Source organism: Diadema antillarum, unplaced genomic scaffold (assembly GCF_040938485.1).
Source record: "Diadema antillarum isolate AM-2024a unplaced genomic scaffold, OU_Dant_1.0 seq00000893_RagTag, whole genome shotgun sequence".
In the NCBI taxonomy this organism is placed as follows: domain Eukaryota; kingdom Metazoa; phylum Echinodermata; class Echinoidea; order Diadematoida; family Diadematidae; genus Diadema; species Diadema antillarum.
Window position 1 is genome coordinate 694,162 of NW_027271756.1, and position 120,511 is coordinate 814,672.

The following is a 120,511-nucleotide window of genomic DNA, read 5'->3' on the forward strand; positions in this document are numbered from 1 at the left end:
TAATATCGACAAAATAAATAATGTAATCCGTAGAAATAGTCATACATAAAAAGAAATATATATATATACATATATATATATATATATATATATTCCATACACACGGACAAGTAATAACAGGAACTAGAGGAGCATTCCAAGAAAGCAGACCTCCGCCAAGCGGCAATGATTGCAACTCTGATCATCCTTGTTAAGTTATTGGGAGATTATGCTTATTCTACGTCTTTTGTGATTTTTATGACTTCTGACATTTGATCTCATGACCCCGATTTCAATTGTTTCTTTCTAACTTTATTGTGACACACTGCAAGTTTGGTGAAAATCCGATCATCCATTCTTGAGTTATTGGGGGATTAAGCTTATTCTAGGTCCTTTATGACCTATGACCTTTGACCTTTGACCTCACAATTACAAATTAACTTATTTCTCTCTAACTTTACAATAAACACAGCCTGCAAGTTTGGTGAAAATCCAATCATCCGTTCCAGAGTTATTTGAAGATTAATTTTATTTTTCGTCCTTTATGACCACTATGACCTTTGACGGTTGACCTCATGACCCCCAAATGTAATCGTTTCTTTCTTACCTCATTATGAACACACCCTGCAAATTTTCATTATGTGTATATATATATATATATATATATATATATATATATGTATATACATATTCTTTTTTTTTTGGGGGGGGGGGGTAACCATTTATGCACAATTATCTAACATACATATACGCAGAGTCCACTCAACATTATCAAGAAATATTGGGATTGCTTTCAAAGAAACGTGCTGTAAGACTTATTGCGGGTTCTAACTATTTCACACACACTGAATCAGTTGGTCATATGGGTATATATCAGTGATATACAAGATATAACCAACAGTAACAGTCATGTATAGATATATCTGAAATATATATAATCAAAAACTCCAGCGTACATTCCTTTCCCACCCGTCGCACAGCTGATTATCATTCTAAAAATCGAAAACTTATTATATAGCACAAAAATCTTTTAGACATCATGGGCGAGCTGTATGCAACTCGTTGTCTGATATTCTTAGACGCAGTGCTTCCCTTAATGTTCGCAATGTTAAATCAGTTCAACAACAACAACAACAACAACAACAACAACAACAACAACAACAACAATCATCCCTTTTCACAACGTATAACTTCCATAACAATCCAACTCAACTTGTTCTTCTTTACGCAGTCACATCCTAACGGCTGTTGCCTATCCTTCTCATTCACGTTCATGGCCTCAAAAGATCCTAGGCAACGTCACTTTTGGGAATAGATATGATTACACAATATGGCTCCAAATGCTTAATCAGTGTTACACATTTTCATTTTCTTTCTACTCTATTTTTCAAGTATCCCCTCTAGATTTCTTTTTGTTCTCTTTCTTTGCAGTGAGTCTTTCAACTCAGCACCGTAACTGATATCTCATTATACGTTCTGTACTGTCCTGGATATGGAAGAAAAAATCCAAATACCCCCCCCCCAAAAAAAAAAAAAGAATAACAACAACAACAACAAACAAACAAACATACAAAAGAATCCAAAAAGAAACAAAACAAACAAACAAACAAACAAACAAAGAAACAAACAAACGCACACACTCACACGAATTAATTGTAATAAAGATATACGAAATGTAAGATCCCTTAATAGTTTTCATAAAACTTTTTTTTTAAATAGGAATGCTACTATACCATTCAAATAATATTCAAATCAAAGCAACATACAACATTTACATCAGTATAGTTGATACATACTGACGGATAAATTGAGAAGTCATTTTGTATCCCCTGGATCAATACATTCCACTCTCATCGTTTGAAAAGAAAAATACTTTGTTATCAAAATAGGCTTACCGAATTCTTTGGTAAATTCTTTAGGAGATTGTTCATCATTCCAATCACAAGAATCACAAGAATGCTTTCACTGAATGATGACGTCTTACCTGTACTAGTGTATTCAAATAATATTCAAATAATATTCAAATAATATTCAAATCAAATTCAAATAATATTCAAATAATATTCAAATCAAAGCAACATACAACATTTACATCAGTATAGTTGATACATACTGACGGATAAATTGAGAAGTCATTTTGTATCCCCTGGATCAATACATTCCACTCTCATCGTTTGAAAAGAAAAATACTTTGTTATCAAAATAGGCTTACCGAATTCTTTGGTAAATTCTTTAGGAGATTGTTCATCATTCCAATCACAAGACTCACAAGAATGCTTTCACTGAATGATGACGTCTTACCTGTACTAGTGTATTCAAATAATATTCAAATAATATTCAAATAATATTCAAATCAAATTCAAATAATATTCAAATAATATTCAAATCAAAGCAACATACAACATTTACATCAGTATAGTTGATACATACTGACGGGTAAATTGAGAAGTCATTTTGTATCCCCTGGATCAATACATTCCACTCTCATCGTTTGAAAAGAAAAATACTTTGTTATCAAAATAGGCTTACCGAATTCTTTGGTAAATTCTTTAGGAGATTGTTCATCATTCCAATCACAAGAATCACAAGAATGCTTTCACTGAATGATGACGTCTTACCTGTACTAGTGTATTCAAATAATATTCAAATAATATTCAAATAATATTCAAATAATATTCAAATAATATTCAAATCAAAGCAACATACAACATTTACATCAGTATAGTTGATACATACTGACGGATAAATTGAGAAGTCGTTTTGTATCCCCTGGATCAATACATTCCACTCTCATCGTTTGAAAAGAAAAATACTTTGTTATCAAAATAGGCTTACCGAATTCTTTGGTAAATTCTTTAGGAGATTGTTCATCATTCCAATCACAAGAATCACAAGAATGCTTTCACTGAATGATGACGTCTTACCTGTACTAGTGTACTAAGAGAGTAACTTGAACTGAGCAGCTGATTTCGTTTGCATATGATGATCAGGAAGGCAAGTATATATTTTGGTCAAAAAATCAAATTTTGGTACATAATGAGAATTGATCGTTTAATGTGTACATAGTAGAGTAAACTGTAACAGACAGTACAATGTACAGTATATACTCATGGAATCTATCCTTACAAAATCTGGCATAGTTCACTGAAAGAATATCTAAGCATTTCAAACGTAATGTCTTCTTACATATTTTGTTTTTTATTCTAAGCTGATAAACGTTTTTTTCCATACATTACAGATTTGAAACTAGGCAGAGAATAGAGAATGTAAATGCATTCCTGCCAAAAGAACTTAGTGTGGATTTCAGAAGAAAAACATTCTGCTGAGTACGCAGGTCCGATAATGGATCAGACTAAAATCATTTTAAAAAAATGGTTTCATCGAGTGTTATGAATGAATATAAGTTTATGGTGACTTTTCTTGGGATAGTTTATAGTAATGATACTAATGTTTTCATTATTTGTATTATAATGATATTGCGCAGGTTACTAATATTGTTCAGTGTATTATCATTTCCTGTTGGAATGGGATATACTGATACGCTATTGCATTGGTGCTGAGGTGTATTCAAGAATGAACAGATAAAACGTGTCGGATTAGACGACACTCTAGATTTTTTTTGGTCATAGTATTTAAGTGACTTTTTTTTCTAACTACATCATCTATGCCAAGGTTCATGTGACTAAAATTTTGTGTTCATATAGTTGTGTGACATTATGGTTTTGGTTCAAAACGAAGGTTCATTTCTTAACCAGTTTTCGTGAAAGAAAGATCTGTCAAATACAGATTTAAAACCCCGAATGATATTACTGAAACAGACGGACAATCTCTTGTTAGTGTTTCATAAGGTACATTGTGGGCGAGGAGATGTCATCTCATCTTATTTGAAAAATGTGGCTGAAAATGACGTCAGTGTCTCATAAAATACACATGACACGTCAGAAAGTCATAAATGTTTTGTTCTACGATGCCCATACTCATAAAGAGGAACTTCTGCGGCTCTGTTTGTTGGATTCCATTCCTCCTATCCAAGTCAACTCGGACAGAGTAGAGTTTTCCCCTTTCGAACTGATTTCGTTTCAGTCCGCTGTTACGCCTGGATGAAATGGCCCGATATTTTTTATGAAAATTAATATAAGATGTTTACCTATTACTGATTCACTTCCATTAATTTCGTCATATTGTGCCTTTTACCAAGTCTATGGGAATTTCAGAAGAGAAGAAGAGAAACGAATCATAGGAGGTTCGTAAGGAAGGGTGAAGGGCAGCGCTTGGCAGTAGATTGAGGAGGCGACCACTTCGGGGATTAAAACCTGACCCAGGGTAGGTCTTTTTTCGGACGTATCATTCGCTCTTGTGTGTCTCTCAGAATGTTGCTCTAAGGCCTCAACATTGTTTTGCCTTTGTATTTCATGAGAAAGATGTCAAGCGAGAGTTTAAAGGCGTTAAGTGCTGCTTGCGGGTTGGGGGTGGGGGTGCTGATGACATAGAAAGTCACGGTATATCAAAGGGATTCGATAGTGCTGCCACACTGTAGCAGAGCCAATCATCGGAGCTAATTGCCGCCGATCCCCGGTCGACGGCGAGAGAACGATGGCTTCTGACGATAGCTAAGGCTGTAATTGTGTAGCACGCGCATGCGAAATACGATCGTTGAAACGCTTTCCAGCTAACTGATTTCGGAAAGGTATAGGAGGGAAGATTTCGTCGCCATGGCATGACCCAATGCCGAGGGATCAGAGTAGGTGACTAGTGGCGTGTTTCCGTAGAGTCCGCTTTCTCCGAGCTCCTTGCCCCTCCTGTTTCACCGCGTCCTCATTACAAGTCGCCGCGACACTGATCAAGGTTAGGAGGCGCACGCGAGCGCGCAAGGCGCGTTCATCATCAAAACCATGACAACCGGCAGAAGATTGAGTGTGTTCGGTATCCCATCAGCATCCACGGGTTGTGAGGATACTGAGGCATTTTTTTTTCTTTCATTTTCTGCCACCAAAAATAAAGAAGAGGGATCCGACAGACATTGCTGGTGCAGTGTCCGACCACCTGCTTGCCTAAATGAGCTCTCACAATCGGCAATTTCCTGCTACGAACCTAACCACCACTCAGACAGACCCCAACCGAACGTAGAGCGTGGAGCCCCGTGGAAGTTGCTGACAAATCGGTCGCCAATGTGCGGGTGACATTTATGACAGTAGACAAAACCGATTGTTCTTTGTCGTTCCCCATTATTCTCAGTCACTTTACAGCGCAAACTCTTACTGTCTCCGACAACATGTTTTATGACACTCCGCAGTGCATAAAAGCATCTTTTTATCACACGCATACTGGCCCCACGTGCCGTTCCAAGTCAATTTTGGTCAATTTGCATATTTTTCCCCTTTGCCCTCGAGGAATCTAAGGCTTCTATTATTTGAGAGAAAGTAGAGTTATGTTTTCATGTGTTTCATTCCTTTGATAATACTAGTACTTGATGTATTTTATGTATCTTGATAATGTATCTATTCATATATATATATATATATATATATATATATATATATATATAAGCTAAACACACATTATGTGTATTTGTGTAGTTGTACGTTGTATCCACTTAAGATAATCATTAATTGGTCAGAAAGTGGCATATTCATTTTATCTCACATTAAAGGGAATGGCTAGTAACTGATCAGTGGGAAACAGTGGGAAAGCTGGGGGATGATTGTTCGAATCCTTGTGGGATTCATTTAAGAGTACATTATATATCTATTTTTGAGTGAAAATAATTTGCTTCAGAATGGTCTCATATTCAAGTAATGTGCAGTTTAATGTTTCCAGGTTAGCGTGCCTGGTCAGTGACGGGGCATTAATCTGCACATTACCTGAATATGAGACCATTCTGAAGCAAACAATTTTCACACAACAATATATATATATAATGTACTCTTAAATGAATCCCACAAGGATTGGAACAATCATCCCCCAGCATTCCCACTGTTTCCCACTGATCAGTTACTAGCCATCCCCTTTAAATGAATGTCTAGTATAACTCGTTGCTTATCGTAACTTCTGTTTGTATCTTCCTCTTTCTTGTATTTTTCCCCTTTCATCTGGTCTTTAACTTACAGTATCATGTTTGAAGTTATAGTGCCATCATCATTGCTTTTTTAGCAAAGCTACGATAACTTTGAGTATTTATGGACTGATTCGTTTTAAGCGTATATTAGTCCTAATATTCTAGCTTTAGCCTTAGCATGCGACTTATTTTGTCGAGATGACACATAATAATTATGCACTACCCCTCCCCCCCCCCCCCGTCCTGCTAAAATCGTCAAGAAGTGGACTACTGTTGTCCTCTTGTATCTATCAACAGGAACGCTGTGGCACAGTGGACAAAATTACGGAGTATCATTTACAAAGTTCCTGGTTCGAATCCCCTGGCTTTAGAGATTGTGCCCCTACAAACGGCACCTGATTCTTATTGCCTGGTCCCTTGGCAGGGACCATTGGTACCTGGCTGCTTGTTTATAAGCATTCAGTGAATCAAATCAAGTCAAATCAAACTGCCTGATAATGAGATGGTTATTAAAGAGACTAAACACTTTGGGTCTGTTTTTTTCTCTTCAAGAGCGACACTTCACTCATTTAGACACTGGAAATTTTGCTTCGATGCTGATTTCGTTTGACCTGATTTTCTTTATAAATCAATTTTAAGATCACGCTCTGAATGCAATACTAACTGATTTTTTTTTTTTTTTGCGACTACATGATCTGTAAGTTTTAATGATGATGCTATGATTCAAATGTTGACTATTAATTAAATTATTGGCGTTGTAAGACAAATCAATTTATGAGTATATTAACATTCATTTTATGTCTATTACACAACTTCAGTACTATTTTTTTAAGGGAACATCGCATCAGCTTAAATTTCCTCCAGGTTTCCAGAGTATAGATCGTTGGGGGAGGGGGGGGGGGGCAATAAAGAAAAAAAGTAGATGGTAATCCATATGAAAGTTGACTTTTTTCTGCATTTATTCGGGTAGAAGCACCTGCGCAATTAAGCCTCATAATCCTGAGTCATTTTAATCCGAGTCGCAATATCTTTCAGCCCGGAGAAAAGCACCTGATCTATTTGAAAAGGGAAACCAGCAGATTTGATTGAGCGCACCAACGACGTGCGCGTACGGGTACCGTCTCTCTGTCTCTCTCCTTCTCCCTCATTTTCTTCTTTTCGTCAACTTTCTTTAAAGTTCATTTTCTTCTCTTTTTTTTGCGCGTGTACCCCACCAAATTACGGTTACACTGACATACCTAATCAATCATTTTGAGTTATTTAAGCTTTGAGTTTTCTTCTCTTTCAGCTGTTCTGGAAAGACCAGCAACGCGCTTTTGATAAACGAGAGGAAAGTGTGAATTTCATAAGATCACCATAAAGCATTTTCAACGTCGTAATCACTGCCTTGTAACACCAGTGTGAACGGGATATCATCTCTTAATCTCCGACATTAATTTCAAGAACAAAATCCCTGAATTTCAAGTGTTAACCAATGTACGATCATTGGGGTTACCTGTGTTGTGCTACTTTCATGACTTTACGTGACTATTGTTTTATCGATCCGCAAATAAGTGGTAGTAATATACTACATTATCAAAACTTTTAACTCTGTACTGACTACACTGTATAAGAAATGTTTATGTAATTCCACTGTAGCACCAGTGTACGGGATATCATCTTTTAATCTCTGACATTAATATCGATTGAACTAAATTCCTCGAATTTCACAAGTTACCCAGTGTACAATCGCTAGGGTTACCTTTTGTTGTTCTATTTTCATGACTTTTTGAGACTATTCTTTTATCGATCCGCAAATAAGTAGTATATATATATATATATATATATATATATATATATATATATCAGGGCTCAACACTAACTTTTTTGTTAAGTGGCCTGATGGGGCCACCAAAATCCTCAATTTCAAATTTTTGGTGGCCCGAGAGAAAAATTTGGTGGCCCCGAAAAAAAAAACCCAATAAAAAACATTTTTAAAAGTCCTGTTTTTTTTAATGAGTCAAATATCTAAGTTTTACCCAGTCATAGTAAGAATTGGAAGTTGGACAAACATCTACTCATAAATAAACCTCAACAAACTCGCAACACTCACTCTCAGGCACTCATTCAGTCATTTTCATCCATCCTTTAAACGAATATAACTGCTAATTTCCGGCGCAAAAAGTTACGAATTAATTGACTTACTTTTTGAAAAAAAAATTGGTGGCCCGAGGTGGGCCACCAAATTTGCCCTTTTTTAAAATTTGGTGGCCCGACGTTCAATTTTGGTGGCCCCGGGCCACTGGGCCACCGTATGTGTCGAGCCTTGTATATATATATATATATATCTATTTATATCAAAACTTTTGACCCTGTGCTGAGTACATTATATAAGAAATGTTTATGTAATTCCATTTCAAGGAAGCCATGCAAACTTTATAATTATCATGCCCACAATTGTCTTTGTTGACAGTGTCAGTGAGTACTTTGTCCACCCGTCGTCAGTTGGATGTCATCCTACTTTTATGTCACATGAGAAGAAGGCACATGTGCGATGAAGCATGTGACTTGCCACGCCGTGTCGGTGGGAGCATCCGTTGGAACATGGTTTGAGATAATGGTGTGTGGCAGCGCGAGTGTGTTTTATAATAATCTTACCAAAACACGAGTAGGGCTCGTCGCGTGCTACTAGCAGTTTCCATGATGACATCAAAGTGGTCTAAACACCTCTGTACGTCTACGAACATAAAATTCTTTATGGCAAATTCCCATCGGTAAAAATAATGCTATATAATTATGGTAAAATATTCTTCATACAATGGAGTCGACGTATCAAAAGGCAAAGCCTCGTGGAAGTCGGTGACTGTATTAAAAGTGTTACAAGGGTGTATGGTTGGCAAAAATATGCGAATGGCCACCATATTTTTTTTTGTCATTGGTGAAAAGCGATTTCATACGGAATGTTTACTGGAACCACAACTCAAGTGTTTATCATGATTATTCTTGCTATCGAATTCAAGTTGATATGCAGAGATCGGACAACGATATAACTCTGTAGAGTTAATCCAGAGTAGTCCCCATCAAAGCTGAATGATGCACAGAAAAAAATGGTGATACATGATACCATTAAGAGGAGTTCATGGTGGTTCAATCGTCCAGACAAAATCAAATCAAATCAAATCAAATCAAAATAACACAAAACAACAGACAAGAAAAGAAACCAAAACATTGGAAATAGAGTACCAAAGTGTGATGTCACAACCATTCATCGCCATGGAAACCGGTGCTAAACAACCTCACCTTGCCCGAATATCTGTGAACACTATTGTTGCTAACAATGCTAGCACCATGGTTCCAACCCACTCTATAACCAAAAAAAAAACACAACAACAACAACAACAACAACCCACAAAAAACAGCAAAAAACAGCAGCTCTGAAATCATCACTTCAGTATTTTATAACCAGGTCACGCATTCAAGTTTTAAATTGCACAAGTTGTCCTTTCATTTATTGTCTCCTTCACTCCATATCTCCTGCCACAGACTATATAGATCGTAATGGTAGCAAAGTACACAGTAAACGTTGTTTCCTGCTTTTCCATGTGCACTGCTTTGATTTGATTTGATTTGAATTCATTTCCACTTTCTGTTCCCAGAAACAAAGAAACAAACATAACTGACTTACAATGATTGTCACTTTTTTAATACAGTAATTTTTTGTCTTCTTTTGACGTACAGAAATAATCGGGAATATATTCCTATAACATATACTGTACATTTGCCACAAATGGTAAATAAGCAGTAGTCATAAGAACAAATTATTTCGGAGGTATAGTCAATTTTTTTAGCCTTTGCTTTCGTTGGGTGAGTAGTTCCCCGTTCACCGTGGCACATTCACATCTTCCTTCATAACTGATTGTACGTCCCGCATTCACGTGATTGCTAGTGATCCAAAATTCTTTGGATGCTCAAAATTCTCACTTTGCGGCAGGAGCCGAGCTGACGCGGAAGAGGTGTGAAAAAAGGGTCGTCACTCTAATAAATTGCCATTGATATTCGAAATAAACAGTCTTTGCCCGTAAAGCCCCTTTAACACTTTCACGGATCATCACGGCTTGTAATCCGTCGAGTTCCGGCGTGCGACATCACGATTTTCCTTCCCCATGCCGGTGTGGATACGATCCCGACTGGAAGTCTACACGGACAAGTACGGCCGCAACACAAGGTAGACAAGGTAACAACCCCGACCACACCGGAAATAGATACTGAGCTAACACAGACACCAAGGAAGAGCAAAGAGGCAAATGGGTCACTTCACGGTCCTTACATGGTTATAAAAGTTGTCTACATGGATATTCCCGAAATGTTGACATATGACTTGTTCCTTTATTACAAGGCGCTCATTTGATAATCAAACCTTCTCGGGCGATAGCATGTCTTCAAAGCCAAGTATATAAGCACATCTAAAAAATTAAGTTTACTGCAGATGCTTCTGCTTGTCGACACCATAAGGTAAAAGTTTCGTCGCAGAAGCTCTTATTCTGCAGCACAGTCATGGCATGAACAAAGAAAGAAGTAGAAAACAGTGAAGAGACAGGGTGAGCCAAATAATGGCTTCTCAAACGATCACTCCGTATGGACAGTATGAGAAGCTAATGGCTGAACTGATTGGAGGAAGTTGTGAGCAATTTGAAGAACTTTATAAGGGTGGACTCTAACACATTCCATAAAATCCTAGATTCAAAACAATGCGTTTATCTGTGTCCGGCACACCCAAATTTGCCCTCAACTATTCGTTTGTATTGGCAAAATGTACTGTACATGGAGCCGATGCTATTACGGACGTCCCGATGTCTTCAAAGAGTGTCCAGAAATGAATACGGAGGCTACAGGGAGTGCACGGCGCCTCCAAGGGAGAGCACAGACTGATTTTCATCCGTGAACTCCAGGATGAAAAATTAGGAAACATGTGAGCTCTTGGGTTAATTGCGCGCAACTTGGTCACCAGTTGACGGTGATAAACTGTTTACACTTCTTTTTTCTTTTCTTTTTTTGTTGGGGGGAGGGGGAGGGGATTTGTTGAAAGCTTATATATTCACATTTGGTCACTTGAAGAACCGTTTCCCCTCCCTGCGCATAGTGTAAAGCACGTAATACGGAGTTTGGGCCCTGATCTTTCTTTGTTGGAGTGAAAGTGAGAGTTGCAACGTCCGGTCATGTTTCGTAGGCTTCCCACTAACTTAAAGGCACACGGACGGGGGATTTCAGAGGGCGTTGTTCGATGGCGTGATGATATAAAGCTACACTGTAGTTAACTGTCAAACAAAGTAGAAGGCGGATGCGTATTGCTGCGCTCGCTTTTCAAGAGTCGTTCACGATTTGTTGCACGCTGAACCAGCCAGTAACAACCGCCAAATCATGAGACAAACACAGATTGATCTTATTTCGACCATTTTCGAAATATACTCGCTGCACGAATCGGTTCTATTCGGACGTTCTGAACATGGCAGATGCGTAAAGGTCGAAATAACAAAAAGGCGCCCTCTTGAATCCCGATCTCCTTGTGCCTTTAACAAACCTGAAGCTAGGGTATCGTTGCATGAGCCGACTGGAAACATTCCTTTCCAGGCAAGACAAGGATAATGATATTTGTCAAAATATTTGCAGAATAATATTTGCCAGTCTTGTTGAGTATCGGCTAGTCATCTCACTGCTTTGCTGCAAAAAGAAAAAGAAAAAAAAAAGAAAAGAAAAGAAAACGAGAAAGCACGCAATGGTCAAAACACGCCACAAATACATACACATCACAAACTACTAAATCAACAAACCTTCCCTTGCTTGTCAGGTGAGCTGTCGGCTTCCATATCTCTCGAATGACTTAACTTTCATCTCGTTTCACGTAATGTATTAACTTTCATCGCATTTTACGTAATGCACAAACACTCATGCATGTATACTGACACACTGGCAAACACACACACACACACATACATACTTACACTGACTAAACTGCATCATTATATAAACACATACGCTTTCAAAACTTTGTTATTTATATTTGTGATGCATCGTAATCATTACTATGAATCGAATGTCTGGGTTAATATTTTTGTACAGGTTTCAAAAGGTACTGATTCTTTCTTGAATGTTCAAACAGAATTACATTGATCTTTAACGTTTATTTGTAATTGAAACTTGCAAAATTTTATTTCAATAGCAAATATTTCAGGAAATATTTCACATAAATTTGCTTAAACTTCCTTAAAATGATTTTTTTTTAAATCTAGATATATAGATAATCAATTAATGCAGCCAAGAGGAATGATTATCATATTTCCTGTACGGTGTGATAGTAGATCAGTAGTTCAGTTAGATGTAAGACATTTGAAAAAGCAAAACTACTTTTTTTTTTCTCTCTTTTTTTTTTTTTGGATGAGGCGATGATTTCGATCTTTCCAGAGATTCCCTTCCGACAATCTTTTCTGAAACATTCTTTTCATATCGGCAAGGTGTTTCAAATTCTCACTCTTCATAGTAAGACATCTGATCTTCCCGAACAAGGCGTATTGATGGATAGATGCAATTAATTTCTGAATCCTCAAGCAGTTCAGGTGACGGGCAAAAATATGAAAATGCAAAATGCATGTATGATAAATTGGAAGTGCATGCAGTAAAACCATCGACTTACAAACCAGAGGGACGATGCAGTGAATATTTTATGTTGTTATAACGGCCATTAGCCAACCGAATCACATCCACATCACGAAGTTCTATGAGATTCATATTGGTCTTTTCATTAAAGCTTCTTATTATGTTTAAAAGAACCCTTTGGCTGTTGTTTTGTAATAAGTCTCCAAGTCTCAAATATCATAATTCAATTGTTTCAAAGACATTAGGTTCGTAATGACATTAAGTTGTTTTGGAGACATAAAGAAAAAGACAAGGACGCGCCAAATAGTAAGCCCAACAACGTACAAAACAAAACAAAATAAAGCAAAACACAACATACCGTCTTAAAATATACGTCTTTTGTGAGACGGTTGTGGAACTTCAAACTGTCCCGCGAATTTCTCTGACGTACTTGACTCCACTTCTATCGCAAAGAATCGAGGGGTTTAACATGTTTACATATAGTTTCCAGGTAATGTGAGTGACAAGTCAACGGCTTCTTATAATTACCAATCAAAACACCATCAGAATTCGACATCTCCATCTTCAATTTAGGCTGTTGGTTTTGAATATTAGAGCCTATATAGGGCGAGCAGGATAAACATGGTGAGATTCAAACCATGGGTTTGAGATAAGATGGAATTAGGCCACTAAGATTGCATAGTCCGTCGATATAATATTATATTCTTAACTTTGGATATATTTCTTCGGTTTCCGTCTTGCATTTTGAAAGATGTATTTACATCGCTACATCACTTGTGTATTTTCCGTGTTTTTTTTTATAATGATCAGAGAATCAACGGGCAATAGGTGAAATTTCTTCTTCATAGTCTAACATGTTTGACTGATCTAGCGCCGATGGAAAAAAAAATTTGGTAAAACACCTGTGTTCAATAAAATGTAATGATGATGATGATGACAATAATAATGATGATAATAATGATGATGATAATAATAACGATCATAAGAATGATAATAACAATAATCATCATCATCATCATCATCATTGTTATTATTATTATTATTATTATTATCATTATTGTTATTATCATGATTATCATTATTGTTATTATTATTATCATGATAATAATGATAGTTAGCAAGACATAATGCCACATGAAATAAATGGCTTGAAAGGCATTTGAACGTCACGGTATAGACGAGTAAAAAAAATCAAGTGTTGATGAACTCTCTCAGTGGTCCAAAATAAGAAAGAAATATTTGTCAAACAAAAGCAAACAAATCGCCAAACGTCAAATAGTATTATTTATACGGATAAGCAGTAACCTCGAGCGCAATTATAACACAATGAAGGCAATTTGGTGAAAATGTATTTGCAACCCGGTATGGGAGACTTGCCTGTGTTGATGAGATCGTTATCTTATGTAAATTTGGGCATGCGATCAAGAAAGTGAGTTTCTCGTTGTCTTTTCTGCACTTTGAAATAATAATGGTTGAATAACGATGATGCATATATAGATCTATTTATCATGCTTTTAGTGATCCGCGTATTACAAACTTTGCTTTTTAGTGGACCACTCTTTTTTCCATACCTACTTGATTCTTATCCTTCAAAGCATATACCCAGGTGTTCTCAGTTGTACTTCTTATATCATGATATGTTTGTACGATGCGATTCGCTTCTCGTTTTGTATTTCTGTTTTCCTTGATTGAAATTAACAAATTATGAGGTTGTTATAGGCATGCTTTATGTTATATTACATTTTTACATGTTTCATTTCTTGTTTGATAGAAAAAAAAAACTGAACCGAACTGAACTGAAAAATATCGTTGCGTCGTGACGAACAAGCAAAGTTTCGTAACTTCCACGCTTCACATCAAATTGTGACAAAGCTTTCACTACTTTTTTATTTCATTGTTTACTTCACATTACATCCTACAATTCGTTCAAATGTGAATGGAGATCTTCTTTAAAGAAGTATACCTCGGTTTCCCAACGTCGTGGTAGAGGGGAGAATTTTCGAATATAAACGACTTTTTTTTTTCTTAAGGATGATATTATATTTCGCAACATTCCGTTCATTTTGTCAATAATGCTACCAGTAAAACAGATTTGAAGTAACTGCAGGACGCCTCGAAGGGATGGTACATTTTTGCTTGAGATGGAGATTCAGATTAATTTTCTAACTATTTGCGAGATAATTAGTAACCATTTACATGAAATATTAAAGAGCATATATAATTCTTAGAGGAATTAAAAGTTTATGTGACGAAAATCGGTTTTGGAAAGGCTGAAATATCCAAAAATAACGTAAACAAAGTAGTCCCAATAAAAAGTGGTTCCAACCTTTTATTAGGACCACTTTGCTTTTGGATGTCTCAGCCATTTGATTTTTATTCCTCTTAGAATTGCATGCTCCTTAATATTCATATAAGTAGTTTAATTATCTTGCAAAAAGTTAAAATCTGAATCCCCATCTCGACCAAAACTGTACCATCCCTTGATGCATCATCGGGAAATAACGGAACAAAGTGATCAGGATGAAATGATATGATTTATTATATTCCACATACTAAGAATGTTGCAATAGGATTGGTCAAGAGCTGATCACGTGATGAAGCGTAGTTTTGCCCATCACATCACCTGAGAAGAAAAGTTCGTTACACTCTATGTTGATAGTCCCTTTTTGTTTCGCTGATCTCCACACAGTCCACTCAGTCCTAGCGCGAGATGAGAACGCGCGAAATAAAAGTGCGTTGCACTGTGGACTATCATGTGACCTAGGTCAATTGATAGTACACAGTGCAACGCACTTTCACTTCGGTGCCGCGCGGTGCGCGCAGCAAATTAATTATTATGTCATCTACGCGCACACGTAGACTAAGCCCTAAGGATACCTAAAGACAGCTAAAACAGTTTCAGATGTGGAATAAAATGGGAATTTCTAGGACCCTAGATGTGGAATATAAAGCAAATAATCAACTTTTAGTTTCAGGCAACGAGACAAACTATCACTTCCTCGGCGATCTGAATGTGTACGCTATCTTTCCTCAGCTGCGCTTCGGAAAGATAGCTACATCCAAATCGCCTCGGAAGTGATAGTTTGTCCCATCACCTTCACCAACGTTGATTATTTGCTTACTGTCAACTGTACAAATCTAATCCTTTTGTGATGATAATTGTTGTTTAAATCAAAGATGAAAAATGTGACCAGACTGAAGTGGAAGGAATTAGATCTAGGATAGAGCAATACAAGTATGTCGATCTGATGTATAATGGCAGACTGTGCAAATTGTATTTTAGGAATGTTCATATTTATCATGTTGAGGACTTAAAAAGTGATGGCTTCTGGACGAAGAGAAAGAAAGTCTGTCGTCTCCCTCCGTCAATAATGTCTGATGTCTTTGCACTCTATACAAAACTCTGCAAAAGAATAGAGAATGAAAGTGTTTCATCACACTTATGTCTGTATGTGGTACCCTAGACCATGCCGTTATCAGAGGGGAAACAAGTCGATAACAACAACAATAATATACTCAAACTATCATGTGTGATAAAAAGTAAAGGATGATGTACAACTTATTACAATAATTCCAGGTGATTACACGTAAAAGATCCCGCTTCATTCATTCATCGCAAAGAGCAGGGTGTCTAACCCGGTGAAGTGGTCCCACCCCACATCCAACTGGACCCCATGGAAGACCAGCTTAGTGTAGCTGAATATGGGCTATCCAGCCATCTTCACAGATGGAAAATGAACAACAACAACAACAACAACAAAATGGAGTTGGGAGATTACGTCACAGAATTAGAGACAAGTTGAGGCAGGGCGGAGAGTAAATGAAATGTTGGACTTGTTTGCTCCTGTTCTTGGTCTACGAACTTTGTTTCCTAAATTTGTTTTAATTCTTATAGAACAATGAATGGTATTACAGAGTTTAAATATAGGTGTAAATTTATTACACATTTGGGTATTACCAATGTAACTTATCTATCATTCTATTTTGCATGACTGCAACAGCCGGTGAGTATAACGTTATAAAGTATCGGCGCCTGGCTTGTTAGTTGTGTGTTAGGGTTAGTGTATATGTTTGTGGGTTTTAGTTCGATGTATGCATATGATTTTCAAAAGTGAATAGAGTTTATATCATTTGAAAAACAAGTGACTGTTTTCTGTGTCAACAGCAAATCGTTTCCTCTTAGGCGTCCATTGTCAATGTCTCATTATCATGTTTGTTTTCAATGGCTAGCTGCTTCATCAGTGGCACCTTAATCATCACCATCATCACCATCACCCTGTGGCATAGTGGATAGGACTCCTGACTCCCGGGGGGCATTTCATGAAGCATTTTTGTCCGACAACTTGTCGGACAAATTTGCTCTCAACCAATCAGATGCAAGGATTTCAGTAGCTTTTAACATTTTGTCAGACGAAATATCTGACAAAACGCTTCATGAAATGCCCCCCCCGATCGGAGGACCCGAGTTCGAATCCAGCCAAGTGCTTACGTCCTCAGCCAAGATGTTTTTACCCACCATTTCCTCTCGACCCAGGTATATAAATGGGTACCTGGCAACGCTAGGGTAATGAAGATAGCAGGACCCTGTGGTGGAGCAGTGGCAACACTGAAGAGGCTACCCTGGGTAGATAAGTCCTTATTATTGTTGTTATTATTATTATTTTTTTATCATTGTTATTATTATTTATATTATTATTATTATTATCATCATTATTATTGTTATTATTATTATTTTTATTATTATTATTATTATTATTATTATTTATGTTATTATTATTATCATTATTGTTATTATTATTATCATTATCATTGTTATTATTATTATTAGTAGTAGTAGTAATAGTAGTAGTAGTAGTAGTAGTAGTAGTAGTAGTAACATTATTAACATTATTATTATCACCATCATCATCTTCATCAGCAGAGATTACTTGAAACGGGGTGATCTCACGAGCTAGGCACACATGAGAAATACGGTCCACGAGCTAGGCATTGATAAAATACACTGAAAAGTCATATACAACCCATGAGCTTTATAGACACCAAGTAAAACACACCCAAGAGCTAGACACCAATTACAGTATGTCCCCAAAAAATTACAATCAGATTTTCGCATTGATAACATCCAATATGATTAAACTGTCTAAATGCTACTTCAGGGTCTTAAGATATAAAATTTTAGCTCTATTTTACAGAAAACCCCATTCGATTTGGTTAAGCGGTCACAGAGAAATGTGGATTGTTGTAAAGCATGTCATGGGTCTGATTCTCCCTATAAGTTTAGCACTTCGATGATCTTGTGTGTGAATACAATGGACAGAACTTGGAGGGAAGAGATTCCCGACATCCTCTACAAAATTCCTCATTTCTCTTTGACCACTGAAGCAAATCGAATGGGGTTTTCTGTAAGATGTGGGCAATGAGTTATAGTTTCATACCCTGAATTTGTATTTAGATTGATTCAATATTCTTAAAGATTTCATTGCGGAGGGTCGTGTTGTATTTTTTTTTTGTGTGGACATACTGTAGAACAGACCCAAGACCTAGACACCAAGTTAAATAGACCCAAGAGTTACACACTAAAGGAAACAGGCCAAGAGCTAGGCGTTCGGCAGAATTGCTAAGCAGCAGCTGCAGCTGTTATTTGCCTCGTGTCTTGCTCGTGGACCGTATAGCTCGTGGGCCTAGTTTACTCGGTGTCGAGCCTGCTCAAATAGTGTCTAATTGGTGGTCTGTATGACTCGTGGGTGTCTTCATACGCTCGTGACGTGCATCATTTGAAACATCCCAAAAATAAAATAAGGCAAAAAGGACTGAAAACAAACAACGAGAAAATTGATATCTTGACTTCAACGCTTTTAATAAATTTGTACACGTATGTACAATGATTGAACAAGCGTATATAGCATCATTACCATTGAGATGTCATACAATCATACTAAATCTGTAATACTCTAAAACCAATAAATGGTTAATACATGCAAAACATCATATGTACACCTATGGACCAAAGAGAGAGAGAGAAAAAAAAAGGAAGAACGAAAGATAATGGGAAAATCGTAATGTCATACTAAAAAAAAAAATATTTTGTGCTCGTTTAGTATTCGTGTGACAGATTGTCTTATATCTCAATCGAGTGGCTAATATCATGTGATATATTTTATACTTTACACTTATATGTGTAATACGCATTATTAATGGGAGTCAAGAAATAAGTGAACAGCTGAGGTATACGTTAACGAATGCGATAGATGAATCTCTTTTGAAAATCAAAAAGTTCAGTGTATAGCCTTATTTTGTGTTTTAGTACACAAATACCAAACTTACGTTACGTTTGTAAAACAATATTATGAAACTGGTAAGAAGCTCGGTAACTGCTGTTAATCAATAAGTAGGCAAAGAACACTCATAGGTTAATATCACCGACAACACTGGTGTTAAAACTGGCCGGAGGAGAATAAACTTATCTAATTGTGTGAAGAACCTTGCACGCAGATCGACATCATCATAATTCTAATCACATTGTCAGCCAAAGATATGTAAGCATGTATATCATAATACATACATACATACATGTATATAATCATCATGTATTCATGTTCTGTGTGTGGCTGTGTGACTACATCTGTAATATTTTGTACATCGCAATATTCATAACAGTGTGCAATTGAAACATTTTGTTCGAGAATCTGCCGTATAAATTGATCCTCACACACAATAACCAACCTGACATCAATCGTATCTACAGTGTGACAGTTAGTTACACACATGTTCGTATGAAAACGTCGTCCTAACATCATAAATTATAGATACCATAGGAAAATTGTGTAAAACAAGAAGGAATAAATATAGCACGATATGAAAACCCTCGTGAAAAGGCACAAATTTCCAGCAATAATGCCTGTGCGACTGTAGCCACCACAACGAAATGAACAGACACGATGAAAAACACAAACTTGTCAGTGTAGACAAAGATAATTGTTTCCGAAACACATCAGCAACCCGGGTTTGATTTTTTTTCCATTTTCTCTCATTCATTATCATTGATATCTCAGTAAACGTAATATCAAAAGGGCACAAATGCCTTTAACATGCACACAAGATGGGCCAGTAAGACTTCATGTCGCTCTTGTGCTGACACTACCTAGAGAGGGCGTATGTCGAGAAAGAAGTGAAGAGATTGGAAAGAACCAAGAATACACTAATAATCTACAGGTGTACCTCTGATGACCTCCGGCTGACTCGTAAGAAAGACTGCGCATGCTTGCGCGGTCACAATAAAGTTTGTGGCAGTGTTTTATCACTATTTTTTTTGTGTGCATTATACACGCGTGTGTGTGTGAGTGTGTGTGGTTTTGTGTGTGTAAGCTGTGTTACCATGAACATGTTGGGGAGGGGTGCTGCTGTAGTAAGAATGGCAAGAACGAGAAAATTGGATTCTCTGATGATTTTAAGCAGCCTTAAAGCGAAGTATCTTTTATCTGCGTGAGTGACATGACATTATCACTGTTCATTGTGTTCGAGGTACTGGAACTGAAAATTTATTCATGGGGCACAATCATTGGGTTAAGTGCTGACTCAGAGGGCATCAAACTATTTATGTCGAAACAAAAATCACAAAATAATGGCTCCATCAAGATGGGAAGCCAGTTTGACATGCTCTGAAACTGTACGTATACCTACGATTAACTTGTCATCGTTTAGCCGGACATACTATAGTCGTGTGCTTTTCCTTTTAATAGATCAGTTCGATCTGACAGATTTGCGCCGTGAAACGTCGTAGTCTTCTAAATGACATTGCGCGTGATGAGGATAGCTTTTATCGGTGGGGTAAAAATATTGTTTTACAGGCAGCTGTGTCAATTTTACTTGAGACTGCCGTAGTATTATCGTTCGCTGTTATATGCGGTAGAGCTATTCAATCACTAGGTCGTCCTGGGGGTATATTACAGCTCTGAACGCGTGATTGCAATGAACATTAAAACTATATCCTACTTTCAGTCAATGCTACAAAGACCAAGACAGAAATTGCACTTTGTTAATCGCATAGCAAAACATTTCGGATACCTATAAGAACTCAATGTAACTTCCTTTTTAAAATGAAATGGACGTTTGTAAGGTTAGCTGAGTGTTCAAGTGAAATGAACGTTACGTTGATGACTGTGCCTTGCATAAAACAGTGGTAGTAAGGTTGAGGATATTTTTTTTTCACCGAAGGACGGCGAGTTTTACATGCTACGAAACTCGATGTGAGCTCTGGAGTATACAGCTTTCCAGCTCAGGGTGCTTCCAACTCGAGTATAAATTCTGGCCATGAAACTGAGGGGAAGGGAAGGAGGGGCGGGTAGGGCGGGGGGTGGGGGGTAGGGGAGGGGCGGTAGGTGGAGAACCTATTCTGTAGCATAATTATGAATATTGGGTATCAACAGAGAAGATCCAGTGGGATCTTCGCTTAATGAGACGCGAAGATGACTGTTATTATTGGATTGCATCTCGGAGATTCCTATGCTGATGATGATGATAATGATGATTATGATGATGATGATAATCATTGTTATGATGATGATGGAGGGAGAATGATCCTAGAGGGGCATAAGGAGCAAGGAGAATAGAGGATTGGGCATCCACATGGAAATGATTACGAGGGTGTGATGAACGTACTATGACGAAGAGATGAAATACTCGAGAGTCACGAACCATTTATTTAAATATGTAAAATTTAAAGTATTTTGAGTATGCCGAATATTGTAGTTAATTTGCATAGACTAACAACAGCTTAAAGATAGTATGATAGGAAACATAATTATGTAACTTTATCATCGTTCCTTTTGTTTTTGTTATCTTAATGCACCTGTCGGTGGATACAATAATTATACACATACTTTTTTTGGTGTGTTTTATGCGTTGACTTTAATTCTTGCTAGGGGAGGGTATAGTGTCATGTGCAATTCCTTACATTTTCTATCATTACAGGGGTCCAGATGTGAGATAAAAAATGCATTTTTTTTGCGTGTTCCTTCAGACACTTGTAAGATTTAACCCAGTCACTGTCAGGAATCATTACCGAAGACATGAGAGTGTTCCTTGTTGTAAATATTGGTGGTACAGTCCGACCTCTCCCATCCGAACATGTCGGGACCGGCGCTCATCCGGATAAGGGATTTGGCCGGATATTGGAGACTCAATGTTTAATACACGCAGCTACATGTAACCTATTGCAGGTGGCGTACACTGAAACTCTTTCTTTACTAGAATGCATGTTATTTCGATGGAAATTAGATGTGAATATACTAAATGTATGTTAAGTATGTTGGGAACAATATGTAATTCATGTGGATTTGTGCAGAACTTTTGTTTGGGTTTGAAATCCCCCCTTTCCACGTATTATTGTTAGATTGAAAAAAAAAGAAGAAATCACTGCGAGATCGCGTCCGGTTAATCTAGATCCGGATAAAGGGAGGCCGGATACGAGAGGTCGGACTGTATCTGATATCATAAGTGCAAGCAATCGATACCCTATCGATGTATTTGTACACCCGGAATGAAAATCAATTAACAGATTAACAGAAATGAAAGTAATAATGTGATTAATTTTGTTCTTCAATGACTCCCAGCTCATAAACATACAGCTGTATGTTCCATTATCTATAATGCTACTGCACGCGCGAGAAATCCAACATTAAGAAAGTATGCTGCATATATTACGCGCGACACGTGTGCTCTGGAACAAACTGGATATCAAGTAAGTGAAACAAATAAGTTTAGTTTTGGAACTGCTCAGCAAAATTTGCTCCTTTGCCAAAAGTATCTTCATCCCAATTCTGTGGCCATTTCTTTAAGATCACTTCTCTACGAAAAAAAAAAAATCCTTTTTTTGTGACAATCCAGAAAGACTATCTTTTTCATTTATCATTCCAAGGCTTTTCCTCATATTGTGGCTGCGTAACAAGTACAAGCAGAATTATAAAGAAAAAATAAATAAAAAGGGGATCCTTACTAAAACCAATCATAGTTCTGCATAACAAGTCGGAATATTCTATACTTACACTGGCCACTGTATGTTTTCTTACAACGACACAGAAAACGAGAGAAAGTTATCGTCATATCAAATATAGTGGCGCCTGTTACTGTCAGCAGCCGAGACAGAAAACAAAATTGTCTCGACTCTTTCAAATCTCTAAAAATGCATGCAATATTAGAAGAAAACAGAAAGTGGAAGAATCATATAAAACCAAAGTCTCATAAGGTGATTAATGATTATATGCTGCATGGTTGGGAACTGCCTTACGTGGTGGTGTGAATGTAGAAGAAACGTGAATAACATTCAACAATCCAACTTGCAACAACGGTATAAACACGAACGCTCTTACGCACTATAAGCCAACCAATAGGTGTGTCCATTAAAATTTCCGAAATCGTGAATGGAAAACGATAAACGTGTCCGTATGCATTTCCCGGCAACGTAAAAAAAAAAGAAAAAAAAAGACAGAAACTAGGAACATAAGAAAGATGATAATGTTACCATAAAATTAAAACCGCTGAGAAAAATTGATCTGCTGCTTCTACATCGTCCCGTTTAAGCCCGAGTATTGACAAGCTGACAGCGTCGAGCTCTGCGGTACGGGGTAGCTCACGCCGGTCATACTCTCGCAGTGTTGCTTTGCCTTCAGCCGCAACGAAGCGATGCTGTTCGAGCACGGCTCTCTGTACACGTAGGCCGGCGCACCTGGCGCAGATGCGTACGGGTAGCCGGGCGCTCCAGCGGCGGCAGCGGCAGCGTTGTTCAGAGAGTTCAGTTGCTGGCCGACACCGTTAACCGGCGTGGCCGCAGAGAAGGTCGAACTGATAGTGGTCGGTGGGTTGAAACACATCGGTTGGCTGGTCATCGACAACGGGTTGACCGTGTTCAGCGACCAGGCGAAGCTCTTCGAGCCGAGTGGGTTGGCTGTTTTGGCTGCTGCCCAGTTGTTGTAGGAGTAGCCCGAGTAAAGACCGTCATCGAACGGCTGCATCAGCCCGTTGAAGCCGGCTCCCAGTCCGTTCTTCAGCTCGTTCATCTGATTCCGCTCTCGTTTCCTCCACTTTGCGCGTCTATTCTTGAACCAAATCTGCAAAGAAACAAACAAAAAAGAAAGAAAAAAAAAGGTAAACGACGTCCGAAGAGTCCATAAACTTACTGCTTCTTATCTCGCATGCACACTATAGATCGATAGTAAAGGATATTACATAGCAGCCATTAACAGGAAAGATGTGTACTCGGCATCCATGAATGTGACTGCGAATTGTGACGTCAAACATTGCCGTTTTGTTCGCAGACGCAAGAGAGTTGGCTTGAATTGGAATGTTTGTTGCCCTACACATGGTGTTACACCTCAACAGAAAATCAGAAGTTGACAATTCACGATTTGAATCATCATTTTCTATGTTTCTATCCCCTCCTCCTCCCCCCCCCCAAAAAAAAAAACCAACAACAACCCACCACTAACAACAACGCTCAAACACACACAACGTAAAGAAAATATCACTTTCCGTATTACCTTAGATTCCATCTGTGTCTCTTTCATATTGTATGTATCGTCAGACACTGAATTTATGACTATGTGTATATATATGACAAAATGTAAATAATAAAAAGGATACAAAACGATTGAAGCGGTATTCATTATATCACAACAAATAGTGAGCTAGAGGATTTAGATGTATGGACGCCATGTGCAGTCCTGCCACCATTTTATTTAGAGTATATAACTGAATTTAATTTCATGCTGATATCACTGCAGTATAGTATAAAATATGAGAAAAAAAGAACGTCCACATAGATACGGTGAAAGAGAGATAGATACTGGTCTCTGTGACTGTCAGAGAAATACAAAATGACAGAATCTTGCATTCTACCATGCACATACATATACGCATACATTTATAATTACATACACATTGCGTTTTGTGGAATATGCTTAGTGTTCGCTATGTGAACTCGTATGTAAATCGGAAAATATAATATATATGCAAGGATTCACATTATAGTGTGTGTGGGTTTTTTGTGTGTGTATGCTTGTGGGAAAGTAAAAGTGTGAACAGACTTTAATCATATGGATATCTGTATGGAACAAACAATGAAAGTGATCATGAATCAAATGAGGCACACAATACTTCGATAAAAACATATCATGCATATGTAGATATGGAATATTCTGACACAATGTTGTTATACAACCAAGAAAAAAAACACAACAAAATGTGAAGGCGTGCTGCATTACATTAATAACATGAATGTAATAATCACGGTTCTTGTGTTAATTCGCCCTTAAGAAAAGTTTTTGTCCGTCTAGAAAAAGAAAGACATGATTATTTAATATCTTATTTATCAGGATTTGTGCTGAAGAATTAGAGCATGGTACAAGATCAATTACACACACAGAGAACATTGTGCTTTCATGAAAATTTGTATTCACTGTGTGCTGTTTATTTTCTAGTATATCTGATCAAGAACGGAGGATGATTAAACAGAGTATAGAAAAATATAGACCGCTTCATCAACCAAGAAGAAATGAAATGTGATTACCAACATCATCAAGAAGTACGATGGTAGCAAAATCCATGCACATACAAGTACCAAGCACCAGGTACAGTATAGTGCCCATGCACGATTATTTTTGCTGATTTTTTTTTCTCAATTTATTCGTCTTCGTTTTCAAACATGTTTTTCAAACATCCCGCACAAGCTGTTCCCTCTCATCCCTATTATTATTATTTTTTTAAAGTATGATTTTTGGATGTCCTCATTACAATGTTTACATGTGCTTTAATGGATTTGTCTCCTTTCTCTTTCTTCCTCCCCTCCCCCATATATATAAATATATATATATACCTATATATATATATATATATATATATATATATATATCTTTGGAATATCTTTATTTTTTTTTCTAAAATGCGGCTTTGATGCGCATTTTAATTCCATCGAGCTTCTGAGATTCAGTATCGTGTCATATTTCGTGATGCTATTTTTGCTATCACAATATTGTGTTGTAGTTAAATCGGAGCATTGCTGATAATGCATCAATAAACATGTGTTATTACAACGTTGTTGCGATTATTGGTAAAGAATTATAATAAATAGGCTTGATGTTATCGATTTATGTCAAATGGGTTTAATGCTTCGTGATGAAAATATCCAAGAAAGGGTCAGGTGATTTTTGTTTATAAAAATCTTTGTATAGTGTTACCGATAAGTCTATTCTAAATGACACAAGAAATGTCAAACTATAGGCCTTGGGTTTAAAAGCTTCGAAAAAATTGAAATTATATAGAATTAGCGTCCCTTCAGACTCAACAAGAAACAAATCTTTGCCAACTCCCTGTTTTAATTCAATTTGGAACAAAAAAGAAAAACGAGCTGAAAGAGGAAGAGATAGATAAATGGATATATAGATAGATAAGCGGATAGATAGATAGATAGATAAGCGGATACAAGTAGTTAGATAGATAGATAAGCGAATAGATAGATATCATCATATTATAGAGAGAGAAGGACAGGTGAGCTCAAATGATAACGGCTAAACTGGTGGATAGCTGTGGTAAAGCGTTATTATTTGCAAGGGAAGAAAGAGGTGTGGAGAAAAGAGCAGTGGATAATATGACAAGATGAATCTAAAGCTTCAAATCTGACGCATCATCAGCGAAGAGAGTAGAGAAGGAAAAGCAAATCCGACGGCAAATTTTCCATTTTCCATTTTCCTCTCACAAAGCTGACTCCGGCATTCTGACGTATACACACGAACCCGCACTCCGCGGAAAGGGATAGAGAAGAAAAAAAAAAAAAAGAACGAGAAATCCGCGCCGGAGATTGTGACGTTAAGTTGTATAATTTCGAAAATAGTCATAACTTCCCGCTCTGCCATGACATCGTAATGACTGAGTCAGAATGCGTACATAGCTGGCATGCGATTGACGTTGAGTGTTTACCTGCCTGGCCAAATGTTTTCTGAAACGCGATACGAATGACCCCTGTACGAGGAAAATCCCGCAGGCGCCGACAGGGTTTCGCGTATTGCGCCGGAGCGCGGGGAGGATCTTTCGCCAATAATTGCGTCTGTCCACAGCCCGCCCGCGCTCGCCCGCACTCTATAGAGCTATATCCACCGTGCATGTAGCGATCTAGTTCATGGCTAGGACACGTTGGCAAGGAGCTGCTCGTATTTTCAAACTACTGTCGCGTTTCCGCAAGAGCTATTTCCTACTTTTTGAGGGGGGAATTTATGTCTGTCAGTAGTAGTAAAGATTAATGTGATGTCATCTAATTTTAGACATGAGCCATATTATTATCAAACTGTGTCTTCATTCGCAGACTCTGATTTTTTCTCCCCCAGTATTTCCCGAGACTCAACATACGTTCCCTTGGACGGCTATATGCTACACGCAGACAACAAGAAAGACAGCTGTAAGAACTAAGACGAATACGACGGACTACAAATTTGCAGACAAGCATTAACATTTATTTATCACTTTTTATGTCTGCAAAATTTACGATCCCTTTCATCAATAATCTATGAGCTAGGTTACTCGGGTACAGACCCCAAAGACCGCTAGTCTGTATGTAGCGAAAGTAGAATTGCGGTTAGCTTATAAAAAGGAAAATTTCCTTGATGGTGCAATATCAGTGAAACGATGTTTTGTTAACATTTTACAATGTTTCAACAACAAAGGAAAACAAACATGATGTCTTGCAAGGGTGTGTTCTTTATACTACAATGGAAAATAGCTCAAGTATGATTGTATGAATGTAGCTGTATACCCGCGCAAAGACAACGACTTCTCGCTGATTGTGAACTTAGGATATTTCATTTCTTTCAAATTTTAATCTTCCCACTGAATTCATCATAATCATGCACCAGCCTAAAATCAGTTTCATGCTGCTAGCGACTAAGATAAAGTCCTTTGTTTTTGAAAGTGGTTTAAATGAAACTTGTGATTATTATGATCTTATAATTTTGCAAGAATAATACAATTAACGATAATGACGATAATTATAGTTATGATTATGATACGCATCATCATCATCGTCATCAACATTATCATCATCACCATCATAATCATCATCACCATCATCATCATCATTATAGAAAATGACTGAAAAGAAAGAATGTGATTAATCACTATTTATTACATCCACTGCAATTGTAGTTGTGATTTTTGCTCCCATGAAATGCGATAATGAACACAGATAATGACACTAAAATCAGTGCATGTGTTGAAATTCATAAATGGAATTTTAGTCGCAAAATATACCTAACAAAGTTCCCGATCCATTTTTATGAAAAGCTCTATATAAGAACCGGACATTTGTACTTCTTATTTTCACTTGACGGCGCCCATGCAGAACACAAGTATCTAAACCAGATGCTGTTTGACAAGCTTTATGTATGGCATTACAATTTGAACTATCACTACAAGCCTTTTTTTTTCCTTGTCAGGGCCCCTTAACTAATAAATTTCTGAACCAATTGAAAAATCAATTGTAATAATTGTTCGGAGGTGACGCCCAGTAATTGGAACCACGTTCTGACACGTCCATTAGCTCCTTAGTCCTCCCCCTCTTCGTACCCATATCCCCCCTCGCCTCATGGCTGGTGCTCAACGCTAGGGAAGTCCGATCGAGGCATTAAGCCGCACTTCGCCTCGCGGCGGATGCCGCGGAAGAGTTGGCACGTCTTCCGCGCGACTTTGCTAAATTTGGCTGGGAAATATGGACTGATACGTGCCGCTGGATCAAAGTCTCTTTGAAGCAAAGCGTCTGTAAAAGGCCAAAAATTCATTTGAATCCTACTCTGCAATCTGCATCCCATACCACGAGCGCGATGAAAGACATTCTCAAATTTTAGTATATTAATTATATATTTATTTTGCAATTTTATGTAATATATAACGCTTCCATATTAAAGTTCTGAGAAATATCTGTTATGGTACAATTTAATCGGAATACTTGTCATTGTATTGTTGAAAAGCAGTAACTCCAATCTGCACTTGAGTGACATTTTGGTCAACTCTAAAAGAATCCGCTATGACAAAGACAAACTCATGCGTTGTAGGGAAAGTTTTGAAAACTAAGCGAAAAGAACAATTGTGTCTTATAATATGCTGGCTTCTTCTTAGCCTCAATTTCCGATTTTTGAGAGGTAATGACCTTTTTGTGAACAGTTTTTTGTGTGTGTTGTTCTGTGGATATACATATATACAGGCAGCTGCTTTTTGAGCGTGAGAAAGATGTGATTCGACACTTCTTTCTCGCTCAGGTTGAGACCTTGGGCGAGAAAACAAAGAAGTCGAGGAAGTTTGACACAGGAAAGATAAGCTTGGAAAGTGATGACAGATACGAACGGAAGAATAAGGTGCATGGCGACTTGAGAAGAGAAATCGGCTGTGAAATTCTCTTTTGTCCAAAGTCTTCTGCTTCTCCTCTCACTCTTTCTTTTTGGTTTCGTTTTTAAGACTGCTTTAAAAAAAAGAAAGCGTTAACGGGGGAAAGAGTCTCTTTACAGCAGAGTCATATAGTTCACAGTCAGTTTTCCTGAAGAAACAGAGATTACAAATCGGAAGCAATCATATTTTCATTTGAAACCGTTGATGGCATTATAAGTCCCATACATTTCCTTTGATGTCGGTGAGAGGTGAGTAATACGAAAAAAAAAAAGTGAGAAGGACCAAGACCGAGTGTTGTGTTTACAAATTTTAATATGCCTATACAATCACTTTTAAACCGCAAGCAGAGATATGGAAGGAACAGAGATAGATCTACATTATTATCAATGTACGCACTGTATTGTTAATATTTGTGTTTGGTATGTGCTTGCATTGTCATTTAAGTCTACAAGCAAGGGTTCTCTTTTTAGGTGCTCCGAGTATCCTCTCATTTCTTTTTCGATTTGTAGACATCTGCAATAATATTGTATACAAAATTGCAAATTTTATTGATGTCTTTTGAAGTACAATATTATATTTTGAATCAACTGCTTTATTTTCCTGATGTATAAGGAATGAATATCCCAGCCACTCGGGTCTTCTGATAATTGACTTTAATTAGTATGACATTTGTTCGTTTGTCTTTTTTTGTTGTTGGTAATATTCTCAAGTTTTGAGAATGTACCGCAGTTAAGACCACTATCTGGTAGACAAGTATGAATATGAAGTAAGCTATGAAATCGACTGATACTTAACGAAATTTTTATTTTAGATTTCAAAGGCTGGCACTACCATGCGACACTTATGCTTTTAATTGAAAAAAAAAACGTGAAAAGAAACACATGGTATTGCAAGATGTAGTAGTAGTAGTAGTAGTAGTAGAAGTAGTAGTAGTAGTAGCAGTAGTAGTAGTAGTAGTAGTAGAAGCAGTAGTAGTAGTAGCAGTAGTAGTAGTAGTAGTAGCAGTAGTAGTAGCAGTAGTAGTAGCAGTAGTAGTAGTGGTAGCAGAAGAAGAAGAAGAAGAAACTAAAGTATTTGAGCAAGTGATTTTATAAGTAGATGCAGACTTTGTTCTATAAGGGTTTCGAGGGATGACCCCAGCCTCCTTCAGAGCTCTCATCACTTAAATCGCTGTTCACCATCATCCATCTTTCGAGTGGACGCTTGTGAACTTGTGGTAAACTTTGAGACTACTTCCCAGCACAGCAGTTTTTTTTTTTTCGCCTCTTTGAATTCAGCGTAAATGGAAATAGGTTTTTAGCGAGCAGTTACGAATAGCGGGTGTATTACCGTCACTAAGTCGGGTTATTGTGCGCAGGATTCACGCGCATAATACGAGGCGACCGCTTTAACGCGGTAAGTGGAGCATCAAGCTATAAATTACCAGCCTTAAATGCTTTTTATTCAAACTAAGAGTTCGTGATCCTTGCCCTGGTTTTTCACATAACTCAACCAAAGCTGGAGCGCGGGCAAATCCGTAGAGGCATTCACTTTGTCAAAACATTAATCAAATAAATCTGGGGGTCTTAAGTGAACAAAAAGGGGGAGAAGAAGAAGAGGAAGAGAAGTATATTCGTCCTTTGTCTGGTACACAACGGGTGGCGCATTTGATGGATATACCTAACAAACATTTAGAAATAATTTTGATGCCAAAGCGATTTAATGTCTTTCCATAGCAAGCTGTCGACAAAGTTGGTGAATTTTTGTGTTTGTTAATCTAGAAGCAAATACGAAGCAGAGGGATGAATGATGATTCTTAAACACGATGTAAACATCCCTGAAGAAGAAGATACTCGAAAATCTTTATGTAATTGCTGTAAAAACTAGATGCTTGTTAGCATACAGTTAAGGCTATTAATATGTGTCTTCACTGATTAGCAACGGGCAGTATACCTCAAAGTTAATAGAGTTGTACTCTGCCATTAAGTTTCGAACTTGCATCACCAATGCAGCAAGCATCCGATGGTTGTGGCATAACTTTAGAGTTTGAGATTACCTTAACACTCGTAAACCGTGTACAACATCAATTACCATCATATGACTATGCAAAATCAGATGCTTTTAGAAAAGTCATCAAAGATGAGCAAAAATAAAAGAATAAAGTGGAATAAACTAGCAGAGATTATGTGTCTATTCATGGCAAAGTTATGATTAATACCAGGTCAACATCATATACCTTTATCTGTAGCATAAATACATATAATGCACAAATAGATTTTTTATATACTTTAAATCACAATATGAATGTGTGTGTGTTATATATGTGTTTTGAAACAATCCTAGAGAACGAAGAAGACGACGGTCGCACAGACTCTGTGCTAGCAGAGGGTCAAAAAAAAAATCAAATTTATCTGTCAACATGGTGCCGTAGGCACGCGCGGAGAGCGGAACCGCATCCCAGAAAGACCCGCGCGGTATTCATTACCGCGCGTTCTGCTCAATTTCGCTCGAAAAAGGTGACAACATTCGGTCGGCCCGCCCGGGCTACAAAACATACTGCTCGCCCCTTCGAGCGACGTTTCCCCTTGGCGAAGGTCAATCGCCTATTGTCTTTCCATCGTGGATTGCAAGAAAAAAAAAAAGGAAGAAAGAAAGAAAGAAAGAAAGAAAGAAAAATGCTCTGGAGAATAACTATGTTTCTATGGCAACCTTTAGATTGAATATTACATGTGTTGATCTATTGCATGAAGAAAAAAAAAAAAGAAGTGGGAGAAAAATTATTCACATATATCATATATATATATATTATTTGCCGATGATACAAATGTGTTTTACTCACATGCTGACCTAAACCACCTAGTTGCTACTTTGAACAATGAATTACCGAAATTATCTAGATGGTTTAAAAGTGATATACTGGCACTTAATTTAAGCAAAACTAATTTCATTCATTTTAAATGTAAAAAAGCTGATCTACCAGAATATACTGTCGATATACTGTTTGTCATAAATGACATGTACATGATCCTATCTGATGTAACGGAATTAAGCAGAAATAAATCAAATCAAATCAAATCAAATCAAATCAAATCAAATATATATATATATATATATATGAAATATTATATTATATAGAACGTACAATTGTAGTCCACGTGTTGGTGCAATAATATCAAAAATAAAACAAAAAACAAGAACACTTGAGAAGGGGCGAATCGCTCGAAAATTTGTGTGCCGAACAAAAAACAAACAAACAAACAAACTGTTGGTAATGACAGCATGAACTTGGTTTTTGTTTTTATTTTTTATATATGTGTATACAGAATAGATAGATATAGATAATTGGATGTAAACGAGTAAGAGAAAAAAGAGTTTTTAGTTGGATTGTAAGATGGACGAGTGTTACGAACAACATCCGACAAGTAATGTTGTACCATGGATACACAATCTAATGGTCGTACTCAATTGACAGAGAGAATGTGTGCCAAACTCTGTCGCAATGGATTGTGATGACGTCAAAACAATACGGTAACATTGACAAGGTAAAGGCATGATTATGTCAAAAACGCGCACGGCGCTGCGCGCATAATATCGGCGGTTGCGATAGTTGTTTTTTTGCTGACTCATTGTGTGTGCTTTGCCTGCGAATGTCTACGAGAAAGCTTGTCCACACCTTTGTTGCATATCTATATGTCCCCCTCCGAAATCGCAGCATCTCTCACACCTCATATCATTTGATATTCATTTCATGTTCAGCGGCGCATAATTGTAGCTGTAGGGACAGTTTCGCAATTGAGATCTGGGCACGTGACCAATGTGATTTATCATCATCGTTTTGCAGACGACATTCTCCCAATATCATCCGTCGATGTCCGCGTTGCGTCTGCAAACGCCAACGTTTGTTTCTTGTTAAAAGCTTGTCTCCACGTCTATTCTCTGTTGAAATGGATGTGTCTAAACCGTTACTCGAACGCCTTCTTTTCTTTCTGTTTTGTCTTTTCTTTTCCAACTCTGTAAGGCCCAACGAGGCACGACAAGGGAACACTAGATCACTCCATTGCTCGAGGTGAAACATATGGGAGGAAGGGCGGACACGCGGGCAATTTGGTGAGCACACGATTTAACACGTTCGGTGTTAGTCGTTTCCTCTGCGAATTTGCAAATGACACCAGCTAAGAGGGAGAGGGAACGAAAGAGAGGGGAGGGGGAGGGGGAGGGGCATGCAGCGAGAGGGGGAAGAGATGGAGAGAGAAGGTTGTGAAATGAGGTCAGCCTAACTAACTTCTAGAGTTTGACTATGAGAAGCAAATATGAAATCTTGAAGCAAAAGGACCTGTCGAGTGACTAAGCTGTTCTTCACCAAGCAAGCTCACAGGTTTCGCAGAGTGTTCAAGATGATTATGAACGAGGATTTTTGCTACAGTGTGGTTGCATAGCGATTATTTAAAGTAAACGTAATGAAAAAAAAAATTGTGTATCTATTTCAGATTCCAGCCAACAAAGAATTGTGGTAATGATTGAAGGCGAACTAACAAAAACCCCAAACAAACAAACAAACATTCAATCACCCATCCGGATCAATGTTTTAACCTTTCATTGTCGACGTTAAGTAATGTCTCCAAAATTTGAGAAAAGATTATGTTCATGGAGACATACATAAAGAAATACTGGCATATTCAACATTAAAACCTACTAATATTTAGCTGACAGGCCACAAGAGTAGGTCTACATTTTCAACAGATGCATGCTAATAATCATTAAACCGCATTCACTCATGTAAATCCTCCATTTTATAGACTGCTCTTAGGTCTTCTTATTTTTCATGTATACATGACAGTATATATTTCATGATTCATATTTTCTTTTGTTCTGCCCGCCTTTGTCACCTTCCTCGACGAATACTGAAGAAGTGCATTGAATATGATACCAAGAAAGATAGGGTATACGTATGCCTTTCGTAATCCATATTTATTGGTTCACAATGTGCACCCTGAAACATTTTATTTTCCCTCTACCTTGTCTGATGTCAATCGTTTCCGATTGTAATTCTAGCCTTATTTACTGCTTTATCACATCATTTTTGAATTGATGAATCAAAACAATCAACTTTATTTTCATTCTCGAGAGAATATAATATGTAATAATTGAAATTGGTCATATAATTGAGTAATATACAGAAAGCAAAAATGCCGTTATGTTGATGTGTACAATAAACTATACAAACACATACACTAATACATAATTTTGTGAAGAAAACAACAACGGACGTGCCTGTAATATGTGGGTTCCTTAAAAAAATAATTACGATAAGCTTACAGCTCCAAAGAATGCGGAAGAGAGAAAAAAAAACGCCTAAAATATTTTTGAAGATAGGTGTGACTTATGCAAATTCTGTGATTTAGTGTTGATTCCTATCTGATGTCTTTAAAAAAAAAACAATTTTGTCTTCGATACAAATTATGTATACATATACATTTGTCTCTGTCTGCCTGTCTCTCTATACACATATATATTAATATACTTATATGTTTATATATCCATATACTTATATAATTATACAGTTACATATTAGTATATCTATATATTCATATATTTATATAATTATATATATTTCATTTAATAGTATTTAATTTCAATATCTCTCCTCGCTGCCCCCACCCATTTAACCTCTTTCTTCCTTTCACTGTAATGCTCTCCCCGCGCCCCTCACTTTTTTCTCTTTCTCTTCTGAGGTTTGTCATACGAAGAAAATGAACTTCATAAGGCATAATCACGTGAGCATGCCGAACTGCCATATACCAGGTCTGTTCCAAGACCCGAACGGTTTGATAATCATCATTACCATTCTCTCAGCAACAATCAGGAAAATATTTCTCGACCTTCTACATAATCCAAAAGAGCTACGAGAACGGGCTAAACACATGGAAAACATATTACAACCATGGATTAGGCTCGCTTGGGGGGAGGTTTCCACTCGAGTTCGCAGGAGATTAAGGTGCAACCAATTAGCTCGGGCCAACGAAGTCACGTGTCGAGAACGACATTTTTTTCGAATATGTAAAGAGGAAAAAAGAAATTCTGCAGAGAGCGCGTTCTCAAGAAATGGGAGAGCAGTCTTGTTAGACCAAAAAAAAAAAAAAAAAGAAAAGAAAAGAAAAAAGCTTGGAGATGACTTGGCGCGGTATCACTTTAAGTTTACCCTGAAGTGACATCTTGTGGCAGGGGGAGGGGCTCGACAAGATAAGATGACATTGTGACATGACACATAACAAATGGAAGGAGAAAGAAGGAAAATGAAGCGGAAGAACGTCAATAGGCATATTAACAACGACATGTCGGAGAGCGGCGGGGTTTAGAGGAGGTGGGATGGGGGTAGGAGGGGGGGGGGGGCACAAGCACTGATTATGTCTGGTTCTTGGTCATGGACTTGACATTGCGCCCTAAATAATGCAACGTGAAATCAGCGAAGTATGGTGGGGGGGGGGGGTAGGAGAGTTAATAGACTGCCTTGTATACAAGTTACTGAGGATTTCTTATTGGTAGGCCTATATGTTTTCTTGACATTCTCACGAATACCGAACAGGAACAAATGGTCGAATGACTTATGGAGAAGAAAAACATGAACGTTTTGCACACTCACTCCCTTATACTTAAAATTTGATATACATTTTACATATCTGCGTCATTCATTTAACTGTGACATATCAAGTATTACTTCCTCAACGTTTTCCCTTTTCTAGTCTTTGACACACATGACAATAGCGTTTGTTCGTCTGGCTATACTTCCCTAAGGAACCATGCCTGATAACCGTGCTCTCTTACATGCAAGGATGTTATGTGTGATTATATAAGATGATGAGTAACAAAATATGAATGACTGACTACACCCACACACAAAACACACACACACACATGTATATTGGTGTTATATATATCCCTTCAATATTTATATATGTGTGTTTGTGTGAAATAATGAGATGTATCGCATTTCGTGTGGAGAGGGGGAGGAGGGAACCCACCAAATTTAATCGTTGCTGCCAGAAGGAGACTGAAAAACACATTCCGGTAGATTTTCAAAGAATGTGGAATTGAAATTGGCTCAATTATTGCAATTCTTGTCACCTTCCAACGATATCCTTTAACCTCGTTTTCAAATCACACACTTAAAACAAAAGATCCAGCAACAACGCAATCATACAAATCAATTGAGGACAGCTCGTTAAAATGTGAACACAGTACATGTGTAAAGTAAAAAGATGTCGATCATATTATTTTGTCGAGTAGCAGACAGACAAGAGTGAAATATGTGTCGAAGGTCAGTGTGCCGGAAGTCATGACCTAAAGGTTTCATGCGAGACTTCCTCCTTAGCCCTCAGTCCGGAAGTGAAAGTAAGCTAAGAGAAAAGGAGGTGCGTTGTCTGCACACCTGTATGTTTACCCAAAAGTACATGCCCTTCAAACTGCGGGGGAGAAAAAAAAAAGATAACATGAGACTTATTAAGTCAAATCACTATTATGGTTTTGAGGCTAGAGCAGTTTCTCTTTTATAGAAAAATACACGCGCTAGATGTGATTAAATCTAAAATTTGTAGATGGATCCGTCTTGCACGCAATGTAAGTATACGTATGTATTTATTTTTCTCTCCTAATCAATTATATTTATTATTCAATTTGGTCTGAGCAAACCGCGCCTGTAATAAATCACATTATATGAGTGGAATCGCAGAAACCGAAGTATTTCGAGTACCTTCGTCATAACATTTGCCCCTGTGAGGAGAAGGACGAGGACTTTAACGAAAACAGAGCGGGTCCGCAATGGATGAAAACTCGTCATCGTGTCGGCGCACATGAAAGGGCTTCGCGTCGGAAGACTTCACTAAAGAGTGGTGTCATCGGGTCTGTAGTCCCAGCTGATAGAAACGCATGTGGCGTTCTAGATCGGCCCAAGGGTGGCGAGGGTGGCTGATGGCGAGATGCAAGCTCGAGGAGGGAGTGGGGAGGGAGATGGAGGGGGGGGGGGGAGGGAGGGAGGGAACGGATCGGGGAGATTGCTGGAGAAGAAGACAGCCGCGTACCTGCAGACTGACGGAGCGGCGAGGGTGGGGCTGGCGCAGAAAGGTGTGAATGCGGGTCTTAGACGTGACGACAAACATTAATTGAACATTTTGACGAAGGGAATAAGGTTTCGAATACATCCCCGATTGGATTCTCTGGAGGGGAAGGATAATGAATAGGAGAGATAGGCGCGAGAAATTGATAAAAAAACAATCCCACAAAATTCACAGATTTTTTTCTTGACGTGGAGGATTTCTCCCCGAACTTCACATCTTAGTGGGACGATCACTATTGTTCACAGTCTCTGACATATCATAGCAACGCTATTGGTGCCCCTCTCACCTTTCCAACGTTAATTTCTTTATACGTCATAGATACCCATTCCTGAGGAGCACCCTTGTTGTGGCTTTAGTTTCTCGCCATGACCACGACATCCCTTAATATTGATATATTATTTTAGGATTCTAGAGTGGATATTACACACGCAGCGAAACTTGAAAAAGTGATCCTGTTGCAAGGACAAAATGTTTGTACACATAATCACAATGAACCTCTTTCCTTTTTTCCATCCATTTAATATCATAATATTTTTGACCTTGGTGACGTGAAAGTGATATTGGCCACCTTTAAGCTCGATGCAACACCTACACACATTAGCACTCACACTCCTAGCAAAGTTTACAATAATTCATGCACTATGGTACTAGCGGTGCGGCTCAATCTGAAACTGTTTGAAGATCATGTTGTATCAATCTAAGAAAGGAAGGCAACGGAATACTTGATACCATTTAACAGGTTATAATAAATGTACAAAAAAAAAGAATGTTTGGAAGACTATTTTGGAAGGGTTTTCGACAATAACACCAACTTGCGCCTACATCATTCCCAATTTCCAGATCTCTTCCACTCCCTCCACTACTATCACCACCACCACCAGCAGCAACAACATCAGCTCTTCTTCCTACGCTTTCCTCATCTAAAAAGGGGAAAAAAGTCCAGAAAGTACATTGGCTTATTTCCGATGGCCAGTCCTACTCATTGATATCATCGTGGGTCTCCGCGCGCATTTGAACGTCGCAGCAGCGCTCTTGTTGAGACGAGAGTCAAGGTTACCCAAATAAGCCCGCTCCGCCGGGTCCGGGGGGAAGGGCATGATCCTTACGTCCCACCTAGATGTCAGCACCGGTGCGCGCGCGTGTTAACAGTTGCGCTTTTGGTCTCAGCCGTGCGGAAATATCTTGAACTTCGTTTTTGCACCAACACTGACGGAGGGAGGAGAGAGGTTTGGGTGGTGATGATGGCAATAAGGAGGACGAAGAAAAAGAGGAGAGTTGTTGGGAAGATGGGTATAGGGAGTTTGGACACTTCGTTGTATTAGCAAGTCCTGCTTTCATAGGGATCTCCTAAAAATTTGCATGCATATGACCATGAGAAGTTGTATATTGATACCAATATTACAAAGTGAAAAGTTGAAGAACATATAAAGTTATTAAGGTAACGAAATAATGATAAAGAAATTGTATACACCTAGCTTCAAAATCATTTCTACATATTTCATACATTGTTATAGTAGGCTGAGAAGTAAAAATCAGATGGGTTGATAGCTTAATCTTACATAATAATAATTATGTAATTATAGACAGATAATAGACAAATGGTGTAAGAGCTTTTCAACTCATATTAAGTATGTATGTGCATGTGTTTGTTTGATTTATTATTTGTGCACAGTGAATTGAAAATTTAGAAGTTTAATAAAACAGTATCGAATGACATGTATGTGATATTTGCGATGGAAAGGATGATACAGATGGTAACAAACAGGACAGGAGGGAATAACAGTTAACCAAATATTTACGGTTTCAAATTCAATCGGTTTATTAACTTGACACTATGGTCACAATGAAATAATATAATATTAAATGTTCTTTGATATGAACATCTATGTCCCTCTTTTTTGCGTACAACAGACTTTATTTTGGATACAAACATGAATTCTATAGAATACTGTTTCCCTTGGTACTATCCCTTCGTGAAACAAGCTTTTATTTAACAGAAATTAATGGAGCTGCGCGCAAGTCAAGTTTATAACACGAAAGGTATCTAATTACCACTTTCGCAAGTAAACAAGCAACAGTAGACGCCCGCTCGATTTTAATATATTGGAAATCGCTCATTTCCATGTGTTTTCGAGATAGTTCTTCGAATGTGTGACTCGTACTGGAGAAGGGTGAATCCCATATTTCCTTTCAACATTTCCGAAGCTTTATGCCATTTCAGCGATGTCCCAAAATACATTGTGCACATCATCCTGCTGGCAACTATGCAGTAGCTAAGCTGTCGATTGGGGCGCTTCTCCACGTCACTTGAGTGGTTTAGTTCTCGCCCTCTCTCAACATTTATTTAAAGTAGTGTGATCTTCACATTGTCCAAATACCTTGATAACAGATGGAGACAGGTTGTGAGAAAGAGGAACAGAGATCTAGGGAGACAGATGGATGCAGTAGATAGATAGATAGATAGATAGATAGATAGATAGATAGATAGACTAAAAGATAACGAGAGAGATGCAAAGCTAGTGAAAGAGAAAGTTAGTGAAAGAAGATAGATAGATAGATAGATAGATAGATAGATAGATAGATAGATAGATAGATAGATAATAGAGAGATAGATAGATAGATAGATAGATAGATAGATGGACTAAAAGATAACGAGAGAGATGCAAAGTTAGTGAAAGAGAAAGTTAGTGAAAGAAGATAGATAGATAGATAGATAGATAGATAATAAAGAGATAGATAAATAGATAGATAGATAAATAGATAGATAGATAGATAGATAGATAGATAGATAATAGAGAGATAGATATAGATAGACTAAAGATACTAGAGATAGAGACAAAGTTAGCGAAAGAGATAGAAACTGCAGTATGGATAGCGATTGTAAGAGAACTTAGGACAAAATATACCTTATATCTGAAAAAGAGAGAAAGAAAGAGTGAGAGATATATATGGAGAGAGGGAGAGAGCAATAGAGATGCATACGGAGAGAGATATGGAGATATGGAGAGAGGGAGAGAGGGAGAGAGCAATAGAGATGCATACGGAGAGAGATAGGGAGGGAGAGAGAGAGGGAGAGAAATTGACATAAGAGAGAGAGATGATGTGAGATGGGGAGTTCAAGGGTCAGTTGAAACCAAAACTGGAGATGTCCGTTCCGGAGATTCGCCGGGATTAGGATGTTCATCCCCCACCAAGGAGAAATAACACGAAGCCGCAACCTTCACGTGGTACTGCGGAAAAGTGTATTGTTGCCCGGGCCATCTCATCACGTTTTGACGGAAGAAATAACAATTAGGATAACGTGGAGGAGAGAAGAAGCAGATGAAGAAGAAGAAGAAGAAGAAAAGGAGGAAGGCGATGACTTTGAAGAAAGAGATAACGGAGCAGTAAAGGGGGAAAGGGTGAATAGAAGAAAAATGTGATTACCATGATGAAAAGTATCATTCGAAAGAGGATCGTAAAAAGAAAACAATCCAAACAAAAACGTCGAAGAACACACAAAAATAAAGGACAAAGAAAAGTAGGAAGAAGATTAAAAGGATGAATAGTCGATCAGCAAGGAAACTGAGGTGCTGTACGATCCAGCAGATTGTTTCCTCTCAATAACAGAATAAAAACATCAAGAAGAGTGAAGGATGTTTGATATGAAATGAAGTGCTTAAATGAAGTGAAAACACTGGGTCATAGTTAAAGGGAGGGAAGGAGGGAGACGTTTCCCTTCCCTCCCCCGCCCCCCACACACACTCACTCATTCTCTCTCAGCAAGCACCCTTAAGATGAATCGATCATTCTACGTACGTTTTATATAGGTACATGAATACGTATGAATTATCAACGTTGGAAACCTTATCAGAATGCGTGTTTGGGTTTGTAAAGTTGCTTAACACACGACTGGGATCGGCAACGTCTGTATTTCGATGTCGAAATAAGAAATACAAACAGTAGGGGAAATGCTTCACGTACATCCCTGCAAGTACGAGACAACGACGTATGCGCTCTCTGGCGGTTCACTGCTATCCTTCAACCGCGTTATGGCGACGAAGACTGATGGTGTAAGCCTCACCCTTCCTCCCTCACCCCGCGGTTCTGGCGGCACACAGTGGGCACGATTACGCGATAGCCGTGTGTGCAGTGCAGCTGGATGTTACCTACTCCCGCACGTCCCAACCTGGAGCCGAACTGGTCCGAGCCGGCCCGACGGAGAACCGAACGCACCCGAGGTCACGGTCACGCCAGGGTCAGCGCTAAGCTCTCTAAACCACGACCGATGTTTGTCTTGCGGAGTCTCTCTCTAGGGTTCACGGTTCAGACAGATTCGTGGCTTGCACTTTTCCTCACGATTCTCTTTTCGCCTTTAAATGACAGTGATAAACGAGCCCATGGCTGGTTTGCGTCAGAAAAACATATCACTCATAAAAAAAAAATCAAGGAAAAAATGATAAAAGCATATTGACATTCTACGCTAAACCGCGATTGTTGTTACAACAAATTGATTTCATTTTATTTGAACAAAATCTTGAATTGCTTTTAAAATACCTCCAACACATTGTGCCTGATCTATTTTCCGTAGAGACATTTCGAGTTTGTCATTTTTTTATTTGTCTTGTAAGTTTAGTTACGCTGATTTCTACATGGACTCGTCAAATTGTAATCATTATAGTATTTAAGAAGATCTCCACTATGAGTGTACTTCTTTTAGACTCATTTCACACATGTGTCTTGATTGCTTATTCGCAAACGTACATGGTAGGGTTGTACGTGATATTTGAATACCGTCGCGACGCGTCGATCATCTGTCAAGTAGCTTCCACTCTACCCAGCATAGTTCTATCTATAATGATTTTATTTTAGTTCATTTAAGTGAGAATTGATTTTTTTTAATGAATTCGGGTGTCCTAGACGCTGCTTATAATTCGAGAATTGCCCAACTAGAAAGTTGTGCTTCACTCTCCCATGAGATGCAAAGAGCAATAATCCGTCTACGTCACCATCTTATTTAGATCATCTCATTTTTATCATGCCATGAAATAAAGTAAAACTATTCAAGTACTATAGAGTGTCTGTAGATTGTAACATTTGTCTTAATTTGTGTTTCCTCGTACACTAAAGTAGCTAATGTTTAAAATGGCGATGTCCTTATTACATGCATTACATTTAACACCCATTCATAGCTGTACGTGAAAAGATTTTGGATGATTCTTTGTTATCATATAACATGTATTGAGTGACTCCGACTTTATTTACCCTGCTCTTCAGTGGATCGCTCCTTTTCATCGTTATGCTGACTATTCCGTCAACCTTGCAAAGTATGCATTACTGTTCTTGATTATTCTACTTATTTACATATTATAATTATACTTTATCATAATGAATTATACAGCACTTTATGATCCACCCTGCATCGTGTACTTCTTACAAACTGATAAAACAGTATGATTCGTGTAAAATTTGCCTCGTATTTTGTTTCAGTCTTGTTGGATGGAAATGAGTGATAATTGAATTGAATCGAAATAGGAATAGTCTAAGGAAAGACTTCATTTCCATTGTTCCACATTCACATCAGCTTCATTCCTGTCACCTCCAGCAAATCCTCAAGACCTCAACGGATGTCGTCACGCCCTATTCGTTGTCAACTCACCATCACTGTAAATTCGAAGGATGGGGGGGGGGGGAGGGAATGGATCAAGCTATCCTTGATACACGCATTTCCACCTGAAATCATTAATTTGCCCCGACAACACACAGCGCGCCTATTTCCACATATCACTCGCACGTCACGGAAAGCTCACCGTCTATACCATGATGGCTATTCTACCTCCTCAATCAGCGATCCACTGAAATCAAACTTACTAGGCGGGCGAGTCGACATCCCTTTTGACATTGGGGGGTTTGTGGGTTGCCCTGACTAACAACAGCACGTTCGGCGCTTGTCTAGTTCATCTTATGTGGCTCTATGGTTTGTATATTATGATATCATAGAGACGAGGAAAAGAGAGGGAGAGAGAGAGATAGAGACATGAGACAGGGAAAGAGGTAGATAAAGAGGGAGCCATTTTAGAGGCAGTCATTGGCAGAAGTATCAAATTTGTCGTAACAGCGATGCGTCATCACCTTGCGCTTTATTCCTATAAATGAATACGTGAATTGGCGTAGACGTGGTGCCCGCGAAACAAAGAAATATGTCGCCCCGTATCATAACTATACGGGCTGTGGATGCGCGGCAGCAGAGAATATACGAGCCCCGGTGATTTGACGAGACCCGGGGACATCACTACGGCAGAAAAATGATACATGGTCGCATCAAAATAGATATAGCCCGATGTGATTCGGGGCAGATGATGCTGCGCGCCAAGCCGAAATTCTATATATTGCCAATTTTGGTCGAGTATGCCTTCACATAAATTGGCAATCGGTCCAAATCAGTCACATCCGAGAGCGCTGAAATACCCCCTTGCTTACCATCTGACTGTATTGGTTGTACAATGTATTTCAAACAGCCTTCTGACGTTTGCATAACGACACAGCTGCATGTTCTCCCCATCCCCCACCCCTTCCCCCTTCCTCTAACATCATATGTTAGCACATAAAATCCGGGAAAGCAAGCTTGTAATCCGATAAACTTATTGCGCTCACAACTGAAGAATAGTCAATGTATGTTGGTTTACTATTTTTATGTCAAAATAAGTTGAATTATTCCATAATAACATATTTCTTATGCTTTAGACTTCTACGTTAATGCTGAATGAATTTAATGTGTGTGAGTGTTTTTATATAATCTTGTGATGACGCTACTTATGTACGAAGGAGCTCTGTATCAATATTACATCGAAAATTATTTTGTTCATAATGATATTATGCTATGCATGAGACGTATACGCTTTACATGAACATAATAATGACAATACGTTTACACTGTCAAGTGTTGACCGCATAATCTTTCTGATGTGAGATCAATGGCCATCAAGACTATGTTTACTGACACCAAAATACGTACGATATGTTGTATAAAAAGCCGATTGCGTTTAATACAGAGCAGGAGCGTTTAGTGGCGAAGTCCGGAGTCACCATGGTCATTGGTCACTCAATGCGGAGGACACTAACTCATTGAAGAAGGCAATTATACTTTCCTTAACCCTTTACGTAATTTGAGTGCCGATTGGCTCAGAAAACTCCATAGCGTTGAACGCACTGTCCAATATCCCTAGCAAAGAAAGGATTAATTAACATCAGTGGACAGAGAGAGAGGACGTTCTGTGCCAATTATTTGAAACTAATCACTTAGCCACCATCAATTCAAAGTTGCCGACGAAATAATATTAAAGCGCCGAAATTTCGAGCGCGCGCTGTTCCAGGAGTCGTGAGCAACTTGCGATGACAATATAACGTCAATCGACACAATGAGGGTGATTCAGCGCCGGGTAAGTTTCCGCGAGATTTGCGAAGGTTTTGCAAACAAATTTGTCACGTCTATATTAATAAACTGGCTGAGGGGCTGCTGTTGTTGATATATCTTTTCTTTGTTTAAACATATCGATAACTCCTTTGCGTTTCCTTATTTTTTCTCCACGGTGTACGCGCGGAGACACACGTTTTTAGGAGAGGCGGAGACACAAGGAGACGAAGAGATAAGAATTCGGAGAAGCAAAATAGAGATACAGACAGATTGAACTACGAAAGCAGGAAAACGGGGTGTAAGAGTAGTCTTTTCCAGTCAGCTTGCCCTCTCTGCCACCCCATCCCCTCTCCTCCTTCAACTCTCAAAGTTAGGGTTCAAACGAACGGAGGAATATTACGACTTGAACAGGAACATGTTGGAATATCCCATACTTACGTTGTATTTATTTATTTAGGCCTATTTATTCATTTATTTATGCATGTAGGTATGTATGTATGTATGTATGTATGTACGTATTTATTTATTTATTACAATACCTTGTATTCATATATTTATTTATTTGTATATCATGCAAATTGGAAAATCACTTCAAAAGGGCACCATATTATCGGGCTAAGCTCCAATTTCCTTATCTTTCATTATAATTTCCTTTTTCCCCATGAAGTTCGGACTCGGAAAAAAAAAACCCAACATGTCATGCTTCTAAATCAAAACCTAATCTCTGACTACTAGAAACTGACTTTGGGCGGAAAAAGCAATTGAATCATCAATTACCATGAAAATCGGAATAAAGGAAGGAATTCAACATGTAATGGAAAACATTCAATGCAAGACGTCAAAGAGACATTAATGATATCGATTGCGTATATATATATACATAATATATGTATATATATATATATATATCCGATGTATCAATGCACTTTTGATATCATATTATGCACTATCGTAGAGTTATTCATTCTACAGCTATTCGAACGGATCGAAAGAAAAAATAATCATTTCTAGCAAATGTAATCCTCATCATCTATTTTTTTTTTTCACCAATCGAGCTCTTTGTTCATCATCTTTGCTCAATTCGATCCTTTTTCGACAGCGATGTTAACCACACAGACGGGTCGATGACTCCGAACGGTAGATTGTTTTGTCAATTCCCGATGGTTCGGGAATACAGCGACAAATCCTCCGCAAAATACTTTAATTCTGACGCCTCGACCATCAGGATTAAATCCTGATTACCATGTAAAACGATAAGGGGAGAAAAAGTAAAAACTGTCGCTTCCATGGTGAACGACGATAACAGCAATCATTATAGTACAAAATCTACCGACGATTCTATCTCGTTCTTTTTTTTTCTTACTTTTTCAATTTCATTTTGGTACCCACAATCGGAGGAAGGGTCTCTTGGAATCCAAAGTTCAAAGGTGCAGTGAAATTACACTTCTCGCTGTCATGTTTGACAACTAATTATGACTAAAATGAATCAACACCTGCAAATTGCTGGGTAGAATAGACAGATGGTAGTCATTTTATCAGGTACTATATTTTTATGACAGCCCTACGTCCTTTCCAAGATGCACAGTGAGGACTGTATTGAGACAGAAAAAAAAGGTCAAATAACAGAAACTTTTTTTACAAACATAAATTGTTGCGTACCTTCTGCAGTACCAAATGCAAGATGATTGCCTTCATGCCTTATTGATTTCATCTCTTTCTTTGTCTATACACATGAAGAGTTTGTTCGCAAAAACCGATAAGTCCATTTTTGAAGATTTTGAAGTACGGTATCTGTCATAAAGTACAAAATGATACCTTTCAAATGATATATTGGTCACTACATATAAAGGTACATTTTTGAAGTTATGGTCAAAAGAAACAAAAATTTTCTTATTATTCTCGTTATTTTTCTTGACCTTTAATCGCAAATATCTCCATTTGGCAAATATGGACTTATCGGTTTTTGAGAAGAAACCCTTCACATGTACTTCATTCTTAGTATGAGGGGTTACTGTTTTCATATAAATAGATCATAAAAGCGCAATGAAGAATGTATTGATGAGTTGGAGAATCGAGTGCATTTTTGTGGAAAACTTTTTTTGTATATTTTAGGGCGTTGCACTCGCGCAAGAAATACAAACAAATGCAAACAAAAGTAGCAAAAATATTCAACAATCAAATATCCTGAAATTCCTAAGACATTTGAAAACCCGGTTGTGCATGTAATTCATCTCAGTTCACAACTACTCAAGAATGACCCTTGGGAGATATGACCTTTTTTAAGAGATCGGAATGTTAACTTTGTTAAAAGTTTTCGTTTTCACTCTTTATTCCTTTCTTCTTCTTTACGGCAACAAAAAGAACATTATAATGGCATTCTGTGCATGTATCTCCTTCCCAACATTACATCTTTGAAAACATTGTAGAGCTCAATCGTTTGCGAGTTCGAAAAATTAGACGAAAAACCAGTAAAATCCTTAAAAGTTCCTTAAAAATAATCCAGGCTTTTTGAAAAAGTAAAAGAGATGATTTGTTTGTATTCATCACGCGTGTGGACATAAAACCTTTTTGAAGGGGCACGCAAATTCGACCTTGCTTATCGAATATGGAAGGTGAGTGAATGTTAAGCCTGGTAATGAATCGCTTCCCAAATGAGCCATCAGTCTGCATTTTTATGTGGACTTTTATCCCACTCCTTTCACATATAAACCAAGATGGCGACTTTGCGAAGCCTTATTCTGGATGGACATTAGGGACTGGGGGTTTAATCCTTGGTACACATGGCACGCGAGGGTATTTTAATGAGTTAAAATGCTTTTGAAATCCCCCCTTCCATGTCCCTTGCTCGTGAGACCCCTACATGTTTGGCCGCGCAAAAGCGACTTGTCCTGGCCATTTTTTTCCTTCTTTTTTGCCTATGCTGTCTTTCTTCCTTTTCTGGTTCATCCGTAATGGCCCTGGGTGCCATTCTGTACACGTGCGTCTAATTCTGAACTATCAATAGGAAGGAATATTAGCCCTTCTTTGACCCACGTCATTGCTCATGGCACACAAGGCCTCCCGATGCAAAGCGACCCACCCTTCCACACGTCGAGATGTCAGTCTCTTCGGAATACATTGAGATTCCTCCGCGAAGCTTTTAGGTTTGCATCACTTTCTCTCCTCAGACTTTTCCTTCTGTTCTTTTTTTCTCTCTCTTCTTTTCTTTGAATATCACTTTACTGTCTACATATTTTTGTATCCATAAAACTGCCTTCCTCCTTCCTTTCCTCTCAAACAATCCATTTTCCTCTATCTTTTTTTTTTCTTTCATTTACGTCTGGTCCCCTGTTCTCCACATCAATCTGGCTCCTCCCACTGGCGTCTCCCATCTCCCAGATCTCCCTCTCTTTCTTACTAATACACACACACGCACGCACGCATGTTATATATCTATATATATATGCTCCTCTCCGATGTTCCAGTCTCTCTATCTCTATCTCTATCTCTGTAAAATGTAGCAAGAAAGTTCATTTTTAGAAGTCTATTGTTATGTTGTATTCCTAAATTCTTCAGAAACACCTGTAGCATATCATCATAATTATCAACAAATAATGCATTGCCAAGTACATATCACAAAGTAAGAACGGCGTGAGAATACATATTTCATAATATATGTTATTAATACATTATCAATAAATGTATAATTATATATATATTTCATATGTTTTCATAGGTAGAAATAGGAAATAGATATAAAACTTCGGCCAGTACAGATCAAACACTTTTTCTCTATTAGCGGATTGAGTGTGCAATTATTTTCATTGTTGGTTGTATTCGATATCAAGCAAGAAGCGCCTTTGATGATTGTCTTGCAAATAAGCCAACACGAAACATGGTGGTGGCTGCTAAAGGCGTTGAAGGCAAGACAAATAAAGAAGGAAAGATAGATGAGGTAAGAATTGGATATAAAAGGGAAAAATTATATACAAGGTATACATAAAACTCAGTGAATGGCTGGAGAAAGAAAAGTGGTGGTATAACAACTTCGGCACGCCGAATGCACCACAGACATTGATCAATGGAAACAGATCGTTTGTTTACATCTATTCCTTATCATTGGCGTTGTCTTCTCTAGATGAAATTATCAATCTTCGGGCGTTCCTCTCCCAAATCCGTCCATAGATCAGAAACAAGCCATCGTTCAATCGCGACGCTGTCGTGATACTTCTTCCATTCTGTTTTCATTCCCGTCCACGAGTTGCGTTGAAATTCAGAGTGAATCTATAGCTGGAGTGAATCTTGGCATGAAATGCCACCGGCGCATTTTGAATATGACGTACACTTGGTACAGTAAGGTGTGACTTGAATAGTGTACCTATAGGCTTCTTCAGACTTGAATAAGCTGCTTCTGCACCGATTTTTCTGTCATTTTCTTGTATGATACTATGATTTTTTTTCATGAATCCAGGTAATTCGTTTATTCATGAATACAAATATTGTCTACAGAAATATTCTTAGAGTATACTTTCAGTTGTGGTTTCTTCCTCATTTGGCCTTAGCTTCTCATTTTTGGCTTTGATAGCGTCAAGCGTCCAAGCTTTCTTTTCCCATGAGCTGTTTTTCGGTGCGTGTGTGAGTGTGTGTGTGTGCGTGTGTGTGAGTGTGTGTGTGTGTGTGCGTGTGAGTGTGTCTGTCTGTCTGTCTCTGTGTGTGTGTGTTATCAAGATGATTGCATAATATTCCCATGAGCCATAATCATTCCTCAGCTTTCACACTCGAGGGTGTAGTCTCGGGTCTTCCGTTTCTTTTGGTCCCTGACGTCTATAATCCCGACATTTTTGCATTATCGCTATGCCGTTTCCCATGGCAACCTCAGGAGTGTAAGTATATACTTTTACACCATTTCTTTAGCTTTTTCTGCACTCATTGACTCAAAGAGAAGTGCAAGGAAAAATTCCCATTTCCCATTCTATTTTATGTGAATATTGTTTTTAAAACTTTCTACTCTACTGACATGCTGAAAGAGGAAGATCAGAGAGTTATTTAACACCAACAAGTGAAATAATGATAAAATAATAATGACAATATGATAATGATGGTGATGATGATAATAATAATATTAATAATAACAATAATGATAACATAAATAATCATAACAATAATAATGACTATAACTTCTTATCAAACTATTTGTTAATTTGGTAATATTTTATGAATTTAATAGATCATGAATAAATGAACTTACTGCATATTTTCATTTACTTTCCTTGAATCAAGTACATTGTATATCGATGTTTTCTGTTATATTACTGAAAAGAAATTTGATTTGTGTATGAAATTATGTTGAAGAAAATAAAATCAAGCAAACAAACAAGCAAACAAACTATGATAACAGAAAAATGAGCAGGTGAAGAACCAAAGTGATAAATCCATAATCATTATTATGGTTACGATTGTGATAATAAGTTAATGATGATGATGGACTATTATTATTGTTATTAGTATCATTATTATCATCAGTATCAGTATCATATGTTTTTAATTATTATATACCTAGTGTATAGTTATCCTAGGGGGTCTTGTCATTATCATCGCCTCAACACTTTAAGATTACTTTGTACATCTGGAGGAACTCGTGGATGAAATATCATGGTCAAGTGTTTTAAGCAGTGGACACAAGACAAACTTAGGATCTCCTCTCGTTACGATGGTGCACATAGCCTTATCCGCTGTACAAGAGTATGTGGTTTGATTTTGTGTTTTTATAATCATTTCAAGGGGTCTTTACACTAGCACGAGTCTCAGTTTGAAAAATCATAATCTACGATTTCAATGCCACCGCTGCAGTTACTCATCATTCATTGTTTAGGGCAAAGGCTATGAGTATCAAAGAACATTAACTGTTTTGTTTGTATTTCAATTCAATCCAAAATGTCTAAAAAATGTAATTGATATAAAGCAATTATTTTTCATCTCAACGCAGTAAATGAAACTCGGAGTATATTGCATGTGTAGTTATATGGTATAATCTCTGAAAAGGTAAACTATAAACACTATGCTTCTACTGGGAGGAGTAAAAAAAAACGCTGCAGTTTAAAGTTCTTTTAGATGGATACTGTTTTGCGGTGTATCTTGCAAAATGCTGTGACCTTGTAACCACTACTATCATCATCGACGCTTCTGGGTGCCAAAACAAAAATGATATAGCTTAAAAACACAATTGAATCACGTATTTGCCAAGCTCGAGCCGCCACTTCCTATTGGGATAAAGGTACGTGTGTGGCCACTTCCTCAGGTGTAAGATGGAAACTCGCATTGGATTACATCGTCCGTGGAAGGTCAATGTCAAAGAAAAAAGACGCATCTTTTAGATCGATGTTGTTCTGTAACCTTTGTTGTAGTCATTGTTGTTCTTTGCATCTAGCCTTTTAGCTAATATGAGCACGACTGGTGTGCACTTTTTTTAACTGAGTAAGGTTTTGTGTGTGTGCGTGTGTGTGTGTGTGTGTGTGTGTGTGTGCATTCCAGTATTCCAATAAAAGATAGTGATAATGGCTGAAAGATAACAACAATGATACCAACGACAACAACATCAACGTAAACACAACAACAACAACGACACACATACAAATACATACTAATTATTCATCAGGGCTCTCACAACAACGCTTTGATGGGGATTTGTAACCGCAGACAATATTGTCATTGTTGTAACGTAAATTATTGTCCCAGCAGATAAAATGGCGTGTGGATAAATTCGCGAAATTCACCCTACATAACAAACATGAATTTTAATTATTGAAAGCTTTTAGCTTTCGTTGTTGAGAGGCGCATATATCGTACAAGTTCAGGAGGCCACAGGAAACTAGGAACCGAGCATTAAAGAGAAAAGAAATTAAAGTAAAAGAAGAGAAAAACGACCTCCGTGCCTTCTACCAAAGTACATGTACATGTTCCCAATATCTATATTGTCCTCTACAATACCGGTATCTATATTTTTCTCTTTCATCCCCTCCAAGGCCTTTAATACACTTGGATTTTCAATTTCGGATGCTGTGCCCGATGCATAAACATAATCGCTGATGACCCTGTTGGCTTGGGCACCACGTCGTATACATTTAGATGGCTGCAAAACGAGGAAACAGCCAGCAATAACCCGTAATGACTGTGATATTACTTGAAAGCAATATTTCCCCGGCGAAAATGCCAATAAAGTGACAATTTTCTGGATGATGTCGACGTTTAATAGACACCTTCATCCCACGCAAACATCGCATAACACTTGCATGTGCAAGCCTGGATGCTTCAAAATTCAAGGAACTCGCGGCTAAGGTCCGAGTGGTTTAGTGTTGGATTCCAAAGCGTGAAATATAGAATGACGTGAGTGTAAACCGTAAACATCGCACCTCAGTGGGAATGTAAAGATACCTATATGGCATTACGAAACTACACTGCATTGCCTCTCGGAATAAACTTAAATGATATTCATTCTCAACTTGATACGTCATTTCGGTTGCTTGCGTCATCATAGTTCGGAATTTTAACGCGGATCTAGTGTGTCAGATCAAGATTCAAACTGACTCTACCCCCCCCCAAAAAAAAAACAAAAAACAAAAACAAAACAAAAACCAAAAACCAAAAATCAAAAACCAAAACAAAACAAAATAAAACATTAGGAATGACATGGACAACAAGTTTAATGCTTTCTTACTTATAGCTTTGAAAAGTTCGAACATTTGCGCGTGAAAGACATGGAAAAAGTATGTCCAAATCCTCTATTTCAAAGTTTTAAGTTTGGTATTCTGTAATAGCCAACATTGAAAGAACTGTCAATTTTCATGGGGGGGGGGGTGATGACCAAAACTGTTCAATTATGAATAATACATTTTTGTCCTATATATGAGACTCGTATAAAACGAGGACCAAGAACAATATACAAGGTGAAAGCTGCAAACATCATTATCATGATGAGCCAATACGATAACAAGCAACATTATTAATGGTGCCACTTTTAAGGTGATTTCATGAAACTTATTCACAGTGCTTGTGTGTGTGTGTGTGTGTGTGTGTGTGTGCATTCCAGTATTCTGCTAATTTGTATAACATTATTCTCTCGAAAACTCCTTTCTATTTGAACAACAGTTGCTTTATGGAGAAAGCTAATGAAGGGTCTGAAAAATTGAATAAGAAAAACACACATATACGCGTGAATACAAACGAACAAGTGTAAAAAATTGAATTAATGGAGGTAGAGAAAGACGAATTGATAGATAAACGAATTAATCCATAGTCACTTCATTACGAATTGCGCTTTCAACCGCCAGGAAAAGTCATGCATTTCTCTCAAAATATTCCCGCTACAATAAAATCTACAAAAAGGAGATTAACCCATAAACTCGTCCACTTCAAACTGGTCGTTGACATCGTACACAAGCAGATTGCCGACGACAGAAAAAAAAAGTTAAGGATGCTTAAGTTTACTCACCCTAACTCTGGGTTCTGTGAGGTTCGTCCACGCGGCGATCTCTTCCCGCGTGGACATGTCCGGGTAGCGATTTCTCGCGAAGTTCGCCTCGAGCTCCTGCAGCTGTTGGCTGGTAAAGTGGGTGCGCTGTCGCCGCTGTCTTCGCTTCTTGCTGTCGTCGTCATCGTCGCCCTCGACACCGTCGTCGTTGTTGCAGTGCTTATCTGTATGGAATCAGTAAATGAATAGAAATGTCTCACCTGGAAACTCCACTATGAAATGTTTTTTTTTTTTTTTTTTACGTGAACCGGTACAAAAAGATAGCTACTTTATTCTTTTGTGTATTGGCAGGGTCGAAGGAAATATAGCAATAAAAAATGCTTTTTAACCCGGTTTTTTTTTCTTCAGTCATTTAAACTGAATAACTGCGTACCGTATTTACCGGTGTTAATATTGATGCAAATACTAATCCAAACTTTTAGTTTAATATCGCTCTAAACGTACAGAAGAAATTCTTTGCTCAGTTGCAAATCAGGTCTTGAACATAGAAGACGACCTGCTGATTATAACTGAAAGGTTTGTACCCCTGGAATCATCGTTTGGACTTACTTCACGTAGGTTGCGAAGATAATAAACTGGTACATATTTCCAAAAAAAAAAAACACTAGTCAGTACTCATTTTAAAGTGTCAGGACATAACTATGGAACTAATGATCTATCTGATGTTCAATTATAGTCAAATGTTTTTTCTTCGTTTTAGTATTTGTGGTAATTGTATACATTGCGTGAATACAGATTATTAGCCAAATACCACGTGCTTTAAATGTAGTTTAATGTTCTGTATCCCGCATGGTAGTCCATCACATGAAATATTATCTCTCCCGGGATAACGAATATATGAAATTAAGTATAAAACAATAATTGACAGTGTGTCTTGCTATCTTTTAACAATAAAAACGAAATGATACAACAATTGGTATATTTTATGGTAATTCGTGTACATCAAACGTGTTATAATATTTTCGTGAAATGAAGTTATAGAGTAGAACTAAATTGGGTCCCAGAGGAGAGGGTAACCATAATATTATTTGTTTTTATTTTCCTTTTTAGAGGGAAGGGTTAGCATATTATGAGGATATGAGGAGATAGGAAATTGTTTTATAAGAGATAACCTGTAATAAATCTCGTTTTTCTGTTTCTTTACACTTTTTTTCTTAGGGGGAGGGGAGGAGTGTTATAGTATTGAAATCTGGTCGTTTCCCGTCGCCTATGGTTTCCTGCTGTTGACAATGTCAAAAGGAATGTCTACAGGAGGGGAGAGATAAAGCGTGGAATGAAATAACGCTCAGGCGGGTTGAAGTTCAGGATTTGGACAGGTAAAAGGAAAAGGTAGCCGTGCACTTTTCCGCCGCGCTGGTCCCGGGGGAACACAGAAAACCCCTTTGTTTTGTCGCCGGAGAACACAGGTGTAAAAAGTGACCCCGAAGCGATGACAAATGTGGAATTTTGTGGCCAGGAAAAAAAAAGAAGAAAGATGAAAGAGAAATGCAAAGAGATGGGGAAAAGTTCTGAAAGTACTGTGGGTCTTTTCCTCCTTCATTTTTGTTTGGGGAGAAGGGCAGGTAAAGAGGATTGTAGAGGGGAGGTTGGAGGGGAAGAAAGAAAAAGAGGTGGATTCGGAGAATTTGGAACTGATCCCCGTAGCGGTATATGGTAATCTTTTGTAAAGTAGGTTCGCTAATTTGGACCGTCTAGATTTATCCCATATTGCAGTGACGGAAACTTTTTTTTTTCTTTTCATCATTCTTATTTCTTGTCTTTTTTTTTTCCTGCGACCAAGAAAGCTGCCCAGGTAAGAAGGGGTATCAGGCGAGGTGTGTTTTATAAGAGTAGAAGGCCTCGTGTGTTCCTCCCCCCCCCCCCTTCTTCTTCTTTTTTACCCCTTCAGTTGTGATTGGAGAACACTGGAAATATTGTTTCATTACCGCCAGGTGACGAGTGACCGGTACATACTTCCAAGACCGCGTCCCCTCTCTATACCAGATGAAGAGTCCATTTATCAAAGAGATGTCATACTGTGTTGTATCACGCCAATATTGGCTTTGCATTTCACACACCGGAAGCTTGTCGAAAGTCAAATTAAATCCGCCGAAAACATTCCATGTACAAACACAGGACACGCACGCCAACTCACACACACGCACACTTCCCAATGCATTCTACATTCTGCACACATTTTAAGTTAAGATGTAGCCTATATAGTAACTCTTGAACTATTAAAAACTGACATGCCTCAAACGTTATCAAGTAATGCATTAAACGACACTCATTCTCACACGCAAAAAAAAGAGATATTATATTGCAACATGATTTGACAGTTAATTTTGTGTCGTAATAGCTGAAATTCTCAAATAAATGCACCATTTTACACGAAGTGTAGACTCGTAGCTTAATGCCCTTTTTTCATGCAATCAACTTGTTGATAGACGTTAAAGGTTATTAATTGATTAATCATGTATTGAACATAATAGCAGTGACTCAGTAATTTGATACAGGGCCTACAGTGTTTTTTTTTTTTTTAAACACCAAAGATAAGCAATAGAGAAACAAGAGTTATGAAAATTTTCTCTGGTAGTGTTTATCCAAAAATTTTAGGCAATTACATTTCAGTGGTGGTAAAATCTCGAAAGCAGATTGTTTTCGCAGACTGCTGTGCAAGTATAGTTCCCATCATATCATATCATATCATATCATATCATATCATATCATATCATATCATATCATATCATATCATATCATATCATATCATATCATATCATATCATATCATAATTATCATATCATACGTTTATGATTATCGTTAGTTTGCTTCGTTTTCTCGGCAGCAACATGCTCCCACAAACTAGACTTCTCGTTGGCATAGTATACATGGCATCATCCTACTAGAAGCATATATTATGACAAGTGCGTGAAGGGTTAACGTCCATACACTATTTATCCGGCTCGTTATCAATATATCGCTTTATCTTGTCTTCATCTGAGCTCGGTGCGAAATGAAGTGGACGAAGGCTAAATATCGGATTCGCGCGCCCTCGCCGAAGTTGATCGAAGAAAGAAGAAGAAGGGGAAAAAAGGGCAAGTGTTTCAACGGTTTTTATCTCGTTTTCAGGCGGGACTATGAATAATCGTGCGCACCAGACAGTCAAGGCTGGATTCACTCACCATCCCCATGCATAATTCCCAAATAGAAAATATCGATTTAGAGATCAGGTATTTACACTCTTCTCTCCTCCTCCTCCCCGTGTGAGAATTAATAGTGATGCAGCACTTAGCAGGGTGAGAGTGTCAGCTTAGCAAGTCCTCCCTCCCCGTTAATAATGGTACAATCCATAACGGATGAACTTAAAGGGCAGAACCGCACCATTTTTTAATCTTGGTTTTGATGAATAGAGTAGAGTCATACGAACCGCATGGTAAGAGAGTGAAATCAGACGAACAGAATGGTCAAAATTTCATAAAACTCGGACCTATTTAGTAGTAAAATTACAGAATTTTAAAGTCGCTCATGTTTTTAGGAAACAGCGTTTTATAGTCCTTAACAAAAATTCAAATTGACTGAGGTATCAACTAACAAGACGTTATTGTGCTGTACACAGATCATCACTTGATTTGTCTTTTTTTTTTACAAGAAAAAATAATAAGAAGATGCATCACTATTATTCATAGGATTGTGCATTATATCTAATGTCCTATAGTATCAGCGATTTTCAGGGGAAAGATGTTGCAATACATTATCTAGAACTCGACTGAAAATAATTATGATTTGGCCTTGTTTTTGTGTCCAAACGAAACAAACATTGTGAGGTGAAGACGTTATCACTTTTTTTTCCAATACTAGTATGCACGTATTTGGTGAAAACATGCCACACTTTTACAATTTATTGAATGTGCAATAATGTTTTTCTTTTTAAGAAGTTCATGTCAGTTTACACCCTCTGCGAAATCAAAACAAGATGGAGAAAATGAACAAAGATTGATAAACAAAATATAGTCAAGAAACAATTTTGATAAAGCAGTGTTTAGACGAAATGGATGATTCAATACTAGAAGTAGAGTGAGCAGATGGTATTGAAAAATTAACGCATCCTATACATGCTATAAACGTACACTGCTAATAAAAAATGTAGATGCGGTATATTCTAGCGAATAGATTGCCCGTCACAAAATATTTTGCTGTTGTTGTTGTTGTTTACGGGGAAATGATAAATGGGGGCCCTATTGAAAAAATCCTTTGCTCAAAGCAAAGCTTTTATGAAATTAAGCAATTGTAAGAAAATCAAGCATTGCTATTATTCAAACCTGTGCTAGATGTCTCCATGCGGGAGCACAAGATAATAAATGTTTCCATAGCGGAGCTCATATAGGAAAAAGAAGAATAAAAATGTCTCACAAAATAATCATATTCAAGCATCTACTACATTACTCGCCATCGTTTGATAGCTTGAGTGTTGTATTCAGGCCTCAATTCTCTTAAGAGAAATCGTAATGAATTTCAGCCAACACGGTTGATTCAAAATTTATAACTGACGTGGAATCTAAAGATTACTGCCTAATGTCGACTAATTGAAAAAAAAAATAACAAATTCACCAAAACAGATACTTGTTTTAAATAAAAAAAACAACACGTCTTTTATTCCATGTGGTAATTGACGTATGCATGTAGGCCTATACGTTCATATGATTATATATGACGTGTATTTCATATTTACATTAGAGATTCTTTGAGAAGAAATTAGGAAAGTAGTTATCATCATTAATCTTTTCTTATAATTTGTGAACATTTGACACAATGAATTGTATCTCCACTATTCTAGTGAATTATTACCAGATCTATTCACTGAATGACCATAACTGTCAAACATAAAGCTGGAAACTCGAAATGTCTTGTTCACATGATTGTTAAATATTTCGTTATTCAAAACAGCATTGAATTAATAGGCAGATATCATCACGCAGCTTATTATGTTCTTTTAGTTATGTTTCTTATTAGTTGTACTCAATTATGCATTCAGAGTGTGTATATGCGACCCACTATGCCTAATTATGTATTGTTGAGAAAGGCAACGTAACGAATCGATTTAATCCGAAAATACAAGGTGTCTTTTTTAGCAACGTTTACAAATCATATCTAGCATGTAATTTAGACTTTCAACGAATAAACATTATAATGTGATATGATATCCATACTTTTCATTCGTTTTCATCTTTACACAAATAAATCTTCCAATGATATACGTAAGGCATTGATTTTAGAATATGCTCATGTTAACATGCATTTTCTTTATACATGCTTGTCAGCTCAAACAAATGAAATTAATCTAAAGATCATCGTAACTTTTTTGTTTTTGAATGATTTTTTTTTTAAATATGGCATCACATTGTCTCGGGTTACTCAAAGTATTCTATTTCGTAGATATTTAACCATGACTGGTGCTGGAATAAAAGACAATGACTTCAAAACTAATAAATTTAGTAATTTTCTTCTTTCAATCTTAGTACATCTCCATTCAGGATGAATATGTAAAACGCGTATGTTTTAAGGTTGATTAAGGAAACCTCGAAGAGGTGCGTGTTTTACAGAAGACGTATTAGTAGACCCTATTTGTTTGGTACTTATCGGTATTGTGCAGATGATATCGGTTTTAATGTTAAAAATGGATCCGCAGACTTTATAAAAATTAGTTTACCAGGAAAAAGATACAACGAAACGAAGACAAAGAAGTCAGTGTAAGTTTACAGTGTAATAAATATTTGATACTGCATAATAAAAAGTTTGCGATATATAACTTTTCTGCAATATAACTCTGTTGACATCTAAGTCGCTAAACCTGGGGAAGCGTAAACATTGTTTGATCAGCGTGTGCTGAATATAATAACATCATATAAAACATACTATCGGCTAACGATGCATTGAATCTATTGCGAAAACAGGTTCATGGATAAGATTCAGTGACACCTGTAAATAATCTAAAAGATATTAGTTTAAACATTTAACAGTTACTTACAAAGGAAAAACAAAGCATCATTAACAATCTTATTAGCTGTTTAGCAGCTCTTTTAACAGCTACTTAAAAGAAAGACACCCACACACTCGCATATTTTTTTTCTTAAGTTTGAATACTTGCAATCAATAAAATCAACAAAAGATAATGACAGGATTTAACTAGAGTCTATCTGAAGTAACTGGAAGATACGTCAATCATTGCGTCAGAACCAGAATCACAAAGTATGACAAATTTGGGCATGTTTTGTGCCTCCAAATATCTCCGCATGTTGCTCAATGAAGATGAATCCGTGCACGAATTACCGCCGTCTGTACCTTTGATGCAGCTGTTCGCACCAGCGAAGATGCTGGGGTCTTCCGCCCCGAAAGCCACGGCCGAACAGCGCACGTCCGAAATCCCACTAGCTTGTAACCGCCGATCAGGCAGCTTACGCAGGATGTCCAAGTTAATTGGTAAATACCCAATTCTCCGTTAAAATTCATTAGAACAGGGGAGGGGAAATGCTTAATACATATTTCCATGTTACCACCTCGAAGTACTTCAGTTTTTCACCCTTTTTCTCTTTCTCTTTCTCTCTCTTTATTGCAAGAAGGAGGAAATTCTAGAACCCAGTTTATCGCGGCTCAGTTAAGGTCATCGGGTTGAAGAAGGAAGGATGAGGGAGCAATGTGAAATGTTACTACTTCAACGCCACGAAGATGCGCAAAGGAAGCTAGACAAGTCTGGAGGATTTCTGTCATATCGGGAACATAATCTTGGACACCTTCAACTTTAAAAATAAGGAGAAGAAGAAGAAAAAGCTCATAAATGAGTCCTAACATAGAAACAGTATTCCTAGTGTAGACGTATATTAGTTGTATGCATGTTGAGACTTAGAGGAAAAAAAATCCAGTCTTAACAACTAACGAATGATACGAAGAGACCATTGAGTGCACATAAGACATTTTAATATCAACATAAAATTATATCTCACCCTTATCTTATTCTCTCTCATTTTCTTTCCCTCGATATCGATCTCTATCATATACATGTATATCTCCTTCTATTCATATTTTTATATCTCTATGTATGTATCTATTACCAATTGATTTCAATATCTATCTATCTATCTATCTATCTATCTAGCTATGTATTCATATATCTATATATAGCAATATTTATCTATCTATTTAAACTATTCATCTATCCATATAATCTTTAATACACATGTATTTCAAGAGATATACAAACATATAGATAAAGGGATATTGAGATGACAGATAGTAATAGTCACGCGGGAGCAGGAAAAAAGTGAGTGAATTGGTGAAAATGAATTATCATGTGTAGCTATTGATTTTCTGAGAATATGACGAGCGGGTTAATTAAAATTCATTGTGCAACGCACGTCTCTATTTTTGTGTGAGCTCATCGACACCTGTGATTTTTAACTTCGGTGAGTCATTACAGTTTTGGCACATTAAATCGCAGATTTCCCGTGACAAAAACACGTGGCCGAGCAAATGAATGAAATCTCCCTTTTCCTCGTCTTCGTCAGAATGTGTCTCACCATACAGTTGCCTTTGTTTCGGTATTACATACTCATCGTCGCGCAGAATTAGCATTTGCTCAATTATCAATAACACTGTCATCGGATGACAGAGTTCAAATATAAATCTCAGATTATTTGGGGTGTTTTTTTATTTTTTTAATTTATGTCTTTCTTCACGTGATATGTTACTATTTTCTGAGTATTTTTGAAGTGGGTTAAATTTAGTTCGGCAAATGTCATGCTCTATCCCATCGTGTCTGAAGATAATCTCTTCGTTATGCAAATACTTATCCAAGAAGCACTTTCCTCTTCTAAAGGTCGTATAAAATACATTATATCTATATTATCATTTAAAGGTTAACTAACAGCAAGAATAACATATCGTTTAAAGGGATGGTGTAGTTTTGGTTGAGGTGATGATTCAGTCTTTTTGCATAATACTTAGAAACCGCTTCATGAAATGTTCAAAGAGTGTACGATTCTAAGAGGACTTCAAAGTTTACTTGATGAAAATCAGTTTTGAAATGGCTGAGATATCCAAAAACAAAGTAAAACAAAGCAATCCTAATAAAAGGTTGGTCCCACCTTTTTTTTTTATTAGGATTGCTTTGTTTTGGATATCTCAGCCATTCCAAAACCAAATTTTCATCAAATAAACTTTGAATTCCTCTTACAATTATATGCTCCTATAATTATATTTCATAAGAGGTTTCTCATTATCTACAAAAATTATCATCAAAAAATGTTGGAAACCTGCGGCCGAATGTCAGCCGAAATTGTACCACCCCTGTAACGGGAGGAATTTATTTGCAATTTGAAGTGTTTCAAGGTGATGCCAAAATAGAAATAATACAATGTGCCATTTTGCTTGTTTGTCTGTGTAAATGCATTTTTCATTTCTAATAAGCGCACGACTGTACATCATACTTTGAAGAGAGACATTACTGTAATTATCTCCAATCTGAAGTATTGTTTCATGGAATGTCTTTCTCATCTTCAAGAACAACAGTCTGTCCAATTAATTTGAGACATTGTCCTGAAATACATATTTTCTTCTTCAATGAAATACACCTTACAGCAAACCACAAGACTCTAAACGGACGAAAGTCGACTTCCCATTTTGCGATATATAGTATTTGTAGTGATGGGGGAAAACGCAGAGCCATTTTGTTGAACGCACGACTAAAATCATTCCGGATTATAGCCAATTTGTCCCTTCAGGATTGTTTTCCGTGTTAAGGTTATAAACCATATGCTAGCAATGAATATTCAAATCGCACAACTGCTTAGGGCGAAAAATAAGGCTGATTGTATTGATTAATCCCCTAGCTGCAAAGTTAAGCCTTTCGATAGCTGCCAGCAAGTGTTATATCTTCATTGTTATGGCGGTGTTCTTCAAAAAAGAAAAAAGAAAGAATAAAAGGAAAAATATGGCTAATTCATCAAGATCTAAAACCAGATAACATTATGGAGGTTTCGACTCTCTTTGAACCGGTAACGTAGCAATGGGGGAAAAAAAGGTAGGGATTCTGCCTCAGAGGCGCCCCAGTGCAGACGGTGGGCGACTCCCCGGCCGAGGAGTGCGGAGAAGCATGGACCTGGCGAGTCGTATGGACGCTGTCCCATCTGGCTATTTGAAGAGAGAGAGAGCGCGAGATGTAGTAGTCTAATGTAAATTGCGTTGTCGCAAATTGCCGCGAATCGCTTTTCGGAGGAAATGCGAGTGATAAATTTCTCCCCATTTCCCCTAAAAAGGAGGGTGGGGGCAGGGAGAAGGAAATAAGAACTGCGGTTGGATGTTAACGTTGAGGACACTGTGGACATTGATGTTGAGGGGTAGGAGTTTCGGTGCTATACCAGAACATGAATGATCACCGGCATAAGACATTTACAGCTCAAAATAACATACTGTAAAAGGTTTTACACGAGAAATTGGAGGCATGCACCACCGTCGTCTCGACTCACTTTTCTTCCTGTCGATCCTATTTCTTTTTATTTCCATGATGTGTTAAAAATGTTGCAATACAAAGATCTATACGAAGGACACGCCAAGACATCCGTGCGTGTAAATCATAGTAATAGTGTTAAACGACCATATAGCAGTGAGAAAACGACATGTTTATGGAGAATTCAAAATTGTTTTCATAGAACACACACACACACACGCACACACACTAAAAAGGTCTTTGGGAACTTGGTGTCTATTTGTGAACTCGTCAGCACAACTCGCTTTGAAACATGATCAGAGCAGCAGTAGCTGACCAGCTGTACACCAGAAGTAGAAGTAGATATTGGCTGATCTGGTACTAGTACTAATGCTGTCAGTAATGCTATAGTAGTAGTAGTAGTAGTAGTAGTAGTAGTAGTAGTAGTAGTAGTAGTAGAAGTAGTAGTAGTAGTAGTAGTAGTAGCTGTAGCAGTAGCACCAGCATCAGTAGTAGTGGTAGATAAACCATCATAGCCATGGTAACGACATTGGCAGTATTGAGGAACTCGTATTAAAAGTTTAAGTCAGAGCAGCGTGCAGAGGCAGATGTAATAAAATGTTGATAATAGCAAAGGTAGTAAAAATACTGGTAGTGAAAAGGGAAGGATTGCTTCGTAGTAATAATGTTTGGAGTTTTATCAGCAGTGACATCTTTTTTTTCAAACAGTCGAACGAATCGTAATCCCAAACAGTAGATCTAATTCTGACGACAAAACGATGATGTTGACAAATTGGTAATAATGCTGCGATGTGATTATTAGTAATACTGATTGCAATGATAGGTGCGTACAAAAGGAGTAAGAATAGCGATTCCGGCATTAAAAATGCTTGCGGATGAAAATAATTCCTTTCCGGTTCCAGTGAGCTACTCTTCAACCTATCGCAAGTACATTTTATGACTGTATAGTCAGTCAACAAAATGAGATTTAACAGCCGCAATGTACACTTTCATTGCTTCTAGCATGACTTTATTGCCTCCCTTAATACTAGTAATTTAGTATATCATTATACTGTCATTACTAGCACATTCTTTATTAATAAACTGCCATCCCACCATACTCCTAAGTACGTACATACGTACGTACATACTACCACTCACACTACTACTACTACTATTACTACTCCTGCTATACTACTACTGTACTACACGTACCACTACTATTACGTCTACTACTACAGGACTCTACTAGCACTACTACTATTACTACTACAACTACTTCTATAATTATACTTGTTATACTTCTAGCAACACTGCTGCTAATACTAAAAATAACAGATTTTATCAACACCACTGTAACGATAATCAGATCGGCTACGCGAGTCTTCTCTCACCATATTATTACTACTGTTATAAAGACATAATGTCTATGAACATTCTTTTCTTATTTAGCATTTCGTCGGTACTGTAAGATTACAGACGGGTGCCCAATAAAGTATATAAGACAGAAGTTATGCATTTGCTTTGTTATTTTTTTTCTTCTCATACAATTTTTTTTTATATGAACCTTAAAAGATATAACAGAGTTAAGTTGGAATATTGGGAGGTAAAGATAGAAAGTTTTATATTGTACTTCTTCCATCTGTCCACGTCTTAGCAACTACCAACTCAAATATTTCACTCATATATATATATGGAGAGAGAGATAGAGAGAATGCGAGAAAGAAAGAGAAAGCAAGAAAGAAACGTTGACTGCAGCCTGCATATTTGTCACCGTCATCGCAAAGATATATGGATGTAATGTATCCTTATTTTCCGATGGCGACAGTTAAGATTGCCGAGGTGAAGAGGAGTAGATATATTTCTCTCCGTTTGTTAGTAACATTGTCCCAATAGGCTCCCACGACACTTATCAATATTACTACTTCCACTTCTACTACCACTACTACTACTACTACTACTACTACTATAATACTACTACGTCTATTACTATTATCACTGTTATTATTGAAAATAATTGCAATAATGATACTAATAGTGATCATTCTTCTAACAATGCATGACACATTATCTTCTTCTTTTTTCTGCACCGTTATGGAATAACAATACTTTTCCAATACTGATGAAACTAACACTTTTATGTTTGTTATATAGAATGAAAGTCGTGCTTGTGTTTCCCCAATTAATCTAAATGTATGTAAGAGCAAATTACTAAAATTCAAAGAATAGTACAATGAAAGCAAAAAGTCTTCTTTTCCATGGAAACACTGGCATATATTTCAATACACTTAATTTCCTCCCTTGTGGAGCGCATAGAGCAGCAACGTTGGGGATACCTGAACCGTTCAATACTGTAATAGAGGAAGGTAATGGCCTGCCATGATTATATTCCCGGAACCAATCGGTGGTCCCCACGGGGAAACGGCGGCCCAGTGACAAATTGACAAGGAGCGATAGCATACACTGAAGTGACAATACGGGAGGGTATATCCAAGCAAGTACAGGTGCATTGTAAAGATGTAGTAATAAAAAAAATCAATGAATTCCCTAATTCTCTTTAAAGTTTCGTTAACATGAGGCTCGCAAACTTTTTTGTTTGGTTATGTATTGTGTTTGCTTCTATTCTTTTTAAACCAAAAAGGTTCCAAAAAGGATAAACGAAAGTGGTGGGCCTTCATAAGACAGGTTATGCACAACGTTCTGATAATATTACGCAACTTAGAATTGTGAAAATTACAAATTTCCAGGCATTCTTATTTTCTTGGCCTACAGAGTAAAAGGAAATGAAAATAGAATCAATAATGAAATGTGTTCACTATGAGAAGGGTTTCTTACCAAAGTTTCCGCCACTACAATTTCGATTACTTAGTATCATTATTTTTTTATTAAGAAAACTTTGATGCGATTGCATCAGTTCATCACATCAAAACGAAAGTCCATGACACAAGTGTTTATCAATGCAGATGTGGATGGAATGTTTTGCAATTGAAAATGTGGTTATTAGAATTGATCTCTGTGAAATTATCGCCTCTATAAATCGCAGGGAATTTTATCTTTCCTTCCCCAGAACTTAATCTTTCTTTTTACAGACAAATTACAAATAAATCCCGTTATATTTCTGGATGTCAGTGATAATTGCTGTTTAGACCTGGCGATGGTACAAATTTGTGACAGGTATTCCATAATTCTTCCTGTAAGGAAGCTTGCGAAAAGCTTAATTTACATAATTTAGAAATAAGAGTGCAAGTAAATCGTGTTTTAGAACAACCAGAAAGGAACATGAATTGAGATTCAGATCGAATTGGTGCATGAGCAAGAAATCGATGTTAATTGTAGGTTCATGAAGGTAAATTTGTCAACATTAAAAATATTCAAAAACATGAAAAAGGCGTTAATCACAAAGCAAAGACAGAAGATGGAAAATGGAAACACCAAATACAAAAATAATATTTAGTATGGTCATTTGGAACGGCGATGTCCGCTTTCGCATCATCGCATTCCCAGCATCGAAAATTGAAGAAGCGGGAGTTCATATTTACCGACATGGTCCGGTGTGTTCTGATGTCCGGCACAGTGCGAAGAGGTACGATCACAGGCGACGTCGTGTGCGATGTCGTTGTGCGACGACGCTGTGGTCGCCTGGCTGTTCCGTGCGTTGCTGGCCTCGACGAAGCTCTCGAATGCTCGGATTGTACTGTTCATGGTTTTTGTTTGCTGTGTTCGGAAGGCTTATCTACTCTTTTTCTCTCTCTCTCTCGCGACGCAGGGACAAAAACCTAGTCGTGGATTAATGTTGATCCCCTCGATCTAGCCCGCCTCGTTACGGCTCGCCTAGCCTTCGAGCTTCGGGTAATGTGCGGGGCTTAAAACGCTCTCCGCTCCGTTGTCTTTTTCCCCCCAAAACGGTGGAAAGAGACTTTGTTACCGTGGAAAAAATCCTGGCGAAATCTGACTTTAGTCGGATCGACAAGGGCGGGCAACGAAAAATGACGACGCTCGTTTCGCTCGTAGCGTGTAGGATCCTAGTGTGATTTCATTCACGACAACGAAAGGCAAAAAAGATTACTCCTCGATTTTACCTCGTGTCCCCCAAACCACAGGCCCGATTTACAAGCGAATTTTCGAAGATAATGCCGGTAAAAGGGGATGGTTAAAAATTGGAAAATACGGCTGGAAAAATAAAACAGATGTAGTAAATTTTATACTTGGCAATGAGCAAAGTGTATGGAAATGCACGCGGTTGTGTGACCGAGCATGAGCGCGGTTTCATTTTTCGCTATCCCGCGCATTATCGCCGGAGAGGACGGATTTGATTCGCCGGCTGTGATTTTCTACGTCATGAGCGTGCCGTGTGCAAGAGAGGATCCCAGGCGTATTTCCATATCATCGCATCGTCAGGTTATTATATTCTACGCACTTTCTCCGTCGCCCGGTGGCAGTGATTTGATACGTAGCGAAATGCATATTCTCACTTCGCCGTGTTGATTGATAAGGGAAACGAAAAAAAAAAAGATCCTTCAGCGTTTCAATAATTGTCTTCTTCTCTCATTTCTTTTTTCCTGTTCAGAGGAGAGTTTGTTAGAATGAGACAAGTTTGACGACTAGTTTGGAAAATTATATATGGGAAGTCAAATAGAGTGCATTACGTTGATTGTATCAATGATACTGAAGAGGTAAGGGTATTTGTTGGTTTCGCTCGCCTTCGATAAAAAGGTTTTACATTTTTATTGATAAGGAATTCCATCACAGGAAGATGTAGCTATCCCATGAATATCCACATCATGAAAAAATGGGGAAAATTAGCTAAATCTTAACTTTTTGCGAAATAACCCTCAGGCGAAATAACAAACTGAAACAGAAAAAAGGGTGATGACAACACTATACTCATGATAACAATGATCGCATCGCGTGTACAAATATATAAAGATGACAAATGACAGAAATAATGGAAATGAAAATAATTACAATCACGATTACATGCACATGTATTCCTGTCTTGTACAGTAGTAGTACAAAATCTCAGGACAATGCCAATCTTTGACAGATGAAATAAACACAAATATTGAGACAAGCAATTACGCAGGAAAAAAGATAACTAAAAAAAGGATTAAACATTAATATATCGAAAATGATAATGATAATAACACTGATCATCACCATCACAATGATGATATTTATAACTACGATGATGATTATGATGATAATGACAACAATAGTAATAATGATAATGATAATAATAATAATAATAATAATAATAACAATGATATTAATAATACTAACAATAATGATGATAATAACAATGATAATAATAATATCAATAATAATAATAACAATGATAATAATAATTATTATTATCATTATTATTATCATACGATAAGCTCCATAAAAATTATCCCAATTATAGCCATCTATTTGACTACGGCAGGCTTTACAAAAGCTTATAGCACTACGTCCAGAAAGCACAGTCATTATGGGGTCGAGATTATGATGGCCTAGGAATTGATAACACAGATAAACAAATAGAAATCATGCTGATGGTATGACGTGGTTGATATTTTTTAGAACCTCTTAATGATAGGTTCTTAAAGTGGAGTCGTTTATAAAGGGGGATAGAATAACTTGCGTCATATTAAACTGTCTTTCGTTTCATCGATAGTCTTGTAGTCTATCACGCACATCACTACGCTTAGTCGCTGACAAGGCTGCCTGAGCGTGTTTTGAGATCCCCATAGATGGCTGTCATCTTTCACATAATCAGTTTGGCAGTGATAATGGTGATGGTGATTTGAAACAATGAGCAATGCAGCCACTAAATAGGGAAAGAAGGTGAGTTAGTATGATAAAAAAAGTCGGGAAGGTAAGTGACAATCAATGTGTTACCCCTCCCCCCCCCCCCCACGCACACAAATATCGATGTCAATTTCTATTCGGACACAAATAATCATAAGTTCGTCATGAGTTATCATGTACATGTACGAGGCCAAAAGCAAGGAAATATTTGTGTGTGGTGGGTGGGGGTATTACACAATTTTATAATTCCATAATCATTTGCGACATCGCTATGCTATTTCGTGAAGTGCAGGGTGCTTGTCCAATATCAAAAGAGTTTACTCTAAACATATTGTTATTGTTTGTTGTTATTATTGTCGTTGTTTTCGGGGGAGCGGTAGGGGCTATTTTATTTATTTCTTTTTAGGGGGTGGGGAGACTGCCCTTTTCGCCCTCTCCCCCACTGATTATGATCGTATCACATTGAACATTAAAAATCACGATAACTTTGCTACTTGCGCTATTTTTGTTGTCATATTTCCACAATCTTGTCCTTTTTTAATTAAGTAGGCCTACTACCACCATCACCACCACCACTATACGTCCACTACTACTACTACTACTGCTGCTGCTATTATTACTACTACTACTCCTACTGCCACTACTACTGCTACTACTACTACTACTACCACTACCACCACTACTACTACTACTACCACTACTGCTACTACTACCACTACTGCTACTACTACTACTACTACCACTACCACCACCACTACTACTACTACTACTACTGCTGCTGCTGCTATTACTACTACTACTATAACTACTCTTACTACTACCACTACTACTGCTACTACTACTACTACCACCTACTACTACTACTACTACTGCTACTACTACTACTACCACTACTGCTACTACTACCACTACTGCTACTACTACTACGATTTATACTCTTACTACTACTACTACTACTACTACTACTACTACTACTACTATTGCTACTACTACTACTACTACTACTACCACTACTACTACTACTACTACTATTGCTACTACTACTACTACTACTACTACTACCACTACTACTACTACTACTACTACAGCTACTACTACTACTACTACTACCACTTCTACTACCACCACTACCACTAATACTATACTACTTCTACCTCCACTTCTATTTCAACTACCACAACTGTATATTGTTCCAATGTTACTTTTGCGTCCGAAGCTTCTTTTACTGCTGCTGACGAAGAGCAATGCTGGAAAAGCATTCTTTTCTTTATGACGTGATTCCAGTTCCTTAGGGAGATTGGTTTTGATAGGAAACACAACGTAAGTTTGAATGTAATTCGACTAGGGAAACGAGACGTCAGTTAGTCGTTGTAAGTTGACTGTGCCTCGTGAGAATCAGTTCCTATTTTCTTGTCCTTTACATTAGTTCTTAATTCCCTTAAGATCACAAACCCAGTAGTGTGATTTTGCTTCAAAATATCCTAAAATGGTCATCAGATGGTTGCCTTTCAGGTCAGTTCAGTTCAATCCAGTTATACTTTATTTCTATCCAGCAAAAGGTAATACATAATACGAGGTATACAGATTTGACAATTCGTATTGTTTAACCATTTTAAAGAAGTACGTGCCATAAAGAATAATATGTACGAATGCCTCGTGGCTCGTGAAATCTTATTACTCGAGATAAACCACTATTCGATACACGTATCTGAGAAGATGTTCATGAATTTGGCTAATTGTAAAGAGCTATTGTAAGCATTCACAATTATAGGCCGTGTTATTTAGACTGGATGAAACGTGGACGAAATGTGACACAGCAATTTTTGCAAATATCCAGGTCGCATAAACGGAAACCAAAGTGTGACTGTAAATCTAACCTATAAGCTACTGAGACATGTAAATGCACACAGTGGGGCGCAGTGTGAACCCAAGAAATTAACAGTGCAGAAAATATTGAACACCAAAGGGTAGTTACACGAGAATATTATTTTTACAATTGGACCTTCACTTAGTACACGATTATTATCATTTTAAACTCGTAGACATCAATGGTGGGGCAAATTTATCTGCCCGTGGTATTGGAGGACGCCCTCACTTGCCGGGGTTGGAAGCATAGAGTTCATTGCATCAATCCGAAAATCACACGACAAAGTTATGTTTAGAACACTTTCATTGCCAGTGCGGGCAAATCAAGGTATTGAACCAATAGGGCACTGAATGAGTAATGATGAATAATATAGTGTTGCACTTCAAGAAATTACAAAAAGATGAATTATAGGCCTACTTCACTTATTTAGCGAAAAATCCACTAGTAATAGGAGCTTAAAATGACCCTTGATTACTTTCAATCTTTGTTGTCTTCATGGAAAAGAAGTTGGCACTTAGGGAGGGTTGAGACTGAAGGGACTTAAAATCATTTATGAGGTATTTGTAATGCATAGATGAAATAAAACGTATCATACCGTCATTCGTTAATTACAACATTGCCATTCGATTCGATTTGTTTAATCACTACATGTTTTCCAACCAAAAATTTCCTAATAATTACAACAACAACAACAACAACAACACGCTGTCATCGCAAACCCCTAGAATTCGTATTCGAAGCAAGTAGAAAATAAGCATAAACTTTACTAAGATTTAAAAGGCATTATTTGAATGACTTTTCACTCGTCAAAAATACACATGGAATCAATAATCTCACGTTTGTTCTTGCCCCCTCCCCCTTGTTGCACAGACAACAAATGATAGAGAAATGTATTTAAAGCAGCAATATACGCAGGGGCAGAGCAAATGAAAACGAAGGCAGAGATAAAGAAGTGGAAATAAGTAGGAAAGTGGTGAGGGGAAAGAGTGCACAATAAATAGCGCATGATTTGGCGAAAGACACAACGTGTTGTGCCTGAATTCTTGATTCTGTTCTAATGTACACTAAAAGCTTGGAATAGTCTGTAGGATTAGGGAGAAGGGGGGGGGGGGGACTAATTATGTGACTGGAAAGTCGAAAAAGGATTGGGAAAACTAAATCATTAGAATAATATTATTGTTATGATTATTGAGATAGCATGCTTAGTTCCAATCAAATATCATTATCTACAATGTGCAGTAAGCCTCCTGCTCCAGACGACAGTGCGCAACGACAGAGACCTTGCAAAGATGTAACGCAAGATGGCGCTCATCACGATTTGCAACATTCGTAGATCACGTCTGAAATTCGCAAAAACGTGATTAGTCTCAACTTATTGTAATGTTCCGGTTTCCATGAAAGAAAAAAAAAAGAAGAAAAACAAAGAAAAGAAGAAAGAAAAAAGAAATATCCCTGAAATGAAGTTTTCAGATTAGACATTTTATTTGTTAAATTCGTCATTCTTCATCATTCTTCTGCAAAATGTAACGGCAACAAGCTGTTAATAAATTAATTTCTGGCCGTGGAATTTTGAAAGCACTACTTATTTATTGCAAAGAAACAATCTTTTTCTTCTCTTGGTTAAATTGCAATATCTTTTTTTAATGTAGTTATATCATTAGCTTAGATAATAAAGGAACAGATAATCAGATCTCAGAATCTCAGAAGTGGTAAACTGAATTATCGATAGTAACTTCAAAAGTGTTGATCGCTTTCTTAAAAGTCTTAAAAAGCAGGTCCTAGAAATTTAGCTAAAATGGCTCGTGCAATCGCAGATGCGAGAAAATCTTTACAAGAAAATAATTTCAGGCATTACTGCAAATTATGCACTTATAGAACATTATTGTGGAAATTCCCAAAAATTTGTATTGTCATTTCTATTTGATAGCTTTGTACTTTTTGCATGAATGGAAAGAAAACTAAATTAATTGAAATGACATAGAGTTAACTGTATCTAATTAAAGTGAACACTTGTTGTCATTCTTGCATGATGTTGTTGTTACTTACTGCTGTGTTTGTTTGTATATTTGTTTTTCGTCCTGGACATTTTTGTATAACTTTATTCACCGGCTTGGTCAGTTCAATTCCTTTTGATTCAATGGTCAGACCGACCTTTAAAAAAAAGAAAAGAAAACTACCACTGCATTGGAAATTATTGATTTGATCACGAACAAAGTATGTTTACTGTTTCAATTCCCTCTACAATGTATACTATACCTCCTTCTTCCTTTTCCTTGGTATATAAACTTATTCTAGTATTGTAACAATACAATTTTTGTTGTTGAAGCATTGAACTGTCAACAGTGAAACCAACTTGTTTTCATAATTATGTAAGTGTTATTGATTACGTCACATGCATGTATTCACACATGTTTTCCATGCATTTTTGCGTCTGTTTATTAATATTGATTTTGTGTCGTACGCCTACTATTTATGACTATGCAGATTATTGTGAAGTATTGGTTTAAAGTCAGTGGATATCAAATTTTACCCCTGTCGAGTTTCATTTTCTGACATGAGAAAAAAAACAAAAACCCAGAACACAATATCTTCCTATAGAAACTTACTAGTTGATACCACTGGATACCACTGGAAAAATCCCTTTGTCTTGAATAAGTTGTTTGCTTTTTGTCACTGTTGTCGATGATGTTGTTGACTTTTTTTTAATATTGATTGAATTACTCCGTAGTTATGATTAAACACTGTGATCAATGGAAATGGAAATGGTGTGAAATACTACATGACTTATGTCTACTGCAAGTGGTTGTGATCTATCATGTTGGTGTGACAACTTTATGTGTAAGCCTGTATTATGTATGAAAGTTGGCTGAAATGCATAATTTTGTTGCATGTTGTTGAACCAAGGAAGTAAAGTATTTCGCAACATATTACTTTGGATTGAAATTACTATTAGAAACATTAGATTTTTTTTTTTATGGTAAATTAATTGGAAAATGTTCATATGATAGGCCCTTACATATTGATTATACCTTTTTAATTTTTTCTTTATCGTAACAGTCCGCTCTGAAAATTTGTTGCGGATATTCTTTTCATCAGTAATACTTATTGGTTTTAACAACTCATTGGCTTTAATATTGCTATCACTTCTCATTTCGCTATCGATACTTTATTCGTATCGTTCGGGAAATAAAATCCTTGTTATAATCATAATAATGGTTATGACTATAATTATTAGTAGTAGCAGTATCGTCATTATCATATTTGTCTCTATGTAATTTTTAATCATTGTCATCATTATAACATTATCATCGTTATCATTATTCATGCTCACGTTTATATCAGAAATCAACGCGACAACAAACGGTGAAACGTACCTGCGACTCACTTCAATATGCTGTGTTTCGGTGATAGAGGGCGCTACCTGCAACCATTGTTCCTGGGAATAATTACATTGCGCCTGCCCAGTCGCTGCATCCCGCAATAATTATTCTGAAATTCGATATTCCGAATCTAAATACACAGAGAAGCAGTTTCTGACTCTATTTCATATCCTTTTGTTTCATTCTATTCCACAGCTTTACCAGTTTTGCTCGAATTACTGTATGATACGAAATCAGTGGTATAGCTTTACGACGATGAGGACTTTGACATGATAGTGGTGTGAACTTACATGTATATAAGTTGTTGATTTTCGTTTTTGTTTTGGTGGGGAGGGGATATTTTTAGCAACTAACACGTCTTCTCTAGCACATACGACTTTAGTTGACCGCTGATATGATGGCTGAGAGCCACGGGTCACACACAGAAACAAGCTAGCAGGACAAAAAGATCAACAGACCAACAAACAAACAAACAAACAAAAATTCCCATCGAAAATTTACATCTATACGACGTCTATCATCGTAGCACGTTGCAGTTATTTGTCTTCTTGATAACTTTAATTAACTTACATTTGGATTTTTGGGGGTGGATAAAACCAATTTTATAAAAAAGAATAGTAAGTTCATCAATGGAAAAAAAAAGATAAAAGTAAAAATCAATAGTGTTTGCTGGGCTATCACTATCATCACTGCGTCTCGATAATGACGCAGGAAGGCGTCGATGGTATATACTGGCCGCGGTGGCGTCTTGTGGAAGTCCATTCCATTGTTAATGTAGTCCATTTATTGTGGCAAAAAAAATTAATGACTTATAAATGTTGATACTGGGTCTGACATTACAAGGAAGGGCCAAATCCCAGTCATGACCCCCCTTGGGTTAAGGAGAGGGATTTGGGGTGCATCTTGACACCTATACACAAGAGATTATGTTCGGTGGTGGTATTTTGTACAGCATAATTATCTTCCGATGATGACCACCGCAATTTTTTCAGTCGTGAAGAACACGCTTGATGTGTTGGGATAGCTTGTCATGACAATGAGAGTTGTACGTCCAGCATGTTGATGTAGACATGACCTGGATAATGTGTGTATGGGTCCCAATCAGTTAGTAGCATACTCCTAAATCGGCAGGACGTAGGTCTTAAAAGGAGATCTTAATTTTATTTCAATCGACTGCGCTTAATCAGCCTTGGGTATTATTGGCCTTAGTGGGGTAATATGGCGGTACATGATAATAATGTCATGTTCCGCTGGCGGCCTATGTCTTGCCCTCTCTCAGTCTGCTTCAAAAGTGGTTGTTCATGATGCTCTCTTCTTTGTTTCTTTCAAGAAATTTCCTGGAAATTCGAGAAGGTTAGGTGACCTTTTCCCATCGTCTCTCACCTCAGCCCATAGTCGTCGGTTGAGAATGAAGAGGGTGTTCAGTTGTCTAGAACACAGTGGCAACTTAATGCCATTCTCTTTCTCACCTGACGCCTTCTTCTTCCTCTGAAATAGGCCTACATTTATATAACTGTCCACACAGAAGCAAGCGGGCAGGTGTGTTAGTGCACACATGGGGGGGGGGGATAGCATAGGTCGGATCACTTCACCGGGTTACACTCTGGTGTCCTTCTCAGCAAGACTCATGTTGGGCTTCGACCCCAAGCCACATGTCATTAATTGCAGGGCTGGCGGAGCGTTTTCAAAAGTGTGTGTGTGTGTGGGGGGGGGGGGGGGACCCACTTCCGGGTTTCATGAGCTAACAAGCAAAAAAATAAAAAAGTCCTCAGCTCATCTCTCCCCTTCCACTTGACTTACCGCTCTCACACTTCAAGATCTCTATCTATTTCTTTTTAGAGCCACTTACGTACTTCCGGGTTGAAAAAAAAAGGGGGGCCAAAGTGATGACACCTTATGTATTCCTTTGTATGGTGCACAAAAAGTGGGGAGCCCCCCTGCCCCCCCCCCCCCGGGGGGGGGGGGGCTCCTTTTTTTCACGATACATAGGAATACATAGGGTCTAATCTAACCACTTGGTATAGCCCCCCACTTTTTTGTGTGTTTTGTTGATGTTGTTGTTTTTGCTTGTTAGGTGCTGAAACCCGGAAGTGGCACCAGAAGTGATAAAACTGCCCCCCTCCCCACTTTTAAAAACGTGGCGCCGGCCTTTGGCTGAACCATCTCACCCGGTCCCTCTAACTATACACAGCCCTGTCGCTGTATACAAGTGTGACCACCCTCAAACCCAACTTTCTACCTCTACCCATACATGTATCGTGGAGTCACTCTCTGCTCTTCGAGAACAAATGAACGCGCTGAACCAGAAAGTAGATGCTTTTGTGTCATGCAACAAAAATCCCGCCCAGAGCCTGTCTCACAATCACTCCAACTCAGCAAACAATACAGCCGGCAAGCAGCCCCTACCTGAGGAGGGAGCTGACCACCTGGATTCGCAACCCTCGCTTTCAACGGATGACAAACTTCAACGACAACTACACGACTACAGAGAAAAGCACCGCGCCCGTTATGCCACAATGAACACCAAATCCCAGGTGTCTGATCAACGCCCGGAAATCGTCGATGTGATGATAATTGGTGATTCTATGGTCAAAGCAATAAAGCCATCAAAACTGTCCAAAACACGCAGGATCCGGTGTAAAACCATCCCGGGAGCTAAGATCGAGAGCGCCTCAGATGTCGTTCTGTCTAACGCGTGCTCTCTAAGTCCCAAGGAGATGATTCTGCACTTAGGGACGAACAACATCGTGGACGACGGAGCCGACGAGATCATTGCCAAAATCTCGTCCCTCGCAGATGAAGTCATCGAAAATAGCCCCTCGACGAAAATCACTGTGTCAACCATCATTCATCGCAAAAACGAATCACGAGAGATGTCTCAGAAAATCAACGCCGTCAACAATGAGCTCAAAGTTTTAGCCAATCAGCGCAAATGGGATATCATTGCAAACGACAACATCAGCCCCGATCCGCATATCAACAGAGATGGCGTCCATCTGAATGCTGTTGGAACCCGCGTCTTTGCCACAAACATCATCGCGCACCTCCGGAATGAAACGCATCAGTGGAATATCACCAACACAAGGTCGCACCAACAACAGCAACAACAGCAATTCCAGCAGGATAAACAAGGAAATTGGCAACAGCACCTCTCCTACGCCAACGCCGCTAGAGACCAGGCTTCACATTTTCACATCACGGGCCGTCAGTGGACGCGACCAAGAGGACGGGTATTCCCCCGAGATTGGATAGACAGCTTACAAACCACTCACAGGCTGCTGAACCAGAGACCAATGTAGAAAACACCAATCGAATCTCTTCCACTGAACAAACAAAAGTAGAATCTGAGTTTTCATGTAAATATTACGAGCTTGAGGAAGGATCCTTCCCTCGTATCCCTGGTCGTGGTCTTAAAATAGGACATATCAATATTAATTCTCTTCCGGCAAAGATTGATGAACTAAGATTCAGTCTAAAAAATAATCCATTTGATATTATTGCCATAAGTGAGTCCAAATGTGATAATACAATTGCTGACTCCGAGATTGATATAAATGATTACAAGATCATCCGCAAAGATCGTAACAGACATGGCGGAGGTGTAGCCATATACACATGTATGTTAGCAATACTTTGGTTATTAAAAGTGTTAACAATGTTGAAGGTGATATTGAAGCAATCTGTATACAAACAGTAATAAAAGGTGGTAAGCCATTGGCTGTATGTGTTGTCTATAGACCGCCAAATTCATCTCCAGAGTTTTTCGATTCATTAAGTGATATGGTAGGCAATATTGTAACTCAAATGCACAATGATGTTATTATAGTTGGTGATTTCAACTGTGATATGACCCCATCCAGGAATGATAGTACCTCAAATAATCTGCAGTTGATAATGTCAGGATTTTTATTTTATCAATTGGTCGACATCCCAACTCGCATAACACATTCTTCCAAATCTATTATTGATTTGATATTTTGCACTGATCCAGATAATCACAGTATTTCAGGAGTTTTTACTACGTCATTTAGTGATCATTATTTAGTGTTCACGGTGTATGGGGATGAGAGCCCCAACTCAGTTGAAAATACCATTGTATGGAGAGATTACAAAAACTTAAACAGTGAAGAGTTTTATAAGGCTCTGTCTGAGGAAAACTTCAGCATTATTTACAGTATGTGTGAAACAAATGAAGCATGGAAACTTTGGTACACCCTACTAATGAAAACTGTCAATGAGCACATCCCATATAAAAGGAAACGGCTGAGAAATAATCCATGCCCTTGGATTACCGGAGAAATCATTGCCTTAATGAACCGTCGTGATCATTTTCATAAAAAGGCTAGGAAAACCTTTTCCCAATCTCACTGGATTGAATACAAATCACTGAAAAAAGCTGTGAAATGTGAACTAAAAAAAGCAAAATTTCATTATATGGAAGCTCTTATAAATAGTGATCAGTCAAACTCTAACGCAATATGGAAAGTGTTAAAGAGTATCACCAATAAACAAGGAAACAAAAATATAACTCTGACGGTAAATGGAAAAGATTTCTCCGAACCCAACGATGTTGCAGAATGTTTTAATAATCATTTTATTGATTCTGTTAACGATCTAGTACAAGAAATTAATGATGATGAAACCTCTCCGTCAGTTGTATCATCACATTACAACAATTATGCAGAGAAAGATATCACGTATGATTTACCCGTTGTTTCACAAGACTTTGTTGTAAAAATGATAAATGAATTTCCATGCAAGAAAGCTACAGGATATGATGATATATCGGTCAAACTCCTTAAACGATTAATCAATGCTCCTAATGTTATAGGTACACTGGTGCATATACTAAATTTATCACTCGCTGCAGGAGTGTATCCATCAGACTGGAAAATAGCAAGAGTTCAACCAATTCCAAAGTCAGCTGATAAACATTGTGTGGAAAATTATAGACCGATAGCAATTCTTTCCGTGCTCTCAAAAATTATTGAAAAAGCTGTTGCTTCGAACTTCCTTAAGTATTTGATAACAAATGATATATTATCACCAAATCAGTTTGGATTTCGTCCAAACCACTCCTGTGAGATTGCTTTACTTTGTATGGTTGACGAATGGTCCCGCCACGTAGACCAAGGGAATATGAACGGAATTGCTTTCATTGATTTGCGCCGTGCATTTGACACCGTAGATCACTCTATTTTGTTAGCTAAACTTAAAACATGCGGTTGTACTGCACACAGTGTGAAATGGTTTGCATCGTATCTAAGAAACCGCAAACAGTTTGTTTCAGTTGGTAAAGGAATATCCTCAACAAAGGAAGCTAACATAGGTGTCTCACAGGGCTCCATTCTAGCCCCCACTTTGTTCTCATTATTTATAAATGACCTTCCACATTATGTTACAAGTGCTTCAATTTACATGTATGCTGATGACACAACCGTGTCAGTACCAGGAAAATCTAAAGAAGAAGTAGAGAGTAAACTCACCCAGGCATTAAATGAAACCCAAGTATGGATAAGAAGAAACAGGCTAATTTTGAATTTAAAGAAAACGAAAGTAATGTTACTTGGGTCAAGACAAAGATTGAACTCTATCCCTGATCAATATCTATCAATTGATATGAATGGGCATGTATTGGAATGCCTGAATGAAGTAAAATGTCTTGGTGTAATAATTGATCATTATTTAGATTTTAAGAAACATATTGAGTTTGTAGCAGCAACAATGAAACAAAAATTAGGGCTTATCGGGAGAATTAAATACTGCCTTAATGATTCTCAATTGATGAAATTATACTGGGGTTACATAATACCCCACATATTATATTGCTGCAATGTATGGTCTGGCAGATCAGAATCTAACTATGATATTTTAAACAGGCTGCATAAGAGAGCAGCATACATGATAGCGAATTGTTCATGGGAAACCCGCTCTGAGGAGGTCTTCAGAAAACTGAGTTGGCCCCAGTTACATCAAATTTTTCATAGGTCCTCCTGCTGTTTGATGTACAAATGTGTATATAAACTATCTCCTGCTATACTGTATGAGAAATTCTCATTTGTCGACGATGTGTCGTCAAAAGTAACCCGTAGTACAGATAAACTCCTTTTAAGACTCCCGAAATGTCGTACAGCCTTTTATCAAAAATCTTTTGTTTATGCAGGCTCAGAAAATTGGAACAGACTCCCCGAACCTGCCCGCTTCACAAATAGCATAGCATCATTTAAATACCACCTTAAACACACATAAAAGGGGTGCTTAATCCCTGTCCCCGATCAATTGTTGAGCACCCATTCTTGGAGCATCTCATCATCTCTATTCTCCCATCTTTTCTATAACGTACATGCGCTTCGGCCACAATATTGAAAGGAAGCAAATATTTTATTCCTGTGAGGAGCAGATGTTGCATGATTGAATGAACTGATTGTAAAGTGTGTTGAGGGCAATTAAAAACCTTGTACTGATAATCAATGGGACCCCTGTTTATAACACACATTACCTCGCGGTAGAACAGCGGGATGAGTTGCAGCCGCCTAATAGGAAATACCGAATCATTTCCTTTCCTTTTTCTAGATGTTATTTTGTCTTATCGTGTTTCCAGGTGTTTGTACATGTGCGTTCACTTCATTTTTATATTTGACTGTATTACGTGTCCCGTGCTGATCTGCCACAATTATCTATTTTTAAACAAATTGTTTTCTTATTGTTGGTGTTGTTACCGTTGTGGATGTTGTTGTTCATGTTTCATGGATTTTTACGAAAACAGAGCCCTGAGGAAGACCGGCAGTTAGTCTATTTTAAATCTGTATGATTGTATGATATTATTTTATTTATATACTTGATGTGTGTGATTACTTTATACTGTTTTGAAATGTAATAGTTTATCCTGTTTATATATCTCATGCTGATCAGGCTACTCTGGATAAAGAATTGCAATAAATAAATAAATAAATAAATAAATGTATATCCCCTTCCCAGGGCCTAAGCGCCCATTTTCGGAGACGTATTTTTCCTAGGTGCTTGATTGCAGCATGGAGCTACGTAGCTCCATGATTGCAGTCACGGTATCCAAACTTGATACCCAGATAATCCCGGTAAAGTCAAAGATGTTACTCATTCAGTCCCTCCCCTCCCCTCCCTCTCCCCTCTCTCTCCCCTCCCCCTCCCCTCCCCCTCCCCTCCCCCTCCCCTCCCTCTCCCCTCCCCCTCCCCTCCCTCTTCCCACCCTCTCCCCTCCCCCTCCCCTCCCTCTCCCCGCCCCTTCTTGTTGACCCTATCTCGCTGGTGCCGCGTGGTGCACTTTGTGTACCATTACTTGCCATTACTACATGTACAGTAACTTGTAACGGTCCGGTGCGTGTCAGCTGATCCTGGCCTGGATGTAATGGGATCACTATTCTCTGTATTCAACCAGCGTTTGTCGCGATCACCAGCCATTCGGGGTCTACATTTGCTTTAAAGAAAGCCAACAGTCCCTCACTATTTTAGCGTAATCTAACGATTCCCAGGGAGGTGTAGTCTGGACTATGATGATGAGCTGATAATGCGATGCATCCAGGCTCCAGCTAGCCTCGTCTCGATTGATTTTGAGATAGCAGTATCGCAGCTCAATACCCAGGGACGTGGATCGAAGGATACGGGGAGCTTACGTTGATGTGGCCGAAAGTCTCCCCGCTCTCCGCCGGCTCAATACTCGTTCGCACTCTACTCTCATACAATCTTGTATTCGTCCCGTGTCGTTCTTCGCCAGCTCGACTAGGTTGCTGCTCCTTTAAAACAATGGCTACTGGAAATTCAGCGACGTCTAGCTCAGACAGGTAAAGAAATAAGACAATTCACTGCCCATGTTGTAATAATTTATAAAGCCGACGGAGGAGTATTTCCACTCGCCGGGTCGTGAACATGTCGCTTTAATAATGTAAACACCGTCGCTGTCACGGTTGGTGAGCAGACTGTTGTAAGAGTCACCAAACTGTATTACCTGAATGGTCCTGGTATGTTGCATGTCAATCGATTGTCACGCCGTGTATGTGATGTTATACTATTATAGGGACTGTACAGTACTGGTTGAGGCGGGGATTCATGTTTTGAACATTCCTACGTGAGATCATGAAAAACCTCTTATGAAATATGACAGAGCATGTAAATTAACAAGGATTCAATGTTTATTTGATGAAAATTGGTTTTCAAATGGCTGAGATATCCAAAAAAGTGATAATAATAAAAGACAACAGGCCACACCTTTTAATAGGATCTCTTTGTTTCACATTGTTTTTAGATATCTCAGCCATTTCAAAACCGATTTTCATCAAATAAAGTTTTGATACCCCTTAGAATTGCATGCTCTTTGACATCTCATTATAGAGTGGTTTTTTAATATTTCGCAAAACGTTAAAAGCTAAATCCTCCCCTCGACCAGAACTGCACACACCCTTAAAGCAGAAACTTAAAGTATGCTAAATATCACTGATCATTAGAATGAGTGAGATGGAAACCATAAGTGAATTAATTGTGGAAAAGACGTAGATTTTTAAGCTTTACGCAGTCAGTGGCAGATCCAGAGGGGGGCACACGGGGCGCACCCCCTCATTATCGTTTGTTAAAACAAAAGAAATAAAAAGATAAAATACTGGGGAAGGACACGTGCGCCCCCCCCCCCCCTTTAATTTTGTAAAGGTGCCTCCCCTACAGTATTACGGAATTCCTGGATCCACCCCTGTCATGCCTGTTACATGTTTTATAACCCAGACATGAAGTGCAAGTGTGCTTAATTGTCTGTAAATAATTATACCATAACATTTGTCAGTGGACTTTAACTTCACTTTTGCTCAACACATCATGTTGAGGTCTGATTTTGCCTCGAGCTTTACTTGAATGTTTTTCCACTTGAGAGTCATTGGGATGATTTAATTTCTTCACACACATAAAAAAACAAACAAACTCATTATGTAATGTCTTTGTATATATTAAAGCCAGTATATTAAACAAAATTGATTTCTTGACATTCTTTTTTTTTTTTAACCTGCCGGCATGAGTGATTTCGGAGATAAATGTATATCTCAATATTGTTATGTGTGACTCCAGCCATGGTTATGACTTTCATGTGATGGTTTCATTTTTTTTTTACTGTACTGTATGTTTGTTTGTTTGTTTAGTTTTTTTTTTTTTTGATAGTTAATTTAGTCTGCCCAGATCTTGTTATCTCTTTCACAGAAAACAGCTTGCTGAGTGAGATGACTCGATCTGCCTGTAATATTACCTTTTCTGTCAAAGCCATTTTTGCTGTTATTGTTGAATTGGTCACTTTATTTGTGTTTGTTGGCTGTAGTCAGGTTATTCTTAGAAATGTTGTGAGGTCCTACAGCTCCATGTAAGTATGGAACTGTGGTTTAAAGGGATGGTACAGTTTTGGTTTAGATGGGGCTGCAGGTTTCCAACTTTTTGTGAAATCGTGTAAACCTCCAATATGAAATATGGAAGAACATAGAGTAATTTCTAGATGAATTCAGTTTATGTGATGAAAATTGGTCTTGAAGTGGATGAGGGTATATATCCAAAAAGTGATCCTGATAAAATGCAACAGCTAGGCCACAACTTTTATCAGGATCTCTTTGTTTTACCTTGTTAAATTTGGATATATCTCAGTCATTTCAAAACTGATTTTCATCAAATAAGCTTTCAATTTCCCTTATATTTGTATGCTCATTAACATTATAGAGTGGTTTCTAAATATCTCACAAAACGTTAAAAAGTTGAATCCTCTCTTCAACTATACTATAGGCTACTATCCCTTTAAATGCAGGCTGACAGGTCATTTTCATTTATATTGCTGCCAGCCAATTAATTTCAACGAGGTCAACCAAGTACAGCTCCACATTTCACATACCTACAGTCGTACAGTGCATTCAAGGGTACAAGCATACTTTTTTGCCATGCCCCAACATACATGTTTACATACCGCACTTCCAGGTAATCATCCCTCTTGTTATGTACATAATATCTATAGTCTAGTCTGATCTGGTTCCGAAGGGCGGTGAGGTGGCTCAGTCGGTAGTGTGTCTGCCTTGCATTCAAATGGCTCGGGGGTTGAAGAGCCTGATTCAATACCCAGTGAGTCTTGCTGAGCAATGATATCTGCATTATCATGCCTTTCCCTCTAGTAAGGGGCAAAACACTCACAATGTCCACCGAATAGGACATGAAATGGAGGTCGTTTATCTTGTATGAGAGTCACACCTGACCATGCACATAAAAGATCCTGCTTTATTCATTCATCACAAAAGCAGGGTACTAACCTGATCGAAGTGTCCCCCCCCCCCCCCATCGCCGAAAAGAAAGAAAAAAAAAAATCACCAAGACCAGGCAACGAGTACTTGTAAGACTATAAGATAATTTACACCATTTATGGAGGACTGTACTCCAACCAGAAGACGAAGAAATCCATGTGACATAGTAAAGACAGGCCATGTTTTATGGATATATATGTTTTGTATCCCTACTAAAAGTGCATTCTGGAATACACTGGTAGTAATGGATATAAATGCCTTCATGTGATCAAGGAGTGAGCACATGAAACTTGGGTGGGGGGGGGGGGGGTTGGTAGACATCATACGCACATGGAAGAGGGTACTTTTTTTATCTGTGTTGATGTCTTTTCATGCACAGACCTCTGATGAGTTTAAATCTCTTGATATATCTCATGATATCATGCATCTTAAATATGTATTATTAATTGCTGTAAACCGGAGGCAAAGTATAAACTGCGGGAGACGCTGTTGTATGATTTATCTGAAATACTGTGATATTCCTTCCAACTAAAAACACCATTTGAGAGGTTTGAGAGCAGCTCCGAAGAAGAAATTCAATCTCAAGGGTGAAAAAATGTACACTGTGGTTCTGTTAGTACTTATTAAATGAACTTTGCACTTTGCTTTGAACCAATATGAATTTCATTTCAGCTGACTTCACTGTGTGTAATTAATACTACCAGCTCCATTGCACAGTTATTATTTTTTCTTTTTTTTGGCCATCAAATACAACATATAATTTGTGACTCACTTCATAGGCATTCACATTTTGACAATTTAAATTTTGCAGAATCTTTAGACATTATACAAACATAATTTGTTCCACATTAGGTACTATTCCGAGTTGCTGTAAAGATGGCCAACCATGCATGAAGTATGAACATTTTTATTGTTTACATGATTTTCACCTCCTCCCAGTTTTTACAGCAAAGATACATTTTCTCTGTGATTTCTTTAAAGATTTATAACAAGTCTCTGTATTTCAAGAATGTGCTTGTCATCATCATCAAATTCACAGGAGACATTCGAAGAAAGAAAATCATTGACAAATCAAGGATTTAATGCAAGAACCATTTTTGTCTTACCAAAAATACCCAAGGACTTACAGTTAAATGGCTTCACATATCCAAGTTATTTACCAGTAAATGTAGTTATTGATTGTTATAATTTCCTAATTCTTGCATTGATTATCAAAGTTTTCAGTAATACTTTGATTTCGTTCGACTGTTGGATCTGTTTAGTTTGGTATAGTGGTGTTGTGTTTATGTGTGTGTGTGTGTGCGTGTGTGTGTGTGTGTGTGTGTGTATGGTGGTTTTTTTTTGGGGGGGGGCTGGTGGGGGAGGAGGTGCCAATGTTCATTATCAGTTTTGGTATGTTTTTGTTTGTAACTGTATAACTCTTCCATATGAATAGGCAACCAATGCAGAAAATCCTTTCCACCTTTTCCTCTCTTTTATAATTAGAATTCTGCCGGAAGCTCTGTGTGTGTCTGTGTCTGAAGACTTTCCTGATGGTGTTGAAACGACCGTGAAAGGTAAGGTGTCTGGGTTCTGCCCCTATTTTATTGAGGTTTGACTGTTTGGAATTATATTATATGGTTGCATTATTCTGCCATTGCCCCTTGAAAGTTTGACTTTGACTCTTTCTCCTCCTCTAGTGTAAATGTTTTATTGGTTGCTCGTCTTCTTAAAAAAGACCTTAATCTGATTTGATTTGATTTGATTTGATTAGATTTATTGGCGACCATATTATCATCATACGCTCGTGAATCAAAGTACAAATCAAGTGATTCGCTTGGAATATAATTTGTGTGTGTGTGTGTGTGTGTGTGTACATGCAAAAGAGAGAAAAAACAGCTGATCAGCAAATCACTGAACGAACAGAAGCGCTTCAGCTTAACTCGTTGAGGACTAGTCCTGAGTATACTTGGGCAGGTGTCTATGAGAAACGTGCGTTGAAGCAAAATCAGCTTGTCCTCAGTGGGTTGATAACAGCTTGATGTGCTTGTCACAAATCAATGGAGTTTGCAGAGTTAAAGTGACCTACATGTACTTGAAGGGAAGAGTAGAAGAAAGGAAGAAAAAAAAGGGGTAGGATGAAGGGAAAAAGATCCCATCTGCATCTTTTAAATCATGTGAAGGTCATTTGAATTGTCCATTTGAAGTTACAATACCAAAATATAAAACGACTACTATTTTCATGTTTGTATTTAAAGCAAAGAGGTATATCAAATTACAGTTGAACCTCTTGTATCCGGACAAGTCGGGGCCGGGGCTCATCCGGATAAGGGATTTGGCCGGATACGGGAGACTCAATGCTTTATACATGTGCATATACATACACATGTACTGATGTAGCCCATTGTAGTACCACATGTAGTAATGTGTATACTGCAGCCTTTTCATTGTTACATGTGAGAGGACTCAAGCGCATAATCTTGTGTCTATGTTCTTGCAATGATTTGGGGATGTTTGGGGATGTTAAAATGTCTGAAGGTAAGCAATTTGGAAGGAAATTTGATGTAATGTACAGTGTATGTTAATCATGTTGGAAGTAATATGTAATTCATGTGTGTTTGTGTAGGAGTTCTCAAGGAGTTGGGAATCCCCCTTTCCTCCCGTAATTATTTTTTAAAAAAAAATCACGGCGAGAATGCGTCCGTATAATAGAGAGATCCGGATAAAGGGAGGCCGGATAAGAGAGGTTCAACTGTACATGACATGTATTGTTCTTTTTAACCTGCACCTGTAATGTGGTGTACCAGTACTATCTCTCTACGCATGTACAAGTAGGCAGATCTGCAAAGAAGGCGATTTGTGTTCACACATGAACTTGCTATATGTTCTCTTGTATATATAGCTGTCACGTGTAAATTTCTGGCCTTTGTAGCTGGGTACAATTTGGTTATAATGTGAGCAAACTATGCTCAGCAATGTTCCGGGTTGATGAGTGTACACTCTGCTGTCGGCCAAATGTGCCACATTCATTAATTGTGCTGCCAATAACCACACAATAGCATTAGCGCTTAGAGTAGTACGGCCGACTGCAGGAGGTATGGCATCCCAGCATGCATGTGTATATATGTGGGCTCGTTGTTCTGTACACGCATAGTACCTCTCCCTCTTTCCTCTCCCCCCCCCCCCCTTTCTCCATCTCTGTCTCTCTATCTCTAGTGGGTGTATCTGAGTGTTGGGGGTAATGAGATGAATACAAGAATGACATAAGAAAGTATTCTTACTTTTTCAGCAAAATTGAAAATGTGGCCCAAAGACAGCATCACTTGTCATTCTCCTTCCCATTCAGCTCAGTGGGACATGTGAAGGCTTTGAAGAAAACAGAACAAATGCCTTATCTATCTTATCCGTACATTTAATTCATGCCAAGCTAAAAATTGGATGTTTCTATATTTGCTCAGATTTCAACATCGATTTCACTGTTAACATTTTTTTTTTTTTTCTAAATCATCTACTGTACAGGACACATTCCCAAGTGGCTGAGTGGTAGTCTGCTGCGAACTGGTCCGGGCCGCTATGAATTTGGGGACCAGAAGTACCGCCATATGTTTGATGGCCAGGCCCTCTTACATCGCTTCACCTTCAACGACGGCAAAGTCTCTTACATGAACAGGTGTGGATTCTTCCATGCCGTACTAACCTGCCCAATAAAATCACTTTACGTAGCCCACCTTCTCTTAACACATTGTTGATTGTCATTTTCTCAGCTATGTACCACATTGCAAGCAGCTTGTAGAAAGCTTAGTGTGATCTCAACAAATTGTTTTTTCTGTCATGTGCAGAAGACAAAAGAAATTAATGAACAAATCAATAACGGTGTATAAGTTTTTTAGTAATTTTCAATGTTAGTGTATCATGCCTTTAAATGAGTACTTGTGTTCCTTCTATATGGATACATGAATCCTAACCTACGTTGTATTGCAGATTGGATATTGCAGTTCATGAATTTCTATCCATCTATCTATCTACATTTGTACAATCTATCTATCCATCTATCTAGTATGTATCATATATGTATGTATATATATATATATATATATATATATATGTGACCGGCGACAACGGTTTCAGGCAAAAGTCGGGGATTTTGAAAATTCATTTTTTCACTGAATCTCATTGCCCATTTCCTAAGCTTTGCATGGATATAAAACACTTGTGTTCTTTGGCACCATAAGTGGGCATAGAAAGAGAAATAAAATGCACTTTTTAAGTTGTTAGCCTGACAAAATTGCGAGAAAACAGGCTTTGAAGATTCACCTCTTTCTCAAAGACAATGTCCGAGCGGCGATGCGAGGGGAGAATCACCCATCCGTACGAAGGTTCCAATCGATGTTACATGTAAGCTCCGCCTCTAGCAACCACATCGCCTTCTGATTGGCTCACTGAGAGATTCAAATTTCCCGGGCACCTTCCTCGGAGCTCAGCGTATGGAGCCGATAAACAATGCATTTCGCTCGGGTTTGTTTACCAGTACGTCTTTCAAGATGGCAAATACGATAATTGCACGTATGGTGTACATGTACAATGTACATGACTCTGTATGGTGCATGCATTACGCAATGGCATCCACATGCCATGGCCGTGTGCACGTAACAGGAGCGGTGACGAATCCACACATTTACAAATCGCGTTTTCATTGTGGTGCCTTTTGAAAGCAGAAAATTGCTAGTGCTGGCAAGGGTCACGCTTCCTGTTTGTTTTGCCTTTACAAGACATGCATATGTTGCTTTGTTCGGTGGTGCTCATTAAATTAAAACAAACAAACAAACAAACACGACTCGTTATTTTCGTGCGATCTTGATGTGTAGTATTTGAATATAATTGGTCACATGTGACCGCTCCTTTCCTCTCATCTACCTTCCATTGAGTCAGTCTGCTGCTGTCATAATTTTTACTACATGTACAAGTAGACAAATTTGAGAATATTTAGTTTTCTTTTCACACGATTATGTCATGCTACATGATTTTTGTTTCACTTCAGTTGTCGAACATTGTGGTAGAATAGTTTGGATAGAAAGCCAAACGAAGAGCACGCACTACAGAGCGAGCGTATATAAACCACTATAGCAAGAACAATGGAGCATGTAATCGTGCACGCGTGGACAAAGCATTCCCCAAACGCATGCAACTGGTGTCTCCGAAAGCCAAATTATGTAAATGTATGCGACGCACCAGCCAATCGCGTGCGAGACCCTGCGCCGTAGCAACGCTGAAGATATTGGCGCGGCGTTCGAAGGAAGCTCGAAACTGATGAGTGCGATCCAACATAGGGTGCTTAAAATTCCATTTTCGATAGGAAAAACTTAGTCTTATGCTATGAAATTTAGTGTAGATGTAGAAAGCATATCAAAGATTCGATTTCTGCAAAAAACCTAAATCGATAAAAATAATGGTCAAAATCTTTGTACCCCGCCTAGGAGGGAATTTGCTCTTGCGACTTTTGCCTGAAACCGTTGTCGCGGGTCACATATATATATATATATTATATTTATATATACATATATGTTGGAGAGAGGGGGAGAGGGAGATCACTTTCCTCACAAATTGTGTGCAGCTAGCACATTGTTTGTCTGTGGTCACAAGGGATAATGCCTTCGATTTTGCCTAAAAACTCGATTGTTTGCAGATTCTTGGACAGCGATGCCTACAGGTCAGCCATGAAGGAGAACAGAATCATCTACACTGAGTTCGGAACGGCCGGGTTCCCCGACCCCTGCCTGAACATCTTCAGCCGCATGATGTCGACATTCCTCTCGCGCTTGAAGTTCACAGATAACTGCAACGTGAACTGGATGCGGTCGGGAGATGAGGTGTACGTCTTCACGGAGACGCCGATGATCCAGAAGGTGAACCCGGAAACGCTGGAAAAAGAGCAAACGGTGAGTAATATCATCCGTAATATTCTGGACCGAGGTTCCTGAGAAATCCTACAAATGTAGAGACTTAATATTCTGGACTGAGGTTCCTGAGAAATCCTACGAATGTAGAGACTTACATTGAAATGTCATGATTCTATTTTAAAGCAATATTATGGTTGGATGGTAAGATTAAATTTAATTTTCTATTTCTTTCTCAAATTGGCTTTTTTGGGGGTAAATTTATCTCTGATTATGTTCAACCACTTCCAATTTACTTTTTGTTTGATGTAAGATATGCAATGAAATTCAGAGGTGCCAATTTCACGAGTACCAGATGACAATTTGTGCTGCAATTCATTTCCATTACCTGACAAGCTAAAATTTGACAACATTATCCTATTCATGTCTTGGAAACAGATAGACGTATCAAAGATAATCTCGGTCTTCACGGGAACGGCACATCCTCACCAGACAAAGGATGAGACCATCTACAATCTGGGGCTGAACTTCAAGGCGAGGTCCACCTACAACATCATCAAGATACCCCCTGCTAAAGAAGGTAGACACTTAAAGTGAAAACATAGTTCTGGTAAGGGTTTGAGAACCCGTCTTGCACCCTTTCATATTTGCTTGCAATATATTGGAAGAGTCTACCAAGAAACTTACTTGACTGATGTGATTTGCTGGGATATTGAGTTGATTTGGAGTATTTTGAGAACAAAAGTGTAGAATTATAAATGTCAGTATACCGTCTTTTATTCCAGAAAGATCCAGGCTAACTCGGTCTCAGGGACAACTCGCCCTATTTCAGACAATTTACATGCGGTTTGTGATCGCCATATTCTATACAATGGCACACATTCATTTTGTATGCGCACCAGGTTCTTTGATGCGCGCGTTGTTTCAACTCAGCCCATAACTGTGACCAGCCAGAACGAGAAGCGCTCCCATAGTACAACTCTGTACAATCCAAAGTGACAACTTGGCCCCGCCGTCAAAGTAAAGACGAGTTGTCCCCAAGTCCAAGTTAGCCTGACCCCGATCAGTTAAGTTCTGAGATTGTGAGTGCAGTGAACCTTTATTTCGCATTTTCGTCGTTACCCAACAAATATCTTGTTTATCAGCGTTATTCCACACATTTCTTAAAGGCATAATTATACGTGTACATTGTGTAGTGAAAGTTGGCAGTTCTGCAGGAGTACCAGAACTATGTTTTACCTTTAATAGATACTGCCACAAATTTGTGTCCTTCCCGAAGCATTGCTCATTGTGTGGATTTTCAGTGGTTAGGATCTTGCGAAAAAAAAGGACAGTTGTAAGATCAGATTGCCCTGTGAGATATACTATTAGTTGTAATACACTGGGTGCTCACACATGTGTTTAGCCTCAAACTAGGCCCCATTGAAGGTTAGCAAAATAAGTGAAGGGATATCTGACTCACAAAAGACAGTATCAACCCGTTGAAGACTAGTCCCCGAGTATACTTGGGCAGGCGTCTGTGGGAATAATGCGTGTTGTGGCAAAATCAGCCCGTCCTGAACGGGTTAACGTCTGTCATCACTTGAAGATGGTGGCACAGTTGTTGTTTGGGTTTGTGTCTTTTTGTTTATCCCACATCGAAAGTGATCCCAACGTATCCTTTCATACACTCTTTTGCGTAGCCACCAAGATGACTCATATACTTTCCACTCTGATCATTGATGTACAATAAGTCAAAATGTGGGGATCAGATGCATTGTTATGTCATCTGAAATTCTTATGTAAGCAACAACATTTTGCATACATTTGTGTTTCAACATTTAATTCATCTTCTGTATGTGTATATTTGTGAAGGAAAGGAACTCATTACATGCCGTTTTGTTCCCTCTACCTCACATGCAATACAGATTGTATGTGGTAAATTGACAAACCATCTTACTTTGTAACTGAAATATTACATGTTCTCACCTGTGTTGATGAACATAAAGACCAATTATATTTTTTATGTTTTAAAAAAAAATCAAATTTTTTGTGTTTGTCAAGTTGAGAGACATTAATTTCAGTGTTCTTCTTGACTCTGTGCACATAAATCTTGTATAAACTACAATGCACTGAATAGGTATGCCTGTGCAGAGATTTAACCCGTTGCTATTCAGCAGTGGTCTACGTATTTCCATAGTTTGGTGTTGTATCTGTGTTATAATATTGAAATTCACTGTTAGCATTTTATGAGGAAAATATGTATTCTCTATCATTTGAGCCATGTGTTGTTCATGTTTACATGTACATGTAGATAAATTCATACTTTCTGAATTGCAATTGATTGACAGCTTTCCCTTCATCAACATAACTAAACACTGATTATTCAGTGTTTGGATAGTAGCCATGATAAAAAAAAAAGGTCATGGGCATACATACTTGAGTACTTAGATACTCGAACCAAATAGTCCTGATTACTACACAGGCTTCATATCCACTAAACCACCAAGCTTCTGCCTAACAGCCAGTGCTGGTTCTAATCCGTAGTAGTCTAGTGGATACAATGCCTGTCCAGTAGTCAGAAGATCAATTGTTCTAGTCCAACCCGAGTTTGTATGCCCAAGATTAATTATGGCTACTACTGAAAACTGAAGAATCTGTGCTTATTTTTGTTAATGAAAGGCAGTTTGCTAATCTGTTGCAATTAAAAAAAAAAATTGATACAAGAATACATTGATTTGAATATATTTCTTTTTGTTACAGAATAATAAGGATTAATGCCTCTTTAAGGCTAGATTTATGATTAAAATCACAGTGTCTGAAATTGGCAAAGGTTTATAAATTTCTTTTTTATTTTGTGCAGATTGAATTAATTTAACCAGTTCTATACGATCTTCCTCCAATATCAGATATGCAGTTGGCAATCTATTCATGATAAGATGATAATTTCTGAGGCCAAACTTCCTCACAACACGATTGGTTAATCTTCATCTCTAAAATGTGGTTTTGTCGCTACCTTTTTTTGATCTCAGAGGGCACTGCCGGTGAACCGATCCTGAAGAAAGCTTCTGTTGCCCTCAGCATACCCTGCACAGAGACCCACCCGTCCTACTCGCACAGCTTCTTCATGACGCCAAACTACTTTGTGCTGGTGGAGCAGCCCCTCTACGTCAACCTGTTGAAACTGGCATCCATGCCGGTCATGGGCTACGGCCTCTCCGACACGCTGGAGTTTCACGCGGACAAGCCGACCCGCTTCCACGTCGTGCGGCGGTCCGATTTCCAGCGAGTCTCGACTAAGTACGTCTCCGAGCCGCTCTTCTTTTTCCACCAGATCAACGCCTACGAGAAGGACGAACACCTCGTGCTGGACATGTGTGCCTACAAAGATGCCGAGATCATCCAACGGCTCTATCTCAAGTCCCTGCGGGAAATTGAAGTGTTAGATTTAGGGGAGCGATGCAAGAGATTTATTCTTCCCTTGAATGTAGAGGTAACCAATTTCTTTTCCTCTTTTGAACGAATTGAACAGTGTTTGTTTTAGATAATTTTTTGAATTGTAATAGTGTAATAATAATTTAGTAAGGAATAGTATTTAGCATTATTGATTAACATTTATTTTATTTGATAGTTCATAAAAACCATAGAAACAATCAGAAAACACAGAAAATGCACATTAAATAGAATACAAGTACATTCAGATTCATGTCGTCAAGCATACATAAAGCTACTGATCTGCCTGCAACAGATACAAAATATAAACATCAATATCAGAAATTATGAAGCATTAGGAACTTGACAGGAAGGCAGAGCCTTTTATGAAGCCAAGTCCTATAACATGTACCAAGTGGATAACGTATTATTAACATCAAAATTATGTTTAAAAAATATTGACACACATTGCAAACGCACACACAGTTATACACAGAATGAAAATTTTACACATTAAACAAAAATATTAATCTTGAGTTTAACATTTCTTACGATACAATTATAGTAAGGCGCACCTGGTAAACTAGGGACGGCGAGCGACGCGGTGCGACGCTTCTGCAAATTTCTTTCAATTTCCGACGTCAAAGGACACCCAGCGACGGTTAGCGACGGCGTACAGTCACTAGTTTAGACTGCGTGTCGGCGGGCGCCGCCGAGCGTCGCAAAGCGTCGGCTAACTCCCAAGGTCTTGTAAAAGACGAGCCCTCACAAATGGACCGTTGCATGTACGAAAAGGAGCTTACCTGGTGGCCGTCTCGCTGCGTCCGCAAAATAAGCTCCTTCCGAATTCCCTCTACCCTCCCGATGCGTCCCGATGCGTCTCGAGGCGTCCCTCGTTGAATGGAGACTATTGTTTCGTAATGAATAGAAAGCTAAAGTGCTACTACTAGTGCTAAGCGGAGAAGCCATCGGCAATCCAGGATTTGGGGCCACGCACTGTTTTGACATGAAAATTACACTTACTGATACATGTGCAAATGTATTTTAGGTTACAGAAATAAATTGTGACATGATTCAACTCCTCAGCAATGCAACTGCGAACCAAATTCGGCAATTAGTATTAAGGAAGAAATGCCATAAATATACTATTGCTTGATGCTTAAAAAAATCGCGAGTTTACCGTTTAATTCGCGCTACTCGCTCGCTACTCATTATCCGAATCCCCGATACGCGTGCGTGTACGTAGTGCAGCGTCCGAGTATACTTGGGCACACAATCTGCGCCCTGGGCTCGAGAATTAGCTCTAACAAGTCACAGGCACAGCTGTGACTTGTTAGAGCTAAAACATCAAATGCAAGTCCCCGCACCGTACGTAAATTTTCATTTAAACGCAAGGAAGTTCATTGCTAAAAGGAAGCGTGATTCCGTAGGCAAATATCGAACGCAACCTTCACTAATCAAATGGAATAGAAAGTGCTACATATTACTAGCAGACAAAGCGGAGAAGCCATCGGCAATAGGAGGGTTTGGGGCCACGCACTGTTTCGGACCTGAAAATTACACTTACTGATTTTCTAGGTTACAGAAATGAATTCTGACATGATTCAGCTCCTCAGCAGTGCAGTTTCGAACCAAATTCGGCATTAAGTATGAAGGTAGAATTGCTGCCCGATGCTTACAAAAATCGCGAATCTACCGTTTCGCGCTACTCGTTCGCTACAACTCCCGATATCGATCCGAAAATCCCCGATACGCATAAAGTATTATGTGTTATAGCGTGTGGTATAGTGCACATAATCTAAGCACTGAGCTTGGGAAATTTCAGTAGTTGTGAGAGGTAAAGCATCAACAAATGCAAGTTCCCGCCCGAGAGCGAGCCGTACGCAAATTTGCATTTTATTGCAAGCAAGTTCATTGCTAAGCGGACGCTCGATTTCGTAGGGAAAATATCGAACGCAACCTTGACTAATCCAATGCCAATTTGCGTTTGTTTCTAATTCAGCGCAAAGTTTCAGGCAAAACTATTACTTATTTGCAGTTGCAAGTCAAATCTCTCACAGGGACAGCGAGCCCTGGTCCCAACAACAGACATCCACTCGTTGGTATTCCAGAATGCGTTCGGAATACCTTTTATCTCAGTGGCATGCACTCGAGAATGCGCACATTCTATACCCATTCCGGCCGTCGCCTGGGAATGCTCAGCTTAAGAAATAAGCCGGGCATTCCGGAATGAAACTGAGAATGCATCAACAATGAGGTGACTTTGTCTAATCTCTCTATTGTCTGTTAAAACCTAACGGTAACACTACCAACAGGATTAATTTGCCAGGGTTCACAGCCTTTGTCTTCTAGAATGCATTCGATCAGCCCCACGCTTTCACCAATGAGGTGCATTTTGTATACGTACATGCCGCTACTAGCTCACCGTTTTGCTTCCTTTGCTAACTCTCAACGATCGAACATGTGGCTCTAGCTAGCTGGCCTGGTACATTGCGAAGGTACCACGGTAGTCTTTATCCAGGCATGCTAGATTTCGAATTTTCTATCAAAGGACATTTAATTCAGTTTTCGCCTAGAAGGGATAAATCAATCCTTTTGCATGGCTACGTGAACATTTGTGATATCAGGGAGGTGAGGTCTGTTCGCTATATGCTTTTTTTTTAAGGCGAAAAGAAAGACAAAACAGTATCATATGACGTTTACAGGAACTCAAAAGGGGCTTTTACTCAAGACTAGTGCTAGAGACATGTCCCTGCACTCCCACTCCCAGGTCAGACTGTCTAATTGATATCTACACGTGGTTTACAACACGGGTGGGGTGTGAAGGAATGCATACGCGCATTCCTTTGCTGGCAGCCAACACTACTGTAACTTATTGATTGATCCACTCTGCTTTCATGGAAATTTCCACAAGCTTGGCCTGGCTGGGGCATAGGTATCCCATTTATTCAGCTAGCACATGTTCCTTTGTTTGTTTGTTTTAGTTTTAGTTTTTATAGTTTTGTTTTTGTATTGTACCGAACTTCTTCTTTGTCGGGTGGGCTGGGGAGAGGAAAGATCAAAGTGAGCTGAGAGGGAATGAGACAGGGAGAGGGGAATCAAAAGGAGGAATCGTCTGCTAAGCATGTTGTCTCCTATACTTTTGCACAGTTCCATAAATTGTCATCAAATGCCGATCATGTGAAATTAACCGGATTTGGATCAAATAGAATGGATCTGATATAAATAATAATATGAAAATCAGTGCTGTTGCTACAATACAGACGCATTCTACGTCACTACGAATGATTACAAGTTACTGATCTTATACTGCAGGACCTATAATGTATTACAAAGCGTTTTTAAAGAGACAGGGCTGTGTATGAAATTACAGACCAGCGTGGCTAACGAGCTACCCTCACAACCATGAAGCAAACGGACAAATTACAGATAGGAAAATTATTCGACATGTATTCTAGCATGTTCCGGAGCTGCATGTTATTGCTATTTACTTTCGAACGTAAAAGCAAACATGTGACATTTATTTTATCATCGTACGGAGTTGAATATTATCGTTATTCATTTCCGAACGTTAAAGCAAACATTCGACATTTATTTTAGCATCTTCCGGAGCCAAATGTTATTGCTATTTACTTTCGAACATAAAAGCAAACATCAGACATCTATTTTATCATCGTACGGAGTTGAATAATATCGTTATTAATTTCCGAAAGTTAAAGGAAACATTCCACATTTATTTTAGCATCTTCCGGGGCCGAATGTTATTGCTATTTACTTTCGAACATAAAAGCAAACATCCGGTATTTATTTTACCATCGTACGGAGTTGAATATCATTATTATTCATTTCTCAACGTCAAAGCAAACGTGCAATATTCATTTCAGCATCTTCCACAGCCGAATGATATCCTTATTCATTTCCCAACGCAAAATCAAATACTCGACATTACTTTTAGCACCGTACGGAGCTGAATCTTACCGTTATTCATTTCCAAAAGTATAAGAAAACATCCGACATTTATTTTAGTATCGTACAAAGTCAAATATTACCGTTATTAATTTCCCAAAATTAAAAACAAATATCTGACATCTATTTTAGCATCTTTCGGCGGTAAATGTTATTGCTACAGATTCGAACATAAAAGCAAATATCAGACATTTATTTCATCGTCGTACGGAGTTGAATATTATTGTTATTCATTTCCGAACGTCAAAGGGATCATTCGACATTCATTTTAGCATCTTCCGGAGCTGACTGTTAATTCTATTTACTTTCGAACGTAAAAGCAAACATCCGGCATTTAACTTTCATCGTATACGGAGTTGAATTTTTTTTTTATTATTCATTTCCGAACGTCAAAGCAAACATGCGACATTTATTTCAGCATCTACCAGAGCCGAATGTTATCTTTATTCATTTCCGAACGCAAAATCAAATATCTGACATAAATTTTAGCACCTTAGGAAGCCAACTCTTACTGTATTCATTTCCAAAAGTATAAGCAAACACCCGACATTAATTTTAGTATCATACAAAGTCGAATATTACCGTTATTCATTTCTCGAAAATAAAAACAAATATCCGACATTTATTTTAGCATCTTACGGAGTCGATTGTTAGCGCTGTTCATTTCCAAAAGTATAAAGGCAAACATCCGACTTTTCTTGGTGGCCCGATCGGTCCATACCACCAAAATCTTCATATATGAAATTTTGGTGCCCGACGTGCGTTTTTTGATGGCCCCGGGCCACCGCTAGTGTCGAGACCTGACGGTATACCTGGTAGGTATACCTCCTAGCAACAGGGTTGGCGTCTCATTCTGGCAAGAAAAAATACGAATGTACGAAACGCAACTTTAGGCGACGAGTATTATGTCGTAAAAAACAAACTAACCAACATACAGAAAAATCGAACAAAAACAAAATCTCTATGTTAGAAATCCGTTTCCAGAGACACTTTTACTCATTTTTTTTTTCACACTGAAACTGAAATACAACGTGTATAATATGGCGCGACTTTTCTTTCTCACAACGCAACAGGGCGGCGTGTCGTTCTTTTGAAGGTCAAAGACGAGGGTCTAGGGCAATTACCCCCTGGGCAATTACCCCGCACCCTTCCCCTGGCCCTAATCCTAATCCTAATCCTATCCCTAACTCAAACTCCTAACCCTAACCCTAACCCTAACCCTAATCGTTACTCTAAGCTTACCACTAACCAGTATTTAGCCGGGGGGTAATTGCCCTCTCGGGGTAATTGCCCGGATACGCAAAGACGATCGTATAGAGGTGCACGAGGCCGCTATCATTCTTCGTGAATGAATGGTTTCAGTCACGCGTCTGCATTCTCGGACGCATTCCGGACGCCTTGAATAGAGGATTTTATAATCCCCATTTTGGAATACGACGGAATGCCTCTATTCACAAGGCTGAGGGGAGTAACAATAGGGCATTCTCAGTGCAGGCAGAATGCGTGGACCGGGAATGAAGTAGAGAATGCCTGCATGCCGGACGCATTCTGGATTACCAGCGACTGGATGTCCTTTGCCACAGCATACAATTCGTCACATTTTATTTTGCTTTCTGCAGAATGTGCGTCATCATGCGTCCCGAGGCGTCCCTCTCTGAATGGCGACTGCTGTTTTTTAATGAATAGAAAGCGCTACTGTACTGGCAAACAAAGAAGAGAAGATTAATCATTATCTTACAATGTCTTAATGAAGTGTAAAGTTACTCTTTACTACGGATTTGGAAGTAAAACGTGATTCGTTTTCTTCTCTTAAATGCGTTCTTTGGGACCTTCAGCAAATTGTGATAGTCCCTTACGTGCTACTAAGTAGGTCATAGCTCGTTATTCCGAAGGTTCGTTATTCCCGAATTTCATTTTCGGATTAACGAATCTCCGGAATAACGCCACAAATATTCGGATTAATGAACCTCAAGGTATAGGGAATTTGCGTGTTTCTGATCAACGAACCTTCGGAATAACGAACCTTCGGAATAGCGAACCTTCTGAATTTTGAATTGATTTGATTTGATTTATTTCATTCTCATTTTCATTTTCATTTTTTTTTTCTTTCATTCCACAAAACATAACACAGAGTAAATCTCAAATTCAATCATAAGCATATATACATTACAAAGTATAACGATCAACTTCTGAATCGAAACTAACCGCTATACAAAGTAGGGCACTGTCTTCTGTATGTTCACAGGTGTTCTGTTGTAAACGCGGTGCGCTAAGTCTAAGGGAATATCCAAAGGTTATGATGTCCATAGCGCGTAGTCTTTATTCAAGACGGCGAAGGGAATATCCAAAGCTTATGATACAGTGTATATCCTTTTATTTAAAAACAACAACAACAAAAAAGCAATTCCTCGTGAATTTTACCGTATTTTTCAATTATCATTTTCCGGTGAAAACGCTACGGTGAAAACGCTAACACCACGCCAATGTCGCTTTATTTCCATCCAACAATAAAAGATAATGCAAAAATAATGCACTGGTACACTACAATACATTATAATGAATAATATTGTAAATGTACAGAGTGATTTTTGTTTAAAACTGATGTATTTGTTGAGAGGGTAGTATAAAAACAGTATAGATAATCCCTTTTTTGAGGAACTTTATATATGATAACGGTACATGGGTCTAGATAAAGACTAAGCGCACCGCATGACAGCTGTGGACATCATAACCCTTTGGATATTCCCTTCACTGCCTTGAATAAAGACTTAGCGCACCGCGTTTACAACAGACCACCTGTGGACATACGGAAGACAGTGCTCTTCTTTGTATAGCGGTTAGTTTCGATTCAGAAGTATAGGGATATAAAAACGAGACCAAATTGGTTAAAAAATCATTTATTATGACTAAGCTACTCATTTGGAAATGCTATCATAGCTTGATAAGCATATCTATGCCCGACAAACAAAATGACACCAAAAAGGTTTTGCCACCTCAGGCGGTACCAACAACCCATTTTTCGGGTCTTGGTCCATGGACTATTCCATCGATTTAACTTCCAGGCTATTTACACGACGGAGTTGTTTACTACCAGAATTCCAGTGCGCGCATTCTTTCGTCTGGCCAGCACCTGGGGTATGGTGCATGCTTCTTTGGAAATTTCCCACAACAGGGGCCGGGGGAGGGGGGGGGGGGGGGGGGGGGGGTGTCGACCGCATATAATCCGTTCGTGTTTTTCCCCTTATTTTTTTCCCTTTGCTGGTAATGAACATTTAGTTTTAACTTAACGAAGGTGAGATGTATGTATTTTTTCCATCATTCATGGGAAGAGAAGAAGAGTGAAAGAGGGAGAAATGAAATCAGACGGAGGACACGTAGCTCAACAAGCTTTTTTTTTTTTTCACCAGCATCAGTAATTATCATTACCATCACTCAGATCATTTGGCCCTTTTCGTATCAAAATTAAGGAACACGACCACCATCATCACTCGAGATAACACCTAAGCAAACTACAGTAATCACAAAGTACCAACAACCTCTCAGACAACAACACAAACACTACAAAATATCACACAGCACACCGAAGAGGCTGGGATCGAACTTCCTTCGAAATACTACACTACAGCAAATTGGAGAAATCGCCGTTACGAAAATGCATGTGCAGTCAACGAGACACCTGAAAGAATTTTTACATACCGGTACTTCGAAACAAAGGGAACGAATAGAGTGACATTAAACGAAAGAAATCGTACCAAACGAGGAATGAGAAACAGCGGAAATAAAACAATGAGTAGGCACTCGCCGAAGCTTGCAGCACCGAACACCACGCGAAAATTATAAAAGTCAACACGTGGCAACTCGCTATGACGAGATCTTTGAGACAGACATATTTTGTTCTTTGTAATCTTTATCAGTAGACAATAAACAATACAAAACAGAAAATGAATTCGTTGGGACCGGAGAAATTAGTTTGTTATATCGGGTATTATTTTGTTATATCAGGATCTCCTATGCCCATATCGAGTTTCCACGGTACACTAGCAACAAAGTTCGAACGCTTTTTCACATGCACAAAATACATGCAAGAACAATTATCGCAGGAGCAAATGTGTCATCATCCAATTCATTCCCAAAATTGATTTTGTTTTTTTCAGTCACAAATTATCTTAAATTGTTGTGAAAATTGTCCCGAAACGGGAGAGTGCCACAGAACTTCTTAGAGTTCTGTGGAGAGTGCCCCGTCACCTTCTTCTGAGTCAGAGGGAATTGCTAGTAAGCCCGACCAGACGCAGTGCAATTCTATGCAGCGACAGGGCTGGGTAGTTAGTGAATGAGTTGCCTCCTAATCCGTCTTTTGTTCGCACGAGGCATGGCGTGGACATTCTGTTTTGAAATCGGCAAGCCTTAATACCATTGTCTTTTTGATCAAAGTTACTCTGTACAATGTACTTGAAAGTCTGTGGTGTAGGGTTCATTGAGACACCTTCCTTGCAAGACACAGTGCGATGCGTGAAAAAAAACAGAAAGAAAGATAAGTGCTTGTTCATTAATTTTCTACGCCACCACGCCAACGTGCTGAATACGCATTGTATCACGTTATGTGCACCATCTTGTTGATGAACCCTATGAATTTGTTTATCAACTCGTTGCTGACCGTAAAAGAGAGGTGGAGATTATAAGTCACGAACTGCCAGCCGCATGACAGAAATGTACCAAGCAAACAAGCAAGCACCAGTGAATGCCGTTTACAAACGCAAAAAAAAAACACTTGAACTGTTAATAGCAAAATCGACTGAAATCGTGTTTAGACTAAGTAAGAAGCTATAGGGCCTACTCGTACATTAATATTGCAGAGATCAGTTACATGATTTCTAACAGAAAGAAAACTCGCCTTTTAAAATGCAAGGTAAAACTCGCTCCACATCACAGTAGGGCAACGAATAAGTTCAGATTGTCTTTATTCACTTACTGTTGTCATATCACTACCCTGATTCAATTTTGGCTAGTCCGCAAAAAAAAAAAAAAAAAATTGACTAAACAAACATTACGACATATTAGTATGCCTTAGTAATAGTATCGTCCAGCTTGTGTACCAGCAGCACGATCATAAAGATTCTCGAGTACTACGTGTACTGAGCTACTGTACGCGATGTACATGTTTGTTGATTTACAGATCAGCAGTTGCGATCTTAACAAATTAAATTTGTAGAGGGAGACAAAGTGAAGAAACTCGCATCTGAACCTTCACCCCTCTGAATAATCTTTCTTTCAATGCAAAAATTTGTTGGGTATATTCAGTTATTGTTTACTATAAAACATAGTCATGTGTTATTTTTCAGGCTTTTTCATGTTATTTATTGGATTCTAAACATCTTAACTATTCCAGTTTCTTTTCCCCTGACTAATATCACAAAGTCTGCCATAACGATGTTCGCTAAACAGTTTACGTTCCAATTCCATACGAAGAAATCATGTCTTTTAAATGAGGAAAAAACAAAAACAAAACAAAAAACAAAAACGAACGAATGTTGATAGCCAAATAACTTCACAGTTCGTAGGTGAAGTTCCTTCAACCTTTCCAAAGTAATACGTAGTTTTGAGCGTGAAATTGCCAGGATTTTGCTGTCTAACCGGGTAGTGGCTGCATCACATACTCGTAGTGAATTTGTCTGGGCATACGAGGCCTTTCGTATATTTCTGTGAGTAATAAATCCCTTCCTATACAATTTGTAGTTCAGTAAACATTTAAAATACTCAATTAAGTACACAATAATAAACTGTTCGATATTTCTACTAACGGTCAAAAGAAAGGCTATAATTAGAATCATGATCTTTGCGATGACAAGTCATGAGCTAGTTCTTCGATCAATATTTCCAGGCTATGTACACGCGGTTTATTCCAGTGCGCGCATTCTTTCGTCTGGCACCTTGGGTCTGGCACCTGGTTTTGTGGAAATTTTCCACAAGGAGGGGAGAAGGGTGAGGTGTCAAGTTTCTCGTAATGCCAGAGACTGCATACACAATCTCTTTGCTTCAGTTACTGTTGTGTTTTCCCCTTTGCTGGCAATGAACGTCTAGATTTAACTTTACGGAGGTTGCTAGCACGTGGTTCTTTTTGTTGTGAGGTGTATGTATTTTTTTTTCATCATCCATGGGCCGGAAGGGAAAGAAGGATGTTCAGCAAGCTGTCTTTTAGACTCGCATTAGTAATAACTTATCATCACCATCACTCGGATCACTCAGCCTTTTTCTATAAACATTCAGAAACATGACCAACATCATCATCAATCAAAGATTATTCCTCCCGTCTATATTTCTTTTCTGAATTATCCTCCTCTTCTCGCTTTAATGATTAACAAAAAATCGTAACTGTTCGTTACTTTGAAAGTTTGCAATTTCCGAAGTCTCGTTATTCGAAAAAAAAATAAAATAAAAGCAACAACAAAATTGTGTTGCTGTTTTGAAGATTCGTCAATTCAAAAACGAAGGAAGGTTTGGTTTTCTAAATGCAGTTAATCCGAAAACAAAACAAATTTTTGACCACGTTATTCGTTTTCAGATTAACGAACCGTATTTCCCATTTTCAGATCAACGAACCTTCGGAATGTCACAAAATGTTCGAATTAACAAACCCTAGTACATTTTCAGATTACTATAGTAACAAACATGGAATTTGCGTTTTTCGGATACGGAAGAACGAACCATCGGAATATAAGTACACCTAGTATCATCATACCTGACTCTTTTTGGAATAATAACCACCACGCAAAGAAATTAACAATGTCAAACTGAGAAACTGATTTCTTGCCTCAAAATTTTCCCTGATGCCGTCTATATATTTCTTTTCTGATTTACCCTTCCCCCTCCACTGCTCGACTGAAAAACAAACAAACAAAACAAAACATAAAGTTACAGTTCGTTACTTAAAGTTCGTTATTCCGAAGGCTAAGATTCGGAAGAACGAACCAACGGAATAAGTACATGACTCTTTCCAGAATACAAACATCACGCAAAAAAAAATTAACGATATCAAACGGAGAATTTCACTTGTATTTCTTGCCTCAAGATTTTCACTCCCTTCTATATTTATTTTCTGAATTACCCCCCCCCCCCCATCCCCTAATCGACTGAAAAAAAAACATAGTTACAGTCATTCCAAAGGCTCGTAAATCCCAATTGACGAAGGGGGAAAAAGTTTCGTTTTTTGAAGAATCGTCGACTCGAAAACGAAACGGGGGTCGATATTCTCAACGTTGTTAAACTCAAAAGATAAATAAATAAATAAATAAATAAATACTCTCTAAAAGAAATCGAGTGAAAATTTTCACTCTAAAAAGAGTGAATACAAAAAAGAGTGAATTTCGAGTGAGATTGGAGTGAATTTTGAGTGAAAATGCTCATTTTCACTCATTTTGGAGTGACGTTAGGGATCACTCCAAAATCTTCGAGTGATCCCTGACGTCACTCCAAAATGAGTGAAAATGAGCATTTTCACTCAAAATTCACTCCAATTTCACTCGAAATTCACTCTTTTTTGTATTCACTCTTTTTAGAGTGAAAATTTTCACTCGATTTTTTTTAGAGAGTAGATACATAGATACATAGATACATAAATAAATAAATAAATAAATAAATAAATTTTCGTGCCGGATTAAGAGTTTTCAGACTAAGGCACCTTCGGAATAATCCCACACACTGTTAGTTAGTTAAAAGTTGATGCCTATTTAGGTGGTCAAGACTTACGTTTGAAATGAGAAAGTGGGAGCATTTGCAGACATTTAAAACATCCAACATTAACGTTTTAGCACTATAAAGAACCGAAAGTTACCGTTATTCATTTCCGATTGTAAGAGCAATCATGCAACATTTACTGGTATTTTAGCACCTTACGGAGCCGAATATTACCGTTAATCATTTTCAAATGTAAAAGCAAACTACCGACATTCATTTTAGCATCTTTAGGGAGCTGAATGTTATCCTTATTCATTTCCGAACGTGAAAGCAAACATCCGCTATCTATTTTAGCATCTAACTGAGCCGATTGATACCGTTAATCATTTCCAAATGTAAAAGCAACAATCTCTTATTATTTTAGCATCGTACGGAGCAGAATATTACTGGTATTCATTTCCAAATTTAAAAGCAAACATCCGACATTTATTTCATTATCATACGGAGCCGAATGTTGCTGCTGTCCACTTCCGAAAGTGAAATGAATCATCTGACAATATTATTCTAGCATAATACGGAGCCGAATAGTAGGGCCTACTGTTGTTCATTTTTAACGTCAAGGCAGATATCAGACATTTACTTTCCCATCAAACGCAGCTGAATGTTACTGTTATTCATTTCGAAATGTAAAAGCAAATATCCAACATTTATTTTAGCATCGTATGGAGCAGAATGTTACTTCTATTCACTTCCGAACATAAAAGCAATCATCTGACATTTATTTCAGCATCTTCCGGAGCCGAATGTCATTGCTATTAACTTTCGAAAGTAAAAGCAAACATCCGACATTCATTTGATCATAGTACGGAATTGAATATTATTGTTATTCATTTCCGAACGTCAAAGGGATCATTCGACATTTATTTTAGCATCTTCCGGAGCTGAATGTTATTGATATTTACTTTCGAACATTAAAGCAAACATCCGGCATTTATTTCACAATCACACGGAGTTGAATATTATTGGTATTCATTTCCAAATGTCAAAGGGATCATTTAACATTTACTTTAGCATCTTCCAGAGCTGAATGTTATCGCTAATTTACTTTCGAACGTTAAAGTAAACACCCGGCATTTATAGCATCTTCCGGAGCTGAATGTTATTGCTATTTACTTTCAAACATAAAAGCAAACATCAGACAGTTATTTTATCATCGTACGGAGTTGAATATAATTGTTATTCATTTCCGGACGTCAAAGCAAACATCAAACATCAATTTTAATGAATCAATGTTACTGTTATTCATTTCGAAATTTAAAAAGCAGACATCCGACAATTATTTTAGCATCGTATGGAGCAGAATATTACTGCTATTCGCTTCCGAACGTAAAAGCAATCATGTGATAGTTATTTTAGCATCTTCTGGAGCCGAATGTTCCTATTTACTTTCGAAAGTAAAAGCAAACATGCGGCGTTTATTTTATCATCGCACGGAGTTGAATATTATTGTTAATCATTTCCGAAAGTCAAAGCAAACATTCGACATTTATTTCAGCATCTTCCGGAGCCAAAATGTTATCCTTATGCATTTCCGATCGCAAAATCAAATATCTGACATCAATTTTAGCACCGTATGGAGCTGAATCTTACCGTTATTCATTTCCAAAAGTATAAACAAACATCCGACGTTTATTTTAGTATCAAACGAATATTACCATTATTCATTTCCAAAATTAAAATGAAACATCTGACATTAATTTTAGCATCTTGCGAAGCCGATTGTTGCCGCTGTTTATTTCCAAAAGTAAAGGCAAACATCTGACTTTTTCCTATACGGGAGAAATAGGACGACTTCGTTATACACTGTATTTAGTTCTTGAGTCACTTGACAGATAAAAAAAGATCTCACCTCATGCATGCAAAATTTTACATGTATGGAGCTGTCTAATTAAGGCATACATTCGCGTATGAGTGTAGACCTACATGTGTTTTCACAAACCCTCTTCGATCGCTACTTTCAAAGTGTTCCCCGTTCAGTGAGATCACACCCCATAATTACGTTTTCTTTTCACCATCTTATAGCCAAACGAAACGCAAATCAACTCATAACCAATGTAGAGACAAAGGAAAGCGTCGGGACACGTCGCTCATCGTCGGGCTATCACGAGCATCATTTGTAATCAGGAGAGGTGTGTCTGGACACGTCGCTCGCTATTCAATTTGAGCACTGGCCGTGACCATTCAGAAATCTCGCTACATCTCAAGCGCCATGTCCCGAAACGTCGGCACTATAAAATCGAACACTTGCGTGAGCGGAGGTCACGCAACATAGAAATAATCAACAGCTTCTTTTGAGGGTGTCGGCAAGTGTCAGCAAGCGTCGGCAAGCGTCGCGGTATCATCAAAATGATGGCGTGTACTGCTTTGACCGACGCTTAGCGACGGAGTAAAAACATACTGCGACGCACTTCATTGTTCTCGCAATAAGTCTCCGTCGCTGAGTGTCGCTCTCCGTCGCTCGCAGTCCCTAGTTTACCAGGTGCGCCTAAATAAAAGTATACGTTATGATTTGTTGGCAAAAATTAAAATTGCATATCTGAACTTATCTAATACCACTTGCCAGAGAAGATTTCTAAAGCTTTTAGGGACAAGGAAAACGGAAGAGGCATGGTACATTGCAACTTGCTGTCCTCTAAGACAGAGAAATGCAGAAATAATTATGTAGAGAAATAAAGAGTGCACTTTGCAGTACGTTTTGTTGATACCCTCTAACTGTACTATTGTGTGTGCTTTGACTGATGAAGGGCTTTGAACCTGGAGATTTTGTGTGCACCCTGGATAAATACAGGGACTGTGCCCTCCTGGAGTCAAAGGACACTGTCTTCTGTAAACCCACCGTCCTCGCAGATTTGCGTAAGTTTTATGCATAATTTCTTCTCTCTTTTTTTTATAATTTAGGTATGACAAAACCATACAGAAGGTACAAGTACATAGTGATAAGTGTATATAACTGGTCAACAGTCAGAACAGGAAAACAAGCGAGTGCCCGACTTCCCATTTTTAGAAGCTATGAAGTGTTCTGTTTTGTATTTCAAACTGATAAAAGGAATGAGATGATCAAAGCAAGGTTTTACATTATGGAATTTGCATCTGTATAGGTAAAATCATGTACACATGATAAAGAAATTGATTCATGTAAATGCTTCCTGAGGTTTTTTACAGCCACGGAACCTTTCAAACATTGAGAAGGTAATATCTTCTCTTCAATTTTACTGCTTTGACCTCTACATCAGCGGCATTCATGTGATGATGTATTGCTTTAAAAAAAAAATATGCATGCCACATCTATTGTGACATTGGCAGGGGGCCAGAATTTCAGATAGAGTTTCCTGAAGTAAAAATAGAGTTTGGCTCCTGCAGTATGTAAACATGCTTTTGTGCGAAATAGAAATCCTACAACATGAATAGATAGAATAGATTAGGACTTAAGTTGAGCTGCTATGAACCTGTGCTGCTGCAATAGAGTCGGATGCATTGTGTTCTGTAATATATTTGTCTAGAACAAATATCTGACTATAGATTCACTGAATTGCGTAAAGTTGTAGCATTGTGTTGGAAGTACAAACTAATGGTAATAAACTTAACGGTTATTTCATTCTATTTCCTACTGATCGTTTCATTATGGGGCAGTCAAACAGCCTACCAATGTAGACAGATATTAAAGTATACTCATTCCAGCACACTGAGAGAGTTTCTTTTGCTCTCTGAAATTTTGAAACCAAGAACACACAGATTAACGGATAAGATTTGCTATTCCACATTTCAATTCTAGAAATTAGGTTTGTGTTGTATTCCTTTGACTGACATTTATTTTGTTTAAATTAATGAAGTAGTCATGAACAGTAATCTACTCATTACATGAATTCATTGGTTTGCAGTATGACATCTGTGCTATAGGCTGTTGTCATCATACAACTAATAACTCAAAGGGAACACTTCAGAAACTTCTTTTGTCTTCCACAAAAAGTATGAGAAATCAATTTTCCAAAAAATAATGATTGGGAACTGTCAAGACTTGCATTCTAGTTAAAATGTAAGCTCTCTTTCAGAATATTTGTGGGTGATCCGATTTTTTTAAACAGATATTGTTATTGCAGCATTACCTATGATGTGGCTTTGTACCTTTTTTTTTTCCCCTTACAAGGTTTTGAATCCTCTCATCCTGACTGTGGATTTCCGCTTATATTATCATTTTGTAGAACTTTTGCTGCCTGTGTTACATCATAATTATTTTTCTCTCTTTTCAATCCCCCAGCAATCGAACTGCCTCGCATTAACTACGAGAAACACAATGGGAATTCTTACCAGTATGTGTATGGCTTCAACAGTCGCGACAACCAGGTACTCACCCCCCATACTCCTTTGTGCTGTTTCTTTATAGTGTGTGAAATGGTTCCAGGACAATAGTTCCAGGCCCCTTGCCTCACATAGATCTCCTTCCCCTTTCCTCTGACAGATTAAGCATAGTGTGGAGTGGATTGACCTTTTCATGACAAGGTCATTTTTTTTTTTGTGGCAATAAATAGACTTTGAATAGTGAATTATGAGTCAGCTTCTTCCTCTTTTTTTTTCAGATGCACAAATCAGCATGTATACACTAAAGTATAAGAGGCAAATATTCTTCATGGAAATCGCAGTTCCACCCCCCCTTGACATTGGTATTATTGTGACTGCATTTCTGGGCCTGTGATGTTGGCATGCTCATCTGTCTGCTACGTTTACACTGTTGTTGTTTGAAATTTAAATTTCCACAACAGCAGTTGACTGACTGGGCGTTTCAGGGCTATAGAAGTACATGATTATATATACATGTATGATATAAATGCCCAAAAGTTGTTAGAACACAGTACACTTCTTATTCGCTCATGGTAATGGATAAGCTGTTATTTTTGCGTACAGATATTTTCAAAAGGCAGAGGTCACGGACATTTTTGCAAGATGTTGTTTTCGCGATTTTACACCAAGGCTTATCGTGCGTGCACTATTTGCAGAGTGCATTACATTGTAGTTTGAATGCTAGAGTTACAACTAATCATGAAATGGATAATTTGATGTAGGTAAAGTTGTTTTTGAATGTTCAGTTGTGTATGTGACAAATGCACACTGTTGCACGTATCATCAGAATACACAACTTAGTGCTGAAAATGTGTCTTTAAAAAGAAATGCATCTTGTAATGGCCCTTATATGCCTAGTAAAGTGAGATATGTACCACCCCCCCCCCCCCCCCCCCCCGTAACCTCAATCAAAATGCAAGATGGGCGGATGTAAAATGCAAGCCTGTCCCCTGAGTCAATCTGCATTGCTAATGAGGCAAATTTAACCTTGCGCAGATTAAGGCTGAGATATATGGGAAATGGATTGAATAGGAGCTGCGCTGTAATACTGAGAATTCATCAGGAATTATCTCAATGGGAATCTATTCATTCACACAGAGTCAGAAGAATATATTATGGTTTTTGTGCATCTGTCATTTATCTTTGGATCAGTATTGCATGTAAAAATAGATGCAGGAAAAAAAAAACAGTGGATGAATAAAGGGAATCAAAAATAGAGGCAAGAAATAGTGCTATATCATTGTGAGTTTTGTCTGAACGGCAAGGTCAGAAAAGGGCAGTCTAATTCTGCCTGTAGTACCTTATATAAGGGTTGAATATTTGAATATAATACCATGCTCAAAGTGGTAGTTCTGTTTCCCTGCATAAATACAATGTGCTCATTGATGAATGAAGATTTGCAAAGGGTTCTGCAAGAAAAGAATAGATTTTTCACTGTATAATTATTATGCCCAGTATAAGAAGGTTGAATCTCTGATATGCGGTCACCCAAGGGCAACTTAGTATAATGGACCAAATATGCAGGCTGCTTGTAACCTTGATATTCATTAATTTTATTTATGTGGAATACCTTGTTGTATTCTGCAAGCAGTAAGTATTCATAGGAAGGGATCCAATCTCATAGGGCCTATGAAAATGAGTTGTACATCATATGTGACCCTGCACCTCAAAACAAACAAAAAGTCGCCAGACATGATTTTTTAGTTAAGACCATATTCTGAAAGAGCAGACTTTAAGCTTTAAAATGATGTATAACTCAAATCAAATGGACTCTCCTAACCTATCTAAATATTGGAAAGAAAGCACAAACTCAGGAAAAGTGTGAACTGAGAAAAGAGGCTCTGAAGTACAGTGTCTATTCAAGCTCTTAATCTTTACCAAACCGTGCTGGCTGTGCGATGAATGGGACAAAGAACAGGAAGTAAACCACCAGAGTAACAACAATGAAGGGATTATTAGATTAAACTGAAATTAAGCATGCCTCATTAACACATTCTATCCATAATTAATGCCAACTTTCAAAGCAGTAGCACTATCCTTTGAAAAGTTATTAGAGTTGAAAGTGAAGAGTATGGAGAAGGTTTTTCAGAAATGAAAAATGGATTCTAAAGACACACCTTATCTCACTATTCTACCAAATATGTTCAAGATAAACTGCTAAAAAAACACACTTTCCTGCCCGTTTTATGATACCAAATTTTAGCATAATGTAGACCCGCTCTTTCAGAAAATATGAAAAAGTCAAGTTCGGCTAGGTTGACCCATTTCATTTATTTTCAGTCCTCTCGCAAAATCAGTGTGTGCGACTTTATGTTCGTTTTGAGGTGCACGGTCACATATGACTACACTGAGTGTGTAATGAAAAGAATCATACATGTATTCATGATACTGGTACTAAAAGCTATAGTTTTAGATGAATCTGTCATGACAACTTTTTGTATGCTAAAAGCCTTTAGTTAAAGGGACTGCACAGTACTGGTTGAGGTGAGGATACAGCTTTAGAGATATACAGAAACCACTTTATGAAATGTTAAAGAGCATACAATTCTAAGGGGAATCAAGTTTATTCGATGAAAATAGGGTGTGAATTGTCTGAGATATCTAAAAACAAGGCAAAACAGATCCTAATAAAAGTTGTTGTCTGTCAATTTTATTAGGATCACTTTTTTGGATATCGCAGCCATTTTAAGATCAATTTTCGTTAAATGAGTGTTGAATCCTTCTTGAAATTACATGCTCTTTCACATTTCATAAGGGGTTTCTCATTATCTTACCAAAAAAAAAAAAAAAATGTTATAAAACCTGATGTTGAATCCTGGAGACAAATGTAGAAAAGTTTACAGGTCATGGGATTAATCAAGGATCACTGGATAGAATTCAGCCAAACTTGATAACACATGAACTCACTAGCATGATTATAAACTTTACAGAGCTTATCTGTAACATTAATGCTTGCTGTTTTAAAGATCAGTGATACAAGAGTCAAGGTGTATCATGTGACATACAATTGTAATTATGCTGGGTGCCTAGACTGAAAATAGATACAAGGAGATCAGACGGGAGAAAACAAACAGATAATAATGAAAAAACATACATGCCATATTGTGTCGATGTGATGGTGTCGAGTTTTAGCTGTTTGAGTTGTTCAACGTGCTGATTATTGCTGCAGACAGAATTGATAGATCTAAGTCATGGTCTGTGTGATAGCTGTTTGCAGCAAGCATAGCCATAGATTATCATGCTATCACATGAATGGACTGAGACAAAGTTTATCAACGTTCAAGTCTGTTTTGTGTCTTGTTTCCTCCCCTAAACTGTGTGCCATCAGATGAAATTAGCAGATAAGTCCAACTATTATGTAACAAAAAAGGAAAAAATAAACACTCCTCAAGACTGTTCAAGACTGTGTCCCTCAGTCATGATGGTAGGATGAAGACTGCCAGTGACTGATATTTAAAAATCATCTTGATCTAGTTCTGAATAACATTGCAAACCACACTACGTTCTATGCACTGCACTGTGATTTTGTATTGATGTGTTTTAATTCCAGTATGAAGTTTGTTTATTGAAAGAATTATCAAAGACTTATTGCAGAATCAGTAATGTATGGGGATCACTCACAATTAAAAACTATCTTCAGTTAACCCATTGAGGACGGGCTGATTTTGCTTCAACAAGCATTTCCCATAGACCCCTGCCTGAGTTTACTCGGGACTCGTACGTCCCCATTGTTTTGTGACATGTTTGCATGAAGTTGACTTTGACATTATTACAGTTAACTTAGCACATTAAGGATGGTCTGATTTTGCTACAAGCATTTTCCATAGTCCCCTGCCCGAGTGTACTCAGGACTATACTCTTATTAAACCCGTTGAGGACGAGTCCCGAGTATACTCGGGCAAGTGTCCATGGGAAATGCGTGTTGTAGCAAAATCAGCCCGTCCTCAATGGGTTAATAAGATAAAACAGGTGATTGCTGTGTGTCATCTGCCTATTCACAGCATATAGTAGACTTTATTCTAGGGTGCCCTTTGGTGGTGATGCTTTTAATACCAATCTTTGTTTCTGGTATCTTGCTAGTTGTGCAAAGTGAATGTGGAGACAGGCACGTCTAAGTTATGGAGTGAGGAGGGGTGTGTGGCGTCTGAACCGGTCTTCATCGGGTCACCAGATGGACAGGCGGAAGATGATGGTAAATTGCTTCGTCAGCTTGTTTCTGTTAATAAGTACTCCTTTGAATGTAGTAGCACCTCTACCCCTTCCTTCCCCCCCCCCCCTCCTCTGTGCCTCTCCCCTTCTGTTTCCTTGTCTCTCCCCTCCCCCTCTGCCCCCTTTTCCCCTTCTCTGCTCTCCTTACAAGTTATTCAAAAATAAAAGTCCCTACCAACTGTGATCTGTAGACTTTCTGATGGTAGTACTACTAATAATAATGCAGTTTTGATTTCCTTGATAACCATTTCAGTGTGTTTGTTTGTTCGTTTGTTTGTTTTTTATGTTGTAAATGGCTAATAAAAGGTGATAGATATTCAGCATATTTTTCTAGGCTTAAAAAAAAAGATTCCTCTTGGAGATATCAAATCACAGTGTACTTGTGATATATTCAAAAGTTTGCATTACACAGCGCACAAGTATGCAACATCTTGAATGAACTTCTTTTAAATGCCATCTTTGATCCAGGTATTGTGGTTTCCTCGGTGCTAAATTTCAATGAGGGTGGCCTCCCATACCTGCTGGTTCTGGATGCCAAGAGCTTCACTGAGCTGGGCCGCGCCGAGATTCCCATCAAGAAGATGTCCTACGGAATACATGGGATGTACATGGAGGGTTTACTGTAGGTTGTGTTGATTTCCAGATAGTAAAAGCTCCATGTGTATGGATGCGGATGGCTCATGTGAGAAGGAGAATTGTAATACAGAATAATATGGTGCTCAATAAATCGTCCACATGTATGTAGCTTTCTCCTTTTCATTCTTCGTCAGAGAGGGTGAAGAATAAAGATATTTAGAGATTCCAGGGTTTGCATCAAAGTACATCAAAGTACATCAATATACAAAATGATTTTAACCTGTTAAGAACAAGTCCCTAGTATACCGGTACTCAGGCAGGGGTCCATGGGAAATGCGTGTTGTAGCAAAATCAGTCCATCCTCAACATGTTAAATGGCTCTTTCACTGTCACTGTGGAAACACCTGTTGGAAGTGATAACACTATCATCTGGTGCAGCCGTTGTTGCCATGGTTTCCAGTACCAAGCAACTGGTGGCAGGCATAAGGTTTGCATCACTTTGATTTGATTTATGGAGAAGGGTACTAACTAGGCTCTTCATGCACCAGTTCCTGTCGCTGTCTTTGCAAACTCCAAAAGAATCAAACAATTATCATAATTTTCATTTGTGCTCGTGGTGATTAGGCAATTTGGTCAGCCAGTGTTAGAAATCATGTGTTGACCCCATAAAATGTGTATTCATGCAAATGCATTAGTAGCGAGGGAGCAGTTCAAGTTGATGTTTAGTACAGGGTGGTCAGTGCCAACTACACAGTTAACAAGGAAAAGTAGAAATTACGCGGTGCGTAATATATGTCCCCGCCGGAAGTAGCATTTAGTAGTAAAATGTACAATATAGGTAAAAAGATCAAGGTCAAAGGTCAAAGAAGTCAAAGGTCAAAATTCTATGTAGAAGTTTTGAAGCCCTCACCTAGTGCCATCACATAAAGCAAATGGAATCGAAATCGGGTTAGAAATGGCGAAGGAGTAGCATTTTGTAGCCAATGTACACAACAATATAGGTAAAAAAATCAAGGTCAAAGGTCAAAGAAATCAAAGGTCAAAATTCTGTGTAGAAGTTTTGAAGCCCTCACCTAGTGCCATCACTTAAAGCAAACGGAATTGAAATCGGGTTACAAATGGCGAAGGAGTAGCATTTTGTAGCAAAATGTACAATATAGGTAAAAAATCAAGGTCAAAGGTCAAAGAAGTCAAAGGTCAAAATTCTGTGTAGAAGTTTTGAAGCCCTCACCTAGTGCCATCATATAAAGCAAACGGAATCAAAATCGGGTTAGAAATGGCGAAGGAGTAGCATTTTGAAGCAAAATGTACAATATAGGTCAAAGGTCAAGGTCAAAGGTCACAACTGAAATTCTGTATAGAAGTTTCAAAGCTCCCATGTAGTGCTATCATATAAAGCAAACAGAATCAAAATCGGGTTAGAAATGGCGAAGGAGTAGCATTTTGAACATTTTGATCACACACGGACGCACACACGGACGCACACACGGACGGACGGACGGACGGACACACGGACACACACACGTACGGAGCCCGTTTCATAGTCCCCTGCTCGAACTCGTTCGGCGGGGACAATAACTGACCAATGTCAAAAATTACTCCGAGCTGGCACTGATTTCATGTTAAATGACAGCAGGGTGACTTACGAAAAGCATTCCAAAAAGCGTTGAATTTTCACAGCATTATCATTTTTATTCCTTGTGAAAAAGTGGGAATGGGCAATTACATTTGTGCATTGGATAGCAGAAGACTTATGTATGTCCAGATGTGAGCAGGTGTAGACAATGAGTTGCAAGTACTATCCTTGTGTTGGAAGCCATATATCCTTCATGTGCTTTGCATGTGTACTCTTTTTGGGTGTGCATATATCATTGTGTGTAAAGTGTGATTGCAATAGAACCACTTCATTATGGAGTCAGTATGTCAGTATTTTTTTTTCTTCAGTGACAGGGTTTTTGTAGGAAGAAATATATATCAAATCAATCACTGTGAATGCTATGTCATGAGAGAAATTTATGTTAAATGTGCTAGCTGGTGGGCACCAGCAAACAAAGCAAAAAAAAAAAAAAAAGGAAATAGACAAACAAACAAACAAACACATTATTTCTGCCCATCAAGATTCTTGTGTCTGCTGCTTGTTTGTGAAAATGATTCATTTCCTGCTCAACAGTATGCATACTATTACAACAAACCCTCCCTGCCAAAGATTTGCAGTTTAGTCATCAGTATTGCAATCCTTTGTTTGATTTTGACCATTTCAATGAGTGATTATTTCAGCATAAATCACATTCATTTTTACTCAGACTGATGATGGGCTTGGCAAAGAAATAAAGCATTGGTATGCTTCATATTCAGAATCAGGTAAATGTGCTAATTGCCATGGGCATATTCTTTTGGATTACGAAAGTTCATATTCAAGACATTCTTTGGTTATTGTCCCCGCCGAACGAGTTAGAGCAGGGGACTGTGAAACGGGCTCCGTACGTGTGTGTGTCCGTGTGTCCGTCTGTCCGTCCGTGCGTCCGTGTGTGATCAAAATGTTCAAAATGCTACTCCTTCGCCATTTCTAACCCGATTTTGATTCTGTTTGCTTTATATGATAGCACTACATGGGAGCTTCAAAACTCCTACACAGAATTTCAGTTGTGACCTTTGACCTTGACCTTTGACCTATATTGTACATTTTGCTTCAAAATGCTACTCCTTCGCCATTTCTAACCCGATTTTGATTCTGTTTGCTTTATATGATAGCACTACATGGGAGCTTCAAAACTTCTACACAGAATTTCAGTTGTGACCTTTGACCTTGACCTTTGACCTATATTGTACATTTTGCTTCAAAATGCTACTCCTTCACCATTTCTAACCCGATTTTGCTTCCGTTTGCTTTATATGATAGCACTACATGGGAGCTTTGAAACTTCTATACAGAATTTCAGTTGTGACCTTTGACCTTGACCTTTGACCTATATTGTACATTTTGCTTCAAAATGCTACTCCTTCGCCATTTCTAACCCGATTTTGCTTCCGTTTGCTTTATATGAGGCACTAGGTGAGGGCTTCAAAACTACTACACAGAATTTTGACCTTTGACTTCTTTGACCTTTGACCTTGATTTTTGACCTATATTGTACATTGGCTACAAAATGCTACTCCTTCGCCATTTCTAACCCGATTTCGATTCCATTTGCTTTATGTGATGGCACTAGGTGAGGGCTTCAAAACTTCTACACAAAATTTTGACCTTTGACTTCTTTGACCTTTGACCTTGATTTTTGACCTATATTGTACATTTTGCTACAAAATGCTACTCCTTCACCATTTGTAACCTGATTTCAATTCCGTTTGCTTTAAGTGATGGCACTAGGTGAGGGCTTCAAAACTTCTACACAGAATTTTGACCTTTGACTTCTTTGACCTCTGACCTTGATTTTTGACCTGTATTGTACATTTTGCTACCAAATGCTACTCCTTCGCCATTTCTAACCCGATTTCGATTCCGTTTGCTTTATGTGATGGCACTAGGTTAGGGCTTCAAAACTTCTACATAGAATTTTGACCTTTGACTTCTTTGACCTTTGACCATGATCTTTTTACCTATATTGTACATTTTGCTACTAAATGCTACTTCGGCGGGGACATATATTACGCACCGCGTAATTTCTACTTTTCCTTGTTCAAATTCATGAAAGCTCGGTGGTCTAGTGGAGATGATGTCTCTCTGAAGATCAGGAGGTCGTAGGTTCGAATTCTGCTCGAGTACATGCGCCCATGATTTTTTATCATGGCTACTACTAAAACACTGTATCAATTCAGTGTTTATTTACGTCGATGTAGGGCAATTTGTCAATCAGTTGCAACATTCTTTGGTTGTTACATAATCAATGTACCTGGTACCTGATATATTGAGATGAATCTATGATATGGCTGTAATTGCACCTCATGGTGTACTTGGTAGATGGCCTTCATTTTATGTTAGAGCTCGAGTATGTGTTGAAATACTGTATTCAGATGCATGGTATATCAGAAATTCCAAAATTTAATTTCAAAATATTTTGCTTGCAAAGAAGATTAAAGCTAGATAGTGAGAGAGCTGTGACAGGCTATAATAAAAACTTACTGCCCAATATTTTGTGGTTGTACTTGGAGGTATTCAAATTATCATATTTCTATCTTACTTTCCTTTATTCATTGCAGGATAAGCATTTTTTTTAAATATTATATTTTGTTGAGGAAAAAAAAATGATAATGTTTGTCTTTTTAACTTGTGTGCCCTCTGTATAAATTTTAATGTAAGATTGTTTGCTTGTTTGTTTGTTTTGGGTTTTTTTATGCTCTTTCATTGTGAATGCATCAGTTATATGTGAATGTGGTGGCATCATGCAATGCCAGAAGTGTGTGACCATTTTTTTTTCTTTCTTTTTTAGTGCAGTACTAAATTACTGAATTTGGGGAAAAAATATATGATATATTTTAGGAGGGACTCATAGCCAATGTGTTCTGGCCAATATTGATTCTTTATCCTTTTGATTTGTCATGGATATTGGTCTCAAAATGTGCATGGGAGGCTAAGCCTACCTTTTCTCTTATGCCATTATCATTTATATTGATTGCAATTACAGACACATTAAAAGAACATGTTTGCCAATTGTTTATTTCCTGTCAAAATTTAGAATGTGCATGTGTACTGCAATTGAATTATTTTGAACAGGCTACAATGTATGTGGAATATCATAATATGATATTCCACATACATTGTAGCCTGTTCAAAATAATTCAGTTGGTCTAATATTATTAGACCAACTGATCACTAATACAAAGAGAGACAAATATTCCTAAATGTTTATAGCTTCTTACATTTTAGCCCAGTTTTACTGAAACAGTAAAATGTATATGTTGTGTGCTACTCTGTTTATAATTGAAATCAATTGTCTACATCTCTACAAAAACAAAAAATAGCAATGAGGTTTTGGATGAAACCTTCTCAAATATCTTGCCATTACATGAACAAAGCCAGAAAAATTATGTTTAAATCTCGGCGATAGAGGAGCTCATGACCTGATTTGTGCACATAGTGACATCCATTTCAAAAGATACGTTTTATCTGTTTGTTTGGCGTAAGACAAGATAACAGTATGATGTAAGAATTACTCAGTATCATGTCATGTGATCACCAGCATGTTGTCTGTTTAATAGGGAATTGAATATGCCGATTATTGTCCCTTGACGGTGCCTATCAATAGTACATTATAAGAGAGTACGTGTTGGTTTTAGTGATCACAAAGCTGTGCAAATAAGAATGCAACAGTACATGCAGAAGTGCTCATAAGACTTAAAAGATACTTCGCTGTCAAGGCTATTTATAAACTTATTTATTTGTTCATTTTTTATATCAAAGACTTTTTTTCGCGACAGGTCAATTAGAGGAAAAAACAAAACAAATTAAGCTTTACTATATATTCAGTTTATTTGAATATGTTTTTGATAATGTGCCCTGTTGATGTACAAAATGTGCGGCTTGATAGTCATCTACAGGCAAAATTCACTCTAGCAAGCTGTGTTTATTTATTTGATTTATCTGTATCTATGAATGTTAGCAAATGTGTACACTCTGAAGAGTATTGTCAATTTCAGCCATGTACATACATGTATGGCGAGCTGTGAATTCATATTAAAAAAAATCTGTCAATAATGCGTGTTGACAGATCTTGGTGCAATTTGTGTACTTCAAGATCAATTGGAATTGTTCTCATTTTAAGGGACCATTGCTCATGTCGTACAGCTCCTGTGTGTTTTTATATTCATATTTAATTACCTGTATCATGTCTTTAGTACATGTATTATTGATGTGTGTATTTTGATTGCTCTTGTGTTGGGTGTACTCTGGGTTGTTGGTTTTTTTTTTTTCAATCATCATTATTTTTTAAGATGGTTTAGAAAGCCATTTAAATCAGAACTTGTCCACAATGCATTCATGCTTCTTTCTTCTTCCTCTCCTTTTTTTTTTTTTTTGGGGGGGGGGGGCAAATATTTTGATTCTCATTTGAACATACATTATCTATTCACTCTGTGGTCATGTGTATTATATGTAAAGAGAAATGTAAAGTAATTAAGATGCTTGGTCCAAATGTAAGTGTAGTCATGCTCTCATGCATTATCTTGTGGCGTGATGCATCATTGAAATTTATTGTAGGGAAACAAACATGCTGTGTTCAATGCATGTAGGAATGACATATGCACATTTAATATTTGTATGTTTTTGTTTAATATTTTGTTTTTTATGTTTTTTTGGAAGACTTGAAACAAAAGGAAATTCCAATTAGTAGACCATACAGATTGAAATTGAAATTATACAGTCATTGTCATATGTAAATGAACATGTGAGATACATGTACTCTGGATCAAACCGATGAGTAATATGACCACCTGTATACTAAACGCACATTTGGTATTACCTTTGTGACATTGTTTAAGTAAAAGGTGTCATTTACGAGAATGAATATAAATCTAGTGTTTAAAGCTGTATGTCACTGTGTACTTTCAAGCCCTGGGGCC

The 120,511-nt window shown here is 38.0% G+C and overlaps 2 protein-coding genes across 2 annotated transcripts; one reads left to right on the forward strand and one right to left on the reverse strand.

The window, feature by feature from the left end:
• Nucleotides 1-23,223: 23,223 nt before the first annotated feature.
• Nucleotides 23,224-66,444, reverse strand: LOC139740978 (pituitary homeobox x-like). The gene is made up of 3 exons (XM_071651563.1): nucleotides 66,072-66,444; nucleotides 53,037-53,239; nucleotides 23,224-23,769 (listed from the first exon to the last, which is right to left on the reverse strand). The coding sequence occupies exons 1-3, from the start codon at nucleotides 66,232-66,234 to the stop codon at nucleotides 23,224-23,226; spliced, it is 912 nt and encodes a 303-aa protein (XP_071507664.1). The 5' UTR covers nucleotides 66,235-66,444.
• Nucleotides 66,445-81,316: 14,872 nt separating this feature from the next.
• Nucleotides 81,317-114,067, forward strand: LOC139740980 (carotenoid-cleaving dioxygenase, mitochondrial-like). The gene is made up of 10 exons (XM_071651564.1): nucleotides 81,317-81,386; nucleotides 85,341-85,411; nucleotides 87,354-87,504; nucleotides 89,518-89,770; nucleotides 90,167-90,312; nucleotides 92,750-93,200; nucleotides 107,581-107,689; nucleotides 109,092-109,177; nucleotides 113,252-113,363; nucleotides 113,849-114,067. Exons 1-10 carry the CDS (start codon nucleotides 81,349-81,351, stop codon nucleotides 114,004-114,006), a joined length of 1,575 nt encoding a protein of 524 aa, XP_071507665.1. The 5' UTR covers nucleotides 81,317-81,348; the 3' UTR covers nucleotides 114,007-114,067.
• The last annotated feature ends 6,444 nt before the right edge of the window (nucleotides 114,068-120,511 follow it).

Coding starts and splice junctions, on each gene's coding strand:
- LOC139740978 (XM_071651563.1), bottom strand. CDS start 66,234: ATGAACAGTACAATCCGAGCATTCGAGAGCTTCGTCGAGGCCAGCAAC. Junction 53,240..66,071: donor GAACACACCGGACCATGTCG/GTAAATATGAAC, acceptor GATTCCATACAG/ATAAGCACTGCAACAACGAC. Junction 23,770..53,036: donor TCACAGAACCCAGAGTTAGG/GTGAGTAAACTT, acceptor GTTTCTTTGCAG/ATTTGGTTCAAGAATAGACG.
- LOC139740980 (XM_071651564.1), top strand. CDS start 81,349: ATGGCTACTGGAAATTCAGCGACGTCTAGCTCAGACAG. Junction 90,313..92,749: donor CCCCCTGCTAAAGAAGGTAG/ACACTTAAAGTG, acceptor AGAGGGCACTGC/CGGTGAACCGATCCTGAAGA. Junction 107,690..109,091: donor CACCGTCCTCGCAGATTTGC/GTAAGTTTTATG, acceptor TCAATCCCCCAG/CAATCGAACTGCCTCGCATT.